This window comes from Onychomys torridus, chromosome 1, assembly GCF_903995425.1.
Source record: "Onychomys torridus chromosome 1, mOncTor1.1, whole genome shotgun sequence".
Taxonomy (NCBI): domain Eukaryota; kingdom Metazoa; phylum Chordata; class Mammalia; order Rodentia; family Cricetidae; genus Onychomys; species Onychomys torridus.
The window spans coordinates 172400186-172544364 of NC_050443.1; the positions used below are offsets into that span (position 1 = coordinate 172400186).

The window sequence follows — 144179 nt, forward strand, 5'->3', positions numbered from 1 at the left end:
TTGCACTGTTATGAATTTTTATATGTTGATATAAATATAAACTATTTTTATATTCATGTTTAAGATAATTTGTATATTGATACAAATACAGAACTATATTTGTTATAATGTACACATATTTTTACTCTTATTTGAAATATTTATATATTGATACAAATGTAAATTTATATCTGTCATACTGTATGTATGTTCTACTTCTGTTTAAGATATTCTGTATACTGATATATATTTAGGGTTATTGTCATATTACATATTGCACTATACATTCCTGCCTCTATTAAAGATATTTTGCATATTGTCTCAATTTTAAAGTCATTGTCCTTTTACTGTACATTTGCTTACAGACTGTTTGCCTTGTTTACATGAAATCTTAGTCCTTAGGTTGTTTAGCTAGATAAGACTTATAGATTTATAGTCACCTATGCTTGTCATCTCTATAGTTATGTTAGTTAGGTTATCCAGACATACATAGGTCAGATGGACAGGTAATCTTCAAACACTTCATGGACCTAGAGAATATGGCATTTAAATAACTTAGAATTCTATTGATGTGAGACACAATTGCTCCTGGCAGCACCAATTTGATCCTGAGAGAATTTGGGCTTCTAAGACATTTCCATTTGGAAGTTTGACTTCTTGGTATAAAATGTCCTACTGGGCAAAGAGCTGCCCTTGCCTCAACTACTGACAGTACAAATGCTGTCCTTTCTGGACAAGCGGGACACAAGGAAAGCGACCACTGTACTCTGCCAAGACAGGGTAAGATGGTCTTTCAGAATTCCTGCTTCTGAAAATGGTCTGTCAGATACTCTAGGCCTGTAGCCAATTTGAATGCACCAACGATGCTGAGAAACATTAGGTGACTGTCTAGGGTGCCAGCTGTCTCTGTCTACTCTTGCAAGACTCCCATAAGTTGCTTGTGTCCTTCTCCCATTTCTCAGGTATTATTATATTCCTTCTCAGGTCTTTGATGAGGTTAAAGACTAGAAGTTATAGCTACAACTTAGTATATATATATAATATCTTAGATAGAATATATTAAGTATTAGACTCAGGTTCTTTAGGATAGGACACCTTTTGGAATGATCTTTGTAACATGCCACCTATCCACGCTCTAGACTTCCCTGGATTTTAGTATGTGTTTTTTGCTTGATATTGTTTGCATTGATTGTAGTTCCATCTTATCTAGGTCATTATCCCTCATTACTCCTGGAAAATATTTGATAACCATTTCTTTGTATATAGTCTTGTATTAGGTTAGAACTTTCTTATTTAGACAAAAGGGGGAGATGTAGTGGGTAGCCATTCCAGCCTTGGCCTGGAAGTTCCAACCCCCATTGAGGCTTCGGTAATGGTCACACCTACAAGGGGGGGCTGAGAGAGGACACTGAAGACCCAGGATCGAGATGCAAGGGATCTCTTGGTGCCTGGAGCTTGGATGCTGGAGGTAGACCGAGCAGAGTTCTCCAGAGAACACCACCGGACTGCGCCATACCTTTGCCAGACCCTACAGCCTACCTATCCCTTCATTTGTAAGTTACCCCACAAAATAAACCTCCCTTTTAACTACATGTAGTGATAATTTCACCAATATGTACCCTAATAAAATTTGCCTGAATCAGAGAGACAAAGGAACAAGCCACTGCCACGCCTTAGCTCTAGGACTCCTCAGCCTTAAAGGGCTCTAGTTCCTGTCTCCTCATGTCTTATATACCTTCCTAATGCTTACTTAGCTAATGTTATTTCCTTCTTGGGTCTCTGAAGGAGTTGAAGATTAGATAGTTATAGTTTTCCTTGTTAACAAATTCAGAAAAGAAACTCACTACAGAGGTATAAAGTGTATAAGTTTGAAAGACATTCAAAGATAGTTTTGGGTTGGTAATACAAGTTAGGCTAGGAAATTAATTAGGTACAATGTTTTGGACTCACTAAAATGGCTAGATAATGGAGTATTTTCTCTTAATTTGTCAAATGTTTATGAGCTGGACATTGTTAATGTAATTCTTGACTGTATATAGTTATTGTACTTATTGTATATAGTTTTTCCTATATTAGTTATAACCTACTTTTATTATTTTAGACAAAAAAGGGGAAATGTGTTGATATATTGTATATCCTAATAAAAATTGCCTGGAGATCAGAGAACAGAACAAGCCACTAGATTAAACATAGAGGCCAGGCAGTGGTAGCACATACCTTTAATCCTAGTACTTGGGAGTCACATGCCTTTGATCCCGGCACTTGAGATCTCACACCTTTGCTTGGGAAGTACACACGCCATTAATCCCAGCACTAACAAGGAAGTGATGGCTGGGTGGAGAGAGGTATATAAGGCGTGAGGAGACAGGAACTAGAGCTTTTTCAGGCTAAGGAGTCCTCAAGGTAAGACATGGCAGAGGCTTGTTTCTTTGTTCTCTGACTCAGGCAAATTTTATTAGGTTACACAATATATGACCACACATATCTCCTTACAGGGATAGAGTGGACATGGCCTACATTATGGAACTGGGCAGACTTTGGCTCTGCCACATGACTATGTCATTGTTTGATGAGGCTATTAAAAAAAAGAAAGAATGAAAAGAAGGAGGAAGAAGAGGAGGGTGGGATGGAAAGGAGGGGAAGGAGGAGAAGGAAGAAAGGGGAGAAAGAGGAGGAAGAGGAAAGAAGGAAAAAAGAAAACCCAAAGCACTATTGCTCCAGAGAGCTGTGAGTGGGAACCAGAATTGGTGGCTACTGGTCCCAGTACACAATGTGTACAGTTTCTAACAATAATTCAATTTAGAATTTCTAAACTCTGTCATGGTCAAAAGTGATACATATTCACAAGAAACTGTCCTTCAGATTTGAAACTCTAATCTTTTCCAGGCTAGCAACGTGCGGCAAGACACCACAGTGGGCTGTGTCAAGAGCTGCAGCTCACAGCCACATTCTCCAGGCCACACACCAGTCCTGTGTACTGCATTGTGAGATGTTGATGCTAGGTGTATGAGGAACATAAATACATTTTAATGTATAATAATTTCAATTTACAAGGGAGATTATTAGAGTATAACCCCACTGTAACTCAAGGAAGCTCTGTCTATAACACACACACACACACACACACACACACACACACATACACACACACAGACACACACACACACACCAGGGCCTCACATGATGGAAGGAGAGAACTGACTCCTGCAAATTGTCTTCAGACCTCCACATGGGTGCTATGTAAAAATCACACACACAAATAAATAAATAAATAAAAATGAAACAAAAATATAGCTACATTTTCAGTGGCTGACCTTGGAGAAGAGGGAACCTCGAATTGCCTCCAACTGACTGGCCTCTGGGCATGTCTGTGGGGGCGTTTTCTTGATTGCTAATTGGTATATGTGCCATCCTTGAGCAGGTGGTCGTGGGTTGTATAAGAAAGCAGACTGAGTAGGGTCCCAAGCAAGAGAGTAAGACAGTAAGCAGCACTCCTCCATGGTTTCTGCTTCAGGTTCCTGCCTTTGTGGAGGGCCCCCACTCCCGTCACCGCCCCCCACTCCCTACTATCATGATCTGTAAACTGAAACAAACCCTTTCCTCCCTAGGTTTCAACTAAAGTTGGTGTTTCCTTTAGAAGCGAGCACACTTTTCCATAATCAATTTTAGAAAAAATAAACATTGATATATTTAAAAATCTTGCTAGGGCTATTGCCAGAAAATGCATTAAATGCCTATCAGGGTGGAAGAGCCGGGTGCATGCTGTGTTCGGTCTTCCAGTCTGTGGGCGTGGATTTATCACAACTTGTTTCCTACGGTCCCCCTGGTTCCTTCTGTCAGTGTCTTACTAACACTGTGTATGCTGGCTGCAGCTCAACCTTAGTAGGTCTTTCACTGGAAACGTCTTTTGCATAGTTGTAAGTTGTATTACATTTTCCTTTTAGCGTTTGTGTATCCATTGCTGGTGTATACGGCTGTGATACGGGTCTTGTACCTTCATTTCATTTCCTGCATTACAACTCCACTCTCTTATTCTTTCTGGGTTTCATTGTTTTCTTTTTTGGTAGGTTCCTTGGGACCATCTATATAAACAACCATGTTAATGTAGGGTTGGCTTAATTTTAGTTTGTCCTTACAGTTATGTCCATATTGCATCCTCTTCTTGCCTTACTGCATTAGTGAGAACCCCTAAACATCCAGCTAGGGAAAAAGCAGTAGTGTGATTGTAATGCTGGGGATTCTGGGGGATGCAGCTTATCATCAGGTTGAGGCAATTCCTGCTTTTCTGAGAGCTTTGTCTTGTTCTCATCACACATGGGCACTGCATTTTATCAAATGTTTTCCTGAACGAACTGATAGGGTCATGTGGTCTTTTCCTTAGCTAATTAACATTGTGTATTACGAGTTTTCAAACACTGCGTTACCATTGCATCTCTGGATAAACCGCTTGGTTAAGGTGTATGACTCACTTGACAGTGCTGAATTTTACTCACTAACACTTCATAAAGGGCTTTTGCATGTATGTACATGATGGATATTGGTGTGTAGATTTCTTTTTATGTGCTGCCTTTAATTTGGGTACCAGTACCACCTACATAAATGACTTAAGAAGTACCCCTCTTCTGTTTCCTGAGATTGTTTTAAAATGGTGTTAATTCTTCTTCATCTTTAAATATATATATTTATTTTTACTTTATGCATATGGGTATTTTGTTTATGTGTTTGTCTGTATATCACATGCATGGCTGGTGTCACCAGAGCCAGAAGTGGGTATTGGATCCCCTGAAACTGAAGTTACAGATGATTGTGAGATTGTGTACAGATGTTGAGGGGTAAGGTAGGGGGACTCAAATGCTGGTCTGTAGTTAGAGTTTTCCTGCCTGGCCCACAGTCAGAACAAATCTCTCTCACCCACCAGGCCCATAGACGCTCAGACCCAACCAAGTAAACACATAGAAACTTATATTGTTTACAAACTGTATGGCCGTGGCAGGCTTCTTGTTATCTACTTCTGTCTTAAATTAACCCATTTCTGTTAGTCTATAAGTTGCCATGTGGCTTGTGGCTTACCAGTACATTACATCTTTCTTGTCATGGCGGTGGCTGGCAGTGTCTCTCTACCCAGCATTCCACTTCCCACCAATCTCCTCCTCCTTGTCCTGCCTACCCTATCCTTTCTGCCTGGCTACTGGCCAATTAGCACTTTATTTCTTTTAACCAATCAGAGCAACACATTTGACATACAGAACATCCCAGAGCACTGGTCCTGTGGAAGAATAGCCAGTACTCTTACCTGCTGAGCCACCTCTCCAACCCTGGTCTGCTTTATAAGTTTTGTAGACTTCTATAGTGAAACTTCATTTCTTAGGCATACTTTAATTAATTCAGTTCACAATTCAATTTGCTTAATAGTTGATGGGATGCTTTAAATTATTCCATACTAAGTGGCTGTGGTTCTTGTGTAAATGTCACGCAGTCCCTTTATCTTGTTGCTGTCTTCAGGGCCTCGGTAATATTCTGTGTTTCATTCCTGATATTGATAATATGTGGGTCTCTTGCTTTTTCACTTGTCAACCTTGCTGGAGATTTGTCAACTTTATTGACCACGTCAAAGAAACAGTTCTCTGTTTCATTAAGTTTTTCTCTCTATTTTTTTTTTCTCGAGACAGGGTTTCTCTGTGTAGCTTTGTGCCTTTCTTGAAACTCGCTTTGTAGACCAGGCTGGCCTCGAACTCACAGAGACCCAACTGCCTTTGCCTCCCGAGTGCTGGGATTAAAGGCGTGTGCCACCACCTGGTATTCTCTCTATTTTTTTGTTTTTGTTTTGTCAGTTTCTAGCTTCATCTCTCCCTTCTTGCTCTGACTTTGTTTTGTGCCCTGCCTTTCCTGGGTTTTTGAAGAGTATGCGTAGATTATTGACTTAAGATTTTTCTAATTTATTCATGAGAGCTGTGCATTCCATTCACCATTGTTTAGCTCTTCTATATGAATTTTGACATATTTTAATTTAATTCAGCTCAACACAGTCTTAATTTTCCTTGTAGCTTCCTTTAATCTTGGATTATATAGAGTATGTTATTTAGTTTGTAAATGTTTGAAGATTTTTCAAATTGTATTTCTATTAATGACTTCTAGCTAGATTCCATGATAACTGAAGAATAGACTCTAAGATTTCAGCATTTTACATTTGTTGAGGCCTAGGACACAGTGTATGTTGATATATTCTGTGACCACTTGAAAACAAAGAGTATTCTACTGTAGCTGGGCAGGACGTTGGATTAATGTCAGTTAGATCACACTGGTTGGTGGTGATATTCAGTTCTTCTTCATTCTTGGTGATTTACTGTCTAGTTGCTCAGTCAGTTATTGAGGCAGTTATCAAAAACTTTATAGTCAGACTGGGCGGTGGTGGCGGACGCCTTTAATCCCAGCACTCGGGAGGCAGAGCCAGACCACTCTTTGTGAGTTCGAAGCCAGCCTGGTCTACAGAGTAAGATCCAGGACAGGCACCAAAGCTACACAAAGAAACCTTGTCTTGAAAAAAACAAAAACAAAAACCAAAAAACAAAACAAAACAAACAAATAAAAAAACCAAAAAACAAAAACAAACTTCATAGTCTCCCAACTGCAGTTAAGGGCTTATGTATTTCTCTTCCCTGTTGGCTTCACACATTTTTCAGGTCTGCTGTTCAGAAAAAATTTCATGTCTCAAATTAGCTTTGCAAGGCCCTGGGTTCGGTCCTCAGCTCCAGAAAAAAAAAAAAGAATTGCCTTGGCCATGGTGTTTATTCACAACAAATGCTGAGACAAATCTTAACAAAGTAATAAATTGTTAAAAGTTATATTTTTAGGGGTTGGGGATTTAGCTCAGTGGTAGAACGCTTGCCTAGCAATCACAAGGCCCTGGGTTCGATCCTCAGCTCAAAAAAAAAAAAAAAAAATTCATTTAGAACCACTACATCTTCACTGTATTGGGCTTTTTATCACTGTATTTCTTTCCTCTTTTTCTCTAGTGACTTCTCTTTTATTGTTTGGATTTGGGATTTTTTTTTATGCTCTAAAGTCTACTTTATCTGATATTTATAAATCCATATCTACTTTCTTTTTAGTAATGTTCACATGTCTTTTTAACATATTATTATCAACCCTATATGCTGTTATAATCAAAGTGCATTTCTTATAGACAGAGTATGATTTTTTTGATAGTTATTGAATGCATTGGAAGGTGGCAGCTGCCTGGTTAATAGCTCTAAAACAGTGTAAAGGGCAGATACGTTTTTAATCTACTTAGGCAATCTCTGTTAAAAGGTTGATGAATTAGTCCAAATATTGATACATTATGCTTAAGTCTGGTATTTTAAGCCTTTGTCCTAGTCAGGGTCTCTGTTGCTGTGAAGAGACACCATGACCACGGCAACTCTCACAAAGGAAAACATCTCATTGGGTTGGCATATAGTTTCCGAGGTTTAGTCCATTATCAACATGGCAGGGAGCACGGCGACATGCAGGCAGACATGGTGCTGGCTACATCTTGACCAGAAGGCAACAGAAAAATGGACTGTCATACTGGACAGTAGCTTGAGTATCTGAGACCTCACAGCCTGCCCCTACAGGGCCGCACTTCCTCCAACAAGGTCTCCTAGGAGTGCTGCGCTCTGAGATTATGGGGCCCAAGTACATCCAAACTTCCACGGCTTTGTTTTCTGTTTTTTTCCTTTCTCCTTCCCTAGGGGTTACTTTTAGGCTATTCTTTTTAGAAATCTATTTCAATTTCTCTATATTATTTATAAGTATTTATTTATCTATTTATTGGGAGCATGGTGCCACGGCATCAGAAGATGACTTGCAGGACTCGGTTTTCCTCCCGCCAGGGTTCCAGGTGCTCTAACTCAGGTTGTCAGGCCTGGCAGCCAGGACTCCACTATAGAACTAACCCCTCTCTGGTATTTTATCAGTGCAGATTCTTAAGAAGTTTTAGAATTATTATATACACATAGCAGTCTATGTATAAATTTATCAGTTTGTACATCAATGGCCTCACTTCTCTTTACTCTCTCTCATTCATAATTATCTCAGGCATTTCCTCCTCCATTTAGAGCATGCCAGGTAGCCCACTGATATTTGCTTTCAATGGAAAACACAATTTAGAAAGTTCTGGAGAAGGAGAGACTTGTGTACTGATCTACATCATTTTTGCTCACTGTGTCCTTTCTTCCTTCCAAAAGCTTCAAAGTTGTTTTTTTTTTCTCCTTCTCATATTTAGCAAACTTTGAAAGCCATTCTTTGGGTGTGGCTGCTGGTGACAGAGCCTTTGAGTTTTCTTTATCTGGGAATGTTTTGATATTTTCCCTTTATTCCTGAGCGATGTTTTCACTGGGGATTCGAGTCTTGGGAAAACTTTCAGCACTTGAAGAAGATTGTATTCTTTCTTTCCAGCCTCCAGTGGGTTCAGATGACAAGTGGGTTGTCATTCAATTTATTTTCCCTTATAGATGAAGCACCATTGTTATCTGGCTGCTTTCTAGATATTTTTCTTTGTATTTAATTTTTAGAATTTTAATTATGGTGAATGTTGGAGCAGCTCTCTTTGGATGAAGGCTGTGGGGCTTTGCTCTGGCTAGAATTCTCATCACTGTGGCCATAGCCAGCAAAAGGCAGCTTTACAAGAGGAAAGCTCTATTTGGGCGGATGGTTTGAGTGACAGACCTCAGTGATGGCCGGAAGGCACGGTTGTGGGCACCACTGTAGTGGTGGGAGCAACTGGAGGCTGCTTGCTCACACCTCAGCTCACCAGGAAGGCCTTCCCCAAAGAGACTACTTCTTCCCACCAGGCCTCACCTCCCCAAAGTAGCATCATTTCCTACATCAGCATGCCAGCTGGAGACCAAGCATTTAGACACATGAACTAGAGTTGGGCATTTTACATCCAAAGTAAAGCGGAGTTCATTCAGCGCCACTGCCCACTCCTTTCCTCTTCTTCTTCATATTTATTTTATCTTTTTAACTATGTGTGTCTGTGTGTGAGTATGTGCACATCGGCGCAGATACCCACAGAATCCAGAAGAAGGTGTCTGGTCCCCTGGAGCTGGAGTTACAGGCAGTTGTGAGCCACCTGATGTTCACTGAAGGCTGGGAACTGAACTCAGGTTCTCTGGAAGATCATTAATCATTCTTAACCACTGAGCCATCTTTCCAGCCCCTTCCATCTTACTTTTTGAGACAGGAGTCTCTCACCAACCCTAAAGCTCACTGATTGTCGAGGCTAAGTGGCTGGCCGGCCAGCCCCAGGGGTCCTTCCATGTCTGTCTCCCGAGTGCCACAGCCGGCTTTTTGTGTGTCCGTATGTCTGCTCAGCGAACACTTGATCGTGGGGACTACCTCCTCACTCCTTGCCACTGTCTCCTCGTGTAGTTTTAAACCTTTCTCCTCCCTCTCTTCTCTATGACTGTGTCTGTAAAGCTCTGGTGATGTTTTTTCAGCCATTTTCTCCCAATTGCTCAGTTTAGGTAATTTCTCTTATTTCTATTTTCTGCTCACTGGTTCTTTCTCTGCACCCCACCCCACCCCATTCTGCCTGTAGACCCATCCATAGAACTTCTTCTTTTAATTATTGTGCTTTCATTTCAAAAATTTCCATTTGGCTCTTTGTATTTTCTATTTCTTCACTGAAACTATTTTTTCATGTATTCCAACGATGAAACACATTTTTTGTGGGTATTTCCTTTGATCTAGGTATTGACACCTGTTTTTAAAACTGACAAATAAAAGATGTATGTACAAGGATAGGTTGAAACATGTATATTCTGCTAAATGACTAAATTAAGTGAACTAGTACATGTGTCACCCATATTTTTCTCTTGTGGCAAGGACACAGACTCTCCTTCCAGCAATTTTCAAATACACACTACAGTGTTATTGACTATAATTACTGTATTGGACAGCTCTTGAATTCCTCCATTCTAACTGAAATTTTGATTATCTGACCAACTCTTCCCTAATTTTCACTTTCTCCATATGTATTGTCCCCTTCCCCCTTAGATCAAGACCTTCCTGGTTCTTGGGATAAAGAATGATTTTTATACTGGTACTTGAGCATTTCCCTGTCATATTCTGAAGTCTTGATTCTTATTTAGCACTCCTGTTTCAATGGCTTTTTCTGATATCATTATGGCAGAGAATTGTTTCCCGAAATGTGTTGTTACTGTAAAGCAAAGATCAGAGTTCAAGTTCCCTTACTGGCCTCCGTTGACATCTGGGGAAGATACCTAGTTAAAATGCAAAAGGGTGGGAGAGGACCCTTGTTTGTGAGAGAGGACCCCCTGTGTGGGAGATGATGCCCCTGTATGGGAGAGGATCCCTGTGTGTAAAAGGACTGCCTTAGAAAAATAAATGGGGGGGGGGGGGTGTTCTGTTGTCTCACTAGTCTTTTTAGTGTGTGTGTGTGTGTGTGTGTGTGCGTGTGTGCGTGTGTGCGTGTGTGCGTGTGCGTGTGTGCGTGTGTGCGTGTGCGTGTGTGTGTTCACACGTGCTGATGTAGGAATGCATGCGGAGTTCACATCCCAACCTCAGATATCTGCTCTTGATAGATTCACTTGTCTTGCTTTGTATTGTGTATGCAGCCCAGCCGGTTCTAAAGGTTCCTGGGTCCTCCTGTCTCCATCTCTCCGTCCAGCTTTAGGTGGGCTCTGGGGATTTGAATTTAGGTCCCTAAACTTAAACAGCAAGTGTTTTGCCTACTGAGCCATCTCCCCAGCCCTAGCTGGGTCCTGGCCCCTAGTCTGTCTTCTCTGACATCATTCCGGTGTAGGTGTTGTTAGAGGCTAGCATTCTAAGTGGAGAATGGGTGGGATCACAGGCTTTCTGCGGTGTTTGGCTGGAGGAGAGGGATTATTATAGCAAAGCTTTCTGTTTTGGTAGGCTGTCCCTGGTCATTTGGCCTTTTTGGGGGGTTCATAATTCCTGGTGTGTCTGGGATGCTGGCTTCTTTAGATCCATGACTAGAATATAGAAGGCAAAAAATAAAATCCAGACAACTAGTTCAGCGTTTCCCTTCTGTGCTGAGCTCCCTGGCCAGTCTGCGTCTTCCTCTCCGTTCTACGACGTCTCACGTGCATTTGTATGTGATGTCCAAGGCTGGAAGAACAGATAAAAGGACATTTATCTTATATTCCTGGAAGCAGTTTTCCTTCTCCACTTTTTGTTTTCCTTTCAGCAAAGCGCAGTAACTTTGGAATGTCATTAATTCCAGTTTTTAGTCCAACTCACCAGCATCGCTAATCTCATCTCAGAAGTCTTTTGCTAAGAGAATGTCTCCAGGAGATACTTCGAGTCAGTTTTCCAGAGACCTAATGAGGCCTGAGTAGTTTGAGGACCTTTCTGGATGAATCTGTTATCACAGTAAAATGAACCTCATGAAATGGTGTTGCATCTTCAGAGCTCAGAGGGAGAAGATAGTGTTCCATTCACAATGGTTGCCTTGAAAACAGCACGGACGAGCAGCTGCTGGGTCTGGCCACACCTCTAACCATCAGTGCCTGATGATGTGCCCTGAATTAATTACCTGTAACCCCCACTTCATCTGCTAGGTTTGATCTCTTGGAGATACTGCCTAAATTCTTATAGAGGGTCTTCTACCATAGTTGAAACATTAAAAAAAAAATCCTCTGAATATTACCAATGAAGGAGGAGTTTCTTGGTTTCCCTGGAACCAGTTTCTCAGAGATTTCCTGTACAGCTGCATAGAGAACATATAACCACTCTGGCTGGTTTCGTTTCAAGTCTTGATGGAAACAGGCTTTCTCTCAGAATATCCATTAGGAAGAGTGTTAGTACATATCTCCTTGTTAAGATAACACTCACAAAACCCCTCAATGGAAATGGAACGCATCCTAATAACATGGTTTTCTTCATAAGTGGAGGGCAGCTGTTCTCTTGCTCTGAACTCTGTTGTGTATGTGTGAATGTGTGTGTTGGGTGGGGGGGGACTGGAAACCCAGTGAAGACTTCTCCATTGGTTCCTAGTTTGTCCTTAGGTTCATCCTCATGTGGAACAAACATGGGCACAATGCTGCCTGTTGCCACCAGACAAAGTATGGTCTTTTATTGCACTATTCAGTCATTTGGGGATTTGGAAGAGGGTTGGGAGGGTGGTTAATGGAGACAGATGGCCAATGCAATTATCACTAGAAAAACAGGTTTGTCCTTCAAAAATGACAGCAGCAGTGGACTCTCAATGGCAGGTGAAATTTGAAAAAGGATTAGGAAAGGATTACTAACAGAAAATGGACAGGTGCGTCCAGGGTGCTATAGTGATGGGGGAGGGGCTTCAACTTTTGAATGACACCTTCAAAATAGCCCTTTCACATCTCAGTTCCATTTGTATCCAGGGAATTTGACAATGGTCAGTATTGGTGGGCTTTGGGTCATAGTAAACAATGAGGGGAAAAGTCAGGATGAGTATGGAAGTTTCTCCTCCATCCTTTGAAGAGAAAAATGTAGCCTGAAGTTGGTGTTATCATTTTCAGCAAAACAGATGTCCATATATGTCGGAAGAAAAGGCAGGACACCCACAACTCTCAAAGTGCTCCACCCTGTGTGAGCCTGCTGTTCCACTTCAGAACCCTGGGAATAGGTAGCAAAAGCCCCTTCCTTCTCTAGGGATGGCCATGAAGGCAAGGCCAGAATTTCCACAGCTGAGTCGATCACAGAATTGTGAATGGATCGATCATCTGGCCCAAGCCTGAGAGGTGCAGTGACCTGCCTTAAGTCATAACCGGTGACTGCTGAGCTCACAGCTCAAGCGGTCGGTCCCTTTCGTTTGTGTCAGCCCTTTCCTCGGTTCTGTGAGTAATCCTTTTTTTTTTTTTGTCAGAGCTGAGGATCGAACCCAGGGCTTTGCGCTTGCTAGGCAAGCACTCTACTACTGAGCTACCCCCCCCCCCCCCCCCGAGTAATCCTATTTTAACAGATGTGGCCAATGATTTAGTTTTCTCCTCAAAGTCCTAAAGGGAGGACCTAAGTCCTGTGTTCAGCAAAGGGACTTCCTATGAGGGTCTAGGCTGTAGCTACCCCCATAGGGAACAAGAGCCCCTGCTCTCCTTTTTAAGGGGCTTCTGGGAGTTAGGAATGAAGTAATAACCATTTACTAAATGCCTCATCTACAGCAAGCACTGTGCTAAGCATTTGATAGACGTAATCACATTTGATGTAGATGGGTCAAGAAATGCTTGGGAGCTGCAGGGATGGTTCAGTGAATAAAGCACTCACCATGCAAGTGCAGGGACCTGAGTTCAGATCCCCAGCACTCGTGGACAACCAGGCCAGGGTGGGGGGGCACTCAGCTGCAATCCTAACACTTCTAATGAGAAGGAAAATGGAGACAGGAGGACCCCAAAAATCTTTGGGGTCTACCAACTTGGTATACATGGCAGCAAACAAGAGACCCTCTCTCAGTCAACATGGAAGGTAAAGACGGACACCTGAGGTTGTCTTCTGATCCCCAAGTGCACACCATGGTATCTACACACCACACACACACAACACATACACAGTATACACAATACACACACACACACACACAGACACACACATACACACATGCACACACATACAGATACACACGGGCGCGCACACACACGCACACATACATACACACACATACATACACATACATATACACACACATACACACACATACATACACATACACATACACACACATACACACACACCATATGTACACACGCATACACACACATACACACACATACACACACACATACACACACACATACACACACATACATACACATACATACACATACACACACATACACACATACATACACACACCACACACACATACACACACATGCATACACACATACACACACATGCATACACACACACACATACACACACATGCATACACACATACACACATACATACACACATACACACACATGCACACATATACACACATACATACACACATGCACACATATACACACATACATACACACACATACACACACACCACATATACACACACAGACACACACACATACACACACCACACACACATACATACACACACACACACATACACACACACAAACCACACACACACACACATACATACACACACACACACACACCACATATACACAGACACAAAGTTTTTTTAAAGAAAAGGAAATTTATATTTATTCAGTGTCCATTTCTTCATCAATAGGGGGTGATGTTTATAACTCATAGAACAATTTAAAGAGCAAAACAAAATGTGCATGGAGAATAGGGCCTGGAATATTTTAAGCATTACATGAATATCAGCTTTTACAAGTGTAGATCTCCCCTTCTCAAGGCCCAGGCTTCATGTATGCTAGACAGTTCCACCAGCACTAGCCTGAATTACAGCATCTTTAAAACAATATGGGTCCAGAGTAGTACTATAATCCTGTAATCTCAGTCCTAGGAAGGCAGGAGGATTGAGAATTTGATACCAGTCTGTGATTCATAGTGAGAACCTATTTCAAAAACAAAACAAAACAGTGTAAGACCACATGGCACACATTTATTCTGCACTCAAAGGTGTTCCTGTGCAAAAGATGTAAGGTTAAAATTCACAATACAAGAAGACAATTGTTGCGGAATATTATTTTAAGATGTGTTACATATGTTTATGCTGTGCAATATTTGTTGTTTAATGCTGAAAAGATGCATTGCATTCTTTTATGTGGCATTTGTTTAACTCTGTGAAACTGTGTTACTTTGACTGTCTTAAATGCTTGATTTGTCTAATAAAGAGATGAACAGCCAATAGTGAGGCAGGAGAAAGGATAGGCATGGCTGGCAGCCATAGAGAATAAATAAGAGAAATCTGGGAAGAAAGATGGAGGAATGAGAAAAGGAGGAGGAGGAGGACTCCAGGGGCCAGTCACTCAGCCACCCAGCCACCCAGCCAACCACTGAGTAAGAAGTAAAGAAAGGTATATAGGATAAAGAAAGATAAAAGCCCAGAGGCAAAAGGTAGGCGGGGTAATTTAAGTTAGAAAAGCTGTCTAGAAGCTAGCCAAGCTAAGGCCAGGCATTTATAAAAAAGAATAAGCCTCCGTGTGTTTATTTGGGACCTGGGTGGCGGCACCCAAGAGCCAGAGAGTAAAAAAATGACCAACTACAGATATTTGTCTTACATCGGTTCAATATAATGTTTAATACAGCCTAGTTCTTGCGGGACATTGAAGAGGGACCCAGAAAATGAAGCAGACTGTCAATCTTGGCCTCTACCTTTGGAACTTTCTACTTAATCTGTCTGTAATAAAGATGCAGCTAAATGTCCCAGGTCTGGAGCAGGCTCCTGCATCTGTATGCCAACATGTTATTGTCATGTGCCTGCCTGTCTGGGATGGGTGTTTTTAGAGTGTAGTTATATGGAAATAGCCTCTGATTATGCTTCTGACTTTTGCAGGTACATTATAATTTCTGACAGTTGTTTTGACGTGATTCTTGGGCAAGGCACACATATCTGTGAGGCACTTGGGCCTTTGTGCTTTAGGATGATGCTTGACTGTCCTCAATTTAACTATTCTGAGGCTGAGGGTACGGCTCAGTACTAGAGGATTTGCTCAGAGTGTATGAGGCCCTGACTTTAATCACCAGCACAGGAAAACTTTTAGCTTTTCTGACATATCATGCAGTATGTCTTTGTAATGCTGAGGCAAATGCGATACATAATGTAATATGCCTTGCTACTGTGGAGGAATGCAAACGGTCGGTTAAAAACAGGAGGAGTAAAAGGGAAAATGTGGAGAACCTTTCCTCATTCTCTTTTGCAACTTTCCTGTGATAGATGGGAGAACACAGTAGCCAGTCTGTGTAAATCCTATTCTAGACCCAACTTGGAGTTTTCATTTCAGTTGCCTGAGGGACATATGAAACAAGAGACCTGCCTTTATGTGCCTTTGTGTGTCATGCACACCCTCTGAGTCGTGTGAGGGTGGGAGGTCTTGCCTGCTCAAGTTGTGTTGCTTTTCCCAAAACGAGCCTAGCACACAGCAGACTGGCAGTGTCTTCTGATGGCGTGAATTAATGTGTATGCAGAATGCATGGGGATGAGCCTGTTATCCTAAATAAACACACTGACTTCAGAGCTCATTAGTTTTGTTACCCAAGAGCACTGTGCTTTGGGTCAGGAAGGAGAGGCTGAGACCAATTTGCACAACTTCAGGGCTTCAGGAAAAAAGAACCAGAGGGGGAGGGGGGAGAGACAAGGGGGAAAGAAGTGAGAGGAGGGGAGGAAAGAGGGTGAGGAGAAAGAGGCAACTATGACTTCTTACAGAGGAAGATGGTGGCTTATGTCTGTAATTCCAGCACTTGGGAAGCTGAGGCAGGAGGATTATGACAGATTCAAGGCCAGACTGGGTTATATAGTGAGTTCCAGGCCAGTCTGGATTACAAAGTATGACCCTGTCTCAATAATGTAAACTAGGTGGTGGTGGCACACACTTTTATTCCAGCACTGGGAAGGCAGAGGCAGGTGGATCCCTGTGAGTTCAAAACCAGTCTGGTCTACAGAGAGAGTTCCAAGACAGCCAAAGCTACATAATAGTGAGACTCTGTCTCAAACACACACACACACACACACACACACACACACACACACACACACTGTAAAATGTCTGTCAGGGGCAACAAATTCCAGTGTGAGAGGCCAGTTTTCCATGGTCGCTAGGCCTGCGGCTCATGCCTTGGGTCTTCAGCTCCCACATCTCGAAGACTTCTCCTCCCGTGGTTCTGCCTTTCAACAAGGACCAGTGAGCCAGGCCTGTAATTCAGCCATTCGGGAGGATATAACAGGAGGCTCACAAGTCCAATACTAGGCTGTAGAGTGAGTTTGAGGCTAGCCTGTGCAGCTTACAAAGAGTCTCTCAAATTAAAAAAGTAAAACAGGGCTTGAGAGTACAGCTCCACGGGAGAGAACGTTTACTTAGCATGCATGACTCTCTAGGTTCAGTTCCCTGAACAGAACAAAGCAAAAACAAATGAGAAACAGGCTTTTCCAGAGATAAGGCAGACTGAGACTAAGACGCCAGACTCTGCTTTTGTCTAGAACTTTACCAGCTTTGTGTGGTCATGCTGTTCTTCTCATGCTGGCCCAAGGCCTGTCGGGCAGGGACATTCCAGGCTGTAACTAATGGACATAGGGAATGTGGGGAGTAGAGGAAGAAGCTGTCTAATGAAGCCCTGCTACCTCAAGTGAGGGTCGTGAGACCCCAGGGGGACAGCACTGTCCAAAGCCACATGTGGTGCCCTGGAAGAAATGACTCCTTACCCCGACTCTAACTCCTGCTCCCATCTTTTCGTCACTTTTGTTTACATTTTCCCTAAAAACCTTCTAGGACTCTCAGCCTGACATGTGTGCTAACGTGTCAATTTCCAAGCTCCCCTCAGCTCCTTTTTGCAGGCCTATTTGGTTCTTCCCATTTTGTAGATGAAAACACAAAGGCTCTGAGACGTTAAGTGACTTATGCAAGGTCACAGAGCTGATGACTAGGAAGAAGACCCCATCGTACTTGCCAGTTTCCATTTCCTGCTACCTAACATATCATTCGATTCTTATTATCTTAGTTTGAAGCATAGGCCATCTTTTATCTCTACAAAGAATCATGTTCAAGTTCATGTTAGTTGCTGACACTCCACTGCAAAAAACTTAGAACCTTGGCACAATTCATTTTTATGTGCATGTCTGAGCATGTCCATGCATGTGCAGATGTATGTATGCTGTGTGTGTGTGTGTGTGTGTGTGTGTGTGTGTGTGTGTGTGTAAGCCAGTGGACAGTCCTGACTGTCATCTTCAGGAATGCCATCTATCTTTGTGGAAACAGATCTTTATTTGGCTTGCTGCCCAACAGTGAGGTTGGACAAGCTGGCAAGTGAGGACTCACTCACATCTCTACCTCCCCACACTGGGATGACAAGTGCACATCACCACAGCTGCCGTCTTTATGTGCATGCTGGGGCTCAAACTCAGGTTCCTATGCTTTCAAAGCAAGTACTTTACCAACTAATCTTTGCCCCTCCGCCCCCCCCCCACTCTTTAGTTCATTCCTCTCCCCCCATTTTCATGTGAGTATGGTGTGGATGTGTGTGAGCACGTGTGTATAGGCACTTGTGTGAGTACGTGTAGAAGCCTTAGGTGATGTCTGGAATCAGCCTCACTCGCTCTTTTATGGTATTCGTTAAAACAGGGACTCGCAAACAAGACCAGAGCTCGCTGCTATGGTTAGTCTCACTAGCCAGTTTGCTCTGGGAATCCTTCGTCTTTGCCTTTCAAGGCTAGAATTGCAGGTGCGCCATCATACCCACCCAGTGAGTTATGTGGGTTCTGGGGATCTGACTTCTGGTCACTGAGTAACCTCTTCAGGCCCTGAACATGAAAATTTTAATAGCCAGGCATGGTAGCACAGGAGGTGGAGGCAGGAGGATATCTGAGAGTTCGAGGCCAACATGGTTTACATAGCAAGATCAAGGACAGCCAGGGCTATGTAGAGAGACCCTGTCTCAAATGGCTCCCCAATACATAAGTATTAAAGAATTTGGGAGACACCCTAGAATGTGTTGATTTGTGGGAAAGGCTCCATGAGATTCCCAGTTTTGCCCTAGGCCACATCTTGATTGCCTGGTAATTAGAAGAAAAAACAAAACAAAAAATAACCCTCTATACTGGGGCATCTTATTACAGCGGAATCCCATCTTGTCCCCGATCTGTTATACAACAGTAAAGACAGAGGATAGCAGAGCCTCCATGCTTTCTGGTAAGGGAACCTCACCCATCTGGCTTCAATGGGTTTCTGGCTTTCCCACAAAGACAATATTTAAGTATTTAAACTTTAATGTGAGCGGTACAGACTGTCAAATGCCTTTTCTCGACACACTGGCACTGCAAAGCCATTCTGGCCAGGCAGGAAAGCACATCCATTCCTTTGAGTCCTGTGACCAAGCAAGGCCCTACTTTGTGTCATTTATGTTCTGTAGTTAAGGGCAGGGCCAGAGAACGGAAGTGCCCTTCTTGCCCTTTGGTGAGCTCATAGTCCAATGAAATCCTGGAAATGCTGGACATTGGGTAGAAGAAGCTTGGAGCTTGGCTAAGCCAGGTCAGAAGAAAAAGAACAGATGTAACTCTAGGAGAAGGGACACGCAGTGAGCTTTCATGTGTGGCAGAAACTATTTATCCTCTGCCCAGGTCTCTACCCATAGCTGAGTGTGTCTGTGTGCTGGGGGATGGGGAGCATGCCACAGGAATGGCTGATGGCCAATTAGCCCATCTAAACCAGTAGAGGGTGCAGAGAATCTTGGTTGTCCTTGTTTCCATCATTTCGTCCGAGCATCCCAGTCCCTAGCCCTCTATTCTACAGACTCTTCTTGACAGTCCAAGGCAAGGTTAAGACTGCCAAAGAGGAGGAGCTGGCTCAGTTCACTGCCAGGTGATTCATTTTCAAAGGCAAACATACTCTGAGTATGAAAAGCATGGCTAGGAAGGTTCTGTGGATTATGACTCAGGTAACAGAGCAGGGGACAGGAGATCTCTTGACCATGTTTATGAAGACTGAGTACAAAGACCACAGGGCAAAGAGCAGGGAGGGGCCTGACAGAGACATTCTGTCCAGGGACAAAGAAGAGCCAGAGATTGCAGAGACAACCAAAGGCAGAAAAGGCCAGGGAAGGGAGAAAGGATGAGGGAGGAAGAACAGGGCTAATGAGTCCAGGAGAGCCCAAGTGGCCCACGGGGTAGAGCATCCCTCCCAATGCAAGATGGGGAGTCTGGCGGCAGCTCTTCTGCTGCCTGCTCGGTAATTTACCAGCCTCTGTGTACATAAAGGCATAATTACAGGCAAAAGAAGTCCTTTGAAGTAAGAGTATAGAATGTCTAGAGGAAGAGGGATAAATAGAGAACAATCTCGCTTTAATATGTAAACAAGGTTGATAGAAAAATACTGCTAGACAAATAAATAAGCCCAACGAACAGGAGGTTGGGAAAACAAGACCCAGGCTGAGCATGCAGCAGCCCACTATCCTGGGCCAACCAGAGTGACCTAGCTGACCTCATTAGGCATTTCTGCTTTTCTTCCCCACTTCATACATCTTCCCATCAGGGCGGCTGCATCCACATCTCCTACCTGTTCTCTGCAGATATTCTCAGCAAGTTTCCAAAGAGGCCTGTTTACTTCTGGAATCAAAGCCCCAGAGAGAGGAGGGGTTCCAAAGGGCTTGAATGGTTCCTCCTGGGAAGCAAAGCTAATCGGGAATGGAGCTGAGCTTGTAACCCCGAATCCTGGATGCCTGTCCTGTGATATAGCCCCTGAAATACCACTCTTTCTGCAGGGGCTAAATTTTATTAGAGAATCTGTTAATTGGGGGGTACGAGGGGGATGAGAGAGAGAGAGAGAGAGAGAGCGAGCAAGGCGATGCTAATATGATTTAACACTTGATGGGCTCTGAAAAAAAATAAGGAAGGGGCTTCAGGCTTTAACTTGGCACATTCATTGTTCCACATACATGCTACCGAAATGAATATATGCAACTAAACTTTATGCAGGACTCTGTGAGCACAACTGCAGAAAGACTTTGTGAAACAAAGAGGCATTTCTCCTGCTCTCTCTCTCTCTCTCTCTCTCTCTCTCTCTCTCTCTCTCTCTCTCTCGTCATTGCCTGGTGCTAAGAACTCACATAATAACAAAAAACAATGCCCTCTGATGGGGGGAAACCTGATTTGGCACCAACCGTGGTGTTTTCCGTGGGAATGACGTTGGGGGCTGTGGCTGACTGTGGGAATAGTGCAAATCAGCACTTTTTTGTAGATTTTCTTCAAGCCATTGTTTGTTTTGGCTTTGGTCAGATCTGTAGCCCAGCTTGAAGATTCCCACCGGGTTTTCTAAAGCCCACAGACCTATAAGAGATGGAACAGGGATAAATAAATAATAACGAAACGCCCTTCCCCTGCCCTAGCCTCCTGTGTGGGGTGTGTCTTTCTCAGTGGGTGTATACATACACACATGTGGTGGGCAGTACCATATATATGCAACCCATGCCACCACTAAGGAATTAAAGAGAAACTCTGGATTAGCTGGCTCATTGTCTCACTATCATCTTACATTTGGGGCAAAGGAGACCAGAGCTGTCTTCTAAAAGTATCAGTTCTTGGAAAATGGCATTGAATAAAACTTGTTGGAAATTGTGCCTACATAAGACTTTCCTAAAGTCCTTAGATGTTTGTGGACATTTAAACACGAACAGTTCAGAATCAGAGGGTTCTGAGAGAAACAAAGAGAAAAGTCAGTAATTGTGCTGGTCATGCTGGTAACGGAATGTGAACATCTAGCTCACAGCTCTTTACTCTACCCAAAGGGTGCAGAGTTCAACCATGCAAAATCTGTCACAAGATGAAAAAACAAAGAATATGTGGACAATTGCTATATTCTGATCCAAACCATGCATGTATTTATTTCTAAATGCCGGGCACTACCTGTCCTTGTCTTAGAAGCAGGTTAGTACATATTTAAGGTTTTTTAAGTGTGTGCATGTGTGGTGCATATGCATTTGTGGTATACACACATGTATACTTGTTACATGGCACACTTGTGGAGATGAGACAGCTTGTGTGGGAGTTTTATCTCCTTCCATTATGTGAATTCCAGGGATTGAAGTCAGGCCACCGTGCTTGCCTGCAAGTGCCTTTACTGGCTGAGCCATCTCACCTGACTGTATATATTTTTTAAAGATTTATTTCATTTTATGTATATGCAAATGCGTACCTGAATGTCTGCATGTGCACCACATGTTGCAGGTACCTGAGGAGGCCATGTTGGATCCCTTGGAACTGGAGTTACAGGGAAATGTGAGCTGTCCAAGTACCCTTAGCTGCTGAGCTATCTCTCCAGTTCCTGGCCTCATTTATTAAAAATTTCTGTATGTGTTTGGTGTTTTGCCTGCATGCATGTCGGTGCACCACAAGCGTGCCTGGTGTCTGCAGAGGTCAGAAGAGGTTGTCTGTCCCATGGAACTTCAGTTACAGGTGGTTTGGAGCCACCATATTGGTGCGGGGAATCGTACCTGGGTCCTCAGGAAGAGCAACCAGTGCTCTTAACTGCTGAACTACTTCTTCCCAATTCATTTTTTAAAAAATGTGTGTATATGTTTTTGGGGTTGAAACCCAGGCTTTGTGCAATCTAGGTAGGTAAGTTGCTTTAATGCTGAGTTATATCCACAGCCCAGTATATAACATTTTTCAGAGTACACAAAAGTCTTTTTGCAGGCTCTATGTGAGGGATGTGTCTACAGGCTCTGTAAATGGTAAAGAGCATTTTGCAAGGAAAATATTCTTTATTTAAAAAGTGACCATTTTCAATCTTTGTGACAAATGTATATGAAAGTGTTTGGGGCTGGCCATGACAAGACACAACTCCAGAGGGCAGCATTCTCCTCTAGAGAACAAGACCAGGTCTCATTACAAGATGGAAGTCTTTGGATGGATTTGTTTGGAGATACTTTCCAGTGAAGTGCAGAGAAGTCTCGTTTACCTCATTCATTGTGACTTAGATTCAAGTTACACGGGCAAAGGGGACCTCGGTTCCTGCTCTAAAAGGTCTCACGAAGGGGCTACCCTTGTAGGCCAGTGTGAGAACACTTGCCCAGCATGCACAGAGCTTTGATCTTCAGCAACAAAACAGAACAAAACTTCTGCATATGGCTCAGGGTGTGCCAGGTGTAGTTTAACTTAATCCACCCACCCAAGCATCTTATCGGGAGTTTCAGGGATGTGGAAATGTTGCCCAAGATGGGTTAGAGGATTTATCCAGTCTGCATGTAACAAACCTAGAACTCTACCCCTTCTTCACCTGGCTCCAGAACACTTCTCAGCTCTCCTGGTGTCTCCCACACACCTGTCAGGCCCCGGCTCAAGCAACAGCTGTGAAACTGTTTGCTGGGGTAGGGATAAGGATATGGGGGTGTGGGAGTGTGGGAGTGGGGGTGTCCGGGAATCGGGAGTGCCGGGCTGCTCTGAGGGAAGAGGTGGTTCCCAGCCTGCCACTTCTGTCTTTGGGCCTCTCTGTCACAGAAAGGAGAGCCAGTTGTGGAGATACCCTACTGTGAGCTTTGCACAGCTGGACTGAGGAGTATGGAGAGATGCTCTCATCTCCTCCCTCTTCCTGGAGAATAACTTTGCATTTGAAGGGTTGCAAAGGAGTGGGTAATCTGTAACCCAGAGAGGGCAGCCTTGAGATTTCATCCGGCTGTGTGAATGTAAACACAGGTGGGTACGTGTGCGTGCGTGTGTGTGTGTGTGTGTGTGTGTGTGTGTGTGTGTGTATTTGCGCGCGTACGCGTTCATGTGTAAAACGTTTGTGTTGGGAGGAGTTTCTAGTTACATGTGCTGTTTCGATTCTCCCAGTCAGAATTGGACTTCTATTATTTGATTTTGAAAAAAAGTCCTAATATTTAGCTCAGGCTAGCTTTGAACTAGCGATCTTCCTGTCTCAACCTACCGACAACTGAGTTTTTATCTAATAATAATAATTTTTTAAAAGCCCTAGCAGCTGTCACTTACTGGGGACCTACTATGTGCCAGACATTGTGCTGAATTATTTTACTGTGAAGAAAACCATTTTTGTGCAGATGCACCCAGAGACACCCGAGTGTTTTTTCCCATTCATGTTAAAAGTGCAGTGCTCTTTACGCAGCTAGGATTTGGGGAGAGACCGGGAAGGGTGCTGGGATCGGCAGGGGGCAGGCCCTGCCTCCCTAGTCTCCACCATTTATTTTGATCGGTCCGGTGGCGACAGACTCGCACTAGGACCCAGGCGCCACAGCGCCTCCGTCTGTCCTGTAGGTTCATTCAATCTCCCATACACACAGACCCACACAGCGAGAGCGACACACACTCACACTCACAACTGCACGCAGCGAGGCTCGTTAAGTCAGGCCCGCTCCTCGCCCGGGCTTCCTCGGCTCCAGCAGGCCGGGTCTCCCAGGGGGCCCGCAGCTCGGCCGGCCGAGCAGCCCCGGACCAGGACCAGCTCGCCGGACCCCCGTGCCTCCATGGGCAAACGCGGGCGGCCGCGCAAGGAGGCGCGCTGCGAGGGCTCGGGGCTGGTCCCCGTCGCGCCCCCGGCCATGCCCCCAGCCGCGGCCGCGCCCCAAGCCCCGGCGCAGCCCGAGGAGCCGGCCGGGGCCAAGCCCCGGTGCCCCTTCTCGGACATTTTCAACACCAGCGAGAACTCGATGGAGAAGCACATCAACACTTTTCTGCAGAACGTGCAGATTCTGCTCGAGGCAGCCAGCTACCTGGAGCAGATCGAGAAAGAAAACAAAAGTAAGTTTAGGGGCCCGGCTGCTCGCCGGCGCCCAGCTCTTTCTTTCGCCCCCTTGGGCGACCCCTGTCGCCTGCTCAGCTCGCCCCCCCCCAACACACACACACACACACACACACACACACACACACACACGCCGCGCACACACGCGCGCACACACACACACACACACACGCACGCACACACACGCACGCACACACATGAACCCTCGGCAATAAAGCCGATGACACCGGAGAAAGGACACGCACGCACGCACAAAGCTGCTAAAGATGTAACAAAGACAGCGAGGGGAGATGGAGCCTGTCGGTGCCTTGGTCTGTCCGTCTCAAGCAGGCCCGGAGGACGGCCTGGCCGAGGAGCGGGGGGAGTGTTGTTTGCTGACAACTGAGCTGCGAGGCTGCGAGCTCGTCTCTCCGAGGTCGCCTTTCTTCCCTTTTTTTTTCTCCCTTTTTCTTTCCGGAGCCTTCTCGGGCAGACAAGTGTTGTTTTCTTGTCGCTCGTTTCCAGGGTTGGGTGGGGATTAGAAGCTGAAAGTTGGAAACGGTAAGCAGAGCTCAGGGCTTCCAGAAAGAAAACAGACACACATTACAACAATAACAACCACCACCGCCACCACCGCGAAACAGCTCTCCGCGCGGTGGGCCCCGGCTCTTCCTCCTGCCTACTTCGTTTCTTCTCCCTTCCCGCAGCAGGATTGGGCTCAGGCCATCGTGTCTACGACATAGTTCCCTTTTCCTCCTTGGCCCTGGGATGCCACGGCCTCTGGTCCCCTCAAAGAAACAGGCCGGTGGAACCAGACAGCGCCAGCAGCTCTCCCTGGACCTGTGGTCCAGAGCGCGCTGGGTGTGGGGCACTTGGCGAGGGGGATGTGGCTAAAAGCAAACTTTAGGATTCCACAGAAACAATAGTTGGGGAAGAAGGTGTGGGCTGTTGTGTGCGTTTTCTTTATTTTCTGAGAGACGCACAGGGCGAGCAAGGCAAACGCCTTACTGGGTACCGTGTCCCCCCCCCCCCCCCCCCCGTGGCGACCGATGCTAGGAACCCCACCCGGGCCTGGGCTTCCTTTCTGTATTTTTTTCATTTTTTTGTCCCTGCCAATCGGGGCCCCCAGCTCTCGCCAGGCATTCGACTTAGCACCCTAAGGGGGGCACGCGTGTGCTGCGTCTTCAGCACGGTCCTCAGAATAATAGCTGTGAGAAGGAAGACCGGGCCGAGGGGGTAAAGACTCACAGAGAGGAGAAAACCGAGATGTGTAATCTGCCAGAAGAAGTAGGAAGATCAATGAAAAAGAGAGAGCTGATTGCAACGTGTCAGATCTTGCAAGACCCCACCACCACCACCACAACCATCAAAACACAAAAACACCTTCACCAAATACACCCGGGCCTTTAGGGTTAAAGTAACCGAGTGTTGGCAGCGCAACTGTGGGGACTTGGTAAGATCAAAACAAGGATCTGTGTCGAGAGGTCGGTGGTGCGATCTTTTCTTTCTCTTGTCGCCTCTTTGCTCCGAGTGCCTGCCTGGCTTGCGAGAGGCACGTCGCAGTCAGGCTGTGTGGCCGAGTAGCTGAGCGATTATTCATTGGGGTGTGTATAGGGGGGTGCTTTCGTCTGGAGAATAGTTTCTGAAAAGCCCAGGCTAGTGGGGAGCTGAGTGAAGAGGTGGTTTTGTTTGGTGCGTTTGCTTTTGTTGCAGGGGGAGGGGCGCGATTTCTTTAGTCGTCCCCTCCCGGATCCCCTGTCTCTGGAGTCTGTCCCGTGGCGCCGACTCTGACTGGGGGGTGCACCCAAAGAAGGCACCTTGGCAATGCTCAGCGAACCTCGTCGTCCCCCCTCCCCCAGTGCAATGAGATATATTAAGAGGTGGTCGGAGATCCCAGCGTCTTGTGCCGTCCCCTACTTCATACCCACAGACAATTGGAGACCTACACCCCCCCGCGCGCCCTGGCCGCCTCCACCTCCTTGTTTACCCCGTGTCGGGGCTCCGGCGTGGCCACCAGTCACGTAAGCAGAGAGCCGGGCGCGCCCGACTGGGCTGCCCCGCTTGGGGCGGGCCCGTGGTGGCCGAGCCAAGGGCTCCAGAGGCCGGCACATTTGAGGGGCTTCCTCCCGGCCCCTCTCCCGGGGTGTCCACTCAACAGGCCCACCGGCCCTGGAGAGGGGCTCCAGAGCCTCTGCACCCCAGTCAAAGTCAACTTCATATGCGTAATCAGCCCCTCGGCCCGCAGCCCCCCTCCTCCGACCGGCTCCCCGCGGGAGTATTTTTAGCACTCTCGCGTCTTTTCGCCGCTGCTGTTTGGCTCGAAATGACGTGATGCCAACAGCCCCCAGATTTCCCCGAGAGCGTGGGGCGCTGCGCCGTGCCTGGCTCGGCTGCAGGGACTCAGCTCCAGGCCCTTGCTCCCTCCGCGACAGCTCACGTAGGCGGCAGTGACCCTCCTGCAAACTCGAGGAGACCACCCGTCGGACCCCCAGATTATTCTAACAGAAGCAGCCCACTCTGCCCACTTTATCCGCTCCACTCTCCTCCTCCCCCTCGCAGTCAGGGCACCTCTGCCCCCCCCCCCCCCCCCCCCGTACGGCAAACACCGAGCCCTACATCTGTCTCGCTTTATTGGGGGCGCTTCTTCGCGCAGCCGGCGCTCGCCGTTGTTTTCTGCTCGCTGCACACAATGCCCGCGCGTCACGGCGGTCCGCGTGTGCACAGCAATAACGCGAGTCGGGGGGCGGGTCGTGCGTGCGCCGGGCTCGGGCACTGCGGGTCGCTCCGCGCGCGCGGGGCTTGTTTTGCTCCAGAGCTCTGCTTTCCGAAACGCTTACATCATTCAGTTGTTGAGGGGGGGGGGGTGGGAGGGGAATCTGGGCGTTCTGATAGGGTTCCAGCATTTCCCTGGTCCCTGGCTTTTTGGAAGAAGTAAAGACCCTCCCCACCTATGCTTTGTAGTTATTATGATAGGGGTGGGTGCCCAGGTTTTGTTTGTTGTGTGAGTCTTTTTTTTAGGTCACTACTGCAAAGGGCATGGCTGGCGGGTTCAGGTGCACAACCTCCCCGCCTTCATTTCAGCGAGTTCCCCTGTAATCACTTGATCTCAGTTTCTCCGCCTCCTCCTCCTCCCCCCTCCCAGCACTAGACACATGGTTTCCACATGGAGACAAACTTCTTTCCTCCGACTGGACTTGACCTAGCTGCATCGTCCAGCCAATCGGCAGCATTCGCCTCTTATGACGTCACGCGTTGCTGAGGCCAGAGGCTGGGGGGCGGGGTCAGGACGTGAGCCAGGAAATCACTAGGCGCTGTAGTGCAGGCAGCTGGTCCAGTCTTTTCTTAAAGGTACTCTTTTCTTGGAGACAAGCCGGCCCTTTCTACTCCATTTCGGATTCCCTGAGCTCTTCCTGAGATGCGCCGATAGTGTCTGATCGCGCGTTCACACATTTGGTTTTCAGTGTTTGCAAAGTACTCACTTGGCTTATTTTCCACTGTAGCCAGAACTACTTTTTATTGCCTCTTTGAGGTTTCCGTACTGGGAGTGTTCACCAAGTTTTGGCCGCAATGATGAATTATTTCCATTAGATGGGGTGATTTTCTTGGGGGAGGAATTCAAATAGTTACTCAGTGTTGACCATGCACTATGTGCAAGGGAAGGCTTCCCTAGGTAATGCAGGTACAGTCTTCTGAAATGTCACCTGGTATGAATCTATGAATTTCAAAAGCTTCTAGAAATATTTATCACATAGGCAGTGACCTGTTATGACAGACTCAGAAACAGCCTGTGGCATCATCACCTATACACCTGTGGAATCCAGTGGAAGGGTAACAATTACAGACTACTACTTAGAAAAAGGTTTATCTCTCTACTTTGGCAAAGCCTAAAACTTACAAAATAATTTTTACCTGAATAAAAACTGGAAGTTGGGGGTTGGAGAGAGGGGTCAGTTGAGTGTGTACTGCTCTTGCAGAGGACCTGAGTTGTGTTCCCGGTACCTATGTGAGCATCTCACAGCTAGGTGTAACTCCAGTTCCAAGGAGAACCAACACTTCTGGCCCCAAGGGCATTTCCACAGATATACACATACATACACATATAAATCCTAAAAACAAACAAAACACCTGTAAGCTAGAAAAAGTTACGGTGTTAGCTAAGGCCCAGAGGAGAAAGACGGCTCTAGGGTTGGGGCAGGTGCTTTGGAGGATGCCTCAGCCAGGCCAGTGTGACTAGATAACAACAGCAGTGTAGTTTACTCTCTCAGGGAGCAGACTGCCTGGGTTTGAGGTAGGGTGTGTTCCTAGGGGCATGGACAGGCCCTGAAGCAGCTTCCCCTGTTGGTATAGGAAGCTTCGGCTAGACGTTGCTGCTGTGTGATGTTCTTTGGTTCCACCCTGTCTTCCTGACTTAATCTCCTCTGCTTGGCCATGAAACCTCAACTCCTGTCCAGCAGGTCCACCAGCAAACAGGCTTCACAGTCCTGCCTTTGTGCTTGACTCAGTCAGGACACCCTCACTCTCCTATTCCCTAGGGTTTCTGTGTCCTGCCCTTCCTTCATGACTTAGGCCAACGCCTGCCTCCTCCGTGAAGCCTATGGGCTGTCTCAGCTCCATGGGTGTTAATTCTTGAGTCAGCTTAGTTGAGAGTCTGAAGTGCTTTGCAATCAGAAGGAGCAGAGGTCCAAATTCCTACTCTGTTGTTTGGACACAAGTTACTTAGACTCTCTGAGGCTGCATTTCGTAAGTAGGGCATGTGAACATAATGATACCAACTCCCTTACATCATCACAGAAGGACTGAATCACCAGTTTTAAGCATTTCAAGCACCTGAAATACAGTACATGCTCAATAAATAGTAACTTATGGGACTGGAGAGATGGCTCAGCAGTTAAGGGCTTGTTGCTCTTGCAGAGGGTCTGAGTTCTGTTTCTAGCACACACATCAGGAGGCTCACAACTACCTTGACTCCAGTTCCTGGGGATATACAACAATACCCTCTTTTGGCCTCCTTGGGAACCTATATGCACTTGATACAAACGTGAACTTGACAGTCTTCTATTTGTTTCCTATGTGTTAGCTCCATCTTTGCAGGGAAAATAACAACATCCTGTATGTATATAAGTGTAATACATACATTCAGTTGGGTATTGGATGTGTGTGCGCTTCTCTTGTGTGTGCGCTTCTCTTGTGTGTGCTCTGGAGAGGCCAGTGGTATGTTTTTTTGAGACAGTCCCTTAGTGAACTTGGAGCTCACTGAGTTGTTCACTGGTTCACTAGAATGGCTGTCCAGTGAACTCCTGGGATTGCCTGTCTGCCTTGCCCCCAGCACTAGGGTCACTGATGAGTGTCACCACACCTGGTTTGTACATGGGTGCTGGGGATCCAAACTCAGGTCCACATGCTTGAGTGGCAAATGCTTTACTCCCCAGCCCATTTGTTAGGGTCTTACAGGATCGGGGCAACTATAATGTTTCCATATGTGTCATCTGCATAGTAGACACTTGCTAGAGATTTCTGGATGGGTTGCATCTGCCATTTCTTGGCTATGGCATGTGATCAGATTTGGAGGTCAGAGATATGACCAAACCTGGAAATTCTGAGTTCTGGTTGTTCGGGGGCAGTAAGTCCAGGGCCTGCCAAGAGATGATGGGTCAGGCCTGGACGACTGAATCTACATTCTGTCAACAGCTGTGATCCGAAGAGTGATTAAGTTCTTGCTTAGAAAGTAGGGACTAGAGTGACTTGTGCTAAAATGGAGGGCATTAATGTTCAAACAGGTCACATCTCTGCTGAGGAGGCATCTTTGGATGAATCTACTGATTCCATAATAAGCATTCAGTGTCTACTCCATGATTGCTTTATTCCCCCTGCAAACACTGTTGGTTGATTCACAATGGGATGGAGAGGTAGGGGGTTCATTTTCAGAAGAGTTGTGTAAAGATATTTGCTAAACTGGGCCCCCATTTCCTCCATGTTTTAGACTGTCTTCTTGGATTTGATGGGAGTTTAAAATGTGGTAGATGCCAGAAGCTCAGAACCCCAGAGCTTCCCGGTACTGGGCCCCCTGTGAAGGGGACCCAGGCAATGAAGACGGGCTGTCACTGTTATGGAGGGTTGGGGAGGAGGGTCCATCAGCTACCAAGGCGAAACAGCAATTGTTCAAACATCTTCTGTCTTTAACTCAAATAATCTTTCACTGGCACACGCAGATATGGGGTCTTCCTTTGGGGATGGCTGAGCCCAAGTCTAGATGTGAAACAGGGAAATAGAGGTGCCAGCATACAGCAGTGTGTGGCCGATCACATTGCACGATGTTAATCCCGACGACCATTATTGTGAGCATGAGGCTAGCCAGGTCTTCTTTTTCCCAGTCCACAGGCACCCTACAGCATGTGCAGTTTTATTACCTCATTTTGCAGTGGGGGTTGAGGGACTGAGGAGTGTGTGGGGGTGCTGGGTAACTTCCCCAAAGGTCATGAGCTGCATTTGACACCTGGGCCTCCAGCTCCAGAGCCCATAGATCTTCACCACATACACGTGTACTCGTTGTACAGCCAAGAAATGAAGTCCAGACAGGTGGAAGGACTTCACTGAGGTCGCCCAGCAACGTGAAGTGGGGCTGGTATCTGGAACACCCTGTTGGCTTTCCAAAGTCTTCCTGTACACACCTTGTTTAGAAAAGTGAGACTCAAGACGGAGTAGCCAATCAGAGAGGGTTTTTTCAATTCCTAGTTATTCAGCTCTCCTGGCCTTAAGTTCAGGGATCCTAGGAAACAACTCCTGCTCCTGCTGCCTTTCCCAAGTCTGTCCTCTGAGGTGTTAGAGAACTTAGGGCTGTTGCTATGGCACTGAGGCCAACAGCAGGTTCACCAAATGCTAAGTAGTTTGCCAAAAAAAAAAAAAAAAAAAAAAGAAAGAAAGAAAGAAAGAAAGAAAGAAAGAAAGGAGGAAAAAAATAGCCAGGCCCTAAAGAAGCAAATTGGCCGCAAAGATTAAGATTTGCATCCCTCGCTGTGGTTTTTTTGTTGTTGTTTTAGAGTCGTCTCCCCCCACTCCCCCCCACTCCCCCACTCCCCCACTCCCCCCCACTCCCCCCACTCCCCCCACCCCCCCACCCTCCCACCCCTCCCCACCCCCCCACTCCCCCCACTCCTCCACTCCCCTCCACTCCCCCCACTCCTCCCCACTCCCCCCCACTCCCTATTCCTGCTACCATGACTTTCTCTAAATACAGTTGCATAAATATTGATTTAAGCTGCGTTTCTGGAGGAGAAACGCATGCTTGCCCTGGCTCGGCCTTCACTCTAGATCCCACAGCACGTCAGGCCCGACACACCTGACCCCACACACCCTGGCTCCCAAGTGACCCGTTTTTTTGGGGGGGGAGGTGAGTTGTGGTTTTGTGGCTTTTCGGTTTCTTTTTCTTTAAGGGAGAGAAAGAAAAAAGAAGCAAAAAAGGCAACAGCTGAGTAAGAAAGAGACATTCTGCAGAACGGGAACCAGCAAGTGGTTTCCAGTGGGCAGGAATCCCGTTCTTTCTTCCCTCTATTTTCTGTTTTCAGTTTAAAGGAGGCAGGTGGAAAAGCAGCATCTTGGCCCCAGGGGGCCCCAGCAGCCACAGAGCACTCACAAGGAGGCAGAGGTCCAGTGGCTTGCCCACAGTGACACAGCAGAGGCAGAACAAGGCCTTTCTGTGCCGCGATCTTGTCTGTGTGATAGGAGAATGGGTCATAGATATAGCCCCAAACAGCTTTTGTTTTACAGGTCATGCGCTTGTAAAACCAGCCCTTCTCAGGCCTGACTTCCTGAGCCCAGGGTGTGTCTGGTTATTGCAAAGGTCATTACAACATTCTCAGCAGTCTTTCAAAATGAAGCTAATTTGACTCTGCTATACTAAGAAAACTATTTTCTCATAGATGAGGGGTGTTGGGGAAGGAGAGAAGAGGGTGGGGGACAATGATGGCCACTCTAAGCCTTAACTGAAGGAGGAAAATTCGAGTCTTCCCGAGGGGATCGGGTGGGGTATGGTTCCAGATGCAGAGTTGGGGAAGAGAAAGAAGCAGGAGAGAGAGAGAGAGAAGCGGTTCAGACCAATGGGTACCTGCCTCTGTGGTCCTGAGCTAGAGGCTCCTTCTTTACTTCCCCAACTTGGAGGATATTGTGCTGGGCCCCTCATTTGTGAAACATTTTGAAAGTTCAGGAGACTCTTTAAGTAACAAGTCAGCAAGAAACATATAAACATATTTTAGGTCAGAGAAATTTCTCTTCAAGGCTTTTATTTTATTTGTGATTTCTTTGTAGACCAGGTTAGCCTCAAACTCACAGAAATCTGCCTGTCTCTGCCTTCAGAGTGCTGGGATTAAAGGCGTGTGTCACCACCTTTTAAAGGCTTTTGGGATAAGACACTGAGTTACACTGTGGACTTAATGTGGCAATTCCACGGAGTCCCTCTGATAGTCAAAAGGGATTTTTTCTGGGTTAACTCACAATAAGCATAAGGGAGTTGGTCGAAGGCTCCATGAGGGGTGGGGTGCGGTCCAACGAAGTTCTCCAGAGAACTCTGCGTTGGTCCGCAGCAACAGCATCCAAGACCACGAGGTAACCAAGAGAGGGAGCATGTATGCATCCCAGCTCTTAAGGAGTCCCCCCTTGGCCATGCTGGGGGAGGGCGGGGGCAGCAGATATACCTAGCAGTTACCTGCTGCCTACTGGGGCGGTGCTTCAGGGGTAAAGCACAGACAACCACCCCTACATACCGCAGTCTCCCTAAATCATTTTTGTGCATTAGTTCGTTTATTTGTTAAAGTGTTACTTATGGAGCTCATATTTGTCTTAAGTTTGGAATTGTTAGCAGTGCAGTTGTTACCTTCACATAGTGTGTACTCTATTTCAATGTCAGAGTTATAAAATTTAGTTACAAAAAAGTCTCATAGCCCAGGCTAGCCATGAAACTCACTATGACCTTGAACTTCTGATTAACCTGCCTTTACCTTCCAGTGCTGGGGATTATAGGCTTGCACCACCAAGTCTGTTTTATGGGTGCTGGGGATTAAACACAGGCTTCATGGTAGGCAGTCCACAAACTGAGCTACATCTCTATTCAGAAATTCAGTTGTCTCAAAGTGAATCCCAACTGTGGGTACAGTATCTGAATTGATATTTGTGTATTTGGCTCTATACCCCAATATGGACAGAATAAAAACTCATCCTGAGATTCCAAAAGGCATCCCAGCCAGATGTGGTGGCACACACCTTCAACCCCAGCATTCAGGAGGCAGAAGCAATGGAATCTCTGAGTTTGAGGCTAGCCTGCTCTACAGAGTGAGTTCCAGGACAGCCAGGGCTACACAGAGAAATCCTGTCATGGGGCGGGATGGGGATGAGGAGTTCCTTCCTACCTGCTGCCCCACCCCTGCATACAGCTGCACCCCAAACATTTAAAAAGCTTTATGTTTTTGTGTTTGTATTTCTGACTTCAGCAGATCTAATGGACCCTCCTGCACTCGGAGGACAATTTCCACCAGGTCACAATACCCAGTCCACAGACCAGATAGCATGCCCTTGGCCATGAAGCACCTATGTCTCCTAAGGAGTTGAAGCACAGCAAAATTAGAAAGATAAACACACTGTCCTGAGGGAGGATGAGACTAGGCTCAAATTTGAACCAAGAAAGAGAGATTTGGACTATCTTGTATCTGAAATGTTTTACTTTGTGTATTTCCTGTCCTTACAAGGACACAGGACTGAAGATGGTTTGTGGGTTCCAATAGACAGGCTGTTGTATTAAAGCAGAGGGAAGGCCCAGGCAATGTAACTTCTAGCCACACGTGGCAAGCAGGAGCTAGGTTGTCCTTGTTTTTATCTCTGCAGGGGCCAGAGCTACAGAATGGCTCCCACGGCAGCCGGACCACCCCTGCCATGGTAGGTCCCTAAATTCTGAGTGCCATGTGTACAACTTTCCTTCATCCTTTTTGACCAGCCATGAAATTTAGCTTAATGCAAAAAGAAATATCTAAAACGGCCAAGAGCCAAACTCTGTGCTTGGTGCTCTGAGAGTGAAGTGTGTCAGCTCTCCAGGTCAGGTGCATATTCCAGTTCAAATATTAGCCAAACAGAAACCAATACCCAATTCTCGTCTGTCTCCTGGGAGTCTGATAACCAGTCTCCAAGACAGCTCTGACAAGTAAGTGCTCTCTTGGAATGGTGCGAATGCCCCCTTTTACTGGGCATTTACTATGTGCCAGCACAATGCTAAACGCTCTGTATTAAATCCTCACAAACATCCAATAAGCAGGTCTGTAATTACCTTCCTTTTTATAGCTGCCCAGAGCTTCGGCCTTAGCAAGGCTGGCTCACTTTCCCAAGCCCACATGCTATCAGTAGTGGGTCTGGGACTTAAACCCACTGTTCTTCCTTAGGGGTTGGGGAAGAGCCTTAGGGAGCTGGAAGTTAACAAGGAGCAAGAAATGGAATCTGGAATGTTTGTGGTATGGGTTGAAGACTCCAGGAAGATAGCTCCCTCGAGTGACTTCCTTTTTCCCCCATCCTAGAGTGGAGAGAAGCAGCTAGAGGCTTCCAGAGGTTTCCAGCTTCGACACAGAAGCCATTCCCTCGAGACTGATGCTCTGGGGTAGTTTTGCTTGCTTGCTTATGCCAGCTTGCTGGCACCCTCTGAGAAACTCGCCCAACCAGTAGGGCACCTGCGGTGCTACAGGTTGACTGTCAGGGCTGTGGATCCACACCCTGTCAGTCTCCAAGACTTCCTGGGACGCCCCAGCTTGTAGGGCAACTGGGCTGGGTGGTGCTTGGCGCCAAGGGCTTCTGCAGAAAGGCAGTGTGAATTTCTTTCTTTCTTTTTTTTTAATAAGGAATTTTTTATTCATTTTACATACCAATCACAGATCCCCCTCTTCCCTCCTCCTGCCACCTAGCCTCCCCCCAACCCCCACCACCAACACACCCCCTCATTCTCTTCAACAAGGTAAGGGCTCCCATGGGGGAGTCAGCAGAACCTGGTCCATTCAGTAGGGGCAGGTCCAGGCCCTCCCCCTGCATCAAGGCTGTGAATGGTGTCCCACTATAAGTAGTGGGCTCCAAAAAGCCAGCTCATGCACCAGGGATGGATCCTGATCCTACTGCCAGGGGGCCCCTTAAGCAGATCAAGCTACACAACTGTCTCACTTATGCAGAGGGCCTAGTCCAGTCCCATGGAGGCTCCACAGCTATTGGTCCATAGTTCATGAGTTCCCACTCGTTTGGTTTGGTTGTCTCTGTAGGTTTCCCCATCATGATCTTGGTGCCCCTGCTCATAGAATTCTTCTTCTTCTCTCTCTCTTTGACTGGACTCCTAGAGCTTGGCCTGGTGCTTGGCTGTGGATCTCTGCATCTGCTTCCATCAGTTACTGGATGAAGGCTCTATGATGACAGTTAGGGTACTCACTGATATGATTACTGGGGTAAGCCAGTTCAGGCCCCCTCTCCACTATTGCTAGCAGTCTAAGCTGGGGCCATCCTTGTGGATTCCTGGGAACTTCCTTAGCGCCCGGCTGTGTGAATTTCTGAGATGAGCTTGATGTCCAGTTGCTACTGGACAGTGTGGGCCAGATGGTTTCTATCAGACAGCATAGGCCCAACCTCCTCCTGTCCTGAGTAGAGCTCTAGAAACAGGAGTGGTGTTAACTATAACTGGGTTCATGTCACTCGCTTGTTGGGAGTCCTTCCACAGTTTACTTCCCACCTCACTTAGGATGAAAGCCAAACTCCTTGCTGTAACTTTCATCCCTGCTGTTCAGAGTATAGTGATCTCTAGGACAGGCAGTCTTACCTCCCACATGTCAGCTTCCCAGGCTCCATCCCATCTGCCAAGTTAGAATCTGCATTTACCATGGGTCTTTATCATTTAACCCTTAGCCCACTTACCATGATTTACGGTTTTACTTGCTTATCATCAGTCTGTATGGCTAGACTATAAGCACCCTGAGGAGAGGGAGCAAGCTCGGTTTTGTTCATCACTGCATAGCACATAGTGGATATCTAGGGACTATTTGCTGAATGAATGACGAATTTTCTGAGCTAGCTATTAACAAGAACACTATTGCACCAGTTATGGGTGATTCATAGCCATCATCCCAGCACTGGGGAGGCTGAGGCAGGAGGATTTTAGAGTTAAGGATAGCCTGGGACAGTTGGCAACTATTAGGATAGACTTGGCTATATAGTGAGGCCTTGTCTTGAGAAAAAGCCACAAAACAAAACAAAAGCTGAGAGCTATTGTTTACACAGAAATGCAGAATAGTCTAGAAGACTGCAGGATTTAGTATCGTTTGTTGTCACCACTAAATACCTTGGAAATCCCATTCTGGCTCATTCCCAAGGCCACCTGGAAGAATAAGTTGAGACCTAGTTCAACCTCCTCAGGTTGAGATTCTAGACCTAACAAATTTTGCCTAGCCAAATATGCTGTGTGTGTGTGTGTGTGTGTGTGTGTGTGTGTGTGTGTGTGTGTGTGTGTGTGTTGTGGGGGCAGTTCAGAAGACCGGGCTTTGAATCTAGTCACTGCCTGTGTGACTTTCTGGGCCTCATCTGTAAAACAGGAATCTCAGAGACATGCTGAGAGTTAAAAGAGCTATCTGGAGAAGCAGCGCTGTGCCTACAGTCTGTGGTGGTTTGAAGTGCCCCATAGGCTCTTAGGAGTGTCACTGAGGGTGGGCTTTGAGGTTTCAGATGCTCAAGCCAGGCCCAGTGTGTCACTGTCTCTTCCTGCTGCCGGCAGAACCAGAACTCTCAGCTACCTTTCCAGCACCCATGTCGGCCTGCACACGGCCATGCATCTGTGGAAACTGTGCCAACCCCAATCAAATGTTTTCCTGTATAAGAGTTGCTGTGATCCTGGTGTCTCTTCACGTCAATAGAACACTGACTCAGAAACAGTTACATGGTAGCAAGTTGGTAAATGGATTCATTTTGTTCTAGGCTCTGTTGAGACATTCTAGAATCAAGGTTGGAGCTCGAAGTGTGGGTGAGGTGACATCATCCATATCTTCAGATGAGCAAGAGCCTACGTTTTTATTGTAAATGCACCTGAGGCTAAGCCTGAAGGCCCGAAGCAGACGGGTCTAGGTGTGTGACTTAGTGCCCAGGGCCTGCTGGGGCCTACTCCGGCCTTCACCGGTCTGTGCCATCGGGAAAGGGGTGGTGATATCAACAGAGGGCGGGGGAAGGGCCACCCCAGGCTAGGGAAAAGGAGAGTGGCCAGAGCTGGGGCCATGACAAGAACGTGAGGCCCAGTCTATGCAATGGGGCTGCCTCTGGCAGAGTTTTAGTTTTTAGTTTACTTTGTTCTTGTTTGAGTCAGGGCCTGATTACATATCCCTCCCGGCCTAGAACTGCTGTGTCGATCAGGCTGGCTTCAAATTCATAGAGATATGCCTGCTTCTGCCTTCTGGAATTAATTCTAGTATTAAAAGTGTGTACCAAGACACTCAGCTCTTTTTATTATTTTATTTCATTTATTTATTATTTTTGAAGGCTTTAAAATCAAGTTGCTTCTAGCTGGCGTGGGGGCTAGTAAGTAGGTAAAGGCCTGCTGCACAGGCTTAGAACCAGGGTTCCTTATGATCCCAACACTCGTGTAAAAGTCTGCGTGACTGTAGGAAGAGACAGAAGGGTTGCTGGCTTGTTGGCCATTCAGCTTGGCTGAAAAACAGCAAGCTCCAGGTTCCACAGGAGACCTTGTCTCAAGAAGACACAGCAGAGAGCGCCAAGGCAGGACATTCAAAGTCCTCTGACCTCTGAATGGGCATGCGTTCATACGCGAGCACACACACACACACACACACACACAAATTCATAGGAAGTTAATTTTAAAAAACGGGGAAAAGAAATTTTTTTTTTTTTTTTTTTTTTGGTTTTTTGAGACAGGGTTTTTCTGTGTTGTGCCTTTCCTGGAACTCGATTTGGAGACCAGGCTGGCCTCGAACTCACAGAGATCTGCCTGGCTCTGCCTCCCGAGTGCTGGGATTAAAGGTGTGCGCCACCACTGCCTGGCTTGGAAAAAGAATCTTTATACTAGCAAAACCTGAAAAATGAGCTATCCTGGTATGGTGGCACATGCCAGTAATTACAGAACTTGGGGAGGTAGAGGCAGGAAGATCAAGGAGTTCAAGGTCATCCTTGGCTACTTAAAGAGTTTGAAGCTAGCCTGGGCTACATTAGACCCTATCTTAAAACAAGAATTACAATTTATTTATATGTTTATTTTTGTGATGTTAGGCATTGAGTCCAGGGCCTTGAGAAGGCTAGGCAAGCTCTTGTCACTGAGCCACACCCCAGCCTTTTCTAGTTTATTCCTGTTCTTGAATATAGGCAAAAAATTCTAAATAAAACATAAATTATAGGTTTGAGCAAGGCTGCAAAAAAAATAGCATCCCATGGTTGACCAGGTCATGTGCTCAGGCATCGTTGACAACGTGAGATCTACCAGCATAAATGACTACAAAAACAAATTACAGGAGATCACATGACACTAGCAGCAAAGATGAGGTCTTGAGCAAAGGACTCACAGCTTTCCTAAGGAAGGCAGCTGCGTCATAAGCATGGCCCCGGGGTAGCAACTGTATCAGTAGATTGGGACCCTGAGTGGGTCTGAGGAAAAATGATTTGGGAGTTTTTCAGACCCTTTAAGAATGTTACTTAATTGTGACATTTAAAGGACTGAGGTTGGGGCCCCTAGGACCTAAAAGATCTGAAAACTCACTCCACTTTTCCTTTGAAACTTGAGTCAATCAGGAAAGAAAATTCTAGAGATGAGAAGGGAGCATGCAGCTGAAGGCCCAGGTTTCAGCTCTTTCTCTTGGGTATGTCAGCTGTGTGGAGTGTGGCTTGCTGGCATTCTTCTCTGAGCTGGATGTTCTGAACTGAAAAAATGGACTCGGGCTGAGAAGTCAGTTTAGTGATAGACTTGCAGGACACAAACTATGAAACATTTTGGAGGAACGTTCACTTGGCATCAATTTACCAAATCCCTTTTGAATTCCTTAACTCCCCCCCCCCCATGATGCCCCCCACCAGGGTTTGGTTGGAGGTGTGTTCTCAAGGGTAAGCAAACTACTTAGAAGTGCACATTAACAGAATCCTGCAATGCAGACTTCTTTTTGGATCCAAGTTCATGCAAAGAAAAAAGAAAGAAAAGAGGGGGGGGAGCAGTTGAGAGATTAGTAGTACACCGTTAAAATTACCGAAATAGGCAGCCGTAATAAGGCTATTTAATAAAATGTAAAAAACCCTTTTCTAAAGCGAGAGATGGGTCAGGATGGGAGTCAAGTGCAACTGTCTGAGCCTTTGCCAGTGGTCTGATCTCACCAGAAAAACTGGAGTTAAAAACAACAAACTTCCAGATTCAGCGCTCTGGGATTAACCACCGCCTCCTCTGCCACTACCCCCTCCCCGCCCTCTCCCTTTCTCCCCAGCCTGGGCACCTGGGTCTCTTGGTGCGTTTCCATGTGGTTGGGAAGTCAGCCGGCAGCCCTGGCGACTGGAGCCCTGGGAGACGGCAGCCACCTCGCGGGTTTAGCATTACGTCATCCCTTTAGACCCAAATTTATCTCGGCTGCACACAGCCCGGCTGCTCCGAGCTGCCGCTGACTTGAGCGCTTATGCTCCAAGTTAGACAAGGCTGACTCACTGGGCAGAGCCAAGCTCTTCACGTTTGTGGACCCTGGAGGAAGAGGAGGCTGCTGCCTTCATATGGGAGTGGGTGTGTTTGTGTGTGGAAAAAATGGGTAACTGTTAGTGCAGTTGATTTCTAGGACCTCGGAATTCTTGCTCCCCTGTCCAAGCTCTGGTTCTCTGAAATCATTACAGATAATCCTGAAAACTGTGTCTACACCGTAAGCACTTTGCAGATTCGGAACCTGAACAATCCTAGTGTCCTCAACAACAGTGTCTGTGGACTTGTTACTGAACTCCACAGACTTTTCCTCCTTTCTCCTTCTCACCTGTCTGCGGAGACTAATCAGCCTCCATGTATGAGTTTGCAATATATCACTTGGGAATTGGCATCTACTAAACTGTACTCGGGGAGTGGAGGGGCAGGAAGGACCCTAAAATTGAGAGGTTGGACTGCTTCTTCAGAGGCAGATTGTCCCCATCCACCTTCAATTGTGGTAGAGCTGGGGGATTTTTGCTATTTTCAAATGGAGAGGGAGAGGAAGACACACACACACACACACACACACACACACACACACAGAGAGAGAGAGAGAGAGAGAGAGAGAGAGAGAGAGAGAGAGAGATGGAGAGACAGACAGACTGACTCTCTTTAGTAATAGGTAGACCCAGAGACTGGGAAGATCCCAGTTCTTGTGTCTGTGGACATGGAACCCTTGCTTTCCTGTTTTCCCAACCATGTCTGTAGTGCAAGTTGGCTTCATCTGAACAAAAGCAAAGCCACAGCTGCTTCTGGGATCCCCCTGACTAACACAGAGAGGAGGGTGCGTGCGTGCGTGCGTGTGACCGTGCCCTTCCACATGTGCAGGTGGCCTTCGGTGACTCTTGGGTGACTTTTCACCTCTTCATCAGCCATTACACAGGTATACCTGCCACTGGGTACAGTAAACTGTCACTTCCTATAAAGGTGATTTAAATTCCCAGAGTCCTTGGAATTTGGAGTTGATTTTTTTTTTTTTTTTTTTTTTTTTTGAGACAGGTTCTCCCAGCTGTCCAGGAACTCACTCTGGAGACCAGGCCTGCCTCCACCTCCTAAGTGCTAGGATTAGAAGTGTGAGCCATCCCACCTGGCAGAGTGGAAAACACACACACACACACACACACACACACACACACACACAATTTCTTCCTACCTCTATCCAGTAATGTCCTTGGCTGGGAATGAAAGGCTATTGTTACCCGTATGCAATGGGAAAACCCATATGACCTATCCAACAGCCGAAAAAGCACAGTCCCTTCTTTAAAGTCTAGAAAGTTCCCCTGCCCCACTGTGGCTTGTGAACACTTTTCCTTTTGGGTCTCCCTGAATTTGACGAACATCTATTTCTTAAATGCTGTGCCAAGTGTAATATTTAAAAGGGCCTGTGGCCTCACTGGAGACACTGCTCATAAAGAAGGAGGAGGAAAGAGAGGGAGAGGGAGAGAGAGAGAGAGAGAGAGAGAGAGAGAGAGAGAGAGAAACCAAAGAGACAAGAGAGAGCTTTAAAATACAGCACAAAACCCATAACATTTTTGAGAGGGTAAGTGATCCATCCCAAGATATATTTTTTGCAGTAGCCATAACATGACCACAAGGAAGGGGACATTGTCTCCCCACCGGGAGGAGCAGGTGAACATACGCAGAGACAGGTCATGGCTGGTTCCCACAGCTCCCACTTGCTCCTGGAGCATGCAGCACTCCAGTCATCTTGCTTGCTTTCCCCAGAGTTCTCAGCTGGCGTGGTTTTGTGTCTCATGGGACATGTGGCAATATCTGGAGGCATTTGGGGTTGTCATGCCCAAAGGGTGGTGGTGTGCTACTGGCATCTAGTGGGTAGAGGCTAGGGATGCTGCTGAGCATCCAACAATGCACAGAACAGACCCCGGCTCCCAGGAGGAACCATCAGTGTCAATAGTGCCAAGGTTGAGACATCCCTTAGACGAGGGACCTGGAGAAGAGGTTGGTGGTTGAGACAGAGAATGGCTAGTTTTCAGTGTGCTCCCTGCTTTTTGTTCTTTCCTTTTGGTGTTTTGAGACAGGGTTTCTCTGTGTAGCCCTGGCTGTCCTGGAACTAGCTCTGTAGACCAGGATGGCCTCCTGAGTGCTGGGATCAAAGTCATCCATCACTACCTCCTGGCTCTCCCTGTTTTTTAAAGTCCCTGTTGTCAGTTACCTTTCAAGAGAAGAGCATGGAAGGAGCAATCATCATAGCTTCCGTTTAATGAGTGCTTAGAATGTACCTACTGATAGAATTATTTCATTTAGATTTCACAACGAACCTTACTAAATATATGTTTCCTGGGAACAAGCTCCATGTCTGTTTCTTTCAGTACCATAAACATAAAGTCTGGTTCAGTGCCTGGCATGCTTTTGACCTCAGCACCATGCATAAATGGAAGAATTAAACCCATTTTATATAAGAGGAAAAGGAGCTTCAAGAGTCCACATAGCCAGAGCTCCTATTTGAACTGAGATCAGTATGATTCCAATGTCATATCTTTATGTCCTTTCCTTCTAGCATCAGAACAGGTTTTCTGTCTAAAAACGCTAATGAGATACCAAGAAGACTACGGTCCCAAAAGAAGAGACTAGAAAACCTTTGTCAGCGTCGCCGCTGCGGGGGAGGACCGCATGGACGTCCTCTCTGGCTCTCATTAAATGATCTCAAGTTTCTGAACAGCGATTTTTGCTTCTCAAGTGTATCTGTGACGCAGCCTTTGCAGATAGGCAACTTTCCTGTTAATGGGTGAGGAAACCAAGGCATTAGAGTTCCACAAGAAAGCAGCAGAGGACAGATTCAGTTCAAGAATGAATGCTCTAGGCCCTGAGCATCAGCTAAGAAGTGAGTCTCCTTAGGAGCAGACCCAAAGCTCAACCAACTCTTTTTCCTCAGAAGCAACGTATGTAAGTTCTTAGTCTTTCCATCCTTGAACGAGAAAAACGAAAGCCAAAGAGAGACTACAGCTCCCAGAGGCCATCGCGGAGTCCCCTAGGCGCAGGCGCACTGAGGCGGCCGGTGTCCCTAGACACCCGAAGTGCCGTGGCAGCGGCGGGGGCGGGGTGGTTGGACTACATTTCCCAGGAGGCATCGGAAGGGGCGGTCCTCGCCGCTGCTCGGGTACCTCCCCCGTGCTCGCGCGGAGAAGTAAACAAACCGCGCGCGGGCTGCAAGCTGCGCGGCGGGCGCGGCGGGCACGGCTAGGGCGGCGGAGAGCGCGCCGAGCCGGGGCCGAGCTGGCCCGCCCGCCCGCCGCACATGTCCCGGGGCGTCGTGGGACTGTAGCTGTTTGTGGCGCCTCCTATCGGCCGGGGGCGGGAGCGCGGAGCCCATGGAGCGGGTGCGGATGATCAACGTGCAGCGCCTGCTGGAGGCCGCCGAGTTTTTGGAGCGCAGGGAGCGAGGTAACGGCTGGGCGACAGCCGCCTCGGGCCCCGCGCGGGAGTGCTGCGCGGCTAGTGAGGGGAGGTGCGCGCGTGTGTGGAAGTGCGTGCACCGGTGAGGGGAGGTACGCGCCCGCGCGCGGCAAGAGGGGCACGCGCGTGTGGGAAGAAGTGTGCGTGTTTGTGGTGCGCGCGCGCGCGAGAAGAGGTGCGCGCGCGGGTGGAGAGGTGGGCGCGCCGAGAAGGAGGTTTGCTCCGGAGTGCAGGTGAGCTCCCGAGTGGAGGCGTGTAAGAAACCCGCGAGCGAGGGCCGGCAGGTGTGCTTGCGTGCATACGGAGTGAGCGGGAGCTTGGGCAGAGGAGAGGGCTCTACGGGAGGACCCGAGGAGAGGTCTGAGGGCGCTGGAAGAGAGCTCTAGCAACTTGAGATGAGTGGGTGGGGAGCTGGGGAGGTGTGGGTGCAGGAGGCGGGGCCTGCGAGAGCCCTGGGCGGAAAATGTCCCCCAGGAGAGCTGCGGGAGGGACGCAGCGTTCGACGTGCTTGTGAGATGGCATTGCATTAGAGGTGGAGGCCGAGGGAGAAATGGAGATCCTGGGGTATTGGGGTGTGAAGAGCAGGAATGCTGTTGTCAGGAGAGAGAGAGAGGTCCTTCCTAAGACTTTGTGATCGAAAAGAGGCGAGGCACATAAAAATGCGGAGCCTCGCCAAACGAAGGGTTTTGTTTGGTTTTTGTTTTCGTTTTTTAAAAGGCAGGTGAAATCTTTTGGGGTGCATGGGTAACCGGTGTTAGAAATTTTTAAAAATTCTTTTAAAAAATGTTTGGTGCTGGAGAGATAGCTCAGCCGCTTAGAGTCCTTGCTGCTGTAATGGGGACCCACATTCGGTTCCCAGCACCCAGGTTGGGCAGTTCTCAGTTCCTGTAGCTTCAGTTCCAGGAGATCCATCATGTCTCCGGGCTTCCCAGAAAACATGCACACATATGGTGCCGGTACATAGACTCCTGCACACTTATATACACATAAAAAATATTTCTTTTTAAAGGAATTCTTGGATAAAAAGGTTTTGAGAGGAGGGCGGAATTTGGTTTAGAAGAGGTATCAATATACTCTTTTGGCAGTGGGTTGGGTCTGTGTATGCCACCAGATTGATGTCCAGGCAACGAGTGGGATTTGTTCCTTAGGGTAGGGTCTTGTTGTATAACTCAGGCTGGCCTTGGAATCAGGATCTTCTCTTCTCAGCCTCCTGGGATTAAAGGGATGTACCAACATTGGCTGGACACTGGAATTTTATTTTCTAATCAGAAAGAGTAGAAACAGTTTACTTTTTCTACTTAAAAAAAAATGTGATAGTACAGGACCTTGGATTTGTAGATCCATGGATTTGGCTGTCTGTATTCTTCTTATACCTTTCCCCCCTCTTGCTGTCTTTAGAGTGTGAACATGGCTACGCCTCATCGCTCCCCTCCATGCCGAGCCCCCGGCTGCAGCATTCGAAGCCCCCACGGAGGTTGAGCCGGGCACAGAAACACAGCAGTGGGAGCAGCGCGGCCAGCACAGCCAGCAGGTAGCCGCTCGGGGAGTGGAGGGACAGGGAGGGAGGGGCGCAGACCCCAGGGCTGGCACCCACTCCGGAGCACCACCACCCTGCAATTTCCTCTCTAAAAATGAAATGCAGAACAGGGCCCCATCTTAAACCTAGAGGACAGGAAGCTGAAACTTGGTAGGCCTGTGCCATGCTTGTAGCCACATGCTGAGAGTAATCTTGGACCAGCTTTCATTTTTCTTTCCAAGTTTATGATAGTCCAAGAAGAATTTTTAAAAAGCCAGAAATAGCCCTGGTGAGATATAAAAGAGAATCAAGGCTTTGTTAAAGAAATAAAAATGTTTAGATATGTTAATGGCCTTGTCCATTTGTTAAGGAGGAGGAGGGGAAGGGCCATTCGGTGTAACATTTGCATCTTATTTAATGGAAACTGGTTGGTAAGGAGGTTTTAAAGCAAATATAAGGAAGATTCTTGCCCTCTAGGACGAATTTTTTTTTTTTTTCCCAAAACATGTTTGTCTAGAGGTGCCGAGGCGTAATTGACTTCCCCTTTTGGTTAGCGTCTGGCTGACACTTCAGTATTTTGGTTCCAGAAAGCCAGCATATCCCAAGGATTTCTGTCGATAAGCAGTTTTCAAGAAACCTTTCTTAAGAGAAGGGTGTTTTTCCATTGATAAGAGGAAGTTAAATGAAACCTTTCTTTCTCATCCTGTAAACATTGTCTAGAGAATAAAAAGATGAATTCATTTGGCCAGGATTGGGTAGCTACAGATCCCTACAGGCTGTGGGGAGCTCTAGCAAGCCGGCTTGGGTTGAGGAGGTTGGTATAGTAGCATCCAAGCTCTCAATGCAGAAAACCTGGGTTCCTGTAGATAACAGTTGCAAGCCGTGAGGTTGAATCCTTCTATTCTGCATTTCAACATCCTTGACAAAACTGGATTTACCCCCCCCCCCCCAGTCACACCTGTAGAGCTACATGTTTTCTGAAGACTGATATTTTTAAAATTAACTTTTAAATGATAAAAATAGCCTTATGTTTAATATGCTGTATTTGTGAGTCTAGATGATCTCTTGTGGTATGATGTGTGTGTGTGTGTACATGTACATTTAAATATATTAATGGTATACATTTACAACACATACTTGCTTGTCTTTGTAATTTTTCTGTTTATACTGTTAAAAATTAAGATGTACTCAGGAATTTATCTTTTAATCCACATGTAGATTTGCCGTAGTTAATTTTCTATTCCTGTGACAAGCGCCACAGCCAAGGCAACTTACAGAAGAATTTATTGGGGGATTCTATACTGTTTCAGAGAGTGAGTCTGTGACCATCATGGTAGGGAGCATGGCAGCAGGCAAGCAGGCATGATGCTGGAACAGTAGCTGAGAACTTACATCCAATCCATAAGTGTAAGGCAGAGAGAGAGACAGAGACAGAGGGACAGACAGACAGACAGAGTGCCTAACTGGGATGGTGTGGGCTTTTGAAACCTTCAAGACTGCCCTCAGTGACACACTCCTCCAATAAAGCCACACTTCTTAATCCTTCCCAAACAGTTCCACTGGGACCAAGCATTCAGATCACCACAAGATTTAAACAAAATGTAAAAGGTTTTTTTTTTTTACATTTATGGAACGAGTGCCATATAGGAAACTGGGCCTCAGTTCTGTCATATTATAAGTGTTTGGGTCCCTGTGTTCTAGAAATGAGATCTATGACATCATTGCACTTTTCTTCCATCCCTTACTGTTTTCATGTGTAAAATAAGGTGTATTAGATACTCACCAGGTTCCTCCCCCTGAGTGCTGATTGACAGTTTCAGGACCTGGTTACTGTAGGTAATTATGTGTATCACCTCATCATTGCACATATGGCATTTTTACTAAAACCACTCAATAGAGAAATTCATAAGATATACATTTCTAGATTTTACTGATTATAATTCATCATTTGGAAAGTTTTTGTCCATTATTATCATTATTTATTTATTTATTTATTTTGGGGTTTTGAGACAGGGTTTCTCTGTGTTTTGGTGCTTTTCCTGGAACTTTGTAGCCCAGGCTGGCCTTGAACTCAGAGATCCGCCTGCCTGTACCTCTTGAGTGCTGGGATTAAAGGCATGTGCCACCACCACCCGGCCCCTTATTCTTTTTTCACACTTAACACTGGCTAACTTAGGGTTTTGACTGAGATTTTCATTCATGCTACTGTTAATTAGGATTCTTGTATATTATATGAAGCTACAATGTTAATTATTGTGTCTTATTACAACATGTCAGATACATTGTAAAACTGTAAGCATTTTAGGGTTCTGATAATATCCAAGAAAAATATATGTACCCTGGACCATTTAAGGCTGAGAAGGTTTTTGTTTCTGTTTTTGTTTTTTGTTTTTTAAGATAGGGTTTCTCTGTATAACCCTGGCTGTCATGGAACTAGCTCTGTAGACCAGGCTGTCCTCAAACTCAGAGATCTGCCTTCTGTGCTTGGATTAAAGGTGTGCACCACCACTGCCCTACAAGAAAGGTTTTTTTCATGGGAACTTAAATAACAAGGAAACAAGAAAGGAAATTGATTTTATAAAATATAATCTTAAGGTAGGTCCAGGCCTGTGTATGTTAGGAGGCCTATGATGGAGAGCTAGTTTATTAAAGCAACACTAGAAATTATTTCTTCGTAGCCATTTATATAAAATTTCTGCTCCATGGAAGTAAGGGAGCTAAATATAAATTTCTAATACCAGATGTTTTCAACACGGTCTGTTTGTCAGGGGCACTATAAGCTTCCTGTCATCTTCAAGCCTACCATTAGATCAAATATATTTTTATTTATAGTGGTTATATGAAACAGAAAGATGATATGTAGAAATTTCAGTTTATCACCTCAAATGAGAGAACAGAGCATGTATGATACTATTTCCTGCTCAGTTACCTGTGTAGAAGTTGTTCCTTTTTATACAACTTCTTAAACATTGATTACCTTTTCTTTTTTCTCTGTGTTTGGCACTGTGGATTGACCCCATCACTTTGCAAAGCTAGCTGAGTGCCCTGCCACTGAGCTGCACCCCCAGCCCAGCACTGATGTCCTGTGTTACCAGTGTTACCATATGTCATGAGGCAATATTGCTTTGATATTGTAGCATCTTAGAGATACAGTGGCTGCCTTTCCCCCTAATGTTCTCAGGTATACTGTGATATTCCTGATATAAAATATTGTCCTATGAATTTGTGTTTGGAGTTATTTGACTCATAGCATAAATTCCTCTTCCCCCTAAGTCTTGAAATCATACTTTTACAGAAGTACAAAGGAAAGAAAATGAATGATACAGGTGGTATTAGAAATCTGTACCTTGCAAATGCTAGTAATTTTACCTGGCAGTTGGGAGGTAGTACCTGTAACATGTAATTATTTTTTAAGTACATGCTTGATTTTACTGTAATCTTGGCCATACCTTTTGGCACATGTTCTAAAATTGAACTTGCTGAGATGTTACTTACTGCCCCCGTTGGTGAGGCTTGTTGCAGTAGAAGTCTGCCTCCTTGGGAGCAGCAAAGCTCAGAGTCTCAGCATTGCTGTTCTGACTCACAACTGAACAAAATCTCAAGGTTTATCATCTTTGAAACTCTGCTAAGTCACAGCTTTAGTGTCACACTGGTTCATTTTTAAGTATTTCTCAAATACATCTTCTCTCCTCTTGACTTTACTAGAACTCTCCTAGCCTCGGCCATCGTCTCAGCCGAAGAAGTGTGGTAACTGCCTCCCTGGTGTACTTGCAACTACAATCCTCAGGAGTTACGTTGTCTGGCTTTCTTTCAGTGCCTTTAACATACCGCGCGTGTTTCCTCCTACTCCTCGGCTTTATATGTGCTCGGTTCCCTGTGGGCAGTCATTTTCTTCCCCACTTGCCAGATTATCTCTGTCTATTATCCGTCTTCCTTCAGTGTACTCATGACCTCCTCCAGGAAGCCATTCTTCATCTGCTGTAGTAGATCAAGTCTCTTTGAGACAGTTTCATGTTGTGTAGGTGGGCATCAAACTTGTTTTGAGGCCAAGGCTGTCCTTGAACTCCTGATTCCCCTGCCTCTGTCTTTCAAGTGCTGAGGTTACAGGTGTGGGCCAGCATGCTCGGCAGTAGATCAGATCTTTATATATCCCATGATACCCCTGCTTTTCTTTTATAATACCCATTATACTTGTAGAAATACTATCATCTAATTGTTTCTAATATTTTGGCCCATTTGTTGAGCTAAAACATTCCATAAGGACAAGTCTGAGTGTCTTCTACTGTTTTCTTTTTCCTTCTATGTGAGATAGTGTCATGTAACCCAAGATGGCCTCAGATTTCTGATGTTCTTGCCTGCACCTCCACATACTGCTGAGATTATAGGTATGCTTATTTGCCTGACTTGCTGTAGCATTTATCTCTATTGTCTGTCAACACATAGTAGGTATTACTCAAAGTATGGAAGATAGTTAAACTACAGGTAGACAGCTTGTAAGAAAACTGAGTGTTTTTTGTGCCATATTAGACTGGAAGAAAAAACAATGTAAGAAAATGCAACTCCTGCTTTGGCAAATTCTTTTATGATTGTATTGTCAGAAATGTTAAAGATAATACATTTAGAAAGGTAAACAGTGGAGAGAGATGGCTCAGTGATTAAGAGCACTGACTGATGTTCCAGAGAAGCTGGGTTCAATTCCCAAGTTGTCTGGAGTCTGATCACCACCAGGATAAATAAATAGAAAGGTAAACAGTATGTAGTATGTGAAGATTAAAAGTCTTCACATTTGAAACAAGTGTATTGTTCTTCTGAACAAGTGTGTTATTGTAGACTACAGAGTGTCACATTTGATTGGAGAGATGGCTCAGAGATTAAAAGCACCAACTGCTATTCTGGAGGTACTGAGTTCAATTCCCAGCAACCACATGGTGGCTCACAACTATCTGTAATGAGATCTGGTGCCCTCTTCTGTATACATAATAAATAAATCTTAAAAAAAAAAAAAAAAAGAGCACTCATTGTCATCCTAAGTCATGGAAACGCTATGAGAAGAACTGCCAGTGTTGGTGTGAACCTGTGACACACACATGCATGGTGGTTACATTGTCACTGTTTTAGGGTGAGCTGGAAAGAAGTCATTAGCCAGTTCCTGCTTGAACTTGGAGTTGATGTATGATCTCTTTATTATTATGTGGATATCCGAGAATGCCAAAACACCAGGAGTATTGCAGCTGCAACTGCTAAAATAAAGGAAATTTTTTAAAGACCTGTCAGATTTTCCTGTGCTTATAAGGTTTGGTTTAACATGCTTTAAACACAAAGACTTTTTTTTTTTTGTTCATCTTAATTTAGAAAGAATGATTGTCTTTTCAATTTTCAGCTTTATCTCCCTTCTTATTGTCTTCAGGAGTCTGTAGTCTTTGAGGGGAGAGTAGGATGATTTTTTTGTTTTGTTTTGTTTTTTGGAGATAGGGTCTCATTAAGTAGCCCTAGCTAACCTGAAACTCTGTAGACCACACACATGTGGCCTCCACATCACAGAGATCCACCTGCCTCTCTGCCTCTTGAGTGCTGGGTCTAACGGTGTATGGCATTATGCCCAGATCTTTTTTAAAAAGAGATTTTTTTAATGTGTATTTTTTTAATGCAGGTGTTTTGTCTGCATGTCTATCTGTGTGTATAAACATGTGTGCGGTGTCTATGAAGGCCAGATGAGGATGTTGGAGGCCAGATGAGGATGTTGGATCCCCAAGAATTGGAGTTAAAAACAGTTGTGAGCCACCATGTGGGGCAGCACTTACTTTTAGAGAATAGTTATATAGGATTTTTCTCAGTGGTAGTAACTTGAGTGTTTTATCTTTAAGAATGTTCCTGATGTTTGGAGAATTGCATGGAGGCTTATTTTTATGAAATTTCTTTTCTAGCTTTTAGATTTTTCATATTAGAATAGCTTCCAGGTCTTTGTGCTGTAGAAAACTCACAAAGTTTTATGACAAAAATGCAGATTATTAATAGTTAAATTCTTAGTGATGTTAACAGTCTTCTTCAGTACTTTCCGCATGCTGAGTAACAAACAGATCCTTTGACATATGTTTTGTGATACTGTTTTCTACCAAAACAGTTAAATGAAAAATGCTCAAGAATTATGTGTAGTTAGAGTTTTCTTGCCTGGCCCACAGTCAGGACAAATCTCTCTTACCCGCCAGTCCCACAGTCGCTCAGACCCAACCAAGAATGCACACAGAAACTTATATTGCTTACAAACTGTATGGCCGTGGCAGGCTGCTTGTTATCTACCTTTTCTATCTTAAATTAACCCATTTCTGTTAGTCTACACTTTGCCACATGGCTTGTGGCTTACCAGTGTCTTTACATGTTGCTTCTCATGGCGGCGGCTGGCGGTGTCTCCCTCCAACCTTCTACTTCCCAGAATTCTCTTCTCTCTTGTCCCGCCTATACTTCCTGCCTGGCCACTGGCCAATCAGAACTTTATTTACACAGAGCGATATCCACAGCAATTATGTGTCAGGATTCCCATTCAGTGCTTCACTGAGGCCCAGGTTTGCTCTTAGCTTTCGAAGACTTGAAAGTTTTCCTATAGGTCAGTAGACCACTGCTTCTCCCTATTGAAAGATATTTCTTTTTGTCCAAATCTTAAACATATGACATGGAAGATCACCCCTAAAAAGGTAACTCTAGGTTTTATCTGATACAGTTCTCTGCCTTAAATGCATGTGGCCAAGAGATGCTGTAAATGATTTCCTTAAGACTTAGCTGTGGCACAGGGAGTGGTTAGTGTTAATAATGGGGACAGTGCCTCCCCTAGACATTGTACAATGTCAAATAAAAAGCCCAGTTCAGGGTTTAGGTGGCTGTGGTCAGAAGTTTTCCTGTGTCCCGCCTGGTCTTACAGCTGCTCAGACCCAAGTAAACACAGAGGCTTGTATTAATTATGAACTGGATATCCTATGGCTCAAGCTTCTTACTAGCTAGCTCTTATAACTTGGATTCTCCCACCTGGCGCCATCCTGCCCTGCCATAGGCCAATGCAGCTTTATTTATCAACCAATCAGAGCAATATGTATTCACAGCATATGGAAAGATAACCCATAGCAGGTGATTTCTTGAGTTGTTGGTCAGTGAGGTAACAGCATTACAAGCTGTTACCATTGTTCTTGGTTACCCTTCAAAACTTGATGGTTAGATCTTATTTCTGAAGACACCACAAACTTGAGACATAGGGCATGGAGAAATCAAGCAGGTAATTGACCTAAAAGCTTCTTTTCTACTGGCTAGCTTTCTTAAAGCTACAAGTTTCAACAAATGCTACTAGAGGAAAAATGTTACTAGCAGTCTTACCTGATGTGAATCTTGTGAGCTACAGTAATGGCTGGCCTGATATGATATGCCCACCTGTCTAGTAGTGGCACAAATGTTTTGGAAGTGACCAGCTACTTTTTCATTGAGATTAAAGCCCATTCTACGAAATGGAGCACATGCCCGGTACTGGTAACTGTGGCTGGGTAGTTCATAAACCCTAGGAGAGAACCTAGTCCTATTATTTTGTACATGGACATCATATTAAACTGTTCTCTAAGATTAGTTCATCTTTCAACTCTCCTCAAAGATGCTTCTTTTTATAGTAGATGGTGATTAATACAGAGACTCACAACTGGCTAATATACAGAGAATAAGGAGATTAGAGTACTCAGCTGTGATTGGGACAGCTGTTCACATCTCTTCCTCCTAGGGCTCAGGAACTGTCACAGAAGGGTGGGAATAAAGATTTAAGAGCCATAGGTAGTAGACATCTGCAGCAAAATAACATGTGAACTTAACATTGGCTGGGACTGCATGCACAAGACCTCCACAAGATCAAGCCAGCCAAAATCCCAGCATGGATGGAGGAGGGGATCAGGAAGTCCCACCCCTCTCTGAGGAGGTATTGGCATCTGATGCCTGCTGTGGGAGGAAGTCAGTTTTCTTCAGGGATTCTGACACCAATAGGCTAGTAGATGGACCCATACCTGTGCATACACATAACTAAATGGATTTAGTGGACATGATTAAAAAAAAAAAAAAAAAAGCACATGGAGAGTTGTGAGGGAAAAGTGAGGGGGACAGCAGTGAAATTGGAGAGGAAGGTAGGGAGGTGGATTTGATCAGGACGTACTATATGCTTGTATGAATATTAAAATTTTAATAGCAAGCAGAGTTTCAAGCCATGCCCATCATTGTAACCTGGTAGAGTGGACTGTGATCTGAAGAAGGCTTTCTCACCTTGAATTCTTCTTAGAAATGAGGCATCATTGTCCTGTCATTTTTGATATACTTTGTCATTTTTTTCTGGTGAGGGTAAATTTTCTCAATATTAATCTAATCAAAGAGATTTGATAGTATGGCTGACAAACTATATTTCCAGATACTATTTTTAGTTTGTTGTAGAGCTAATGTAATTTAAGGATGCATAATAGAACATCTCTCTCCTCTGGCTCTTATTTCTTGGTATGTACATTTTTTATTTTGATTTCCTATTGTCCTAGCCCACTTTCTGTGGCTGTGATGAAACACTGTCCAAAAGCAGCATGGAGAGGGCGGGGTTTGTTTGACTTAAAGTTACAGTCTACGGTCAGGGAAGTCAAGACAGGCACTGGGCGGGAGCTGAAGCAGAGACCACGGAGGAGTGCTGCTTACTGGCTTGCTCACTCTCTTTTCTATACACCTCTGCATGAACTGCCCAGAGTTGGCACTACTTAGAGCGGGCTGGGCCCTTCACATCAATCATGGATCAAGTCTGATGGAGGCATTATCTCATTTGAGGTTCTCAGATGACCCCAGTCTGTGTCAAGTTGGGGGGTGGGCAGGAATACTAACCAGCACATCTACATTTAAAAATGTTGGTACAGTGCAGGGCAGTGATGGCATACACCTTTATTCCCCATAATTGGGAGGCAGAGGCAGGTGACTCTCTTGATTTCCAGGCCAGTCTGGTCTGCAGAGCAAGTTCCAGGGCTACACAGAGAAACCTTGTCCAAAAAAAAAAAAAAAAAAAAAAAGGCACATCCCCCACTTGGCATATGTAGGTGTATTTGTGTATCTACACAGACATACTGTATTTCTGTTCTCGTGAAAATTACCATCGAATGCAAGAAAAACTCGTGAATGTATTACTTCAAATATGATGAAGTTCATCTAGGAAGTACAGAATCCAGTGAGGTCTGTAACACAGGACCTGGCTGTCTGATCCCCGAGGGAGAGCTTCGTGGCACCGAACCTATTGTAACTGTGCCCTTACTTATCCCGAACATATAAAAACCATACTCTTTAAAGTTTTCATACAAGGATGTGTTGTTGTGTGTTAAGTTCCCTCTTCTTGCCCCCATTAGTCCTTTGTTTTCCTACAAGTTTCTCTTCTGCTCATGTCAGACATGAAGATAGTGAGTGTTTGTGTGTGTGTGTACATGTGTACAGTGTCTAGCAACTACTCAAAGGAAAACATACTTGTCTTTCTGAAACTGGCTTAGTTCAATTACTATGGTATCTACAGTTGCATCCATTTTCCTGTAAGAATTTTATTTTCTTTATGGCTGAAAAAGTACTGTTGTTTAAACATTTTTTCATGTTTATATATCTGTGACATCTTAAGTTACTGTAGGATGTTCTGCTTCATGTGTAGTGACTTATGAAGCCGGTTGTCTTTCGATGGCGTGCACATAGTCTGAGGTGTTTCTTGTCATTGCAAGCAGGGCTGAATTGGGCTGTACTTTTGTATTTGTAAACATGGAGACATGGAATTGTGTGTCAATGGGTGCATTCCCGTGGGCACAGAGGTGCACGCTTGTATTCCCAGAAGGCTGAGAGAGGAGGATTGTGAATTTTAGGTCAGCTTTGGCTATATAGTAAGACCCCATCTCAGAAAGAAAAAGGGAAAAAAAAAAGGTAGGCTCCATCTTATGAAAATAGTAACAATCATCACTTGCATGGAATATGCTAGTTGTACATTTATAAAGCCCATATCATATATTATCATCTCATTTTGATTTCAGAAAATTGTATGAAGTGAAATTATTTTATTCTGCTTTTTTTTTAAAAATAAGAATTGTATTTGGATTGTCTTTCAGGCAGTATCCTAGATAGAACTAACTACAGGATGAATTAAAGTCCCTAGACTTGTTTCTCCAGGATTAGCAAAGAGTTTTTAGTAGCAATTTGTTTGAAAATTAAGACTCAAATGTAGATTTTATGTGTCAGTGTTCTGCCTTTCCATCAGATGCCTGAATCATGAGGCCCACGGCTGATGTTTGTGATGCCTCCTCCTCCCACCAGTGCTGTTTGAACCCTTTATAGTTTATTTCCTTTTTCATTAACGATTGAAGCTGCTGAATTTGGTAAAGCCGTGGACTGTCTTGCATTCTGAATTTAATTAATGAACCAATCTTGTAAGTCTTTGAATACTCTAAAGAAATTATAAGGTTGTGTGCAGTAAGTTTGCCTTGCTATGAAGAAGAAATGTGACTTTCCAGGTTTGGGTTTGCCCCTCCATAGTTCTGCCATCACATAGGACAAAGTGCCCTTTGCCCTTTATAGAACCTCTGCCCAGTGTGTTTTCATCACACTGAACGTGCTAAGATTAGTGTCTGTGTTTGGCCTTGCCCTGTGGCCCAGGCTGTTCTAGGACCTGAAGAGAGTCTACTACTTGGGCGTCCCGCGTGCTTGGGTGACAAGCATATGTCCTTACACTGGGCAGCAAGCAGTGTTATTTCTTTAACATCTGCATGTTACCCAGCTAGCTGTCCTCTGAAGGCAGTGTGTTTTGTTGGTTGCTATGGTGAAATACCCTGCCGGTATCAGTTTGGGAGAAAAGGGTTAGCCTGGCTCACAGTTCCAAGTTACGGTCTGTCAGTGCATGAAAGGCACCATGGAGGCTTCAGACAGCTCAACCCATCGCATCTGTCAAGAGGTAGTGCAGAGTGATCGAATGTCTGTGCACTAGTGTACTGGTCTCCATTCACACAGTTCAGAGTCACCCTCCTAGGGATGATGCCTTCCACAGCAGGGTGGGGTTCTCTGCCTCAGTTAACACAATTCATAACCCCCCACACACAGGGTTGTCCACAGGCCAACCTCATTAGACAATTCCTCATTGAGACTCCTCCCTTCCCAGGTGACTCTGCATTAATTCATTAACAATCATAACCAACCCTCACAGGCAGATTATATTCCTGAAAATAGTATCATAAGACAAAGAAAAAATATTCAGTCTAATTTTCCCGTGGAATCATTGTTGCTTGAGGATATTAGCATTATCAAAAGTTCTAATCCAATTTTATAAAACGATCCTGAGATTCTTTACAGAGACTAAGATTTACTTACATAAAATATAAATATTTAATAATACATGGTACTTATCTAACACTATCAGTGTGTAGGGTATGTGGAAGAGGGTCTCACTGTATAGCTCTGGCTGGCTTGGAACTCACAGAGATCCGCCTGCCTCTGCTGGGATTAAAGGTGTGCGCCACCACAGTTGGCTATTTTTATATGTGTGAGCATTTTACCTGTGGTGTATATATTTGTATGTGTACTACATGTGTGCCTGATGTGCTTGGATGCCAGAGAGGTATCTGCTCCCCTGGAGTTGGAGTTACAGAGGGTTGTGAGCCATCATGACACAGGTCCTCTGCAGGAACTGCAAGTGCTCCTAACCATGGAGCCATGTCTCCAGACCTCACAGCTAGTCTCTTTTCCTTTCCTCCTTCCTTCCTTTCCTTTTTTCTTTTTTCCTGAGACGGGCTGCAATGAGTTTGTTTGTTTGTTTGTTTGTTTCTTTCTTTTTTTTCTTTTTTTTTTTTTTTTCCGAGACAGGGTTTCTCTGTGTAGCTTTGAGCCTTTCCTGGAACTCGCTTTGTAGACCAGGCTAGCCTCGAACTCACAGAGATCCACCTGCCTCTGCCTCCTGAGTGCTGGGATTACAGGCGTGCACCGCCACCGCCCGGCTGCAGTGAGTTTCTTAATGAGTCCTGCCTTATTTACTGTGCTGCAGAGGTCAGAGTGAAATCTGAGTGCAGTGGTAGGGAGTGCTTTGTCATTTTAGAGTGCTCACATCCCAAGGGTAGGTACTCGGTAAACGTGAATGTGTCTGTGTGCCTGAGCAAGCTCACAGAAAACTGTATTTTTTTGTGAGATGCTGACACATCTTTGAGAAGACTTCCAGAGAAACTTAGGCTTAGTTAATTGCTCTACATGAAGGAAATCCAGAAATGTTTAAAAGTCTTCATTCTGATTTGTCTTACTTAGCATGTGTGCTCTTTGGGGGTGGTTTTTTGTTTGTCTTCCTTTTTAAACATTTGAAATCCGAGGCAGAGACAGGGGATTCTTGGGGGCTTGCTGGCAAGTCAGTATGGCCAAATTGCTAAGGTCCATGTTCAGTGAGAGACCTTGTCTCAGATGACCTCCATATGCACATGTACACACGTGTGCTTGTACACACACACACATACATACACACAGAAGACCCCAGCCCATAGATTGGTACCACATTTAGGATGTGTTGGCCCATCTGAATAACCTAGTCATAGGTGTGCCTGAGTTTAAGTGTAAGAGCTAGTCAGCAGTTAGCCTGAGCTAATGGCCAAGCAGTTGTAAATAATATTAAGCCTCTGTGTGTTCATTTGGGTCTGAACGGCTGCAAGAATGAGGGACTGCAGGAGCCAGGTGGGACCAGGAAAACTTCAGCTACACCTGGGGATTTATCTTCAAGGTGATTCTAGGTCTATCAAGTCGACAGTTGATATAAATCATCACATTAACTTGTTTCCTTTAATGTTTCAACAAAACATTTACCTACTAAATACTAGTATGTGTCTCATATTGTTGTCCATTTTCACAATGGTAAAACTTAATGATAAAGTGTAAGAAGAAGGAAGCATAGACCTTGAAGGTGAAGATCTCTTCACTCAGAATGGTCCTAGCATGTCATTCAGAGTCACCAAAGAGCTGTGAGCAGTTGGCATGTCCACCAGCCAATGGGTAGGCCAGGACAGGGGTAATCACACAGTTTAAGTTAATTACTGTGCTGGTTGTGGATTTTGTTATCAAGGAAAACATGAGACTTTTTCCCAAAAAAAATTTATAAAATTCAAAATTTGTCATCTTTAATGTCTTTTACTGCCTTTTCTAAGAAATTAGATATATCTTTAGTGGAAACATGAAGAAAAATACTCTAAAAAAAAAACCCTGGGTGTGGTACATAAAAAAAAACAATAAATAGTAATAATATAATAAGTATACTTTGAAGTTTTACTCCACTGATTCCCATAATTTTCCTTGTCAACCTTTTTTTGGATGTAACTTCAGAGACCCCTTCACCCTGCTACAGCTGCAGTTCTCCGGTTTTTTGAAAAAAAAAAAAAAAAAAATATATATATATATATATATATATATATATGGGTTATAGACCGTAAGTTATAAGTTTTAAGATACTCATTTGGCTTTATAGATAATATTTACTTCATTGCATGGGAGCAGCTTGAAGGAGTTCATTGTGTGGGAGTACTTGAAGGTTTGGAAAGCAAATGAAACAAAAAATGTGAACTAATTGAAGGTTGGTTCATTAATGAACCAGCATATGCCTCCTCTGCTCTGGTAATGGAGACTTTGTTTTCCTTTCTTGGCAGTGATACTCTGGAGTCAAACGGGACCCTTTTATGTAGGTTCATTTCTCTCATCTGACCTGTGAGTGCAGCACACTGCACCCTAAACACTGAAGAGTTTGTGTGCTAGTTATATTGTAGTCAGAGAAACACAGGGATCTACTTGAGATAATGGTGCCTGTTCAGATACGGGCTACACAGAGTGTTTCTCTTAAAGTGGTGTTATTGATAAAGATTACCCATAATTCAGTGTGAAATCGAAGATGTTTTTCCATCCATGGAAGTTGATTAAGCAGAGGAGAGGCGTCCGAAAGGAGGAGTCCACTGGTGTTTGCTCTCAGAGTTGAATTTTATTTGAAGGAGAACATCAGCTAACCAGGCAGCTTTTCAGAGCAGCTGAACCTTGTGGAGAGCGTGGAATTGAATGTTTCGTGACAGTGGAAGGGCTTGGCTGGACACATGAGTTGTGAGAGAAGCAAAAGGTCTGTTTGGGAGTATGTTCATGTGGAGTGGATTAATTTATTCAGTTATCATCACGATCATCGTCTGAGCCACTCTTTTCATGTGTATGTGAAACCAGGCATCTTTCTCTGTCTCATACTGCTGAACCTTGTATCATCCGCATAGTTAGCTAAATGACTGAGTGGCTTTAATAACACATGTCTTTCCGTTTCTCTTTTCTTTGTTAGGGTTATTTGTTTGTTTCCAGGCAGACTTCATGGGCCACTGAATACTTGTCAATTTGTCTTATGCAATATATTTAACAGTGTTTATAGTAATATATTTTCAGTCTTGTTAAAAAATAAAATTACTGGGGCTGGAGAGAAGGCTCAGAGGTTAAGAGCATTGACTGCTCTTCCAGAGGTCCTGAGTTCAATTCCCAGCAACCACATGGTGGCTCACAACCATCTGTAATGAGATCTGGTGCCCTCTTCTGGCCTGCAGACATACATGCAGGCAGAACACTATACATAATAAATAAATAAATAAATCTTTTTTAAAAGAAGCAATTAATTAATTAATTAATTGCTGGGGCTGGACAGATGGTTCAGTGGTTCAGAGTGTTGGTTGTTTTTCCAGAGCACCAGGGCTCAAGTTCCAGCACCCATGTGGTGGCTCACAACTGTCTGTAACCTTAGTTCTTGGGGAACCTAATGCCATTTTCTTGCCTCTGAGTGTACCAGGCATGTAGGTGGTACACAGACATACATGCAGGCAAAACACTCACACACATAAATTTCTTTTAAAAAATTACCAAGACAGAGTGGAACAGCCTGCAGCTGTAGCATCTGGGAGGTTGAGGCAGGCGGATCAGGAGTCTCAGGCCAGGCTGGGCTTCATAGTGAGACCATGCCTCAAAACAGTAAGGAGCTAATATTTCCTGAACTTACCAAGTTTCAAATGCTTTTGCATGTTTCCCCCCTCTAGTTCTCCCTATAACCTAGCTATAACCTAGCCAAGGCGGGATGATATTTGAATTTTACAGAACTGAACCAGGTTAACTAAGCCTCCCCAAGGTCACACAGCTAGTGTAAGAGACAGAGTTAGTACTAAGTGCAAGGCTTTTGTTGTCTGATACTGTGTGTCTGTGTGACTTCTGTACAGCATTGGTCCCTGGTGTCACTGTGGACTTCTCCACTTGGCTTGTTTCCTATCCCTTCTACTGTAAACAGTCCCTTTAAGTGGGCTCCATGCTTTACTGATACCAGATGTACTCATCATTTAAGCCCCAAATCAAATGCTAGATTTTCTCACTGGCCCCATACGGAAGTAACCCGCTGTCTTTAACCTCCTGTGTAGTGTGTATCCTTCCTTTTTGTGAACTTATTTTACCTTTAGTTGCAGTGACTCCTCCACATGTGTGAATTTACCAGCCAGAAGCCCTTTCGTTCACTGCAGTCTAAGGCAGTGTTGAACACTGACAGCATTTAGTATTTGCTGTCTTAATATTAGATGTAAAAGCTAAACAAAACAGGAGTAAACGAGGAAGAACAAGGCATTAGTGTGTTTGTGATCGTTTGTTTCTTCTTCTTTAGAATCATGCTAAATTCTGTAGTGGTGGAACGAGATATGTCATGGATTTCCTGCTTTAGTGAGAAGGTTGAGATTCTTAGCATTTTGGTTTTTTTTTTCTTTTAATAAGACAAATAATAAGTCTGTTCAGGAGAGGCAGAAGGGACCTGCTGGTTTAATTTTGTTCACAGCAGGGGGTCCGATCATGCTCCTTTGGTCCTAGCTTTTTATAATAGGCTCAGTGTAGTGTTGGAATTCCACCATTGGTTGTCATGAATGTATTATCCTTTACGTTTATGGCTACCACTGGGATTGCCAAATAGTTTAGAGTAAGTTTATGGTAAACTGGCATCTACTCTTCTACAAATATTACAATGCTGTTGGTGGTATACTATGGAATTTTATAGAGAGATTGTCTCTTACTCGGCTTGCTCTCGGTTTTATTTTTTAGAGGAAGGCAGCTAAACCTAAACTTTCCTTGCCAAGAGGGCACAGGAAGTCTCCCCAAAAGTTAAATTGCTAAATTATGCCTTGGGACTACTGAGATGGCTTTGCTGTACAGGCGTGGCCACCTGAGTTCAGTCCCTGGAACCCGTGTTAAGGTGGACAGAGAAAGCCTACTCCACAAGTTGTTCTCTGGCTTCCGTGTGCACCAGGGCTCGTGTGCCCACACCTACACACGTGTACAGTATTGATGATGGTACATAATTATATATGCCAATTTCCTTTTTAACTTTTCTGCTTGAGCATTTCACGCAAACAAGAAAACCGGAGCTTTGAATAAACACAGAGTGGTAGAGGTGCCGAGCTTTTGAGCTTTAAGCGCTGAGTTGTTAAGGTACAAGTTGTGTTTTTCTAGTTTCTTGTGCCTGAATTGTACATGTATTTGCTGCTCATTTGACTGAACTCTTGAACTCCTGAGATATCCTCAGATTCTTAATTTTTTTGAAAGAGAGAAGTGCTTTTATTAAGATAATCTCTTTGAAATGACCATCAGTCTTTTTAATCATGTGGAACTTCATGAAATTGCCTGTAAAGCAAAAGGTAGACAGACAGTAACTCAGTCCTCTGACAGTAGTAGGTAGATTCTCACAAATTGTGGGACTCACAAAAATACTAATTGTTAAGATTTATAAATCTAGCATTAAATATCCATAGGGGAGGGGGGATAAAATTAAAGCTGTCAGAAATGTAATATTTGAAAGCATTTAATATTAACATAGGTATATAAAATGATACATGGGGGGTTGTAGATCAGCTGGAGAGTGCTTGCCTAGCATGCATGAGATTGTGGATTGGTCTCAGCTCCACATAAAACCAGGTGGAATGGTACATGCTTGTAATCCAGCACTTGGGAGGTCCTCAGTTACACTGCATGAAACACACAGGCACTCACACAGTATAAAATGATCAAAGTTTTAGTTCTCATAATAAAAACTTAAATTCTCCTTTATCAAAGTCATATTTTAAATTCTGGATTATTACAATAGTAGCACACTTATTTAAGGGAACTAGTGTAACATCATTCTGATGCTTGCTATCTCATTGTATTTTGCTTTTTTTGTATAGATTTGTTAGCCCTTGTAACAGTCATTTGAGGCAAGTGTAATGACTCAGGTCGGATGGATTGAGGCTGTAGAAGTCTATACGCTAAATTCACTGGTTGTGATATGATGAAGTTATTCACAAGCCTGGCTAATGCTCTCTCTTTTTCTCCTTTTAGATCTACACACAATGAGTTGGAAAAGAACCGGTGAGTCAGTGATGAGGTGCAGCTTTCATCTGTTTGAAAGCAAACTTATTGTTTTACCTGAGAAATTAAAGTGATTGATAGTGTGTATATAGTTGTTATTTTATTTTTAAGATGTATAGATTAGATTATTGATCATGATACATTGTATTTTCTGGAAGAAATGATTTATGAGGTAAACATGTTACTAAGCTCACTTAAATTTGAGTTTATGAGATGGCTTCTTTTCTGTCTTAGAGAACAGATTGACTGGTAGGTTCATGGCTTAAAACATGGTCTTGCTAAAGGATCAGGTTTCTGGATTAAGTAGTTATTTAGTGCATTGAATCTTTGCAGTTTACTCATTTTTTTTTTTCTTATTTGTTCAGTAAATGTTCATTAATCATGAACTATAATACCTCATTGCCAGGCACACTGAATAGTTTGCATAGAAAATAGAAGAATGGTTCAGGTCATTTTTGTCCTTAAGGAACTCAAGTTTTGTGGGTCAGAGAAAGTATTAGGTATGGTAATGGAGAAACAGAAGGTATGTACTAGGAGATCATTTTGGAAGTTCCCTTAATTCCATTGGAAGAGAGTCTGGAAGGCTCTTCATAAGACAGTGAGTGAGCATTGAGTACTCAGAAAACTGCGAGGTGCAATGTGAGAATAAAAGACTGGCACGCATGAGGCTCTGGGTTCTGTCAGTAGCACTGCAATAAAATAAAACAAAAACTTAGAGCACAGAGTGCCAGGCGTGGTGGCACACATCTGAAAACCCCAGCGTTTAAGAATCTGAGTGTGCATAGGAGGATCTTGAGTTCAAGGTTAATGTGGGCTACGTAATAAATTCAAGACCAGCCTGACTATTTCAAAGCAAGATCCTGTCTCAAAAACAAAATGGGATTGGAGAGATGGCTCAGCATTTAAAAGAGGGCCCAGGTTCAGTTCCCAGCACCCACAACCACCCATTACTCCAGTTTCAGGGAATCTGATGCCCTTTTCTGACCTCCCTAGGTACCAGGCACACACATGTTGCACATACATATATGCAGGGAAAACACTCAAACACAAAATAATATAAAAACAACAAAGCAATAAGAAAATTAGAATATATCTTGGGCCACATGGGTTAAATACTGATAAAACAAGTGGATTTTGTAATGATTTTATCCATACGGATATGACTCTCAGTAGACCTCCATTAGAAACCTGGCAAAAAGCTTTTAACATGAGTAAAGAGAGTCTTTAGTAACTATGTGGGTAAGAACTTTCAAGGCCTTGAGTAAATTTTACTTATTAATGCATGTCATCTATGACTTAATCACAGCATAAGAATGTGAAGATGGTGTTTATCCGCCGTGGTATTGCTTTGCTCTATACCTGTGAGTTATTTCACCCGTGTCCTGCTGTGACTTGGGCATGGTTTTGCAGAAGTCTTGTGCTAGGACCTTACTCAGGGCATGCTGCATGGTCTTGCAAACACTAACAGACAGCCTTCTTTTCTTTTTTCTCTGATTATTTTTCCCCTTTCATGCTGTTGTTTGTCTGCTTGCTTTATTCTCTTCCCCCATTCCCTGGGGGCCACTGTGAGGTGATACAGTAACCTTTTCCAAGACACTTTTTTTTGGGGGGGGTTTTCGAGACAGGGTTTCTCTGTGTAGCTTTGCGCCTTTCCTGGAACTCACTTTGTAGACCAGGCTGGCCTTGAACTCACAGAGATCTACTTGCCTCTGCCTCCTGAGTGCTGGGATTAAAGGCATGCACCACCACTGCCTGGCCCAAGACACATTCTTAAAGGATTCTTATCATTAGAAATACAATTGTCAGCTGGGCAGGAAAGGATCCAAAGCTACACAGAGAAATCCTGTCTCAGAAAAAAACAAAAAAAAAAAAAAAAAAAAAGAAGAAAGAAAGAAAGAAAATTGTCATTGTATAAGAGGGCCAATAACACAGGAAGGCAGCAAAGAATGTGTAAAAGCTCAGTCCATAGTCTTATATTTTTAGCCCCTACCAGGTATTACTTAATATTTGTTATTTCCAAAGTATGGTTCTTATTTATACTGTTAATTTAAAAAAATGGTCAGCCTGGATTTTGAATCTTTTGAGCTAAGTGAATTCTGGCTTTACTTGTCATCGGCCTTAGAACATGCTCTTCAATGAGGAAAGTAACTCAGTATGCAAGCAGCAGTTTAGTGTGTGTTCATCCTGAAAAGGTATTCTTGGAGTAATTTGTATTCTTGAAATTTTGCCACTTTATATATATAGTATTTATGTCAGAAAAAAATGTTTTCTTCTTAGTTCACACTAAACTCTTGACATAAAGCTCTTGGAGTTGGTGGTTTTTTACTGCAGTGATAGTATGTGGTGTACAGTGTTAATGAACAGTAGAGAAACTTCAGATGGTTCTCTTAAAGCCCCGAGTGTGCTGAAGCTAGAGCCCAGTGGCGGAGACTTGAGGCCAGGGACACCCATAGTACTTTGTTCAAATTTACCATCACCCAAATGCCTGTAACTCACTCACGATGGAGCTTTTGGTAGTCTCAAACACTTTTTGGGAGGTCTCTGGAACTAGTTTCCTTTTAGCACCATATTGAGCAACCTGGCCTAGTGCAAACACGTGACTTGTGGAGAGTACCCCTGGTTGTGTCGTCCCCACACAGGCCCTGACAGGTCCAGCAAGTGGACATTCAGTGGCTCAGTGTTCCTCGGGAACCTGTGTGATTAGCTCATGGTAAACCTAATGAGTCTCTGAGATCCAGGTATTAGGATTTATTTTGTCCATTGGCTTATCTTATGAGTTTGGTCCTTTGGCAGAGAAGAAACTGTTCAGTGCAGATTTGGATGCCACTTCATTGGTTTTTCATTTCCTTAATTCAAATTACTGGTGATGTTTTCAACAGAGTCAACAACTTTAGCAGGACTTTAATGGTCAAGAACCTTAGTGCTGACTGTGGGGGAGGCCATTCAACCTTAGCAGCTGCCTTTCGACTGAAACACAAGGCTTACCCTTATTACAGCTTTGGCAAAGCTGGGAGGGCTAAATGAGGACACTGGACTAAGAAGATGCTTTGCTAGGCAGGGGGAATGTCTGTGACAAAAGAGAATTAAGTCCAATGGATGCTAATGGGTGTCTTCCATACATAAAGACACCACATCCTCCTGAGAGAAAGATGATGTAAAAATTTATGGTTTTTATGGTTTAGGTTGCACAAATCCTAGTTGATCTTTTAAGAAAAGCCCCGAAGCCAGATACTGGGGTAAATACTGAAAGATCAGAGAGACAAAGGAATAAGACACTAGAGAAACTTCTCACCACTACTGAATTTTCAGGCCGAATAGAAGGAGAGATTCTATCTCCACAAAGCCTCTGGCTGAATTCCCCTGAGTCTTCAGTTTAAAAGGCTTCAGCTGAAAAGAGCTCTAGTTCCTGTCTCCTCATGCCTTATATACCTTTCTCCGCCCACCATGTCACTTCCTTCCTTGTGCTGGGATTAATGGCGTGTGTGCTTCCCAAATACTGGTAGCAAAGTTGTGAGATCCCAAGTGCTGGGATTAAAGGCGTGTGACTGCCAAGTACTGGGATTAAAGGCATGTGCCACCACTGCCTGGCCTCTATGTTTAATCTAGTGGCTTGTTCATTCTCTGATCTTCAGGAAAGCTTTATTAGAGTACCACAAAATATCATCACAGAGTGCCTACTGTGCTCCCTATCACACAAGGCTGTTCTCTGATTCCAGAAGGTAGGAAAATAGAAACTGTGAGTCATAGTGTCTTTGAAAACTGGCTGTCACAATAATTTGAAACAAGATGGATGTGAACATAAAAGAATCCTGACCATGATCCTGTCTAATCATAAATATGATGGCTATGTTTATTATTAATCTTTTTCTTTAGTGATAATTAACAAATACTTGGCATTGTGATACATAAAATGAAGATATGATTCAAGCTTTATCCTGTATCCTTAAGGTTAAAATCATCATGGTTTGGTATTCATAGGATTATCTTCTAATGATGTGATCTAGTTTAGTGACCAGTTAATGTCTGGAAAGGTACACTAACGGTGTGTTCACAAGGAAGGTTATGTCCAGAACAGAATAGCCAACATTAAGTGGTGGAGGAGCAGAGTCTATCACATTGGGATAGCAGGTAAGACCAGAGAGGTAGTTTGCGATTGGACTGTGGAATGGTATTTGTACCTCATTTTGTTGGCAGTGATATTTGGGCCTTTGTTTCTGTAGTATTGGGAATTGAACCCCAGGGCCCCGGGTTAGGTAAGTGTGCCACTGAAATAATTACCCAACCACGACGATTTGAAGTTTTTGTAGGAAAGATGAAGGCATGATCAGAGCATTGGCGGAGGAGGGCCTACCAACTGGTGAGACGTGCTTAAAATCCCTGTGCTTGGAAGGTAGAGGCAGAAGGATCCGGACTTGGAGGCCAGCCCCTACTACGTAGCCAGTTTGAGGCGAGCCTTGGGTACATGAGACTAGTTAGGAATAAATGAGGAAATAAGATGTAACTATAGAAGATGGGAGACCAGTGTGGGTGCTTTTGAGGTGGTGCATGAAGTAGAAGACGTCAGAGCAGCACTCAGTGGTCTGGGGACAGAAGAGGACAGGATGAGAAGCACGTAAAGAAGAGTGAGTGCTGTCAAGTGCTGCTACTTAGTCTTTTCCTTCTTCCCGAGTACACTGCAGACCACGACGTTTCTCTGTGTGCAGTCCTTCACCTGCTTCCTAATGAAACGACATAAAACCCGGGGCCTGCCAGTCCCACCACTCTGTCCCAGAGGAGAGTCCTCACCTCCTGTGCTCCACCCCACCCCACAGAAGCACTGCCCTTGCTTCTGTCTTAGGACTTTCGTGCTTGCTGTTTCTTCTGTTGTGACGCTTTCCCTCGTTCTTAGTCATGACGGAGTTCTTGCGCCATCTCCTCAGTGGTGGAATTCTCATCTGTCATGTGTGAGGCTCTGGGTTCAAACATACAGGCGCACTCTGTCTACCTAGTCAATACATCAAAGTATAGTTATTAATGAAAACTGAGGAATATAGACAAGGCTCTTGAGATGTCAGCAGGAGCAGTAATTTCATAGAGGGAAATGGGGAACTTAATGAATTATTGAAATGTAAACAGATCATATGATCTAAGTTTATAGGTGGGAACATTTTAAGGGATTTTTACTGGCTAAAAATATGTCACTTTTTTAGATGCCTCTTTTTGTGCTCTGTGGTGTGTATTATATACTCCACAAATAAGGACCAGTGTCCGTGATAAAGTTTATACTCTGCAAGATCTTACTCACTTTTTATTCTGTTTGCAGATGGCTAAGTTTTGGTTTTTGGGTTTTCAAGACAGGATTTCTCTTCTGTAGCTTTGGAGCCTGTCCTGGATCTCACTCTGTAGTTCTCACAGAGATCTGCCTGCCTCTGCCTTGCAGGTGCTGGGATCAGAGGTGTGCGCCACTACCGTCCGGCTGCAAATGGCTAAGTATTTTTATGAAGAGAACCTGCATACGTATATTAAAAGGATAAAAATCCCAGAAATGATTTTAACTTTTCTCTTAAATTTTTATTTTTATTTTTTTGTCTTTTTGACGGTCTCACTCTGTACCCAGGCTGGCCTTGAACTCACAGAGATCCATTTGCCTCTGCCTCCCAAGTGCTGGGATAAAAGGCGTGTTAGACTTTTTGATGTGCTCTGCTTATCACAAATGTTTGATAATGAGTAAGTTTTCTTCTGGACACTATCATGTCCCAGGAACATTTAGATACATTGGATTTTTCTTTTGGCCCTCTTCGTGCATGCTGCTAAATTAGAGTTTTATTTCTAGAGCCCATGGATCTGGACATTTCAACCAAGTGATTGTTTTGGTTCAGGGTCCCTCAGTGGGAAAAGCATTTCTTAACTGGTTTTTGTTTAAAAAAAAAAAAAAAAGACTGTACACTTACTCAACGCATTCCGGAAAAGCTAACACTTGTTTTCTTAGAAGGAAAAACAAAACCTGGCCAGACGGAACTTTGAGTAGTGCTTCAACTAAGTATTTGAAGCAAAATGAAAGTGGGTTTCTGTAGTTCTTGTCATGTTTGCCTCACAGAGCAAAGTGACATATCTGTGTATTTAAATTGTGTGTTGTATATCGAAGGCGCATGACTAAAAGATACTTGTCCAGAGGCACTCCTATTAATGGGGGATACCATGTTGACTTTATTTTTTGGAGTCCTTGTAGCAAGGCTGCTTAGTTGTGTGTGTGTGTGTGTGTGTGTGTGTGTGTGTGTGTGTGTGTGTGTGTATGTGTGTTTAAAAGGCATCAATAGTAAACCTATCCATACATCTCCCTAGATCATCAGGCTGAAAGGGGTGTTAGGAAATCATCTGGCCTAGACTAGACCTCAGAGCCTAAGTCCCCTCCTGACTGTCTGCCCCACCAAGCTGGTGAAGGACAAGCTAGGGTAGAAACCTAGCTTCCTAATCGCCAAGCTAGAGCTTATTCATGCCACCTTCCAGGCATGTGTGAAATGCATGTTTTTCCTAACTGTACATAGCGGCCTCTGAACTCTTGAACATCGCCTTGTGTCTCTTCTTTGACGAGTAATCTGCGCTACTTTATCTTGTGGAGAGTGCATATATCCCTTCTGGACTGGACACACCCCACGGAGCACAGGCTTCTGTAACAACACAGGTACATTGCACTCTGTTTTCAAGTGCCTTGACCAACAGGTACCCAGTGAATTAATAACTTTCCGTAGCAGGTTACATCCTTTGTTAGATGAAGAGAAAAAGTTAAATGTAGAGTCAAATTTAGCTGTGCCTCCTCCTTTCTTCCTTTTCTTGCTGCTCTTCTTCATAAATCCTGCTCTTCAAGATAGAAAAATATTTTAGGAAGACACAAAGTGAGATATTTGCAACCCTGCAAACATCTTCCCTGTCTAAAAAAATAGTTTTGTTCTCTACCCCTGCTTCAGAGAGAACAGTGTGTCCCCATAGGGTATTCTAGGTAATGTGACCCACTTAGGAAATATGTGGTGACTGTGTTTCATAATGGGACCTCTGCTAAAGCGGTGTATTGTGGGACAATGCCTCTTGAGTAGGATGGCTTTCCAGATGCTGTGGTACATTACATGTTTCAGTTGTAGAGCTGGCCAAGTACTCAGTTCTAATTTGAATTTTACTAGTAGGCTGGGGAGGTGGCGCAGTGGTTAAGACCATGTACTGCTCTTCCAGAGGACCTGGGTCCTGTTTAAAGCACACAAATCAGGTGACTGAAAATTGCCTGTGACTCCAGCTTTAGAGTGATCACGTGCTTCTGGTCTCTCTGGGCACCAGCACTCATGTGTGCACACGCACACACACAATTAGAATACTTTTAAATGAATTGGCATTTACCTATCATTTTTTTGTTTTTCGAGACAGGGTTTCTCTGTGTAGCTTTGTGCCTTTCCTGGAACTCACTTGGTAGCCCAGGCTGGCCTTGAACTCACAGAGATTAAAGTAATCCCAGCACTCAGGAGGCAGAGCCAGGCGGATCTCTGTGAGTTCGAGGCCAGCCTGGGCTACCAAGTGAGTTCCAGGAAAGGCACAAAGCTACACAGAGAAACCCTGTCTCGAAAAACAAAACAAAACAAAATTTTTAATTGGACGCTGGGAAGATAGCTCAGTAGGAAAAGGCACCCGTCTCCAAGCCTGACAACCTGAATTCAGTTCCCGGGACCCACGTGGTGGAGAAAGAATCAGCTCCCCAAGTTGTCTCTGGACCTCCACATGCATGGCATGTGAGCACTCCACACACACAGAAAAAGATGTAACAAAATCATTTGTGATTGGTCTTAGAGTTTACCATAGTAAAATAATGAAATTCCTTTTGTTTAAAAGTTGTCAATGAAGTAGGTGACCAGATGGTTCAGCAGTGAAAAGCACATGCTGAGAACTAAGCTCAGATCTCCATGGTTGTACAGCAAGAGCTCTTAACCCGTGTGTGTGTGTGTGTGTGTGTGTGTGTGCGCGTGCGCGCACCAGTGAGCTTCAGGTATCCATTTGTCTCTGCCCACTTCTTCAAGCAAGGCTGGAGTTAAGGCATCTGCCACCATGTCCAACTCTTACATGGGTTCTGCAGACCTGAGTTCAGTACCTTGTACTTGAGCAGCGGGCATTTCAGCCAAGCCATCTCCCAGCCACCCTGATGTTTAAAACGTTTTGTTGAACTTTCAGGAGTGTTCTCTCCTTCTGCCATGGATTCTGGAGGTTAGACTCAGGTCATCAAAGAAATGAGGTAGAAAATGATAGAGGAGAATACCTGATACCCTCCCATGGCCTCCACACATGCACAGGCATGTGCAGCAGTACACGCGCGTGCGTGCATGTAAACACACATGTCAGTATTTCATTTCATAACATTCTAGTGAAGTAGAAATATTTTTAAACATTAGCTTGAGAAGAGAGCCGCTTAGCACTTCAGTCCTAAAATACTGTTTTTCAGAGGACGGCTTTTTATTGAAGAAACGTTTGGAAATGGTATAAAGGACTCTATTTTACTTCTGTCTAGGATTTTTTAATTTAAATTTGGGAAAGCTGGATTGCAAACATGTCTGAATTTCACTTTGCCAAATGCACCCATATTTCTTGGGAAGTGGAGCTACTATCCAGGCTTTCTCAGTACTCTTAATAGAGCTTGGAGTCATTGATTACAGAGAGGTTGGATGTAACCACAGGTCAGCAATGGGGAGCAGGAAAACAGCAACATTTCTATTCCCAGTAAATAGAAATACAGTTCGGTCTCTGCACCCAGTTCCTGCCTTCACATTTATAGGTGCAATAAGTAGGACATACTAAAAAATGCAGGTTTAAGATTTTTCTCAAACTTCTTGGGTTTGTTTTGAACTTCCTTTGAACACTTCATCTATGATGACTAATAATAGGTAGTTGTCAGATGTCTATGCTAGTGTCTCCTGTATGCCATTAACCTCAAGGTTGTGTTTTCTGATTTGAAATCTCTGGTGGAAATAGGATTTCATTTGAAGTGGCTTAGTTCCTGGCACCAACAGACTCCTCAAGGTAATTACAAATCAGCCGACAAGCACTTATTAGGCATTGGACTCTGGTAGTTACTAGAGAGAGAATAAAACAAGAAGTCCTGGGTCCTACTCTTGATTATAACCTAACTAGGTAGAAGACAAAGATATTATTACAGAGCCCCTTTAAAGAGTATAATTAAGTGCTGAGTTGTGTGTGTGGCAGATGGGAGTTAAGGTAAATTCATTGTGGGGGGCTATTGTGGACTAAAGCTGGTGTGAACAGCCTGGTCATGCATACTTATTTCTGTGATCTTCGTGGTATTCCAGTAGTTTGCCAGAACTAGCCTGTGTTTCTTGTAGGTTTCTTTGAATTCAAGTGTAGTTTGTCACTTGCTCTGAGGTGAAGTCAAACCATCCAGCATGAATAAAATAGATAGGCGCCTGAGTATTTGCAGAGGGGTGCAGCCTTTTATTCCTTTATAGTTTAAGGTTGCTTCCTGCTGGGTCTGGGTCAGCTAAATATAGTCTTTTGGTTTTCTGAGACAGAGTCTCACTGTGTAGCCAACAGTGGCCTTGAACTTGACATCCTCAGGCCTCAGCCTTCCAAGTGCTGCGATTATAGTTTACTTATTTTTATTTTATGAGCATCAATGTTTGGCCTGCATGTATGTCTGTGTGAGGATGTCGGATCCCCTGGAACTGGAGTTATAGACAGCTGTGAGCTGCTGTGTGTATGCTAGGAATTGAACCCAGGTCCTCTAGAAGAGCAGCCAGTGCTCTTAACCACTGAGCAATCTCTACTGCCCCCCTCAAAGTACTGAAATTAAAGATGTTATCATCACATTAAGTTTATACAGTGTCATTTTGTAATTGAAAATAAAATTATTCTGGTCATGGTTTCTCCTCTCTCATCTCCTCTCAGATCTTCCCCACCCTTCCAACTCCATGCCTTCTTTCTCTTTCTGTTAAGAAAACAGACAAGCAAATAAAAAAGACAAACAAGGATAAAACAAAAGAAACAGCACAGAACTGCAGCAGCACACACATGCACATACACACTCAAAGCACATACAGACACATACAAGCAAAACCTATCAAAACATAGAAGAAGCCCATCAAAAGACAAAAGTCAAGAGACTGATATATAGGCAAAAGACAAGTTTAAAAAGACCCAAAACCAACCAACCAAACAAACAAAAAACCCAGACAGAATATTATGAGGTAAAAAGAAAATCTCCAAAAATACCATTGAGTTTGCTTTGTGTTTGGCCGTCTAGTGCTGGGCATGGGTCTGTCCTTAAGTGTGGTTTGAATTTCTAGCAAGATTCCCTTGGAGAAACTAATTTTTCCTTTGCAGGTGGTCATAGTGTCATTTTTAATAGTTAGTTTTCCTGTGAAGAGTTCTCCCAGTTTTTGTGGTGGGAATGTTGGTGAAGGCCCAGATATCTTGTAAAAATAAACAAAAACTTGAGATTGCCACACTCAAAGATTTTAGTTGTTTGGGACTTACTGGAATAAAATTAACTTTTACAACACTACTCCGAAACAGAATGATATTTAAGAGATGCTGGAGAACCTAGGAAGAGGGTAAACACGTATAATGGGAACTTGCCTCAGCCCCTAGAGTTTCTTAAGGACTGTTCTGTGTCAGACTAGTGGTAAAGATGTTCATTTGAATCTGCATCCCTACATGATATAGCTTTGTAACTTAAAAACATGTCCAAACCTCTCTCTTAAGGGGTTTGCCTAAGAACTGATGTTGGCATGAGATGTAACATCAGAAACACACACACTCTTACATAGACTGAAACACAGACACACACAGACACACACACATACATTCACACAGAGAGATTCACACATGCGCACACCAGAATGCTCTGCTTTTCAATACTTTGATCCAGAAGTGGTTAGAGCAAGTATGGCTCATTTAAAAGATCCTAAAACTACACAAGAAAGATTTCCTAATCTAGAAATGCAAAGACTAAATTAGAATATGTGAGTAATCTGTAAATTGTAAAAGTACACATAGATTTCTTCACCAAAACCATGACTAAATTCAGGAAACTTTGAAACCTAAAGGAGAAATTTCAGATTTTTTTTTTTTTTAAAGACAGTCCTACTTAATACAATGTATGTTAACTATAAAGGGTCTTGTTACCACAAATAAAAACATTTAAATCCATTTTTAAATAATGTTTTTGGGTTTTTTAAGAAGATGGACAGGTATGTGTGATGCTTGGGTCATGGCCAGGTAGGAGCCTATCTGAGCCATCCTATCCATTGGTGACACTGACAAGCGCCAGGCTCTTGAGCATTTGGATCATTGCTGTGAGTAGGATGATAATGTCTATATGTCTTTAAACTCTTTGGCTCATTTTAGTCTAGCACAGTTCACAATTATTCCTTTATAGATGGTTGTGAGCCACTATGTGGTTGCTGGGAATTGAACTCAAGACTTCTGAAAGAGCAGCCAGTGCCCTTAACTGCTGAGCCATCTCTCCAGCCCCCACAACTATTTCTTTATAGAACAGCTTGTATTTTGCAAAACTAAAAAAAAAAAAAATCAGTCACTTTCAAGTAAGTTTCTTTTTCAATTAGAAATTCTACCTTTACTGTCAAACATGATGCAGGGCAGGTAGTCGAGTGACTTGTGAAGGAGAAGGTTCTTCCTAGAGCAGTTGGACGCTGCGTTCCTATACATCTCTTGAAAGCATTTTTTTTTATTGCTATATGTTGAGTCATATGAGGAGGGAGTGTAGTTTTCTTAGCTTGCAATGTAAATTCTGGTGTTTTGTTTTTTTTTTTAAGAAAAATTAAATAAATATTGAGTATTGTCTTTTACCATTTCAAAGGATCCTGCACATATCTTTTGAAAATTAGAGCTGTTGGTGACCCCGAATGCTGTTTCAGGACTTTGATCCTGCATTATTTGAAAGGAAATACAGGCAGGCTTGACAAACATAATCTCCAAACCCTGTTGGCTTCTTTCGTTGGAACAATAGTTTTTCTGTCTTGTTGTAGTGGTGTGTGTACTGTAGTGTAGACCAGGGTACGATCTCATCGCTCTGCGGCTCACTGGTAATGGGAAAAGTGGGGCAACTTCCCTTCTACTTGGCTTTTCCTTTTTTCTCAAACCCGTGGAATTACATGGATTTTTCTAAGTTGTTCTCCAGAACTATTGATGGAGAACAATGGAGTAACACAAGATTAGTACTAGAGTTCTCCTCCCTCTCTCATTCTTACATTCCCTGAGCTTTTCCAGAAGAGTCAAACTAAGATTGAGACATATAAAAAAAATAGAAGCAAGTCAGAATTCAGGGTTATGACAGAATGCTTTAAACCAGCTTCTTTGGCTTGAATCGTCTAGGGAATCATTCAGTGAACACCTTCCTCCTTTCAGAAAAAGCTTTTAAAAATACAGTTCTTAAAAATACACTTTTTAGGGCTGGAGAGATGGCTCAGCGGTTAAGAGCACTGGCTGCTCTTCCAGAGGTCCTGAGTTCAATTCCCAGCAACCACATGGTGGCTCACAACCATCTGTAATGAGATCTGGTGCCCTCTTCTGGCCTGTAGGCAAACATGCAGACAGAACACTGTATATATAATAAATAAATAAATAAACCTTTTTTAAAAATAGCAGTTTTAAAAAATACTGTTCTTAAGGCATATTCCATTCTACTTGCTTTAGAGGGATTTTTTGGTCTGTCCTTAGTGCAACACTGGAAGGGGGGCTCCAGATTGGCATCAGGTGAGGTTCTGCTATGCTAGGCTAACTCCAAAAGAAATTCAGAAACTGCTTTTCATTTGGGCTCTTTGTGGTCAGGACACACACACACACACACACACACACACACACACGACATAGGGTCATGAAAGACAAAACTCAGACAGTTAAGTAATTTAGAAATAAGACAGTATATCCAAATATCAGTTCTATGCCATTACCAAGACTGTGGCATATCTTACATTCTGTGAATTTTATTTTCCCAGAGGTTCTAAATGGCCAGTTAAGTTTGTGAAGCAAAACACATTGGCCAGCATTTGTTCTCTGTTGTCCTTTTCCTGCCCCAAATTTCACCACCCCTCATCTTCCCCAAACAAAACCACAACATTTTGATTTGGGGGAAATTACGATAAAATGGGACTTTAAAAGTAATCCCTAGCTAGCTTGACTGAACTGGCAGGTGTCCAGCAATGTCAAACCATTTGCCATCTGCTGGGAGTGAGCACGGTTCCCACTCTTAACCAGCTCTCCATCTCAGGCTTCTCTTTCTTGGGTAAGCTAACTATCCACATTTTCGGGGTGCATTGATTCTTAGACTTGCTCTTGTTCACTTAATAAATCTTATCTTTCCTCCTACATTTATACACCCCTTCAAAATGAGCTGTTATACTAACATGTCGGAGAGGGGCATTTGAAAGGACACAGGCTTGTGTTGCCATTTCTAGCTTCTGAACAGTTCGGTTGTAAAGCAGTCTTCCAGGTTGTCTGTGCATGTAAGGTCACTATTTTACTGAGGTCTCTAACAACTTCATTTCTCTGTCATCCTGAACCGTCGTTTGCTTACAATAAAATAGTTGTGCCTGGCTCTGGACTGGAGTGGTAGTGTGAGAGTTATATGTAAACCTGTGTAGATGAGATTTAATTCTTGCATGCGTCTTGTGTAAGAAAATAAGCCGGTGTCTCACAGCAGCTTATCTCTGTGTCTGCCATCTGATTTGCCAGCACGTAGGAAGTTTGTTTTGGTTTCAAAATGTACTTTACCCCATGGTTTCTGGCAGGGTACAATCCTATTGACATCACTGTGTTTCAAATAGAAAATTAACAAGTAGCTACTGTTGTGATTGCAGACTGCTTTCCCAGCCCCTGTGAGAGAATGCTTTTTCCTCTGGACAGTAATACTTCTCAGCCCCTTGGTACCATTAAGTCAGCCAATGGGGGCTGCCAGAAAAGGGATGAACACCCACAAAAGACTGAAGAATAGAAAACTGTTAATAAGGCAGAAGTCTTTAATCTGTTTCCAAACTGATGTGAAAGATAATTTAAAAAAAAAAAAATCCCCCCTCCCATCCCCAGCTAAGTTTTGACAGTAGTCCAGGTCCAGAGCCTGATCCCTCCAGAGAGCACTATCCTTTCCCTCCACCAAAACCCTGGAGGGTTGCCAAAAGAAAATAAGCTATTTTGTATTTAGAACAAATTGCCACTGTTTTCTCCAGCCATGTAGCCCTATTTCCCAGACCTTGAAACCTGGAATACAGAAAGTTCTTGTGTGACTGAAGAAATATGCTGAATGAATGATGAAGCTAGTTTTTGTTTTTGTTTAAAGAAAAAAAGAAAAGGGGAAAAAAAAAAAGACCCAACAACCCCAAATCCTTATAAACAGGTAGAGAGCAGCTGCTTGCCTAGAGACTAGTTTTAGCACAGAATGCACATGAGTGAGCAGTTCCTTAAGTCTTCAGCTCTGGAGGCTCCTGTTGGAGTTCCAGTGAAGAGCATTTGCTTCTAGAACAAGATCTTAATGTCTTAATGATTTTTTTTTTTAATGAGGGAGGCTGTCTAAAGTGAAATCTTGAGCCAGGCATGATGGCTCAAGTCTGTAAACTGAGCTGCTGTGAGATGGTGGTGGTGGTGGTGAGTTCCAGGACAGCCTACGTAATGAGAATTTAAATTCCCAGTTTAAAAAAAAAAGTTAATTTTTCTTTAGAGATGAATACAGAACATTAAAAAAAATAATCATTGATGTGTTCTCCCTGCTAGCCTTGTAAACTCCAATAAAGATAAGGTCATCTGGGAGTGGTGGTGCATGCCGTTACTGTCAGCACTCGGGAGGCAGAGGCAGGTGGATCTCTTGAGTTTGAGGCCAGCCTGGTCTACAGAGAGAGTTCCAGGACAGCCAGGGCTATGTAGAGAGAGACCCTGTCTCAAACAAAGTAAAACATAAGAAATAAGGTAAGATTAAAGCCATCAGGGTCTTATTATTGTTTTCTTCCTTTGCATCATGTAATAGGAACTTTTAGACTTTGTTCTTATACCTGGGTTTCTGAGCTATTTGTGTTCTATTTGTTTTTATGGTTACCTTTCTGCCATTATACTTGTAATTATTACTAGTACTTGAACTTAAATTTTTTAAAAAGTATGTTTCTTTTCATCATTGGTGTATGAGTCTTTTGTTTGCATATATGTCTATGCATCACATGCATGCCTGATGCCCACGGGACTAAATAAACCAACCCTAGGTCCTCTGCAAGAGCAGCAAGTGCTCTTAACAGCTGAGCCATCTCTCCAGCCCTTGAACTTAAGATTTTAAAGTTAGAACCAATTTTCTGCTTTCTAGAAAATATGAAGTCAGAAATGTGAAATTGACCCCAAAATGGACTTTAGCAGACTTGAATTTCTAAATTTTATTTGGCTTTGTTGTACTAGCTTCATATCACTGTCAGTACTTTGATAGTCATTCTTTTCATGGGCGCTGTTTTTAAAGTGTGTGTGTGTGTGTGTGTGTGTGTGTGTGTGTGTGTGTGTGTGTCAGAGATACAGAGAGACAGAGAATGAATGAATGAATGAATGAATGAATGAATGAATGAGAACGTGGGTACTCACAGTAATCAGAAGGGAACATTGGATTCCTTGGAGCTGGAGTTAAGGGCATTCATGAACTACCCAGTGTAGATGCTGGGATCTGAGCTCCTGGTCCTCTCATAGAGCAGTAAGCTCTCTTAGCTGCTAAACATCTCTGTAGCCCTTGTCATGAGTCCTATTCTTAAACCCTCTACTGTTTATTAAAAGAAATCTCAACTGTAGTCAGGAGTTAGGTTGAAGATTGTCAGTTTCACATGTCTTGGGTAAATCACATCTTAACATATATGGTGATTATAATTGCATCAGAAATAACACAGGTGTCTACAGAGTTCTGGCATTTAGAAGCAGATCTCACAAATGCTGGCCTAACAACTAATTATACTGTTTATGGACTCTAGTATTGATTATTAGGTCAACTTTAGTGAGATAGAGCGTTCTGGGTACATGTACTAGAAATTATATTTCTTCTCAGTTCTGTGTGTTCATTCTGTTTAATATTAGAAAAATTGAAATAATAAAAAGTAAATTTAATCTCAACTAGAATATAATATGACTGGAAAGATGGCGTAGTGGTTAAGAGCACTTGATGCTCTTAGAGAGGACCAGAGTTTGGTTCCCAGCATCCACATGGTCTAGATCATAATGGTCTGTAACTTGAGACCCAGGAAATCTAATGCTGTCTTCCAGCCTCTGTGGGCATTGCACAGGCATGGTGGTACACTTACATACTTGCAAGCAACGTACACACACAATACTTCTCTTAAAAAAAACAGTGTAATTAATATAAAAACCTAATGTTAATTATTGAAGTCATATGTAAAGGAAAGTCTCGCAAGGAAAACATTAGTTTGACTTTGAGTTGAAAATTGTAACAGATGGCTGGGTGTGGTGGCACACCTATAATCCCAACACTCAGGAGACTAGGGACTGAGAAAGGTCACTGTGGTTTACATAGCAAGATTTAAAAAACAAAATCATATTTGATGTTTACCAAGTGGACAGTAGTGATGAGGGCAGTCCAAGTGATGGACAGGGATAAAATCATGTTTGGATGTGGATTAGATATATATGGGTTTGGATATGGGAAATGTGGGAAGGAGAGAACAATTACATCTTCAGAGGGGCAAAGATTAATATTGGCAACTTAAAAAAATCTGTATAGTATCTAGCTCACGGCATGGCAGGTGGGGCTTACTGCTTCCTGATGGTCATTGTTTTTGACTCATTGGCACTTGAGGTTCTTCTTACCTCTGAATTATATAATGGCTAAGTAACATTGCAGCCTCCATGAACTTTCTTGAAAAAGAATATGTTTGTCAGTACTCAGATATCACTTTCTTTCCACACATACACCACACTCTTACCTTGTCTCTTATATCTTCTTAACTGTGCTCCACTGTCCATTCTTTTCTACTTTCCAGATATTTGGAATACGTAGTCTCCAAAATACATTGGTCCAAAATGACGTTTTCAAGTCCAAAACTTGACTTTAGCAGTTGGAATTTTTTTTATTAAGAGATTTTCTATTTGTTTTACATCTCAACCCACTCCCCATTCCCACCTCCTCCAAGGCAAGGCCTCCCATGGGGAGTCAGCAGAGCCTGGTACATTCAGTTGAGGTAGATCCAAGCCCCTCCTCCCTGTACCAAGGCTGCACCAAGTGTCTCACCATAGGCACTAGGCTCCAAAAAGCCAGCTCATGCACTAGGGACAGGTCCTGACAAGTGGACAGGGCCCCACAAACAGTTCAAGCTAAACAACCGTCTTGCTTATCCAGAGGGCCTATTCCAGTACCATGGGACTCCTCAATTATTGAGTTCATGTGTTTCCACTAGTTTGTCTAGTTGTCTTGTACTTTTTCCAATCATGGTCTCAATATCTCTTGCTCATATGATCCCTCCTCTCTCTCATCAATTGGACTCCCGGAGTTCCGCCTGGGACCCGGCCATAGATCTCTGCATCTGCTTCCATCAGTTACTGGATGAGGGTTCTATGGTGACAGTTAGGGTATTCAGCCATCCAATCATCAGAGTAGGTCAGCTCAGGCACCCTCTTGACCACTGCCAGTAGTCTATGGTGGAGTCATCTTTGTGGATTCCTGGGAACCTCCCTAGCACTCTGCTTCTCCCTATTCCCATGGTGCCTTCACTTATCATGGTATCTCTTTCCTTGTTCTTCCATTCTGTTCCTGTTCCAGCTTGAACCTCCCACTCCCCTAAGCTCTCATCCCCCATCTCTGCCCTCCATTACCCCCTCTCACCCCCAGTTTGCTCATGTAGATCTCATCCATTTCTCCATCACTGGGTGATCCATGCGTCCTTCTTAGGGTCCTCCTTACTAGCTAGCCTCCCTGGAGCTGTGGGTTGCAGACTGGTTATCCTTTGCTTTACATCTAGTTTCCACTTATGATTAAGTACGTACCATGTTTGACCTTCTGAGTCTGGGTTACCTCACTCAGGATATTTTCTAGTTCCATCCATTTGCCTGCAAACCTCATGATGTCATTGTTTTTCTCTGCTGAGTACTTCATTGTGTATATGTACCACATTTTCTTTATCCATTCTTCAGTTGAGGGCATCTAAGTTGTTTCCAGGTTCTTGCTATTACAAATAGTGCTGGTATGAACATAGTTGAGCATGTGTCCTTGTGGTATGATTGAGCATTCCTTGGGTATATGCCCAAGAGTAGTGTAGCTGGGTCTTGAAGATTGATTCCCAATTTTCTGAGAAACCGCCATACTGATTTCCAAAGTGGTTGTACAAGTTTGCATTCCCACCAACAGTGTAGGAGTGTTCCCCTTGCTCCGCATCCTCTCCAGCATAAGCTGTCTTCAGTGTTTTTGATCTTAGCCATTCTGATGGCTGTAAGATGGTATCTCAGAGTCATTTTGATTTGCATTTCCCTGATGACTAAGGATGTTGAGCAATTCCTTAAATGTCTTTTGGCCATTTGAGATTCTGTTGAGAATTGTCTGTTTAGCTCTGTAGCCCATTTTTTAATTGGACCGTTAGGTATTTTGATGTCTAGTTTCTTGAGTTCTTTATATATTCTGGAGATCAGCCCTCTGTCAGATGTGGAGTTGGTGAAGATCTTTTTCCATTCTGTAGGCTGTCACTTTGTCTTGTTGACTGTGTCCTTTGCCCTATAAAAGCTTCTCAGTTTCAAGAGGTCCCATTGATTGTTTGTTTCTCTTAGTGTCTGTGCTACTGGTGTTATATTTAGAAAGTGATCTCCGGTGCCAATGCGTTCAAGACTACTTCCTATTTTCTCTTCTATCAGGTTCAGAGTAACTGGATTTATGTTGAGGTCTTTGATCCACTTGGACTTGAGTTTTGTGCACGGTGACAGATGGATCTATTTACAATCTTCTACATATTGACATCCAGTTATGCCAGCACCATTTGTTGAAGACGCTTTCTTTTTTCCATTGTACAGTTTTGGCTTCTTTGTCAAAAACTAGGTGTTCATACATGTGCGGATTAATGTCAGGGTCTTCAGTTTGATTCCATTGGTCTACATGTTGGTTTTTATGCAAGTACCAAGCTGGCTTTATTATTATTATTATTATTATTATTATTATTATTATTATTATTATTATCATCATTGTAGCTCTATAGTAGAGCTTGAAGTCAGGGATCGTGATGCCTCCAGAGGTTGCTTTATTGTACAGGATTCTTTTAGCTATCCTGGGTTTTTTGTTTTTCCATATGAAGTTGAGTATTATTCTTTCTAGGTCTGTGAAGAAGTGTGTTGGGATTTTGGTGGGGATTGCATTGAATCTGTAGATTGCTTTTGGTAAGATTTCCATTTTTACTATGTTATCTTGAGATATTTAAAATAATGTGATGTTAGATGGCTTATTTTTAATTAACTTTGAAAAATTTTTTGAGACAGGGTTCATTGTGTTGTGTAGCCCTGGCTGAGCTGGATCTCACTCTGTAGACCAATCTGGCCTCCAACTCACAGAGATCCACCTGCCTCTACCTCCTGAGTGCCGAGATTAAAGGTATGCGCCACCACCACCAGCTCCAAAATTTTAATTGTGTGTGTATGTGTGATCTCTGTGTGTGGGTATGTGCACATGAATGCAGGTGCTCTTGGAGAACAGAAGACAGCATTAGGTCCCCTGGAGTTGAACTTAAAGGTGCTGGAGCAACATGACATGGATACTGGGAATTGAGCTCAAGAGCAGTTTGCACTATTAACACTCTTAACCCCTGAGCCATCTCTCCAGTCCCACTTCTTTAAGTGCATTTTGTATTATGTCTACTTATTTGCATATAAAATAATGTTTTCCTAGATTTTTTTAAAGAAAAATATGACTTCTGGAAGACACCATGTTTAACCTTAGGTCATCAAATACCTTCTGACTCAATGAGGAGTACCTCCAGGGGTGTACGTAGCCTACCTTTTGAACTGCTTGCACTTATTGGGAGCAAGTGGTTTAAAGACTTTCCAGTAGGTATAGTGGTACCCTTAGTGGGATAGGGATAGGGGGACAGAAAGGTCATGAATTTGAGGCTAGCCCAGCTGCATTGCAAATTCCAGTTCATATAGATGAGCCCTTTCATGCCAAAATTGACAATATGATATGTGTGTGTGCGCTCATGTTTGTACACGCGTATTACAACTTCGTTGTGACACTTGTTGATATTTCTATGTGGTTATTTTATGATACCAACTGAGAAAAATATGGAGTAAAAGCAGTTTGTTTCTGAGGAGTATGAAGAGGGTCCCAGCTCCTCTGTTTTCATTTCTGGTGTCATTGAGCCCCACTACCACCATAGTCGAGTGTCAAACCAGGGAAAGGTCACTTGCCAGGTTACTACCTGTGTGTGAAGTAGAGCTGTGAGCTGTAAGTGAACCATAGTCACCAGATACTGGTTTATAGGAGCAGCTTGTTGAGCATCGCTGTTTCATAAACAGAATAAGGTGAACAGAATATGATCATATATGTTTTCACAAATAAAATTCATGAGCAGAAAGCAGTGTGCTTGATTTATCTGGATCCATTTTTAATGTTTTTTTTTTTTAGGGGAAGCAGACAGATTTTTGTCTATCTTTAGAGATTCTCAATACATTAAGTTGTAGAGAAACTTGGGTATATAGAATGTGTAGGATCGCAGCTAACTGCTGTCATATGCAGGAGTGTGTAGGGAGTGAGTGCCTGGCCACTCGCCAGTGTAGCTTGAAGAACGTGGCTCATGGGAGGGCTCCCAGCCCATTGCATAACGTTCGGCCGAGAGGAAAATGCGAGCACTGTCCCTATCACTCCACTGGTTTCCGTTTTGATTTAGTTACTTGGCACGGTCTTGGCATCCCATAATGGAAGCATGAAGGGCTGTGCCTCCAAGGGCAGTGCTGGCTGTGGGGCCAGGTGGGTTAGGTTTCCAGAGAGGACTCAAACACCAGAATTGAAAAGCACGGCCGTGTGATGTTTGGTGGTGGTGGTGGTTTTCTGAAAGGGGATTCCTTCTTCTCCCAGCTGTGTATGCTGCTAGTCGGCACCCTGCCCTTTAAAGTGCCCTGTTTGGTAGAAAGTCCTCCATGCTTTGTGGTACCCTGTTCATCACTGAAGTTTATATATGGCTTGAAATAAAAAACGACATTGATTCCTTCAGGAAAAAATGATCCCACCTGACCAACATAAAGGCAGACAGATGCCAGCTGCCTTTGTTTGTGTTTTCCTGTAAGGGGGGCTTGCCCATTTGGAAGATGTGGGCAGTTTTGAATAGGACCTTTCTAATAGAGTTGTTGGCTAGGAATTGCTACTTGAAAAATCTCATTTTAAAACAGAGTTCAAAGTGCCTTTGAAAACAAGAGTACATTTGTGTATCTCTGTCCTAGCAAGCAGCCTGAATTTTCCTCAGAGCCAGCCCCTTGTTGCAGTATCTGTCTCCCACCTTGCTGTATCCTATCCTTCATGCTGACTTACCAGAGATTTTAAACATTATAGTTTGGGGCTAACTATGTGTTAACAGAGTATAAGTGCTAACCAGGAAGTTAACATTAAAAACAGCAACAATGAAAAAACATGACATTTTCTATCAAGTCTAATTCCACCAATTTTATAATGTGACATACAGGACCATACCTTTTACAAAACCTTATTCTGGATATCATTTCTTAGACTTTGGAAAACATCATTATATATTTGGTTTTTCTCAGTGAGTATGGATTTTCAAATCAAACCAGACCTTCTGTGTCTCTGGTGGCCCACAATTTGGCAACCCCTAACAGGACGTTTCTGAGCCACCAGTCACAGGGGAGTGGAGGCAAGAAAAGACCAGATGGCATCAAAAGATAGGCCTGTCTAGGTCGTTGGTGGCTAAGCTTGCAGTCTGGTTACCAACAGAGACAGAGGGGAAAGGGTACAGAGGGGCAGCATGGTAAGGGGATGGAACAGCCATGAGGTCTTCTCGGAATGTGCTGTAAAGAGAAAACTTACACAAGGAAGAGGTGACTCACATTTATAGTTGGAGAATATCCACTGCTCTTAGAAGGAAGTGGCATGTAAACATATGTGCAGTTCTGAAAAGCACATGTCCTGCTTGGTCAGCTGGTGGCCCTCAGCTGCCACTGAATCTTTGTTACTTACTTTCCAAATGTCTGCTTCACTGTGAAGTACAGAAGCTAGAAGAAATGATTCTTAGCTTCCACAGATATGTCTCTTCCTATGGGAATGAGATCCTTCATGCAGATACTTCCTTTGCAGAGCTGTATTCACCAGGTGTGGAGAATGCTGCCCCTGGCCCATGGACATGGCATTTCTGAGTATGCTTTCTTGGCATATGCTCATCTTGGAGTGTATTTATAATTACTTGACTGAAGAAATGATGGCTATAAAAAAAGAACATTTTCAGAATGAAATCTTGTCTTCCTGCTCATTTGGGCATCAAACTTTGACTCTTGGCTTATTACTTAATAAATTAAATTTATTAAGACTCTGAGATTATTGAACATAGTTGGTACTTCCTTGTAGAATGCCACCTCAGCTGTTTTCTGTTGTATGAAAGAAACGAAGGCATTTCTAATTGTACAGGTTTTGTTTTGAATGGGTTTGTATGTTTAGCTGTTTTCAGCCCTGGGGATTGTACCAGGGTCTAGTGTGTGGTTGGTGATCACTTTATCACTGACCCTTGTCTCCAGCCCATAGTCTCTGCTTATATATGGAGGTCCTTTTAACTACCTGGAAAAATCCTTGCTTCTTCATAGACAGATTGAATATCCTTAAATTTCCAAAACCAAGTTTCAACTTCTTTTAAGGTCTACCATGCCCTCCAGTAAATCTCCCCATATTCAGATTGTTTACTTGGTATTTCTGTTACTCTTTCAGTACGAGCTGCACTCTGGAGTAAAAACCCCTCAACATTTTTATTTTACTTTAAGTTATTATTGTAATTATTTTGCTTTCCTCAACCCAAGAAATGTCTGAAATAGTGCTTAATACATAAAAGTAACACGATAAATAAACAATTGAATACATTTTAAAGAGGGGAAGATGAAAGTGCCTTTGAACTCTTCATTTGAACGTGTTAATATTAGCCCTTTTCCTGTTTCTCCCCTTTACATTTTGATGTTCTGGCACTGACACAGACCCTTGCCTGTTGAGCACGTCACTACTGAGTTATAGCCTCAGTTTTGTTATTTTCAATGTAGGTCTTAGCATGAAAAAACGGGGATTTTGCTTGTCCTTTGTTATTCAGTATAAAACTAGCTTTAAAAACTAAAGCTTTAAAAACTAAAACGTTAAAATTTGCTGCATGCACCAGATTTCTGGAGTTGAGTAATTTAAACAAATCCAGCAGAGCTGTTCCTCTGACATGCTTCCTGAATTTTACTAGTTGCTGTGTTTACTTTTGTAGAGGGCTGACTTGAGAGCAGAGCCTCTCATTATTAGAAGCCCACCAGCCTCCACCGCACCCTTGAGCCAGGTCACATGAAGATACTGCTAGGTGGACCCCACAGCCATCCCGCTGAAGCCTTCAAAGGCATCCTCACCTCGTTCGTGCTTTTGATCTGGATTTGGTCTCCTTAGTGCAAGACAAGTCAGCTCATGTGCAAATCCTTCCCTGAGAGATTTAGATAGTTAGCACAGTAAAGCAACTTTGAAATAGTTGAATATAGAGAAATCCAGACATTCCTTTATCTGTATTAGGTTTATCCAGTTGCAGTCTGGAGTCAAGTATTACACTTAACATGATGAGCTCAGGCAGAGGATTTGGAATTCTGTTCAGATTGTTTGAGAATTGTAGCCAGGTCTGTGGGTACTGAGACAGCCTGGCAGTTCATCAGCCTGACCTCTGCTCTCACTACCCTTGATGGCCTCCACTCTCAGGAACATAACGGCCACACATCACCTTTTCTGACCCTTCTTTTGAGTTGCTACATTGGAATTCTCACTTGACGTTATCTCTTGTGTGTTGAGACCCAGTGAACTAATGACACCATTTAGTCTCTTTGAGAGGAAGGTGGAGGGCTCATTTTATTTCTGGTACTGAGGCTGTTGCAAAGAGTTCAGTTCCAGCCCCCAAAGAGTCCACACCCTACACACTGCTGAGCTGTTATGCTTGGTAGAGCACAGGCTCAGACATGGAGAGCAGTGGCGCTTTAACCTTCATTATGTGCATGCTCCTAGTTCGAGAAGGTAAATCCGTGAGACTCTCTGGTAGCATTTCAGGAAAAGTTCCCTCTGATTTCCCCAGAGAATGGTCTGTCAGAGAGTTAGGACTTTTAAGTAAATAATTCTGCCTCCTCTTCTCCTTGTGTAGAAGAAAACTTAGGGTCAATCATGAGAATAGAAGAGAAAAAAAGTTAAACTAACGAGTAGTGGTCCACTTAAGATAGGAAGTGGAGGCCTTCAGTATTGAAGTGTGAAACCCACGCACTCCATCTGCTTAGTCACAGTTTTGGTGTTTCTGTTTGCTGGATCCTATGAAATTGCCGTTTTTAGAAGGACTGAAATGTTTGAAGATCAGGAAGTGTTCATTTGGCTCCACCTACTACATAAACAACATCTAACCCCATAAGATGGCTACAGTTACTGAGTTGTGTGTGTGTGTGTGTGTGTGTGTGTGTGTGTGTGTGTGTGTGTAATTAAAAGGTTAAAGGAAATGGAAACTGGGTGCATTTCATATCTCCTTCAGGTACCATAGCTGGAACCCCTACTCCAGCCTGTGTTTTTAGGCATTCAGAAATCAAGTTCAGTTGCTTTAATATCCTTATTCACTTTAACAATACAGTAGGGAGTTTATGGAGTGAACTAGGGAACATACTATTCCATGGGGGTGGCGGCACATAATATAAAGCAAGCATGTCTACAAAGGACAGAAGTGTTAGAGAGACTGGAAATCAGGCACCCTGTGCTTAATAGTGAGGGGTGAACTGTAGTTGTTGGTCGGATAACTGAGAATAAGTGTCTTTAGACTGTGTCTGGTGGATACCTAGACTGTGCTAATTTGACCATGTCTTCTTAGACGAGCTCACCTTCGCCTATGTTTGGAACGCTTGAAAGTTCTGATCCCACTGGGCCCAGACTGCACCAGGCATACAACACTCGGTTTGCTCAACAAAGCCAAAGCACACATCAAGGTGAGACTCCCCACTTCCAGCTTTGAGCCTGGGGTAATTATTAGCAGTGATTCCTATTGGTGTTTGTGTACAGCTCAGTAGACCGTCTTTCTTCCTAACTGACCTCCAGAGAAACTTTGTAAAAATCTCACCAGCTGATCCGGTGGAGCAGCGTAACATGATTCAATGAAATTATCTTTTTTACAGTATGGCCATTTAGACCTGGGAACACTAGGGCATGATACCCAGAAGGAAGGCCGTTGTGCCCTCTTGTGGAGATGACGTTATTTGGCTGTATCTCTCAGTATTTTTCCATCAAATACCACACTGTGGGAGGTTTCTCTTTTGTGGAGGTTACCTCATAGACTTTTATAGTTCCATCTTGTTCAAGTAATATATGCAGCATTCATACACAAAAAGACACAATTTTTATGTTAAAAAAATAAGTGCTTATCCATATTTACAATCAAGGGTACATAAATACCCATATATGTATTGTGTGTGTTCGTTCATATTTTCTCTGCCAAAGAAAAATGTTAAGCAGAAATCAGTTTTATTGCTTTAGACTGACTGGACTGTATACAAATAAATAACATTTCATCGTCTTAGAAACTTGAAGAAGCTGAAAGGAAGAGCCAGCACCAGCTTGAGAACTTGGAGCGAGAACAGAGATTTTTAAAGCGGCGACTGGAACAGCTGCAGGGCCCTCAGGAGATGGAGCGAATACGAATGGACAGCATTGGATCAGCCATCTCTTCAGATCGCTCTGATTCAGAGCGAGGTGGGCAGGTCTCTTTTCTGAGGACTCTAGAATCAGGGAGGAGGGCCTGCAGGCACCATGCGTGTGCTGTTATTCATCAGCAGTGTTTGGGTGCTGGAGGTGCTGTAGCACATGTGAGGTGTGGCATGTGTGAGTATGGTCAGTAGGACTGGACTCTACCCTGGTGACACCTCTGACTTCCAGCTGAGCTCTGTGCACCAGACGCTGCCTTCTGTAGACTTGTCCTGTGTGTACATGTGCACTTTCTACTTAGAAAGAATTTTACTATCTGTTTATATCTTCAGCCACCCCAGCCTTACAACACAAACTCCTAGAATTGAATACTGATTTTTGTATTTGTTTGTTTTTGCTTTTTGTTTTTCGAGACAGGGTTTCTCTGTGTAGCTTTGGAGCCTGTCCTAGAACTCACTTTGTAAACCAGGCTGGCCTTGAACTCACAGAGATCTGCCTGCCTCTGCCCCTCCCAAGTACTGGGATTAAAGGCATGCACCGCTGCCACCACCACCCGGCTTTTTTTGTTTTGTTTTGTTTTGTTTTATACTGATGATTTTTAACTTGACATTTGGAAAAGTAGAGCTCATGAAATCTTGAGAATTTTTAAATATTAGACAAGTAACCTTTTTTTGAAGATGGATTTCTTTTTCTTTTTTTAATGGAAACTTCCACACATACTCAGAAATACAGAACAGACAATAATCAAACTCCCGAGTGTATACCCATCAGCTGATGATAACAGATGTCAGCATTCTGCCATTATTGTTTTATGATTGAATGTAAAACAGCAGGCTTTGAGAAATAAGAATATTGAAAAGTAAGTCCTGAGCTTTTAATTCTTCTTTATGGGAAAAACAATATTTGACTTCCTTTTGTTTTTAAAGTGTATATTGCTGTATATTATCACAAGTGTGACCAGGGCTATGCACCATTTATTTCAGGATGTATTTGAGGGCTGTGCACTGATTGTCTTGAAACATTCAGTCCAGTTTCGAGCATCAACACACACACACACACACACACACACACACACACACACACACAAAGACACACACACAGGGAAGGGGATGGCTTGAAATTATATTTGATGCAAGAAAATCAAAAGCAAATCTCTCAAACTTAATGGTTGACTTATTTTAGTTACTAAGTCCATAGAATTCCTTATGATCAATTATAGAAATCTATAGATTCTTCTGTAGAGTGATATAACCAAAAATTTGGATGCATAAACATTAATTTTCTATCTTTAATTTCTCTCCACCTCACCCCCTTTTCTAAAGCAACTCTGATCAATAAACAACACTGTGAATTAGTTCTTGGTTTAATGCAAAACAGATGTTGTTAAACCACTTGGGTTGGGATCTTTTAATATTAAGTACTAATTCTCAAATAAGCCAAGTGCTTTCAGTGGGAGGTCCAGACGGACTGGCGTCAAAGGGTTTTAGTAAACTTGCTGCCTAAATTAAGACCACCTCTGTATGCTAGAATTCCCCTTTACAGAAGAGCCCTGATTCCCAGAGATCTCTGATAACCTCATTGTGTAGCCCTTTTAACTTTTGAAAATGCACGTACAGATTATTGATGTTCTTCCCCCTCCCCCTTTCTTTCTTCCTTTTCGCAGAGGAGATTGAAGTGGATGTTGAAAGCACAGAGTTCTCCCATGGAGAAGTGGACAATATAAGTACCACCAGCATCAGTGACATTGATGACCACAGCAGCCTGCAGAGTATTGGGAGTGACGAAGGTTACTCCAGTGCCAGTGTCAAACTTTCCTTCACTTCCTAGAGCCCAGCATGACAAGAGTGCAGGGCGAGATACCCACTGGGCCAATTCAGTACTGTCTCTTCAATTGGGTTCCTGATGCAGTCTCCTTCAAAACTAACCAAAACTATACTTGAACAAAAGGGTCAGAAGACCCATATTTAAGCAAATACTTAACAAAAAGTGGGGTAGAGCCTCCCCAGTAGAACAAATATTCACATATTGGAAAGTTTGTAACAGCAGCTGAAAACTTGGGTGTAATTATCTTGAGTTGACTTAGTTGACTTAAAAGAGGACAATGGAGACTCCATTCTCCTTTTCCAGTTTGCTCACGCTTGTTGAGTAGACATTTAAGGACGGGGTTATGAACCCTTCCTGAGCTTCTTGGCCCTAGAAACAAAATCAGACTTAGAGTAAGGAAAAGACAGGATAATCAGGCATTAATCTTGGATAGCTAAGGAGCTACTAAAACTCAGCCTCAGTTTATCATGAAGCCTGTGGATGATCAATTCTTTTTAAAAATGAATTTTTAAAAAGCTCATTTCGTGCTCTACAAAAGGAGAGACTCCCCCATGAAGCCTTTGGAAAGAGATCATCACGCAGCTCAGCTTTCTGTTGGATTCCATGCTAAGCCAGCTAACCTTACCTGCATTGATAGCACTAGGGCACCCGCCCGCCCGCCCGCTCGCAGCCCTCCGGCAACATAGGGGCAGCCCATGCATGACAGCCTGTATCACAGAAGGAAAAGCTCCATGCGCCTCTGTGTCTGCGCCCATCTGAAGAGTTGTGCACGCAGTATGGCAGGCCAAGGTCTGAGCCACGGCAGCATTTTTATTTGAGATTTTGATAACTGTTTATATGTGTTGAAAACCAAAATGACATCTTTTTAAAGCTTGTCCATAAGTAAACATAGATGTCTTTTATAGTGGAAAAAAATGTGGGGAAAAATCATCTATTTTGATGCAGCATTTGATAATGATAAAACACCTCACGCCTCACTCTCTATAGTGCACAGAATGAATGAGGTCTGGGCTGGGTAGACAAAGGTCAATGCTGTTTTTGTTTTCTTTTAGGGTCATTTCCTTTTACCAGCTTTAACATCTGCTGTCCATAGTAGGCATCCTGTTCTAGTTCACACTTGTCTCATGTAACGTGAAGACTTGCGTTTTCTACAGCCAGTCTCCTTCCTCACACACCCTCTGTGCAGGTGCTATCGTCGCTCTTTAATATTTTCAGAAATGTTATCTTCTAAGTGAACTTTCTAGCCTGCACTTTGATGTCCTGTGTTCCCTGTGTCTTTCAAACTCCCAGGTTTCCCTGTGGGCCTCTGCTGTGCCCGGGAGACCTAACCCCCGTTGTTTTGACTTTGTATTCTTTAAATAATTTAACTACCCTTAATTACTTTTAAAAAAAGCTTTATGATTTTCATAACTTATTGCTGATTTTAATGGGTTGTTAATTTCAGTCCTGTAGTTTTATTTTATGTTTAGATAGGGCTGGGCAAGGAAAAAGAAAATAAAAACAACCATATTTAGCAGTGCAGTCGAGTTGTGTGTTAATGTCAGGGCTATCTTCTTGTGAATAGCATGTTTCCTTATGAAGTGTACCATCTTGGTCTCACAAGGCCTCAGTACACACACAACCCATGTTCTTCCTGTCCTCCAAGAGTACGTCTTCCTTGGATGTGCTGTTTGGGCAAAGTTCTCTGAAGCAGACGCGTGTGAAATACTGCATGCCCCAGATACTCAGTGTGAAACATGCTAGACCTCAGTTGTGGGGGTTTCCTTCAGTCACTCCCAGCCTGGGTATTTGCTGCATTTGGATTTCTCTTTAGTTGAAGTGTGTCCTTACCATGGGAAGTAAGTGGAAGCCATTGAGTGGCTTCATTGTGTGTGTGTGTGTGTGTGTGTGGTTCTGGCTGTCCTGGAACGTGCCTCTAACTCGAGACCGTCGGCCTCTGCCTCCCAAGTGCTGGGATTAAAGGTATGTGCCCTCACACCTAACTATAGCTTTATTCTTCTATTCCATGGTGATGACTGGCATCATCGTGGCCCAGGATTGGAATCTGGAACTTTATGTGCCGCCATTGTTTATGTACAGGGCAATGGGCTGTGCAGCCTTCTTACAGACCTAGAGCACATACGTCAACTGGATGTTCCAACACTACTCCTTCCCCAGGTTTGCTCTTGGGGAGAGAGGATGTGGGTAGATTGTGTGATTAGGTATTAACTCTACAAGACAAATTAGCTTAAAGACAAGTTATGCAAGAAATAAAAACCAAATAATGAATACCCAAGTTATTTTTGTTAATACCCTTTTCTGTGAAGGCAAAATAACTTGAGTGCCCACATCTTTGGGTAATTATCTCCTAAATGCATATCAGAAATTTAGAAGTAACAGCAGTGTGTATTAAAGCTCCCGTTCCTGTTGTACAGTTTTAACAGTTGTCTACCCCAGCTCTACGGCCTGACTGTAGTTCTTTCCTGGCGTGGTAATGGCTTTCAAGCGTCACTAATGTCCTCTTGTGGCTCTCTGCAGCCACCGTATGCAAACTGAAGCCTGCCAGATCTCACTGTGTCTGTCATTAACCTTTAGGGTATTCTGATGCCTGTACATTTTTTTATTTTTTGAGACTGGCTGGCCTCAGAGAATGCCTGCCTTTGCCTTTACCTGTATTTTTATATGAAGAGATGCAGGTCACTCCCATACCTGTTTTCATACCGAAGGAGCCTGACAAATTTTGCCTCCCTCCGTTTCTGGTCAGCGGAGGGAAGGAAAGTTTGTTTTTTTCTCAGATCTTCATGACAGTTGCACATCTACACCCAGTCTGGGATTACAAAGTTGGGTTTTTGTTGTTGTTGTTGTTTTGGGGTTTTTTGTTTTGTTTTGTTTTGTTTTTTTGTTTGTTTTTTGTTTTTTGAGACAGGGTTTCTCTGTGTAGCTTTGGTGCCTGTCCTGGAACTCACTCTAGCCCAGGCTGGCCTCAAACTCACAGAGATCCACCTGCCTCTGCCTCCTGAGTGCTGGGATTAAGGGCATGTGCCACAGCTGCCTGGCGAGTTACAAATTTTTTTTTCACTTTAAATTGTTTATTTCATAACATCACCTTTTAAGGTGAACAAAATTATTTCAAATTTTATTAAACTTATTTACCTGAAATATGTTTACATGGAGGACAGATACAGGATTTCAAGTAACTTAGGGGCCAGTCATTATTTAAAATAGCTTTCTCCCGCACACATGCCTTTCTTTTTCACATATAAAGGTTGGATGCAGACTTTGGGTGTTAACTGCTGATGCAGATGGAGATGCACTGTTGACAGTTCAGTTAAATGACAGACACGAAAAGATGGCATGTGTTTGCGTGCTTCACGTTCACGCCACATTTCTTCTTCCCTTCCCTTTTACTCCTCTCCTTGCTGAAGACCTGGGTCAGCACCACCTGCTTTCTGTGTCCTCGCTTTTAGCTTGAGTATCATTTCTGCTACATCACTGACTTCCGTGATGGGAACTGCACAAGACAGGCTGCCATCTTCCTGTCTGAGCTGTACCTGGACTCTGCCTCTGTACTGAACATCACGGTGCCATTCTCTGGAGTACATTTTGTTTTTCTCCAGAAATGCATTCAGCCCAACTTTTGAGCATACATCCTGAATCTCAGTAGCAGTAGGGTTTTCTCCAGCCTTATGTATGGGAATCCACCTCCCCTCCGCTATGGTCTTATTATTTAAGTAAGTGGGGTAGATACAGATAAACCTATCCTGGTCGGCTGGGGATCCCACACCTGCGCAAGCCATCTCCACAGGAGACCCACAGCCCCGCCAGCGCTCCAGGCCGAACATCTACAAAGATTTTTAAAAGCTAAGACTTGAGGCAGAGCCCTTAACTCAAGGCCATGTTTCCTGGTTCAATTATCCTGAGGGATGATTTAGCCTGAAACACTCTTAAGTTTTGTTTCTTTCACTTGAAGCCAGTCTTTCCTTTACCCATCCCACCTAAAAATGTGCCAGGACAGCGGGGTGGTGGTGGTGCACGCCTTTAATCCCAACACTCAGGAGGCAGAGGCAGGTGGATCTCTGTGAGTTCAAGGCCAGCCTGGTCTACAAAGTGAGATCCAGGAAAGGCGCAAAGCTACACAGAGAAACTCTCTGTCTAGAAGAAAAAAAAAAGTCCCAGGACAAAACCAAAGTAGTATTCCCAACATATCTACCAAAACCAGCCTAACACAAGACATATAAGTGCTTTACATTTTGCTGTTCCAACATGTGATAGACCCTGAGGCAAATGACTTGTTTCTCCATGAGCCCATTTCCTACTACAGTTATAATTTACTGTCTTGGTCTTGAAATGTCAGGGTTTAACCTGATCCACATAAATTACTCCCATGCCTGTAGAAGCTGTAGTGTTAAAAGGAAACCAAGAGGTGGTAATGTGCACGTGTGCGGGTGTGTGCAGTTGTTTTTAAGTGTTAAAAGGAAACCAAGAGGTGGTAATGTGCATGTGTGTGGGTGTGTGCAGTTGTTTGTAAGCCATGCAACTTTGGGCACCATTCTTTAGGCACCATATATCTTTATTTTTGAGACTTTGCCCCTCACTGGCTTGGAACTTACCAAATAGACAAGGCTAGCTAGCTAGCAAGCCCCAGGATCCTCTAATCTCCAACTCCTTGGTGCTAGGATTACTAACAATCCTTCACGCATGTACTTTTTTTAAAAATGTGTTTCCTTACATGTATACCTGGTACTCATAAAGGCCAGAAAAGGGCATCAGATTTTGTGGAACCAGAGTTTCAGACAGTTGTCAACAACTATGTGGATGCTGAGAATTGAACTTCAGTCCTCTGGAAGAACATCCAAGTGTTCCTAATGGCTGAGCCATCTTCTCCAACCTTCTCCAGCCTACAGGCTTTTTAAAATTTTTAATAAAATTGTCTTTGAGATGGGATCTCACTATTATTGGCTGTCCTGAACTTGCTATGTAGACCAGGCTGGCCCAGAACTCAGAAATCTCCCTGCCTGCCTCCCAAAGTACTGGGATTAAAGGTGTGTGCCACCATGTTGGGCTCCCTAGATTTTTTTAAATACATGAAGTTTGGGGCTTGAACTTGAGTCCCTGTGCTTGCAACAGCAAGTTTACCAACTGAGCTGTCTTCCCAGCCCTACCCACCTTTTTTGATAAATGCAACCTGTATTTCTCCATCCCTAATGTCAACTTTTGTTACTTTGACTGTTTTACAGAAAAATCCAATTCCTTAAATATTGGTTCACACATAAAACTTGAACTTGTATTTAGTTCAAATGATCCACCTCAACCTCCCAAGTAGATGTGACTATAGACTGCACCTCACCTGGCAGTTTTTTTTTATATCTTAAATACTTTTTAAAAGGCTATGTATATAAAATAAATTTATTACATTTTAGTGATCATTTTTTAAAAAAAAATCCAACCTGAGGCTGAGTATACTTTACAGTGATAATGACCACTGCATAACTGAATGTGCCTAGTTAATATTTAATGACGTTTGGCTATAAAAGAAAACTGTCTTCTTGGCTATAAAAGAAAACTGTCTTCTTGGCCTATGCACCAGATCTAACAGTAAACTGCTTTTCTGTTTTTTTTGTTGTTGTTGTTTTTTTTTTTTTTTTTTTTTGTCTTGTGATGCTAGAGAGTTGAACCTGGGTCTTTAACACATATTATGTAAATGCTCTTCCACCAAATACACTGTACAGTTCCAAGGATATTTACTACCAATTTTACTTGGTTATTTTACCCTTTTCCAGCTGTAATTTATGATTAACAATGGCACAAGTAAAACACTACACTTTTATAGACACTGCCAACTGGACTGTGTAAAATGCTTGCCTAGTATGTACAAACCACTGTGCTCGATTCCCCAGCATCCCATAAACTGGGTGGGATGAGGTAGACCTGTGATCCTAGCACTTGTGAGGCGACAGCAGGATAATCAAAAGCTTAGTCATTTTCAGGATAGTGAGTTTGAGACCAGCCTGGGCTACATAGTACCATCTCAATAAAGGAATTGACCAACAGACTTAACTGGAGTTTCTTCTGTTTCTTTACTGTGGAAAATTAGAAATTCCACAAAGGCAATAATTGGGATACTTCCAGTGTTCACAACAGGCACAAAAAAGCAGCATTGTTTAAAAAAATGTAGCATAAGCCATAAAGGGTTTCTAAGACATACATTAAAAGAGCTTCCTGAGAGGTGGTCTGTTTAAAAGTGAATAGCTAAGTATCTCACACTTTGGAAGTTAGGTCAAACAAACCTACTGCTTTTGGAGGAACAAATTATAGGCGGAACCAAAGGATTACTCATTCCTCCTGCTACTTCTGAGCAATGACAAACTGGACAGTTACCACCTATTAAAACTAGCCTAGCTGCTGATCTGGGGTTTAACTCTAGATTTCCAGGATACAGGAGTCAGTTTCCTCCAAGCCTGAATTGTAGCTGTTTCTTTGGTCCCACCCAAGCCCAAAGTCCTGCAGCTGCTTATAATCATTCAAAGGCTTAATATTAATTACCAATTCTGTGGCCTATGGCTCAGACTTATCAACTAGCTCTTATAACTTACCCCATAACTATTCATCTATGTATCACCACGTGTTCCATGGCTTTACCTGCATTCCACTACATATTGCTCCTTGGATGGCGGTTTGGTATCTCCTTTCACTCTTGGATTTTCCCACCAAGCTCCATCCTGCCCTGCCATAGTGCAATGTAGCTTTATTTATTAGCTAATGGGAGTAACACATATTCACAGCATACAGAAAGACATCCCGCAGCACTGAATCCTTTTTTCTTGGGTCAGAAATTCCGCTGCATCTTTAGGCTGGGTGTGGTGGTGCAGGCCTCTAATTCCAGCACTCAGAGAAAGGCAGGCAGATCCTGAGGCTAGCCTGGTCTACATAGTGAGTTCCTATACAGCCAAAGAACGCAGACTACAGAGAAATCTTGTCTCAAGAAAACAAAAACCCTGCATAAAGTAAATACAGGGCTTTGAAGGAGGTGGGGTCAGAAGAGCACATTAGTTTCACTAAGAAAGGGGAATTGAACTAGGAAAATGACATGATTTTGGGCCCCAAGCTGGAAAAGTAGCTCTTAAAAAAGTCAACCTTTCTAATGATTTTTAACTACAGCTCATTTAGCTATGTTCTCAAAAGACTAATTTGGGCTGGGCAGTGGTGACACATGCCTTTAATTGCCAACACTCAAGAGGCAGAGGCAGGCAGATCTCTGAATTTGAGGCCAACCTGCTCTACAGAGCCAGCTCTCGGACAGGCTTCAAAGCTACACCAAGAAACCCTGTCTTGAAAAACAAGAAACAAACAAAAAGTCTAATTTGGGACACAAATTAAAAATCAAATATCCCAATGATTTATAGTGTGCTCATAAAATGAACTGTAAAGGTGCATAGTAGAAGCTAGCTACCAATGTTTACTATAGAACTAAATGACTAAGGTCTAAGATAAGGTATTGTTAACTAATTTTAGGTTGTCAGTCACTACAAACCTATTCTCAGAACTGCACTGGGCCACACAAGAACCACCTTCGGGTAAGCTCAGAAGGTAACAGGAAAACCTCACAGAAGCGAAACCTTGTCTTTATTGAACACTGGCTAGACCAGACAAGTGTTTACAATGTCCCATCAGTACTATCAGTTTCAGAACCACTTACATCTACACCTACACACGTGTATGTGTGTGCTTCTTTAAAATAACAGGAAAGGGAACAAGATTATTTGGTTTCTTGTTTGTTAAAACTACTGGATTACCTGTTGTGTTCTCCCTCCCACTGCAGTAAGAGTTGTTTAATTTGCACCTCAAAAATCCTAGATATAAAGAATGTTTATATTTACTCTTGGATTTACAAATTACTTACACTGACTGCTCCATAGTACAAATAATACAACTGAGCAGATATTGTAAGGATTTTAAACAAACACAAAACCTTGTTGGTTTACACATACTTCTTCCTTTTTAGTATTTCAGTTACTATACAAGCTAGGTAAAAATCCAAATCAAACGCTGAATAAATTTTTAGCTGATTTACATCATATTACTCACCTCTGAAATGTCTGGTTGTAAACTGTAAAATCCTAACCCAAGTCATAAGAAAGTCATCTGTCCTGTTATATAAGAGGTATCCCTTGGTATTTTCAAAGGAAATAAATTCAGCACTCAATATTAAAACTACACTACACTGGACGGCCACGTAATCTTCACAAAACAAGTATTTTAAAAATTTGAGTTAGAATAATTTGATGCCTTTTGGTTTGATACCTAGTCTTTGTAATTAGACTAATAAAAACACCATTAAATGTACTTTTTTCTTCAGAAATCAAAACTATTATTATTATATATTTAACCTACAGCAGTTTTCAGTGATAGAAAATTACAACATGTCCACATGGTTGGGCTTGCCCAGTGGACCACCTAATTATTTCCGGTTCAAAATAGCCATTTCCAGGTCAGAACATATTGCGTGGCTAGGACTCTGTGGCTTTACATGGTTGCGTAAAGCGTGCACGGCCATGTAATCTATGCGCACGCGTGGAGTAGTAGCCACATGTGGTCCTGTACGCATGCGCGGCCCACTCTTTAAAAAGCCGGCGCCATTTCGCACAGGTCTTTCTCTTCTTCTCCTCACCCACGTGTGCTTCACACAGGCCTATCACATTTCTGTCCTCTTTAATAAAAACTCTTCTGTGGTCTTGTCGTGTTCGGGACGTGTTCCTCGTGGGTAAGAGCACCGCTAAATAACTAACACTCAGGCTAAGGATGCACTGCAGAATCCTCTACAATGTTTGTTACAGACTTACTTTGGCCTGGTAAATCTGGCAGGAATTCTTTAGTTTGTTTTAGAAACTTCACTCCCTTCCCATTAAGTATGTTCTAGTGTGAAAAGTAAGTCGGGATTTACTTGATGATGTTTCAGTAGTAGTATCACGTATGACTGCTGTTTAAGGAGGTCAGACACCGTCATTCGACACAATGGCAGACATCCCTATAGTTGTCACCCCTATGTCAGATACTGTTCCTCTTAATACACATTAGCTCAATTCTTGAAGAAAATGAGAAGTTACACATAGGTAGTAAGTGGTGAGTCAGGATGCAAACATCAGGTTTTAGTCTTTGCTCTTGTTTTATGTTCTATAGGTCCTGCTACATGTTAATTAAAACAGCATTTGCTAATTGTGATTTTTGCTAAATTTCTGGTTACTAATTTTTAAGACTATTAGGTCAACTTCAAAAGTCAAGCTTTGAGAAGATATTTGCAATCAGTATTTGAATTCCAGTTTGTCAGTTTCAGTTTTAAATCTTTTTAAGAACTCCACATTAAATTCTGTAACAAAACACAGTACACCTAGGGTTCCTATTTAATTTTAGAACATAGAGAGCTTAAGCACTTTCATTTGGAACGTGGTCTTTTTAACAGCCAAGTCCTCACCTCCCTGGGTCCTAACTTTCAGTTTAGTCCAAAGAAACCAACATCATCAGTGCAACATTAGGATGTCCCCAAGGGCCACATTTCATGGGACACCGAGCTGCTGCTCTTATGTCCACCCATTTTCAGAACACTTCTACTCCTTTCCTAAGACAAAGCCCTTAAGGAAAGAAACACACAGAAAGAAGGAACACTGTTTAAGGCAGAGAGCCCAATTACAACAAAACTGTCAATATAAGCACCAAGTACAATACTGTCTAAGCGCGGCAAGGCACCAGCAAACCACACAATTACACCAAGTGACTTAGTTTTCATCAAAGGATTTCCTTGCCACTGGTACTGCACTACTAAAGACGTCTGTTACAACAGCAAGATTAATTTAAAATTTCTCATGTAGGAGTTTTCATGCTTTAGGTACTCTCCAGCCTGCAAGCCTTGGACAGTGGGGATCTAACTGAAGGTCTTAAACACGCTAGGCAAACATTACCACTGTCCTCGGCCCAAATAGCCCTTTTTTTGTTTTCTTTTTGTCATAGGTATTTATGAAGAATATCCTGACCTCTTGGGTTAGGGAGGAAAAGAAGAATTCTACCTCACTACTGTCAGAAAAATTTCAGTTTACCAAGACAAAATTCATGAAATCATTTAATTTACAAATACTTTCATACACACCCCTTAATCCTTTAGGATTGAATTTCTTATATTCAATGAAGAAATTCTTAAGGATTTATGAAGCATTTCTCAGACTCAACATCCTTCTCCCTGGTAGTTCTGTGTACAAGCCTAAGGCTCACTACACCAGAGCTGGCAGCTACAGACTTCACCCCTTTGTTAACACACTGGAGATTTTAAAAACACTTTATTTATTAAAGTTAAACATACAAAACTGAAATTAACACACACCCTAAAAATTGTCTTGACCCTTTTTCTATCTGTGTTTTTGGCTTAAACTCAACTTGGATAACTGTGGTGCTCACTTATACCAACAAATGCTGGCAACTTGATCTAGTTAATAAAAAGTACAAACTACATGAACATAATATACAGGGGAATTATGGTCAGATTAATGCACAAGAAATACAGGAAAAATTTAATCATGAAACATTCAGTACTCTTGTTCATTAATTTAGCCTTGGTTTTTTTTTTTTACAAAAATAGTATCTACATTGTATACAGGGCTATACATCAGCTTTTTGTTTTCCCATATAAACATTACACATCCCAAAAAAGGTACCACTATACCACAAGTGAAAATTCAACAAAGGAAAAAAAAAAAAAAATACAAAACACCAAATAAACACCAGAGAAGGGGAGCGTATCCTAAACATGGTTTGTTTGTTTTTTAATATAAAATTCAAACTCAATGACAAAAAAATACAAGGTGAGTCAATTGTAGAAGTGACCTAACAGGCCCGGGAAACAAGTAATTCAAGGAATAACCTCAAAATAAACTTTGCCATTTATAAATTAACCTATACTCGGGTTTGTCTGGACAATGGCCAGGTTATCAAACTGAAGATGTCTTTAGCAGGCTGGCATTTTGCCATGATGTTCCAATGAATTGCTGGGATATGTCAAGTGCAAAGCACCTGAAAACTCCAAATTAGGACTTATAAAATGTCTACTTAACATTAGTTAAGTGGGGACCTGAAGTTCAGTAAGTCATCTAAGTGCTGATTTAAGCAGCATCTAACTAGAAAAGTTGCCTTGTTCAACAAACTGAGGAACTGTGGTAAGTAGTAATGAAAAGTTAAATGATAGCAGTTATCAAATGTCTTCAAGTTTCATTCTACCAAAGCCAAACAATGACAACAATGTATCTTCCTTACTCATCTAGCAAATAATTTACCTTTAGAAAAATATAAGGATAAAAAGGTAAATGTAAAGCCCTGCAGAGATGAAATCCAACAGTTCTTCTGATTACTGAGGCATCAAATGCCTGACATTGTATTTAGATGTATCTTGATACTGTGTCATAGGCTTGTCAGCAATTCCACAAGTTCCTACTCCAACTTTGCCCGTTACACTTTCTGGCGAAGCAAAAATACTCCTCTTTACCTGGGAACAAAAGGAAAACCAGTTTTGATCAGTGTATGAAAACAAATCTCAACCTTTTTAATGTTAAATACATTCAAGTTCCAATATTTATAAAACACGTGGCTTTTATAGAAAATATCACTACATACTAATATAAAGCTACCTGTCTCAAAATGTGAGGTTTTTCACTCTCAAATTCCTATTTAAAGCATGGGCTCTCTATTTTGGTCTAACAGAACTCTGGCTGTAAATGAATTCTATGGTGAGGCATGCTCTGGTCCCCTGCCCTCTGCCACACATGTGATCTACTGTGTACCCTAACAAACTCTGCCTAAGGATCAGAGGAGAGTCAGCCACTAGATTAAACATAGAGGCCGGCCAGGCAGTGGTGGCACACACCTTTAATCCCAGCACTTGGAAAGCAGAGATCCATCTGGATCTCTATGAGTTCAAAGCCACCCTGATCTACATGAGATTGATTCAGTCTAAGAGAGAAACAAGAGCCAGGCAGTGGTGGTACACATCTTTAAACCCAGTTCTTGAGATCTCCTGCCTCTGCTACCATTATTTGAGAAGCACACATGCCTTTAATCCCAGCGCTAGGAAAGAATAATGGCTGGGCGGAGAAAGGTAGATAAGGTGTGAGGAGACAGGAACTGAGGCCGCCTTTCAGCTGAGAAAGCCCTTTAGGCTGAAAGATTTGTGGAGTTGATGAGGGGAGAACTGGCAGTGACTTGCTCCTTTGTCTCTCTGATCTTTCAGTATTACCCTAATATCTGGCTCCGGGTTTTTTATTAAAAGACCAATTTAGCAATTTGTGTTACAGAGCAGCTATCTTGACAACAGTGAAAAGCCAAGCTATAGGTGAGCATCAGGTCATCCTTATGTTGAGTATATGAATTCTATAGTTATTTTCTACCCAACAAAGCACACCAAGAGAATTTATAAGCTTGTTTTTTATTGAAGAAAGTGACTATTGATTTTTATAAATCAAGAATTGGCCCTTTGGAAAATCCACCCCTCCATTCTTAGTCTGCAGTTACTCGAACGACAGCTGCATTTTCAGAGAAACACCGTGATGAAGGACGCACTCACCTGGCCCTTCTTGTTTTTGGAGTAAGCCCTATTGTTGAACTGTTGCCACTTCACCTTCTGGTCCTCTCTTTCCTGCTCAAGTTCTTTTATTCTCTGTGCTTTTTTCAAAGCTTTTTTCTTTTTATATTCACGTTGCTGGGCAATCATTTCTTTTCTGTGTGGAAAACCCAGACATCAATGTCAATAATTAAGATGTAAAATATGACTTCCTTATAACTTACATATTAATTTATTAACAAAAGCACAACTTTTCATTAAAAATCAAGGCCAAAATCTGAGTGTGGTAGCATGCCTGTAATCCTAGGTGGAGACCGGAAGATCAGAAGTTCAAAGTCCTCCTTGGCAAGCTGGAGGTCAATCTGGGATACACCAGATCCTGTCCTTTTTTCGTTTTTGTTTTCCGGAGCTAAGGACCGAACTCAGGGCTAAATCCCCAACCCCAAGATCCTGTCTTAAAGAAAGAAAAGCATAAAGAAAGAAAAGCAGAGCTGAAAGAGAGATGGCTCAGCATGTAAAGGCATCTGTCACCAAGCCATGCCTCATGAGCTAACCTGAGTTTAACCCTGAGAACCGGAAGGCAGAAGGAAAATCAACTCCTTCAAGTCCTCCTCTGACCTCCACTCACGCTGTAGTGCACATAAATCCACACAATAAATGTAAAACAGACAACACCACTCACTGAGTACTAAGACACTTTCTTTATAAAGAAGACAGATATAGCTTAATGGAACATGTGCAGAAGTGGGAGATGGAGGCAGATGGAGCTGAAATTTAAGTTGTGCCTCTGCTACACAGAGTTCAAGGTCAGCACAGGCTACATGAAACCCAGTCTTACAAACAAACAACAACAACAACAACAAAAAACAGTAAAATCAACATTAATGGCTGGCTAACCCTTTACCAATTTCTAAAAATACAGCTAGTGTACTGTATGCAACACTTGGGAAGAACTATTTCATCAATACTGGAGGAAGACAGAGACCACGACTGGAAGAACAGCACAAGCAACACTCTGTGATGAGCAACAGCAAAAACCCGGGTTTCCCAAACTAGGACTCTAAGTAGAACCAGGGCCTAAGCCACCAATAAATAGCCTCCACTGGCTAACACCGACTGACAAGATGAAGGGTTCAAAAGAACAACTCCTGACTCGCTGCACCAAATAACCAACCACAGAAAGCTAAGTGGTCTTTGACAGAGAAGGCAAGAGTAAAACAAGAATCTGATTTTCTTATTCAGTGGGTTTAAATGCTGTTAACAAGTGGTATTTTTCTAAATTCAAGAACATTTATGTAGCAACTTAAATTTTAATTCTTCCAAAATCATAAACATATTAGAAACACACACACACACACACACACACACACACACACACACACACACCAACCAAAAGAGAAGACCAGACAAGAGAGCGGTCTCAGCAGGTTGTGTTTACACACAAATAAGCACTTGGACTCAGAAGTGACTTTCAAGTGTTGACCTTGTCTTCTGCTATCTAATATCTACTTTCTGGTCCCAAGTTTTTAACCCCAAGATGTTGTTACTTCTGTACCTCCCACATTTATCCCCCCAAATCAGAACCGCCTCCAAGAGACTTACTGAACAGTCTAAGAACCGTTACACACTATTTCACAGATCAGGCAGATGTTAGTTTGTTCAACATCAATTAGGGAGACAAGTCAAGCCAAAGTACCTACATAACCAATGTCACAGTGCTTTCATTGTGTACTTTGTTAACCCTTGTTTCAACTGTTAGTTTAGATGTTATTTTCCTAAGGAACCTGTCCTGGTAACCATAGTACCTTTTTATTGTCCCCTTAAAACTACTCCCACATCCCTTCACAATTTCTACACTGGACTGTTTATGTTTCCCCCATCCCAAACCTTTTGTGGTACTAGGTTCAAGTATACTAGTTAGGCAAAGGCTCCATACCTAAGCTACATTCCCGGCCCTAGGACACTTCCTGGATTATGTAGTTTTTTTCTGAATACAGATTCAGCAGGGACAAGGCTCAAGGTGGTCTCCACTGTGGTCTAGCCTTAGGACCTGACTTACAAAAATACAGTGGATGCTCTTAGTGTAGTGCCCTCCTTACTGATTACATTAGTATGAACAGTATCCACATGAGCAGCATGCATGGATTCTCTTTGCAGATTACTTCAACTACCCAATCGGGAAACCCTAACACGCTACCTTAAAGTCAGTTACTTAAGCCAGATGTAGTGACTCAAAGATCGAGGTAAGACTGAGGAGTCCAAGCTAGCCTGTGCACAGTGTGTCGCCTGTCCAGGGAAAAACACGTCACTTACTTTGACATGGGTTTGTTGCCACTGTCCTCTTTAGCCTTCCTTCCTTCTTCTACGGGTTTAAGGTTCAACAATGGCGTCACTTCGGCATTGCCATAACCAGCAAAGGTGATTGCAGCGGTGCCATTTTCTTCATCTATCTCCTCAATCTCCGCTTCATAACACCTGTAAAGATATCATGGCTGTAAGCAGGTGAGTAGAGATCTAGTACTCAGCCTACAAGACTTATACTGTAGTGACTCAATTATCAAGTCTCTAAAATAAACTTCTGCAATCAAATGGCCCTTTTTGCAAAATAATGAGAGGTTTAAAGCAAGGCACCTGGTATCAAACGTCCTAATTAAAATTTCCACCAGGAAAAATCTCTTACATATCTACCCACTGTACTTAATCTCTTTGAGAAAAGCTAATTCTTAAATGATTAATTTCAATGTATGCATCTGAGTGCAATAAGATTACCAGCCATTCACTTTTTAACTTGAGGAGACATCAATTTGGAACATTTTAGAAAACAGTCATTCATCTTTTTTTCCTTTAGGATCCAAACCGCTCTTCTCCCCCAAATTTTAAACTAAACCTAAAATTAAGCTGCATTAATGGCAACCACCCAAGAATTACACTAGTTTCATAAATCACATTACCGACACAGATGGTTGAAATAGGGCAGTCCAAACTGAATAAAAACATCTTACCATTGTATCTTATTAATTCATGTTATAGTTAGAGGGTTGTTTTTCTACACTTACTGTCCATCTTCACTCCAGATTGCCATACATTTGTCCCCTACTTTCCATGAATGAGTGGGCTGAGTAGAAGCAAAACTGTCTGAACTTGCAAGAGTTTCTGAAGGTTGAGTTGACAGAAGATCTTTGGTCAATTCTATAACTTCCTAAAAAAGAAAGCAAAAGCCGTAACACTTGTAGTTTAATACTGTCAACTACTTTCTGGCTTTACAATATTAGTTCTCATACCACAAAGCAGTTATGCATGCTACATGTACAGTTCATAGCTACTGAGAAGACTGAGGAACAGCACTATAGACTAACAGTAAAGCTGTGATCTAAGCCTACACAGGCACCTTCAATTTAACTGTAAAAACTATTAGAAATCACAGTAGACAAGTTTCTGCTGTGGCTGACTTCTAAATGCCTTTTGTGACTGAACAGATTTCTCTACAGATGAGAAACAGAGACTGATTTTGATTCAAGGTTACTTTTACAACCACCATGTGTCTTTTATGCAACTACAGTTTTATAGGGCATTACTTGGCAGAAATATCAACTGTGTAACCAACATACTTCTCTATGAATTCCCAAAACACTGGAAACAGTCTCATTAGCACACAATGTTTCCACTTATACCCATTTCTACTAAAATACTGTAAAGCACAAATAAAAGAAACCAGGCATTTTTCACCTCATTTAAGTACTAATCATCAAGTTAGATTCAAAACTGTCTACACCTTCTTATCAAGCACAGTAGCACAGCTTCATTTTAAAGGAAAAAAAATATAGGTAACCCACAGGAGCAGATAGTGCTTCTCTGTATGGCAGATACCTTTCTAATGTAAGCTTCTGTATATTAGTTTGACTAAGTGTGTTAGGGATGGTTAAAAACTTGCCAAAAATATAAACTGCTTATCTGCTACATTCTTAATCTAATGCGGAGATACATTATCCATTACCTGATTTTCAAAGAATTTGCCTACTGGTTTCCCACACTGTTGCATTTAAAACATATTCTATGTTTGGGGACAAATATAGCAAAATTAAACTCCTAGTTTCTTCAGGCATCCATTGAGTTTTTGTAATAGTTGTTTTGGTTCAATAGCCAAGGAAAGTTAAATATTAGTCTCCTAAAGATTCTAAATCTTCCTGGCTACTTCTTAAAAAACTAGTATTTGTACCCAAAAGAAAAAAAAAAAGAAAGAAAGAAAGAAAGAAGAAAAAAGAGTATTAAGTACCTGGAGAAAGGTCAGTTTTGTGAATTTAAGGAAAAAAAAAAGCTAGTAAGCCTCAGATTTGAGTTAAAACTCAACAGAAAGATACCTCTAAGTTTAGCCAAGTAGACATCTTTTTCTTTTCTAAGTCATGGGAGGTGATACACGGTTTTATATTCATTAGTTCTGCAACACTAGAGACTGAACCTAGGATCTTGTGCAAACCAGAGAGTGCCTTCAAATACTTTTTTTTTAATTAGACAATTCTATATAAATAAAGCAGGAGCATTTCCAATAATAGTAATAGAAAAAGAAGAGTAAATTACCCAATTTTGTTCTCAGTTAACCACCTCCAGAGCCAGGACTATAAACAGGCCTGACTCGCAAAGTCTTTATCATTAAATGTTTGCATCTCCTTCCAGGGATCATGTTTTTAAAGCACAAACATGCATTCTACCTCCATAAGAAGTCTCAGATTTGAGAGAACATTTCCCTTCCACTTTTGAAAGGAAATATATTCAAAGAAAAGAATCCTGAAAAGCTGTGCATAATTTTCAAAATCCTGTGCCATGATGGCCCGTCTTATAAACAACAAAGTCCAGAGCATTTACTCAAGTCCTGTAACTTGTCATTTTACATGTCCCTCCCAGTAATTTCTAAAAAACCTTCTCATTTTTTTGTCTTCACATGTGTGTATGGACCAAAGTATCAGAAAAACTATTTTATGTATGAGGGGGTTCTTGAAGGTACATACCATTAATTACTTTTCCTCCCCCAAGTCTGAGTTCTGAAACTGCTCCTTCATTGACAGATGGGCAGCAGTTACAGTAATCGGCAATTCCAGGAAGCATCAGGAGTTGTGATCTACATATCAGCAGGTCAAAGGGGGTGCACTCAAGCACTGCTTACTGAAGGAAGGCGTTTCGGGGATGCAGAGAGCCACTGTAATATATGAGACAAGTGACTTGACCCCTGCCTCCTTTAGAACCAGTTTATTCAGCAATACAGCCTAATAAATCGACTATTTTTGTGATTACTATAAACTGCCTGGGGAACTAAAGAGCTAGTCTGATTTTACTATACCTACTTTCTCTTCTAAGAAAAAAAAAAAAGAATTTTTTTATTCTATACAAAAGTCAGAAACATGGAAACCTCACTGAAAAAATAAACATAAGGAATTAGAAGCCATTATGATCCCCTCTCAAAAAGAAAATGTAAAAGCCACAAGATTAATAACCACCCTAGAGATTGAAATAACTACAATTATATATATGTCCCTAAGAGTAGGAAGTGGGTGAAGGGGAGACCCATACCAAAACAGAAGCGATTTCCTAGTCTCAATGCAAACAACAAAGAACACAGTCACATCGCAGAGGCAAGTTCTACCAGACAGTGCTGTTCTAACTTCCTAAAGAAAATCTGTAGATAAAGGACTTCAAAGTCATCATTGCTTTGCTTTTTCGTTTTGTTTTTTGAGACAGGGTTTCTCTGTGTAGCTTTGCGCCTTTCCTGGAACTCACATGGTAGCCCAGGCTGGCCTCGAACTCAGAGATCCGCCTGCCTCTGCCTCCTGAGTGCTGGGATTAAAGGCGTGCGCCACCTCGGTGGCACTTTGCTTTTTTTATTGAGACAGTCTCCCTAAATCACCATGACTGGCCTGGAACTCTACAGCCCAGGTTGGCCTCAAACACATAGAAATCTGCCTGCCTCTGCCTGATTTGCTTTTTGTTTTTGTTGACTTTCCCCCCACCCAGTGCTGGGAATTGAACCACAGGGTGTTGTGTATTCTAAGCAGTTACAGCCTCAGGCTCCAGATCATTATTAACTGAGCCCTAGATAAGCCTTTTAGGTAAATACTGTATCTACCATAAGGTTCTCTCTATCATACTTCCCATTATAGATTTCATATCAAAATAGCTGACCCCATGCTCTAAAGATAATTTACCCTAGAAACATTAAAAAGACCTGGTAATAATGCTGTTTGAAACCTCCCCAACCCCCACTACACAGACTTCCCACTGCCAGGAAGCACACACAAGTGTTACTCTTCAAAGAAAAAACAGGGCTTTTTTTAAGTTAGCAGAGTAGTAGATGGGGCAGGTTAATTTGCTCTGACACTTCAGGCAGACTCATAATACAGGTGAGCAAATCCAATGAGCAGGGAGGAGACACTGGGTTATTGTTTACACAAGAGCTGGGGCGAGAGAAACTTTACTAAAAACTTCTTCTTACTGAATGGCACATAAACACCACAGGCCTGGCTTCTGAACACTGAAGGAGAGTCTTATTCAAAGTAAAATTATCCCACATACTTTCTGTTTTAAAAATAACATTTACACAATTTTAAGTCTGGAATCTGAGTTTGAAAATGTCCAACTCATTCTAAATTTCAAATAAGGTCTTTCAGACTTCCAAACCCATTAAGCCCTCTCAAGTAAGTTACATTTGAAATTTTGTGGAGGTTTTTGTTTTGAGATAGGGTCTCACTATGTAGCCCTGGATGGCCTGGGACTCAAAGCTTGGCCTACTTCTGCTTCCTGAGTACACTTCCTAAAGGTGTATATAGCGGGCAAAATCTAATGATATTAATGACCCTCAAGAAGATAAAGAGGAGTGTTTAGATGGGGCATAGAATAAGAGATCATCAAAACACCCTGAAAACTTCTATAGGATCAGGTTCAGAATTTTAAGAATGTTTTTAAGATCAAAATTTTCGTACACAATATTTACAAGTTACATATGGTATTTTTCTTAACCTGGTGTTCTGAGAAGCAACAGATACTAAGTTTGTCCCAATGCCCCAGTGCATGTCCTTCCAAGTTTCATACTTCCTATCCCCCATGAAAAGTTAGATCTCCTTTTCACACCAATTCAACTTAGACAAGGCTCAACAACTACAAAGCCTAGTCTGAAGTTCAAATACTTATATAACACCTACACAGACAGAGTGTTCTCTGTACACATTTTATGACACACATCATGTGTGCTGAAAAATAAGGTCCCATGTTATTTTCAAATAATCCTGTGTCACTAAAAAGAACCTTAATCCGGTTATACATTCCTCCTTTAATAGTGTTACCTTTTCAACTAAGTTTCCTTGTCAAATTTTTAAATATAAAAGCATATTCTGTTGAAAGGTTTCTTCTCATGAAATCCTAAAAGCACACAAAAGATTTGCCAAACCACGAGTGTTTCGTTCATTTTGATGTACACCAAATGAAGGAAGCAACTTTAGAAGCTTCAGTGCCTGTATACAAGCATACATGTATATACAAATAAGGAGCACCTTCTTCATGGATGCTTTGAGTGCCTATGGATTCTGAACAATGCATCATGTTAAAAAGACAAATATTCTTTTCAAACCACATCAACTACAACTGTCCATCTATACTTACTTGCAAATCCTTCTTCAATTTCAGCAGATCTTCATTTTCTCCGTTTCCAGACAAAGCAGCTTCTACTTGCTGGAGTTGAGCTTTGTAGCTAGCCAACTGTTTTGCCAGATCCTCTGACATCTGAGGAAAATGAAAGACCATACAAACTGAGTCAAACATCAAACTACAAAAATATTCCTTAATCTGCCTAAGTTAATCACTTTTGCTCCCAACTGGAAGTTTTATTCGTCATTATTTTTACTTTCTTCAGATTTAGTTAGCCACAAACGTCAAAGCAATAAATTACAATTATCAGATAAATTCTATACAAAAAGATCTCCCAGAACGTATAAGAAAAAAAGGAAAGTTCTTTTAACTAATATAGGAAGGCAGTGAGTGTGTAGCTCAACAATACTTTGACATACTCTTTTTTGTTTGTTTATTTTTTTAAGACAGGGTCTCTCTGTAGAGCTCTGGCTGTCCTGGAACTCGCTTGGTAGCCCAGGCTGGCCTCGAACTCACAGAGATGCTCCTGGCTCTGCCTCCTGAGTGCTGGGATTAAAGGCGTGCGCCACCACCGCCCGACTAACAGTTGGAAAGGTCAAAATCACAACAATTAGCACGGACGAGTACTTCCCAAGAGAGATAAAACTACACCAATTACTTCTTCTGCCATTCAACTGTCAGAGTACGCAGCTCCTCGGAACACACATACTGTTCACATACAGGAAATCTTAGCAGCCCGCCTTTCGACAGGCGCAGCTCAATGTCCTAAAAAGTGAGATCCGGCGAAGCCCTCCTTAAAGTGTACGCAAACATACGGGTCCTCCGGGGACCGGCTCCAGAACATTCCCGTCCCCCGGAAGCCTGGAACCCGGGCAGACGCTTCCAGGCTGAAGGGTTCTCCTCCCAGCCACCAGCACTCCAAAGCCCGCCGTCCTTCTGTCCACCATTTCGGACCAGGGGACTCAGAGCCCCAGCTTCCATGGAAACTGCGGAGCCCCGCACCCTCACAGTGGACCTCTCGGAACGGCGCGGGCGTCTCCCCCACCCGACGGCTTCCCCGGGACGGCCACGTTCGCCGCCTCGGCCCGCAAGCCTCCTCGCCGGCCAGGGCCGCCCACTAGGGGTGCCAGAGCAGCCGGCTCCACACAGTGCCCGCGCCAGGACCCCGCTGCCAGGCCTGGGCTTTGGGCCTCCGTCTCCACTCCAGGCCGAGGCCCGGCGAGGCCTGACCCTCCCTCAGAGGCGCGTTACCTTGGGCGGGGTTGGGGACGGGACGACGGGCAGGGGTCGGGGACGCGAGCCCAGCGGCGGCAGGGGCAGCTGCAGCAGGGAAAATATCCACCACGACGAGAAGATTCGGTCGGAAAAGGAAAAACTCGGCCGGCGGCGAGGGGGGAGGGGAGAAAAGCCGGGCTCCGGCAAGAGGGAAAGACAAGGCGAGTGAGCTCTCGCGAGATGTACAAACTCTCGCGAAATGGCGCTTGAGTCACGTGACGCCCGGCGTCCTCTAAGCTGCCAGCGTCCGCGGCCTCAGGAGGCGGAGTGGGAGTGGTCTAACCGGCAGGAAGTGTCGTAACTGAGCTGCGCCAGGCGCAGCGTGCAGGTTCGTCTTACGTCAGTTCCGCTTTGTGGTGGGAGCGGCGACGGGATTGTTGGGGTGGGTGCTGTCCTCAGGTTCCAAGGGGCGTAGGCTCGCGAGCCTTTCCGGCAAGCGGTGATGAGATGAGAGCGGGATTCAGTCCCGGGCGCGATGGCGCGCCTGCAGTCCAGCCCCGGGGAGGCCGAGGCGGGCGGATCTGAAGCTGAGGCCAGCCTGGTCTGCATAGCGAGTTTCAGGCCAGTCAACACTGCCTGAAGACCTTGTAAGTCAAGAGAAGGGGAGTTTTGTTGTTGTTGTACACGAAATAAATATAGCCAATAAGGGTAGATGGAGTGCTAGAATGGAAAAGTGGCTATTTGGGGTGCTTAGACAGCATCCATAGACGCTACAAAGCCATGTGGTGAAAGGGAGGTAGTTTGTTTATAGAGTCAAGGTATCACACACAAGTATGAAGCATCATATCCCACTCATGATTAATAATTACAATGAAGGGCCGGGCGGTGATGGCACATGCCTTTAATCCCAGCACTCGGGAGGCAGAGCCAGGCAGATCTCTAAGTTCGAGGCCAGCCTAGTCTACAGAGCCTGATCTAGGACAGCCTCCAAAGCTACACAGAGAAACCCTGTCTCAAAAAAACAAAAACAAAATTTAAAAAAAATTACAATGAAGAAATTTGGCATTCACCTACTTGCCCAGTGATCAACTTAAGCACCACTAATTGTGAGACAACCTGACTTTATGCACCTCTTGACTGATACACCATGAGTGACTGTCACCTGTGAAGGAATATAATCAAGCCGTCCAGTTTAAAGGAAATAGATGCATAAAGGAACATGTTGAGTGGCTGTGAGGAAAGAACCACAGATCCAGAATGTGGATGGTCTATTGACTCAAATTATTCAAGAGTAATGTGGTTTTCGCCCAGCATTGGTGGCACACGCCTTTAATCCCAGCACTTGGGAGGCAGGTCTTATGAGTTCGAGGCCAGCCTGGGCTAGAGAGTGAGTTCCAGGAAAGGCGCAAAGCTACACAGAGAAACCCTGTCTGGAAAAACCAAAAAAAAAAAAAAAAAAAAAAAAAAAAAAAAGGTAATGTGGTTTTCTTTCTTTCTTTCTTTTTTTTTTTTTTTTTAAAGATTTATTTATTATGTATAGTGTTCTGCCTGCATGTATGTTTGCACACCAGAAGAGGGCACCAGATCTCATTACAGATGGTTGTGAGCCACCATGTGGTTGCTGGGAATTGAATTCAGAACCTCTTGAAGAACAGCCAGTGCTCTTAACCTCTGAGCCATCTCTGCCCAAGTAATGTGGTTTTAATAAGAAATATTTTCCATAGTCTTGGGCATTTGAACACTTTGTCTCCAGTGCTGTCTGGAGTGGGTTAGAGGTACTTCCTGGCTGGAGAAGTATGCTACCGAAGCAGGCTTTGAGAGTTTAAAAACTTAGATGCCACTTCTAGTTTGAGCTCTCTGCTTTGAGCTTGCAGTTTATGATGCCAGCTCTCAACAAACTGCTCCAGACACCATGCCGGCCTGTCGCCTGTGCCCTGCCATGATAGACTCACACTCTAGAACATAAGCCTTAAAATAAAATCTTCTTTAAGTCGCCTTGGTGGCGCTGTTTTGTCACAACAACAGAGAAGGAAGCAAGCTTTTGAAGGAATGAGGACTGTTTTAGATTGGGAGATAAAAAGAGAGCATGGTGGTGCATGCCTGTAGTCTCGGTACACCAGAGGCAGACGTAGGAGAATCAGCAGAAGTTTGAAGACCACTGGGACTGGTAGGTGTGTTCCGGGTCTGCCAGGGCTACGTAGCAAGAGCCTTGTCTGAAGAACCAACCAACCAAAAAGAGAAATAATAGTGTGGTGTATAAATGTTGACTGGACAGGCCAGGCTAGTGATGTTAACACAGAGGTAGTGTGTTCACTGAGAAACACAAGGTCCTGGCACCCCACCCCATGCCCCCAAAAACCGTATGTGTGGAAATTTAAACATAGACAATATGAGCTACTGCTTGGATTCACTATTGTATGATGTTAAATTGCTAGTTTTATTAGGTGTGAAATTTATAGTTACTTAGGGGAAAGGCCCATGTTTAGATATTTAGGGATACCTGGCTAAAATACTATATTACTTAGCTGGGTGTGGCATCATATGCCTATAATCCCAACACCTGGTGGGTGGAGTTATGAGGAGAAGGAAGTCAAAGCTAACCTCAGCCGTGTAGTAATTTCAGGTAGCCTAGGCTACATGAGACTCTCAACAAAAATTATGTAAAATGTTTATACTGTTTATATATCCATATATATGAACATACATATACCTGTATATGCATGTATGTCTGAGTGTTCACATGAAATTTAAAAAGCAAAATGTTAGCAGTTACTGAACTTAATAGAGAATGTGTAACAGTTCATGGTACTAACATCTCAACTTTGCTGTATATTTGACAATTTTCAAAATACAAAAAAGGGGGAAAGTATTCGTAGCCTGGCTAGAATAGATGTTGAATGGTTGGTTTCGTGTGTGTGTGTGTGTGTGTGTGTGTGTGTGTGTGTGTGTGTGTGTGTGTGTGTGTTGGTAATGATAGAGAATGGAGGAAAAGAGGCAGGTGGATCTCTGTGAGTTCAAGGTCAGCCTGGTCTACAGGGCTAGTTCAGGACAGGCTCCAAAGCTACAGAGAAACCCTGTCTCAAGAAAAAAAAAAAGAGAGAGAGAGAGAGAGAATGGAGGAAAACTGGGTGATAGCCATTGCTTGTTAAGCACAGATATAATGTGAGATTACAGATGCACACGTGGCCCTTAGAAACAAAAGACAACAGAAAGTGCTAATCCCATTGGTCGAGAAGAATACCACTACCACAGTTTAGAGCCAAATTTGAAGCAAGCTTAAATACTGGCCAGGTGGGTGGGTTCTGGCCAAGTCCAGACCCAGGTTCTTGGGAAATGGTCCCGAATTAAGTTTTGCAAGGGCTTAAAAAGGAAAACCCATAATTCATTGCATTTCCCATCAGGTCCAATCACGGACAAGCATACATCCTGACATATTCCTTCCTACATACCTCCCACCCACATGTGATCAAACATAACCCGTGTAGATGGGTCAAACAAACTTGTTTAGGGAAATGAAAACATGTAGCTTGTTACCTCCCATAAATAGAACCCTCCAAGATCTATCTTTCCTTGGTCAAGGGGCTTGCAGATCAAAAACATTTTTGTTTCATGAATCTCTAAGGCATAGTAATTAAAACTTCAAATGTAACTTGGGCTCTCACAAAAGGATGGGTCAGTTGTAGCAGAAAAGATGCAAATACTGGGAAGAAAAGCATGAGTAAGTCGGTAAAGAGTCAGGTGGGCCTCACTTGCCCACTGCTGTATGATGGGGCTCTGCAGCTTCCTGCTATAGCTGTAGAAATAGTCTTAAAATGGTCTTTGATTTTTTTTTAATGTGTACAGGTGTTCTGCTTGCATGTGTCTGTACCATCTGCATACAGTGCCCACGGATGCCTGAGAGGGTGTTGGATCCCCTGGGACTTGAGCTACAGATACTTATAAGCTAGCTGTCTGTGTGGGTGCCAGGAATTGAACCCCAATCCTCTGGAAGAACAACTAGTGCTCTTAACCACGGAGCCAGCTCCAGCTCCTTAAGATGACCTTTGAAAGTGGAGTTACTGTATTCCTCTGCTATAGCTTATTTCTTTTAGAACAAAGACAAAAGGGAAAAATACTTCACATAATTTTTACTGCAAGGTGTATAACAGGACACCAATTTTTTAGGATTATTTGAACTAATCAGCCACAAGTGACAGTGGGTATGCTTTCTCACATAGAAAGGAAAAAAGGAGCCACTTGACTTTCGTTTTTTAATGTGTGTGTGTGTGTGTTAAAACACACATGCTTGGGGCTGGAGACATGGCTCAGAGGTTAAGAGCACTGACTGCCCTTCCAGATGTCCTGAGGTCAATTCCCAGCACCCACATGGTGGCTTACAACCATCTGTAATGAGATCTGGTGCCCTCTTCTGTGTACATAATAAATAAATAAATCTTAAAAAAAAAAACACACACATACATGCTTCAGTGTTTGAGTGTGTGTGTTTGGGTGGGAAGGGAGACACACATGGCATAGCGTACATGTGGATCAGAAAGGCCTCAGGTGTTAGTCCTGGTCTCCTGCTGTGTTTGAGACAAGTCTTTTGTTCACTGCAAAGCACCAGTCTTCCTGGCTGGCTTGATAACTTCCGAGATTCCTGTCCTGGTCTCCCATCTTGCTAGGGAAGCATTGGGATTGAAGATTTGTGGTGGTATTGTGTTCCCCAAAATATTGTGCACCCTAATAAACTTATCTGGGGTCAGAGACAAAACAGCCACAATATTAAACATAGAGATTAGGCAGTGGTAGCACACGCCTTTAATCCTAGCATTCCAAAGGCAGAAATCCATCTGTTCAAGGATACAGCCAAGCATGGTGACACATGCCTTTAATCCCAGAAATCGAGCCTTTAATCCTTTAATCCTTTAATCCCTTTAATTCTACTGATGGTAGAAAACAGAAAGGTATATAAGGTGTGAGGACCAGAAACTAGAAGCATTTGGCTGGTTAAGCATTTGGCTAGTTAAGCTTTTAGGCTTTGGAGCAGCACAGTTCAGCTGAGACCCATTCGGGAAACAAGACCAGCTGAGGAAGTGTCGAGGTGAGGTAGCTGTGGCTTGTTCTGCTTCTCTGATCTTCCAGCATTCACCCCAATACCTGGCCTCAGATTTGATTTTATTAATAAGAGCTTTTAAGATTCCTGCTACAAAGATTTGCTACCACGCCCAGCTTCCACATGGGTTCTAAGATTCTGAATTCTGGCCGTTGTATTTTCATGACAAACGATTTACCCACTAGGCCATCGGTTCTCAACCTTTGGATCATATGGCAGATGTTTACATTAACATTAATAACATTCATAACAGTTATAAAATAGCAATGAAAATAATTTTATGGTTGGGGGTCACAACAGCATGAGGGACAGTATTAAAGAGTCACAGCATAAGAAGGTTGAGAACCACCACACTAAGCAATCTCCCAAGACCATAGAAACTCTGATTCTTACAAAAATCAAAACGAGCTCTAGAGTTTCACCCTTTAGAGATCAGCAGCCCATAATTTGATGTGGCCATATTTAGCTATTTTGGTGAAAATAAAACAATTATGGGTACGTTTATACTCAAAGATTCCACTAGGTGGCAGTCAGGATCCAGGCATCTATATCTAATACTGGATTTTGTTTTGTTTTGTTTTAATTTTTATTTTTTAACAGTGATGGAGCCATGGTGCAGAAACATTGCCAAAGGGAAGTCTTGGGGAAGGTGAGGAAAGAAAAGTAAATATCTATACTAACTATGGCCTAATAATAATAGTAAACAAGTAACCAAATGATGAAGGACTACACACCATCTGCACTCAGCTCTGATTGTAGTTTAATACACAGGTTTTTATGTGTGCTTGTTGTGATCCTTCAGTGCATTTTATGAATTCTTTCATGAAACCTTTCAGATCACCATGTATGGTTCATACCTTTGTATTATTACAGGAACCAGGTGGTGGTGGCACTTGGGAGGCAGAGGCAAGCGGATCTCTTGTGAGTTCGAGGCCAGCCTGGTCTACAGAATGAGTTCCAGGACAGCCAGGGCTACACAGAGAAATGTGTGTATGTGAAATGTGGCTCACTTTGAGACTCTAGTACATCTAGTGCATTTAACACCTATGAGTCATATCACCTGTAGAGGACCTGAGTTCTGTTCCCCTGCACCCATGTGGGCAGCTCACAACCATGTATAACTCCCTGATGCCCTCTACCGGCCTCCTCTGGCACCTGCACTTATGCACACATACCCCATTCATATAATTAAAGGAATAAATCTTTTTTCAAAAGAGAAATTGTTAAAGATGTCTCTCTTTTGTCATGTTTTCCTTGAGTTAAAGCTGATGGGGAATGGCTGTCACCTCCTGCAGATGACACTGTTTGGTTCACAGCAGTCTCTGGTCTGACCTGTTTGAGACATGCTTGCATCTGTTAGAATCACAGTTTGTGAGCCTAGCACATAGGCCATCAGTGATGTGGCCACGGGTTTAGCACACACACGCTGTGTGCTCCATTTCAAGCCTGCCCACCCCTTTGAGTCTTACTTCCTTTGCCTCTGATGTATGTTCTACCTCACATGCCTGGAAGAATGTCTTGAAATTCAGATGGGCAAGGAAGCCAGTGCACTGAGATTCAAAGCTGGAGTTCCCACTCTGTTCCCTTGGGGATTGACATTTATTACAAGCACGCTCAGTTATCAGTAGTAGAAGCAGGCCCCTCTAGGCCTCATCTGTGGGGTAGTAATCACATTCCATTCTTTCAGCCCCTGTGGGTTCGAGGCCAGTCTGGTCTACAGAGCGAGATCCAGGACAGGCACCAAAACTACAAAGAGAAACTCTGTCTTTAAAAAAAAAAAAAAGTTGGGGCTGGAGAGATGGCTCAGAGGTTAAGAGCACTGACTGCTCTTCCAGAGGTCCTGAGTTCAATTCCCAGCAACCACATGGTGGCTCACAACCATCTGTAATGAGATCTGGTGCTCTCTTCTGGCCTGCAGACATACATGCAGACAGAACATTGTATACATACATAATAAATGAATTTTAAAAAAAAGTTGAAAAAATATGACTGGTATGGTTTGAATGCCCCCACTAAAACTTCTGTAGACATTTGATTCCCACTGTAAGTTGTTCAGAAGTGGGGCCAGATGAACTTTAGACGATGATTAGGTCGAGTGAGGATTCTATCCTCGTGAATTAATGAAGTACTGAGTTCTCTCTCCACTTGGTCTGTTGTAGAAGCCAGTTTGGCCCTCTCCGTTGGATGAGCCCTTCTTACCATGTGATGCCCTTCTTTGCATCAAGGTTCTGCAGAACCCCACTACGACCAGCACCTACTCAGGCCCTTGAAGTCGGACCTCCCATGCTCCAGAACCATGAGGTTAATACACCATCACCCTTTGTAAATCACCCAGTCTGTATTATTGAGTTAGGTAGCAGCAAAAACAGACTGAAGAAGGCTGGAGAGAGAGCTCAGTGGGTAAAAGTGCTCACTGTGAAGCATGAAGACCTGAGTTCAGATCCCCAGCGTCCACATGGCCACACACATCTGTAACCCCAGCAATGGAGGTGAGGGAGGAAAGCAAGAGGTCAGATCACTGGGACTTGCTGGCCACCAGCTTAGCTGAAAACCTGTGAGCTCCAGAGTCCCTGTGTCAAGCAAATAACCCAGTGCACATGCACACACATCATACTACATGACACCACACACACACACACACACACAAATAAAAAACAAATTGTTGAAGACAGGTCAGAGTTATGAGAATATATTTGTAATAAAATTTACTAACTGTGGGCCAGGCATGGTGGTGCATACCTTTAATCCCAGTACTCTGGAGGGAGAGGCACATGGATCTCTATGAATTTGAGGCCAGCCTGGTCTTCATAGTGAGTTCCAGACTAGTCAGGGTTACATAGCGAGATGCTGTCTCAAAAAATTTGATAACCATAATAGTGTTAATTTAAAATTTTAATATAACAATAACCTCAAATGGCCCCAAAACATGAAAAAAATATTCAAATTTATACACAGTCAATGCTATTCCAGCCAAAATATACTCCTCCAAATGGGAGAAGGTATGAATGGCTTCTACAACAGACCAAGTAGAGAGAGAATTCATATAGACCCTAATGAGAATACATGGGGCTCTAGAGAGCATGTTGATATTATCTAGTAAAGTTGAAGGGACCCAGAAATTGTACTCTACAACATTCTTGTCTGTGTAATAAGGAGGCTCATAGAACTTATTACTCTCTTGATTTTAAAACAAACAGCCTGAGTGATGTCTACAGAAAAATAGAAGAGAAGGTGTGGTGTATTTAATCACTGTCTCCTTGATATCAAAATGAATGAAAATAAATAAACCAGAGGCTCACTTATCAACATAGTTAAATCTCAACAGTGTTCAGCAAAAAGACCAATTGCAGGGGAATGCATGCAGTAAGAGACCTACAGGACATAGTCAGGGCAGCCATAGTAGCAGCCCTGACTGCAGCAAGCAGGCTGAGCCCTGTTCTCTCCTTTTTGCCTCAGAGTCAAAACCCGAGAGCTCTCCTCTGAGCTCATCACATCCAGTCTTGCCTCCACTCAGTCTGTTCTCAGGGATTCAGCCTTGACTCCCATCTCACCCTTTCTTCCAGCCTCTGACTCTAAGTTTCTGCCGGCTGCTTCATAGCCCGCTGTGGTCTGGTGTCTTCTGCTGCATCACCAAAATAAATGTCATACCCAAAGTCACCAATTCACTTAACTCCCCAAGGCAGAAAGCCACCTCAGCCAATATTCTGAATATTTTTACATCTTCCTTTTGGATTATAGTTTCTGTGACATTAATCTCTCCTCAACCTTTGGCTGTGGGGCTTCTGTCCATATTATAAGACCTAATTCCACTGGGTGTTGGTGGTGTATACCTTTAATCCCAGCACTCAGGAGGCAGAGGCAGGTATGGTTCTGTGAGTTCAAGGCTAGCCTGGTCTATTGAGTGAGTTCCAGAACAGCCATGGCTGTTACAATACAGAAACCCTGTCTCAGAAAGGAAAAAAAAAAACAAAACAAAAAAACAAACAACTCTCTCACCAAGGGTCTCTGTCTCTGTCTGTCTGTCTCTCTGTCTATCTCTCTCTCTCTTCCCATCCCCTCTTTCTTAGACAAGATATATATATATATAAATTTTAATAGACTCGTGGGTGTCTACAATCTCAATTCATCTGGTGGCTCCCTTTCTACTCCCATGAATGAGTCACTGATCAATCACCCTGTGCCTGCTTGGTGGCACGTGACAGATGGTACAATTTCTGGATCCACCTAGGAATTCAGTCACCTTCCTCACTCAAAGTGGAGTCAAAAGCTGCTTGTAAAATGGAGCCTCTTAGGGCAGGGCACAGCCTGGAAAACCACTGTGTGTATAATATGGAGTAACTTAGAGTTGGACATAACCTGATCCCAACATTAACTGTTCAGTAAAACAAATTTGAAGCTATTCAGAAGAATGTTAAAGAAAACCATAGTCTATATGTTAATCATGATATGGAGATCACAATCTTTTTTTCTGTTTTTGTTTGTTTGTTTTGGTTTTTTTGAGACAGGGTTTCCCTGTGTAGCCCTGGCTGTCCTGGAACTTACTCTGTAGACCTGGCTGGCCTAGAACTCACAGAGATCCATCTGGCTCTGCCTTCCAAGTGCTGGGATTAAAGGCATGTACCACCACTGCCTGCCTTAGAATTATTTTAAAAGTAACTACAGTAAACCAGATGGTGGAGGTGCACACCTTTAATCCCAGCCCTTGGAAAGCAGAGGCAGGAAGGTCTCTATGAATTTGAGGCCAGCCTGGTTTACAGATTGAGCTCCAGGACAGCCAGTGCTACACAGAGAAACCCTGTCTTGAAAAACCAAATAAATAAGTAAATAAATACAATAGCCACAGGAACAAGGGAACCTCTGCAGAAGATCGGAACTTAAAAAGAAACTAAAAATAAAAGAAATTCTAGAAGCAAAAACAAACTTAAAAAATAAAGAAGTTTTGGCAGTTTAGTGTGCCATGGAAGGTCCTTCCAGCTCAGAGCCCTGCCAATATTCCCAGCCTCAGCCACACCCCTGGACTTCTGAAGTGTCACCCTCTGTGGCTGTGCTAATGTTGATCAGATTTTCTTTTGCCCTTCTTTTTCTGACTAATTTGTACTCATCCCTCAGCTTGAGAACCATGTCATTTTGGAAAGTACCCCTGAGGTGTCACCCTGCGAGTCTGTGTCCTTGCTGCCCCTCCTGGGTGAGGCTGTGATATCCCGCACTTGCTCGCTCCTGCTGTGTCTGGTGTTCTGTTATCCTCTTCCCAGTGATTTTCCTTTAGGTCGTGTTCATCTGTGGTGCTTCCAAATATGGCAGATAGAAGGTGATGGAGTTTGCTGAATGTGTGAATACCTGAGTCAAACAGATATGGAACTGGCCACCCAGAAGGAACCTCTCCAGTTCTTAGCCACTAAGTTCTGCTACGATAATCCTTCCCAGATCAAAATACCCAGGTGAGAAAACCAGAAAAGAACCTGGACCTGCAGCCTAGAGAGGGAGCCTTGCACTGTGCTTAGGAATTTCTTCGATTCCTTCCCTTCTTCCCTTTTCCTCCCGATGACAGCCGACTCTCGGAGAGGTTGTGTTATATCCCTTACTTGGAAGATACACACATGGTTTCTTTTTGTTTCAGCAGCTAATTGTCACTCTAGCGCTCTCTGAAGCTTTCTTTTGACTAAGAGTTCTTACTTCATACATAATGCAAGCAAGGATCTTGAAATGTGGGAGAGACACTGTTCCTCTATGTCAGTGGCTCTCAACCTTCCTAATGCTGTGACTCTTGAATACAGCTCTTCATGTTGTGGTGACCCCCAACCACAAACTTACTCTAGCAGTAACTTTGCTGCTGTTATGAATCATAATGTAAATATCTGATATGCAGATGGTCTTAGGTGACCCCTGATCATTCAACAACCCACAGGGGTCATGACCCACAGGTTGAGAACCACTGCTCTTGAGTCTCAAGTCTAGCCCATGCCACACATGGAGTGCCTGTTGTCAACTCTTGTCTTTTTCAGCTGCAGGCAGACCCCTTTGTGGTTCACTAACCTGCAATCTATTATCTGCCGCAGTAGCACCAACACAGCGAAGCCAAGGACGCAAGTCAGTTCCAAGAACAGTGAGTAATGGGGAAGCTCAAAAAATCAATATCTGTCCCCATATTTCTATGAATGGGGTGCATCCATCAAAATGAGTGGGTGACTTTTGTCCCAGCCTAGCTGACATGAATCACTTTCTCTGTTATCAGCAAAGCTGGTCCCTGCCTGGTGGTTGGCATGCTCACTCACTGATGGGATCTCTGACCCAAGTCTGAACTAATTGAATCCTAAAGTGGAATCCAGTCGCTAACCGATGTACCAATGCCCCGCACTCTCTGGTTGTTCCCAGCATCCTTCTGAATCACTTCTGTAGCCTTCTGGTTTTGACTGTTTATCTTTGTTGGTCATGCCTCATCATCTGAGAAGTGACTGGGTAGCATGCAGAGGTAACCTCACGGGGTTTTTCCACTCAATGGATGGGATTTTAGAAACATGGGTGTGTGAAAGCCCCGTGTTGCCTTTTAAAACCCCCTTGTGCTCAAAGAGGAAGCTTAGTGAACAGTTTCACCAAAGCATCAGGAATCTCAGAGAATGCTGAGTCACTAGGCTGTGGAAATGAACCTCAGTTTCTCTAGTTGTTGGTTCAAGATGAGCAAACTTCCCTTTCCCATGAACTACTGTGCCAACGAGACAGAGATCAGCTCATCTTCTGACACAGATGGCAGATGAATGTGACGAATGTTCTATCTCTTCCCTCCCGGCTCATGCTGCGTCCTTCTGGCTACACACTCCCCCGTTTGTTTTCTGAAGTCTTACTCACCTCTTTGGTTCCACTGTCTCCCAAGCTCCTTCCTTTGGATTTGCCCAAAGGGGAGCTTTTTCTCTGAACTCCTTGAACATCTGTCAAAATCTCTTCATTGATTTGCTATAGATGTTTCAGGGACTGTGCTAGTTACCACGTACGCACCCATTGGATGGTGCTGCCTAGCTGGCAGCAGAACCCCCAATGTGGCTCTTCAAAACCACAAATGTCCAGCCTCCATCATTTCAGAGAGTGATGTGGACTACCCACCTGGAGGAGAACCACTGCTCTTCTGTCACCGGGAGGATCAACCAAGTTAACCACGTACAGACATGCCAGACAAACCAACCCTGGTCTGTAGATGTACTTCTAAATGGTCTTATTAAATAAGAAACACAGAGCCTGGGCTGGAGAGATGGCTCAGTGGTTAAGAGCACTGACTGCTCTTCCAGACTGCTCTTCCAGAGGTCCTGAGCTCGACTCCCAGCAACCACATGGTGGCTCACAACCACTTGCAATTAGATCTGGCTCCCTCTTCTGGCCTGCAAGGACACATGCAGGCAGAACACTGTATACATAATAAATAAATAAATCTTAAAAAAAAAAAAAGTAAGAAACACAGAGCCAAATAAAGAGTTAAAAGGCCAGAGATCAGAGCAGTAGCCAAGAGCTAAGACCACCTTATCTTACCACTCACTTCCATCCTTCCCCTCAGAGAGAGACCTTCTTCCTGTGCCCTGTCTTTTTATTGCCTTTCTGTTCTGCCTTCTCTTTGGCTCACAATCCAGCCACATGACTTCCTCATCACTGCCTGTCTATACAGACCTCCAGGTCTCTAAGGTTGGTACTGGGATTAAAAGGCTTGTGTCACCACGCTGGCTGTGTCCTTGAACACACAGAGACTCTGCCTGCCTTGTGATTGGATTAAGGGCATGTGCTACCACTGCCAGACTTCTGCTTAATGGCTATGGCCTCTGACCCCCAGGCAACTTTATTTATTAACATACAAATAAAATCACATTTCAGCACAAATAAAATATCACCATACAGGTCATAAATGGTGGCTTGAGCAAACACCTGGGCTGTCTAAATCTGGCTGTCTTTTTGTAGGGGCTAATGCCAAGTTGATTATATTAGTCCTGATACTTGTAGCCAAAATGTCTTCCTGGCTACCTTTTCTCTCATTTCTCTTATTTCAGGTCTTAACTGAAAGTGTTCTGCTTGAGAAAGACATCAATGAATGAATGAATGAACAAATGAATTCAGTCATTGAGAGTGACAGTATACTGAGGACTGAGGCTATTGTATTGACTGAATAAGGTCCCCGTCCCTGTAGATTCTATGTTCTTTTTGTTTGTTTTTTGTTTTGTTTTGTTTTTTTTGAGACAAGATTTCTCTGTATCTTTGGAGACCAGGCTGGCCTTGAACTCACAGAGATCCACCTGCCTCTGCCTCCCAAGTGCTGGGATTACAGGCGTGCACCAAAACCGCCCGGCAGATTCTATGTTCTTGTGGAAATAAAACTTCTCTTGAACGTCAGATTAAAAGCTTCTCTAGATAGACAAGCTTATGTGTCCAATCACAAGTAGGTTCCATCAATATGAGAGGATAGAATAGGAACCCTCAGGCCACAGGCTCGGCTGTTCAGGAATTCCCCTGACTATCAGGATAACTTTCTTTAGTCAAAGAAAAAGGAAATGGCAACTGAGAGCTTGAAGAAAACTTTGTCTCCTGAGTTTATGACTCAGAGGAAAAGCTACAGTGTGCCTAGGCTAACATCTCTGTTCCCAGAGCTAAGACAAGGAACTGTGGAACAGATTGGGGACCACAGCATGAAAGAGTTAAAAAAAACTTTGTTTCTTTTTACTTCATTTATTTTATTTTAATGTTTTGAGGCAGGGTCATGTAGATGAGATTGGCCTTTAATTTACTCTGTAGCTAAGGCTGGTCTTGAACTTCTAATTTTCCTGCCTTTGTTTTTTAAGTACTGGGATTACAGGCTTATGCTACTACTACACCTGGCTCTGGAAAACCTCAGATGTAATAAATGAGTGATATTGGGAGCAAAGAAAACTATCGGTCTACTCAGTGTTGATATTTGAGTCCACGTGAAGCTATCAGGAGTGTAGGCCCAACTCATGCCCAGGTCTTCCAGCTGGAGGAGAGCCACCAGCGTGAAGATGCCTTCTACTTAAAGACCATCCAACGCCCCCTTCAACTTAGTGATTTCCCTTGGGGAGAACTGTACTTGGGACTCTTTTTAAAAAAAAATTTAACTTTTTTATTTTTATGTGCATTGGTGTTTTGCCATGGATGTCTGGTCCCCTGGAACTAGAGTTACAGACAGTTGTGAGCTGCCATGTGAGTGCTGGGAATTGGGAATTGAACCCAGGTCCTTTGGGAGAGCAGTCAGTGCTCTTAACCACTGAGCCATCTCTCCAGTCCCTACTTGTGACTCTTATTTAATATCATTCTACCACATATTGTTTGCAGAAGAGATGGGAGGGCCCCTCCTGACACATTTCCAGGGAACAGCAGCTAGGATAAGTGTTTGCCACTGGGATGAAGGAAGACTCACCTGGAAAGTGAACCTATGAAGTAAAGGCGATCTGGTGGACCAGAGAGCAGATTCCAAGGAGCAGGGCTGGAAGGAGAGATCAACAATGGTGCAAGGCACTGGCTAAGGTCCAACTGGGAAGCCTAGACACTGGAGAAGCCAAGAGGAAGGCCTTTGACCTGGTCCTGATAGCTCGCTCTTGTCATAAAACTCAGCCGATGGAAAGGAGCCTGATAAAGGTGATCTCTGCAAGAGTAGGAGGTGTCTGGTAAGCCTTGTATGACACATCACACAGATGTCTTTCCATCTCCTCCGAGTTGTTGAAGTCCAGCTTGTCAGCTTTACAGTGCTTTTTGCTGTAAGATGCTGGCCTGAGCTTGGTAGAGACGAGGGTCCCTGCCCTCAAGGAACTTATATTTCAGTAGGAGGAGACTATCATTTGCAAGTCAGCAGTAAATACATAGGTAAGATTTAGATCTGAGAATGAGCTATCAAGGTTGATGAGGAGGAGCTGGAGAGATGGCTCGGTGTTAAGAGTGCTTGCTGCTCTTCTGGAGGTCCTGGATTCAATTTCCTGTGCGTGCATGTGTGGTGGTATTGTGTTCCCTGAAATATTGTGCACGCTAATAAACTTATCTGGGGTCAGAGAACAGGACGGCCACAATATTAAACATAAAGGTTAGGCAGTGGTAGCACACGCCTTTAATCCCAGCACTCGGGAGGCAGAGCCAGGCGGATCTCTGTGAGTTCAAGGCCACATTGGAAACAGCCAGGCCTGGTGACTCGAACCTTTAATCCCAGAAAGAGAGCCTTTAATCCCAGGGAGTGGCAGAAAGCAGAAAGATAGTTAAGGCGTGAAAAACAGGAACCAGAGCTAGTTAAGCATTTGGCTGGTTAAGCTTTTAGGCTTTGGAGCAGCACAGTTCAGCTGAGATTCATTTGGATGAGAACTCAGAAGCTTGAAGTCTGAGGAAACAAGACCAGCTGAGGAACTGGCGAAGTGAGGAAGCTGCGGCTTGTTCTGTTTCCCTGATCTTCCAGCGTTCACCCCAATAAATGGCTTCAGGTTTGATTTTATTAATAAGACTCTTTAAGATTCCTGCTACATGCATGTCGGCTCACAACCACCTGTATCTAGTTCCAGGATGCCCGGGAACTGATGCCCTCTTTTGGCCTCCAGGGATATACACATGGAGCACAAAAATATATCTAGATAAAAACAGTCATATACATAGAATAAAAATAAAAAGTTTTCAAACAAGCAAACAATTGACCAGAGACACCTGTCAAAGAGGGAGGTTTTCTCTATGGAAGTGAGTTTAAGTTGGGGCCATAGCCATGTGACGAGAAGAGACAGCTGTTCAAACTGGGGCTGAGCAGTCCAAGCAGAAGGAAGCCTCCAAAGCAGGAACAAGAGCAGATTGAGTAGGGCACAGAGAGAAGACCTGTGAATACAGCACCATGAATGAGGAGACAAGGAGAGAGAACCAGGCAAGGGGTCTGCAGAGGAGGCACCTAGATCCTGTGAGAGTTTAGACGACTCTGAATGCAGTGGGTCCTCTCTGCTAAGACCTCGTTTATCTCTGGAAGCACAAGCATGGCTAAAAGGTGAGGGTTGTACTGAAGACGGGACAGAGGAGTAGGAGAGAGCTTGGGAGAGAATGTAAGACATGGTGGACCAGAGCTGGGACAGTTGAGATGGATGTGGAGAAAGTGGAGTGTTCAAGACACACTGGAGCAGAGGAAATAGGAGCTACTAGGGTTAGAAGTGAGGTGTGAGGAAGGAGATGATTCAAACATGACTCAATTTTAGCCTGAGCAGTTAAATGAGTACCGGTGTCATTTACAAAAATGAGAAGGCCCTCGCTGGGGTAGGAAGGAATTCATACCTGTCTCAGCCATGTGAGACATCCAAGCTGAGATGACAAATGGCCATAAGACAGAGCATGCCTGGAGTACAGGGGTGGTGTTTAGTCTAGCACTATTTATTTGGAAGGCATAGACAGAGATAGAGATGGATGGAATGAGGTCACCGAGTTAAAGGGCAGAGGGGATACAATTACAGAGCCCTGAGTACTGCCCATTCTGAAAAGAAGAGAAGAAGAATGAGGAAGGGCTATAGGCCCCAGATTCAATCCCTGGCATCTTCACCAAGATAATAGAGTTTTTCTCTAAATTTGCCAAATGCAAATGGACTGGATATTGTAACTGTAATTCTTATTTAATAACTGTCTTGTTATATATAGTTTTACTATGTTATAGTTAAAACCTTCCTTTTTAATTAGACAAAAGGGGAATATAATATTCCTATACACTGTGAATATATGTCACTATGAGTGGTTTAATGAAAAAGCTGACTGTCCAATAGTTGCACAGGATAAAGTTAGGCAGGAGGGCCAGGCTAGAAGAACACTGGGAGGAAGAAGGGTGGAATCTGGAGTCACCAGCCATACTCAGAGGGAGCAGGAGATGAATGTGTCATGCTAATAAAGGTACTGACATGTGGCAGAGCATAAATAAGGAATATGGATTAACTTAAAATGTGAGAGCTATTTAGTAATAAGCCTGAGCTATTGGCTGAGCATTTGTAATTAATATTAAGCCTCTGAGTGATTACTAAAGAACAGCTTCGGGACAGGAAAACTCTGCCTACAAAGGGCCCATGAGGAAGGAAGAAAAACAGACCGCTATGGTGTCACAAAAGCCCAGACATGTATCCAGAACAAGGGAGTTATTGCCCAGAGGGAATGTTGCTCACCGGTTGCTTGACCTTTGTCAAGATAGGGTCCTGCTTGTTGGAGGGTTGAAGATAACAGCCATGCACAAGAAGAGAGCCCAGGAAGGCAGCTTGTGGGTCTCAGGAGACTTCTTGGCCAGGCCCTGTGGAATCGTTAAGTCTGGGGTGCACTGATGGCTCCTGGCAGAGATTAGCCATCATTTTCCAAGAGTGGGATATTTTTAGTTTTCTTAGTTTAAATTTACAAACAATGAAACACATGTCTTAAGTGATGAGATTTTCTTTGAATTGAAATAAAATTTGCATAACAGAATTACTCATTTAAAAGTAAACGTCTCGTGGGATCCAGTACATTAGCAACATGATGCACTCACCACTTCTATCTATTCCAAAGCATTTCTGTCTTCCTGGAGAGACACTCCCTCCTTACTAGGCATGGGGCTTTCTTTGAGGACATGCTTTTATGTGACTTGATTTTATTTTGTATTGAGGCACCAGAGAATGTTCCTAGCATTACACACTGTAAATAAGTGCTGAACCCCGAGCCCTGGCCCCACTCCAGTGTGCTGTCTACATGCTGATTTTAATGTGTTTTGTGACATATCTCCTCTGTAGAGGGAGAGGCCCAGTCCGGTCCACAGTAGTCTCTCCTGCGTGTGCTGATGAAACGCAGCTGAGACATTCCCTGACCTTGGCAGAATCAGAGTCCAGCCTCCTTCCTGTCCCTCTGTTCAGAAACTAACCTGCAACTGACTTCTCTGTGTTTCCACTGTCACTGACAAGGCAGCTGTGAATTTAATGACAGGGCAAACAGAAAGCTGGTGATAATCAGGCGTTCTGATGTTCAAGCATTATTGTATTCTGGAAAAAAAATCAATTAGCTGAATAAGAAAGTGCCATTGAGACACATTAATTTTTCTCCCAGCATGGCTCTAGCTAGGTAGGTCAGGTCCAGAAGGTGAAAAGGTGTTTCTAGTGTAATAGAACTTAAAGTGTGTATATATATATATGTGTGTGTGTGTATAATATATATATATATATATATATATACATATATATATATATATATATATATATATATATGTGTATATACATATAACTTTATTTTATGTGCATTGGTGTTTTGCCATGGGTGTCAGGTCTCCTGGAACTGGAGTTACAGACAGTTGTGAGCTGTCATGTGGGTGCTGGGAATTGAACCCAGGTCCTCTGGGAGAGCAGGCAGTGCTCTTAACCACTGAGCCATCTCTCCAGCCCCTTAAAGTATATTTTTAGATGTCTGAGAGATGATGGGGGCTTTGGGGAGTTTGTTTGTTTGTTGTTTCTGTGGAAGGGCTGGGGGTGTAGCTCAGTTGGTAGAGTGCTTGCCTGGCAGGGATGAAGCCCTGGATTCCATCTCCAGCGTTTATAAATCAAGCAAGGATGCACAATCCCTGTAAACCCAGCTTTTGAGACAGGGAAGTGGAAGGTCAGAAGTTTGAGGCCATGCTTGGCTATATAAGGAGTTTGAGGGCAACCTGGCCTACAGACCCTGTTATTGTTTTGTTGAGGGGAGGGTGTAAGACAGGGGGTTTCTCTGTGTAACCCTGACTGTTCTGGAACTTCCTCTGTAGACTAGGCTGGCCTCAAAATCATAGATCCACCTGCCTCCACCCCTCTCCTGAGTGCTGGAATTAAAGGCATGTGCTACCACCACCCAGTTCAGACTCTGTTTTCAAAACAAAACATCAAAATAAAAACAAGTCTATGTGTATGTGCATGGGGTGCATTTGCCCATTTGGGTTATGTGAAGGTCAGAGGTTTTGTATTGGAATGGCTTCTTCAATAACTTCTCCCTTTATTTTTTGATACAGGGTCTTCATTAAAACCAGAGCTTTGGCCGGGCGGTTGTGGCACACGCCTTTAATCCAGCACTCAGGAGGCAGAGCCAGACGAATCTCTATGAGTTTGAGGCCAGCCTGGTCTACAAAGCAAGATCCAGGTCAGACACCAAAATTACACAGAGAAACCTTGTCTCAAAAAACAATCCAAACCAACCAACCAAACAAACAAAAAACCCAGAGCTTTGCTGTTTGGGTTAGACTGGCTTGCTGGCCAGCCCCCAGGGATTCACCTGTCTCTGCCCTCCCCACTCCCCCAGCCCTGGAATTACAAAAGTGCTCAGATTTGGTGTGGAAGCTAGGGATCCGAACTCAGGTCCTCATGCCAAAAGCAAACACTTGAACTACTGAGCCATTTCCCCAGACCCAAACCCTAAAGTTCCCAGGGGTGGAGGGGTTCGTGATCCCAGGGCAATCACTTATTATCTGCACTCTGTCCCCTTGCTAACAGTGATGGCAACCCCTTTTCCTCCTTGTTGGTAGTCACGAAAGTGCTTGGAGAAAGCCTGGGCCTGTCCATCTGTCAGGAGTGCCATCTCTGGCATGAAACTTTGATGGTGTATAGAAAAACACAAATGAAGCAATTTTTCCTCACTTGCTCATTAGTCAAACACCGGAATTCAAGCAAGCGGATATTCTCATAGGGTTGTGTGTGAATAAGACAACACCACAGGACAGGCTCCTCCCAGTGCCTGGCATGTACCAGGAACTCAGTAAACAGTAGCTGTTTCTACTCCATGCAGACGCATGAAGTAGGTCTAACTGTGCACCCTCAGGGGGACTTTGGGGTCCCCAAGCTGAGGACTTGACCATTCTGGCTCCCCAAGACTCCTCCTAGCCTTCTCTGTGTTTATTGGCTTTCTGTCCTCAATTGGGCTCTTAGACTCACAAATAGCCTCAGTGGAGGGAGTCAGATGTTCTGAATCTCCCTGTGCTAATGGATGGTCACCACACCCCCTGCCACCACAGCCGGTGACAAGGCCTTCAGCATAATGGAAGGCATTTGAGGATCTATTTTTCTCCCGGCAGAGAGCATTACTCACCTACTCCTGTGTGTCACAAGGAAGGAGAGCAGAAAACACAATAAACCACCAAGGATGAGTCAAATTTCAAGAGGGGCTCAGCTCCAAGGCAGGAGGTAGGCTGTTTCTCCTGCATTCCTGAGATTCGAATGGCAAGGAGTCCTGAACCTTCTGCTCCCTTCTTCTCCCCAGGAAGAGTGGCAAATGGAACGCAGCTCCATTGTGCTGCTTCAAGGTCAGAGAAAGAGAAAGCGATGCTCAGAGAACTGGATCCTTAAGGCCAGAAGGCTGGATGGGACAGCAGGGAGGCCTGCTTCCCCATCCACCTCTCAGTGCTTTGTCTTTGTCCTTGGTGCTGGTGGGTTTTCAGCCACCTGCAAGTCTGAGTGTGGGAAATGTCCCTATCTCCAGAAGCACACTACCTAAGGCCCTTCCAGCAAGCAGCCAAAACAGGCTGTGTTCATAAGGGGAGACTGGTCTCCCTGGAAGGGGTTCCACCACTGGCCTCTGGACATCCTGAACAGCTCTTTTAAGGTGGCCTGAGGATTTTCCCCAGAAGGTGCCAAGAAACAATTTTATGGCCATTTGGTGTTACTTTTACATTTTCACATAATTTCTTTTTTCAATAGAAGGATCAGAAGAGGCAGAGGCAGCCATATCTCTGAGTTCTAGGCCAGCCTGATCTACATAGCAAGCTACAGTCCAGCCAGGGCTACATAGTGAGACCCTGTCTCAACAACAACAACCAAACCAAACCAGAAAGAAAGATCTAAAGGTTGGATGTAAGGTAGAGACAGACAACACACACCATGGAGGAGTTAGCCAGCTTCTGTCCTACAGGAGGCATATTTGAGTATTTGCACAGGCCACTGGGACAAACACCATAGAAAATATGCATGTTGATGTGATTGGCATACCGGAGGCCAGTAGTCCCCAAACTTGGCTGGGCATGACAGTCACAGTGAGCTTGCAGAACTACAAGCTTTTGCTGTGTTCTAAGGAATTCTGGGCTCCTGGGTGTTGTGTGGAAATCTCTATTTTAGAAATCTCCCCAACTGGTTCTGATGACTACTGACTTGGGGAACTATGGCAGAGGGCCATGTTTTGAAAGAAAGAGATCACATGTCAGCTACTATTTCCTGGGCCATTCATTTATTTTCATTTATTTTTTAAAAATTGGTTGTTTGAGAGGCTGTCTCATAAAAAAAAACAAAACAAAAGTTGCTAAATTTAGTGTCTAGAGATTCCTTGGTCAAATATGTACTACTCTTGTAGAAGACCTCTAGCTCACAGGGGCCTGTAGCTCCAGCTCTCAGGGGTCTGATGACCAATTCTGTCTTCTGTGGGCCCGTGAACACACATGGCATAGTGGGGGGGGGGAGAAAGACAGAGAGACAGAAGGGGAGAGAGAGAGAGAGAGAGAGAGAGAGAGAGAGAGAGAGAGAGAGAGAGAGAGAACGAGAGAGAACGAGTCTTTTAAAAATTAGAAACTCGCCAGACGGTGGTGGCACACACCTTTAACACAGCACTCAGGAGACAGAGGCAGGCGGATCTCTGTGAGTTCAAGGCCAGCCTGGTCTATAGAGACAGTTCCAGAACAGTCAGGGTTACCTGGAGAAACTGTGTCTTGAAAAAAAATTAGAAACTATTACATTTTCTTATTTATTTATTTATCTGTGTGTAGAGGGGTTGGTGGCATGCAAGCCATAACTCACATGTGGAGATCAGAGGGAAATTTATGAGAGTTTTCCACCATGTGAGTCTCAGGGACTGAACTGAGGCTTGCTGTCAAATGCCTTTATCCCGAGTCGTGTCAATGGCCCCAAAGCAGTTTTGTCTTTAACTTGAAAGCGGGGAGGTGGTCTTTGTGCAACAATGATGACAGTAGTTGTGAGCAGCCCTGATGGGCTTTGCTTTCACCAACCAGTATGAAGTCTTTCGATTAGCAATGCCCAGTCTTCTGTGGACCACACCATAAACCAAACAGAGAAGAGCTGTTCTAGCCCAGACTTTGGATTCCAGAAACGTGCAACCTACAGTGAGCAACTTAATCCTTTTGTATTTGCCACACACATTTCTACATTTGTAGGCACACTTTGCACAGATCCACACACATGCACACACTCTGCATTCAGTGACATACACTCACACCCAGACATTTCATACACATTTGAAACACCATTAATACAGAGTTAGATAGCTTAGTCCACCTACCTACCCACCCCACGCACTGTCACCCATACTCAGTAGTTACACGTGTGCAATAGACACATTCTAGACATACTCTGCCCAACATACAACATTCTTGCAGAAGGTCACATAGTCTCTGAATCTGTGATGCTGGGATTTCTTTGACTTTATTACCCAGCAATCTGAGAAGGTGACAACCTGTAAGGAGCAGGAAGGACTACTGTCCTCTGTAATGTTGATTTCATGTCTTATCTGCCCAGAGACTGATGGAAAGGATATAGGACAAGTAACAGTTCCTATATGTGAAGATATAACCTGCCTTGTGAGCTCTCTTTTTCTACCTACCCCTTTCTGCCTCCATCTTTGATTATGGGAAAATTGACCCACTTAGCTCAACAAAAAGTTAACATGTACTATGGCTTTTTAAGGAGAAATGGGTCGTTCTGAGTTATCTCCCTCAGAGCTTAACAGTTTAGACAATATTCCAGAAGCTGCCCAACCATTTGGACAAATTAATTGACGTCAGCTATTATAAACCCAGAATTTGTTTCAACAAAGAACCCTGTTAGCAAGTGGAATCAGTGGTCTTGTCATATCTAAAATTAATTTGCTTTTGTATCTGAGCTCTGATGTTAGCAACATTCTTCAAAACAGAAATTTTTTAAAGCCCCAGAGAATTCTGGGTAATGGCATGTAAATGAAGAAGATCATGGTGTTCAGTGTTCGCTCCTGGCTGGCACGAGGTTCTGGGACCATCTCATATGGCGAGAGCTGCGCTGGGTAGAATGCAGCCCCGCCTTAGCCGGCCGTTGTCAGAGTCTGCTGGTGAGGACTTGTTGTCCTCACCACGTTCCTCTTCACCGCGCCTGCCAGCTTGCTCTCTTTTCTTTCAGCTCCATTTTCAGCATTCCAGGCCTGCATGATATTTTGATCCTCTCCATTCTAGACTCTAAGCATCTGTTGAGTATGCAAATGTGTCTGGGGCACAGAGGTGCTTCATTTCAAGAAAACCCAAGGAAGGTCACATGATTTCCATGGCGATTTAGTACTTTATGTTGCTCTTAGTTTTCATATTTTATTTATTTTAACATCTTATTACATATTACAACATACCAGTCTGCCACTATGGAAATTAAAATAATAAACAAAGGGATCTGTCATGTGATATGGTTTGAAAGGCAATAAAATAGATGTTAAAAATGTAAAAATTCTTTCTATGAAAAGATGAGAAAGAGCATACAATGATGAGTGGAAATTTGTGATACAAGAATTGTCCGGGGAGGGAGGGGCAGAAGTGGAGGGAGAGGGAAGAAAGGGGCTCAAACAAAATGGATAAAAACCAGGAACAGACGCTCTGCAGGAAGAAAGAAGTCCTAATGCCTGGCGAACCTCACTATATCTGAGAAAAGGGCTGGGGGACACAGCTCAGTGGTGGAGTGCTTGTGTGGCGCGGGGTCAGGGCTGGGAGTCAGTTCGAGCCCCACCAAACCAAGCCAGTAGCATTTTGAGATAGACAGTGTGAAGCCAGAGCCTTGGGAGGAATGCTTGCATTGGCATGGTACACAGTGCAGTTGGTTCAGTAAATCCAGCCCCTTTCCTCACCTCAACTTCCCACAGTGTCAGTGACCTGCAGGTCTCTCAGCCTCACAGGGTCCTAAGTCTCACGGGGTCCACCACATTCAGGCAGAAGTGTCCCGTCACCAGGAGCCCTTTGACTGGAATCTCCTGCCGTTAGCCTCTGCTGAGCTTCCTGCCCTCTCTTCAAATGCCTTACTCTGTTCTCTTGTGGAGACCCTCCCCATAGTCCTCTCTTTGAAGCCCTGACCTCATATCACTGAATTGGATAGGGAAAATGGCTTTCCGTGGTAAGTTTTCCTTTTTTTGGTTTGTATTGTTTGAGGAGGTTTAAATGGATCCATTGATTTTTCTGACCTACTCAGGAACATTGCTATTTTTAAATAAAAGTGGGATGTACCAAGTAATAGCAATCAGAAACCACCTCCACAGATGAAAGTGACCTCCAGGACAGGCCACCTTCTAGGACTCTGACACAGTGATTAGAGGGACTCCATTCTGTGTATAGGTGATCTGGGGCTGGGGCTACTCTGATGCCAGCCCTGACTGTAGCATCGTTCATGTCCATCACTGCCTCTCTCTGTACCCTTCTCATATGATCTATGAGCTGTTCACCAGCTGACTCAGGTGGGTCCCCTGAGTGCAAGGTTGATGGGAGTTGCCTTTTTTCTCTGTAACAAAGTCCCGGAAGTGTCCAGAGCATGGGTTACCATGTGGTAGCCTATGGGTTTGCCCTTACCTGTATATGAGATGATCATCAGTCCTATCTGGGTAGGGGTGCACCAGGAGTCTGATGGAAATAGGAAATAGCCAGAGAGGCAGCTGTTTGTGTTCTGTACAGGCTCAATATGAGCACACGATTCAGTTCTACCTACCAGGCCTGATGCTCAGGGCAGGGCTAAGAGCTAGGAGGGAGGAATTTTCTGCATCCAGTGGCTGTTCCACACTCCAGCTCCTGTCACTGATGACTAGAACACTTCAGGATAGTCAAATGTGACCTTTCTGTTCCCTGAACCCTGCCAGGGCAATATGTTAGTTCTCACAGGGACATAGCTGGTCAATGCTTAGATATCCTCCAACCTCGGGGGTGCACACCACACTAAAATAGGAGAAATTCCTGAAAGAGTCTCAGGTCCAGGGACAGTCACAGCCTAGAAAGTTAATATTAAGATGCCAGATTAATGCATCCTGGGAACAGACCACTAGGATCCATTCACCATGACCCCTAGAAAACAATGGCAATCACCCAGAGAGGCTGGGAGCTTTCTGGGCTTGCTGGACAAACCTGGCCTGCTTTCTGTTTTTGTAAATAAAGTGTTATTAGAGCACAGCTTCTCTTATCATTTCCATCCTGTCTGTGGCCACTCCACACTCCAACAGGAGAGCTGGGTAGTTGGGGTGGAAATTGAGACCTGTAAGTCCTGAAAGGCTTGCTGTTTGACTTGCTGCCCTCTCCACTAGATGGCTCCACTGGGGGCCGAGGAGTGGATGTCCACAAGGTAAGGAAAACTGGGCTTGGGCAGATGGCTCAGTGGGTAAAAGCACATTCTGCTCTTGTAGACCTGAGTTCAGTACCCGGCAGTCACACTCCAGGAGAACGCAACATCTCTGGTCTCCACAGGCATACACACATGCATCTGTGCACACATGCCCCCCCCCCACATACATAATTAAAAAGGATAAAAATAGGTGCTGGAGAGGTGGCTCAGCCCCTATGAGCACTTGCTCATCCTCCAGAGGACCTGAGTTCAGTTCCCAGCATTCATATGGCACCTCATAACTGCCTGTAGTTCCAATTCCAGATCCGATTGCCTCTTCTGGCTTCCTTGGGCATGGCATTATACACATATATAGTGCATATACATATATGTAGACCAAACATTCATTCACATAAATAAATCTTGGGGTTTTTGTTTGTTTGTTTGTTTTTTCTTTTCTTTTCTTTTCTTTTCTTTTTTTAAAGTCAGGGTTTCTCTTGTAGCCTTAGTTGTCCTAGAACTCACTATGTAGACCAGGCTGGCCTTGAACTTACAGGGATCCACCTGTTGTGCCTCCCAAGTGCTGGGATTAAAGATATGCACCACCACACCCAGCCACATAAATACATCTTTTAAAAAGAAAAACTCTTTTGGAAAAGAAAAAAGAAGCACACTCCTAGTTACAAGCAATGAGGAACTCTTCAGAGTGACTGTTAAATGTTCCCAACAGTAAATCCTACACAGTGTTCACTGAGTGCTAGCCAACACTTTCAATGGTTTACACAGAAGAATTATTTATTATGATGATCACTCCGTGCTATTCATGAGGAAACTAGGGATTCCAAGAGATCAAGTACTGGAGTTCCCATAACTAGCGTGACACGTAGCAGACAGACAGGATTTCCCACTGGGCTGTCTAAGGCACCCTAGTGCCTCTAAGTCTCTTACGCTTAGGAATCCTAGGCATTCAATAGTTCCTTCCACAAGACGGTGGGGAGCCACGCTGGGTGCAGCCCAGTGTGGAATGCCGTAACATAAGAAACGACTGTTTCTTTCTAGGTAGGCATTTTCATCGCAGCAACTAACACACACGATGTGTGACGCCTGCCACTCACCTGGGAACACAACTATTTACAGGGTGCTGACTATCTTTTGATGCACTGGCCTCGGGAGGAGGAGAGCTATGACAGAGCAAAGCCTCTTCCGGAACAGAGACAAAGTGCTCAAGCCACGGCGCGGTGATCTAAGACATAGTCACCAGCTGAGTAAGGTGGGGAGGGACGTTGTGGGTCGCTATCACGATGCTCAGGGACTAGTCAGCCAGGCCTTGAGGATGGCTCACGTCTACCCAGGCTGTAGGACTCTGCTTAAAGCCTCTCGTGATTAACTAGAGAGGCTAAGACACGGGCAGTACACGCCCCGCTCCCATCAGCACCAATCAATCAGCTGTCTTCAACTACCTGAATAGCTAATCACAGCTAATTTCTCATCCTTCTGCAAAGGTGCTTGGGGCAAGAAAATCAAAGACTTGGTATCTGCCAAGAGGGGGAAAAAAAAATCCATGCCGATCATTCGGTGGGCGGGAGGAAGGAAGCGCTGTGCGGGAGCACACTGAAGAGGAGTCAGGTAGCGCCTAGGAGCAGACACCTACCTACTGAGCTAAACTCACTTGGCCCCTGCGCTTGCGTTCCCAGTTACCGGACTCAGACTCCACCTCCCGCTGCTGGGGACCTGGGAGAGGAGAGAAGCTGACAGCTAAGAGGAGACTGCCCCCCTGCCCCCGCAGTTGGTCTCATCCTCACTCTCCACCCACACGCCCTCTCCCCAGGCAGGAGCCTAGGAGGAGCATACAGGCTGTACCTCAGTGCTTTCTTTGCCGCATAAATCTCTCACCTCCCCACTCCCACAATCCAATACGGAGAAAAATGAAGGATAAAGAATATTTGGTCAGGGTTCCCTTGCTCATGAGAGAAAGTTATACATAGCAGCTGTCATGGAGTTGCGGGTGTGTCAGGTTATTTTATATATATATATTCTACCCCAAATTAAATGGGGGAAGGGACCATTTGTGAATAACAGGATGCTCTCTGCACAGCTCCATTATTTGGAGGTGAGCCCAGAAGGCAGAAGGACCTATTTTTGAGTTCCTTAATCACGCCTTAGCTCCTATAGCCCTAGGGGAAACTCATGCCTATAACCTTGACTGACAGCCCCTAGCCCAGTAGCTAGTGGGTGGGTGGGGTGGGGGTGGGGCAAAGTGCCTCACAGTTCCAATGGCTTTAAAAGGAGCAGAAGACCTATAGAACTCCAGAGAGTCCAGTTTGGAGGTCTGTCCTTGCTGGATGGAGCCTCTGCTCTGAGGGGCTAGGTACCAGTCACCGTTCTCTGTGCTCTGGGTATGGAAGCAAGCACCCAGCTGCATTCAGGCGTGTCTAGGATTTCAGAAATGAGGAGTGGAGGGCATTCATTCCAGGAGCCAAAGCCCAAACCATATGTCTTAGCTTTAACCGTCAACTTGACACAGTCTAGAGTCACCCAAGAAGGGAGTCTCGGTTGAGAGACTGCCCAGATCATATTGGCTGGTAGTCATGTCTGTGAGGGATTGTCTTGATTGTTAATTGGCAAAGAAGGACCCAGCCCGTTGCGGGCAGTATCAATCCCTGGCAGGTGGGACTTGGGCAGAATAAGAAAGCTCAGTTAAGAATGAGCCAGCAGGCTGGGCGGTGGTGGCACACGCCTTTAATCCCAGCACTCGGGAGGCAGAGGCAGGCAGATCTCTGTGAGTTTGAAGCCAGCCTGGGCTACCAAGTGAGTTCCAGGAAAAAGGTGCAAAGCTACAGAGAAACCCTGTCTCGGACCCCCTCCACCACCACCACCCCCTCAAAAAAAAGAATGAGCCAGCAAGCAGCCTTCCTCCATGGTTTCTGCTTCAGGTTTCTGCTTCAAGTTCCTGCTTGAGTTCCTGCCCTGACTTGACTCCCTGATGGACCTGAAAGTGTAAGCCAAGTAAATCCTTCCCTTCACTGAGCTGCTTTTGGTCAGAGTGTTTTATCACAGCAACAGGAGGAAACTAGAACACTATTCCAGGCCATCATTAGTAAGTGACTGTGGAGAGCACCATGTGCCAGGCCAAAGACACCAAGGACCCAGGCCTTGCTCACACAGAGCTTCACGTGGGCCTGGAACCAATAGATAGAAAACTGAAAGTCACTTTACTGTGCCGGAAGAGGACCAGGTGGCAAGGGTGAGGTCCCAGAAGACCTTAGCTGGTGGTTTAGAGGAAATAGGCAGATCTGGGGGAGGGGAAGGTGGGCCGAGCAAGGGGAAGGCCTTCTCAGCATGCCTGCAGAGCACACTGTGTGAGCACCAAGGGCTCCCCAACCACCCACACTGGGGAGGAGAGGAGAGAGCACAGAACTCAACTTCAACTCTCCCGGGACTTCCCCAGGGCTAAGATCTTCCTTTGCAGAGTTGTTTGTTGTTACTGGCTCCCCCAGGCACTCTCCTTTCTTACAGGTTCGTAGACACAGGGGCATTCCTGTTTCCTGTCTCTGGGTTTCCATGCCATCATTTCTGCCCTCGGCGTCACACCGGGCAAAGATACAAGTCTGAGAAGACAACAGAAGACACAAGAAAGACCTTCTGAGGGGAGAGGGTCTATTTGAGATAATCTTTCCTCAGAGACCTCACTCTGTTTGGTGCTAAAGGCAGGGCAGAGGGATGGAGCCAGGGTGCAATACCATCTTGATTATTGTATCCAAGCCTGCTGGGTCACCTTGAGCGCGCGCGCACACACACACACACACACACACACACACACACACACACACACACACACACACACACACACACACACACACACGCGCACACGGTATGTGTTGCCTCATGTTGCCTCATGTGTGGCGGGAAAGGAATGTGCTAGGTTAAGGTTACCTACCTTGGACCCCCAGATATGCCTTAGAGGAACCCTCAACTGTATGTGAAACATAGTGGCCTCCAGGAATGGGTCCGTAAGTGTCGTTCAGCTCCCATGAAAAGTTAGGAACACCTGTCAATGTGGTGATATTCATAAGCCCACAATGTTCAGGTCTCTGACTGTGGCATCATAAGTGCACTTACTGAGGAGGTATGAGTGATGGGGCCTCAGACAGCACGAAGAGACAGAGGAGTCCTGCGAAAGAAGGTCATTTCCAAACAGGAAGTATAACTCTTTCGTTTGCAGTAAACTATCTTCAGAGACACGCAAGTAAAAAGATATGAATCTAAGGTGGTGCTTTGCCTCCCTTCCCCTCCCCCGTCCACAATAAATATCCGTTTAACTTGCTTCTGTTTCCATAATATATATTTATATTATATAGATAAAATTTTAACTAAAGGATGGTTCAAACTGCAAGTCTTTGGACTTCATGAAACCTGTAACATCTACTCCTGGATCTGGGATGCAACTCAGGCCAAGTTAGCAGAGGATGCCTGCACAGGCTGCGGAGCCTGTCATGTCCTGTTTCTCTTCCTTTCCTTCCCTAACCCTTCCTTTCTTTTCTCTTTCCCTTTCATGTGTATTTCGGACTGGGGAGGAAATGACCTGAGTGAGGGGCCAGGGCCAGTGGGACAATGGGCCGGTACTGGGTGCTGACATGGGAGTGGCGCTGACTCAAGCCAGGTCAGCGGAGCCCGCACCTTCCCAGCAACCTCGGTCTCTTTTCCGCCGGCGGCCCAGCTGCCTTCTGCATGACCGAATCCGACACCTCTCACTTCCCCCACAAACGGAACTGGGCGTTTGGATGACGTGCGAGACAAGTCGTTTGTGTAAAAGACCAAACTCCACCTTCAGTCTTTCAACCCCAACCCCAAACCCTAAAAAAAAGGAAAGAAACGAAAGCAACATCGGAAGTCGCTGGGCTTCCAAGCACAGCCTTTCTGAGTGCGGCGAGACTCTGAGGCCCATTGAACCTTAAGCCACGCCCCTGCCTGTGTGACTTAGGCCTTTGGTTCTCCCTAGCATCTCAGCCTTGAAGAGGCAATGCCATGCATGTTTTTATATGGGAAACCTGGAGCAGCACCCAGGAGATACCGTGAATCGCCTTCTTCTCGGGAGACAAGATGGTGTAGACCACAGGCTCTGCTCTAGGCTAGAAATGCCACCTGCTGGCACCTTCTCCCACTACATGACAGATTGGCCAATCGTCTATGCTCTGCCACTCTGAGAGCGACTAAGTCTCCCATACTGAAGGAAAGCTCAGTTTCACACGAGCCCTGGGCTCCCAGTCCTCTAACTTCTCAAGACACACCGGAAACAGAAGATTTCATCTCTGAGTCTGCCCATTTCCTTCCTGCTCACAGGAAGCTGGATTATGTTTAATGAATAAACCACCCAGGAATGATGCTCCTTTGCTGTTCTTGGCTGAGTTAATCAAAACAGAAGGGACGTCATTTGCAAGTTCTGTGAGACTGTTTTTATCATCTGATTCAATGACCTGGAGCTCTGCCCCCCAGGTTTGATTTGTGAGGAGATGTTTGAAGATAAACAGGCCATGTGACAAAGAATTTGAAGTCAGAGTTCTAGAGTCTTCATACCCAGACTGTCTGAGCTTGGGTATGTCATGGATACTCTTTGGACTCTGTTCCTGGTTAGGGGAGACTTTAAAGCCCACTTTAGAGACAGTTGGACATCGAAGTGAAGTCTTCTTACTAGAATGCCTGGTACTAATACGTCGTCCACGAGGACTTGCACTACCTCCTAGGATAGCAAAGTTTACCCTCTGGTTCTCCACCAGAACTGAGTGGTGGACTGCACGCCCCCCCCCCACACACCCCGCCCCATATGCACATGGGACATCCTGGGGGACTGTGCATATTCATTCTGTGAGTTTCATTTCCTGTCCCCTTCATATACAAGAGACACTCTCAGTGCCCCTGCAGCACAGTGGAGACTACAAGCCGTGCTTGGCGGTGTTCAGGACTGTGTCTTCCCTGTATACATGACAGTTCACATTAGAAACAAGAGACCAACAATGCAACCTATAGTAAAATAAACAATTATAACAATATATTACAATAAATTATTTGAAACCTATAAGTTGTTTATTTTTGAAATTTTGCTTCTAATATTTCTGGATCAGAATGGACCTCAGATAACTGAAATGTGGAAAAACCACAGCTGAGGCACACTACTGACCATTATCTATGTTTTTATAGAAAGAAACTGAGGCACGGATAGCCCTGGTAACTCGCTTGTGTTCAAACAGTACAAATGAGGTGTCAGAACTTGAAGCTGGCTCTGTGCTACTGGCTGTTCTGCTTGGTTGTGGACTTGGCTGTTGGTTTACGTAGCTGCTTTCTCCCTATGCACTGTGAGCTCAGGGCTCTTCTCAGCTTGGGACCTGTAGACCTACCTTGAGGTCAGTTCCCCAATTGCTCTGAAAGCCCCTAGCTGAAGGCCCCAGCACCTGTGAACCTGCTGTCACCACAGAGAATCTCCAAGAGTCCTCAGTGTACCAGGAGAGCCCACCAGTCCACAAAGTCAGCTGAGCCCATGGACTTCCTCAAGAGGAAGAGGATGAGGACCAGAAGAAGAAGGAGCATAGGAGGGGCATCAATTTTGGAGACTTGCTCCTAGGATGATCTGGAGGAAGGATCAGAATTCTGTCTTCAGTAGCCTTACCCAAGACCTGAGGTTGATGAAGTCCCCCATCTCCTCCACTCTCTGTCTGCCCTCTCCCGTCATCCATCACCTCAAGGTGGTTGTGAGCATACTTACTGCTTCTTCTTGTACCCTGCAGTAACCTCAGGCAAGGCCACAAGGCTGACCTTGAGGAACGCTCTCTCTGCCTTCTGGAACTCTCTTCAGTTTGAAGTTTCTGCCAAGAAAGACTGTTTCAGCTCCCTGACACCTGAACTGCTCTTCTTCACAGTGAGGCTGGCCCAGGTGGCTGCCCCTTGGGTGATGGGTGCCTGGGCAGCCAGCTCCACTCTCCCAGTGGGCATGTCTCCAAGACAGAAAGTCAGGCTGAGGATACAGTGTGTAGCTAGGACTGACAGGACAATGGTGAGTAGCTGCTGGTAACCTTGACACAGCACATCCCACAAGTCAGGCTCTGAGCCGGCCCAGTCCATTCAGGATCTAACTTAATCCAGGGAACCAATAGGACATTGACGACCCATGGTAACAAATGAGAAACAGAAGTTGTGCAAACACGGAGCAACTGGCCAGAGGCCACACAGTGGCAGATCCTCTGTGCCAGGCAGACAGGAGCCTTCTAACACGTGTGTTCCATTTCCTCATGGAAATGGGATGAAGCTGATTCTGAGCCCACACAGCAGTTAG

The 144179-nt window shown here is 43.7% G+C and overlaps 2 protein-coding genes, 1 long non-coding RNA gene and 1 pseudogene across 6 annotated transcripts; 2 read left to right on the top strand and 2 right to left on the bottom strand.

Annotated features, from left to right (window-relative positions):
• The first annotated feature begins 23868 nt into the window (after window positions 1-23868).
• Mxi1 (MAX interactor 1, dimerization protein) lies at window positions 23869-91948 on the top strand. Of its 3 annotated transcripts, none has more exons than XM_036172427.1 (6): window positions 23869-24347; window positions 44846-44978; window positions 62352-62381; window positions 87431-87545; window positions 88134-88305; window positions 89921-91948. In XM_036172427.1, exons 1-6 carry the CDS (start codon window positions 24074-24076, stop codon window positions 90082-90084), a joined length of 888 nt encoding a protein of 295 aa, XP_036028320.1. In that variant the 5' UTR covers window positions 23869-24073; the 3' UTR covers window positions 90085-91948. The 3 variants fall into 3 exon arrangements, with proteins under 3 accessions (XP_036028320.1, XP_036028331.1, XP_036028340.1); XM_036172438.1 differs by lacking the exon at window positions 23869-24347 and adding an exon at window positions 43133-43435 and having other exon boundaries at window positions 89921-91944; XM_036172447.1 differs by lacking the exon at window positions 23869-24347 and adding an exon at window positions 43411-43680 and having other exon boundaries at window positions 89921-91943.
• Window positions 91949-93464: 1516 nt separating this feature from the next.
• Window positions 93465-93857, bottom strand: LOC118578390 (annotated as a pseudogene).
• Window positions 93858-100366: 6509 nt separating this feature from the next.
• On the bottom strand, window positions 100367-111752 carry Smndc1 (survival motor neuron domain containing 1). 2 transcript variants are annotated; one of them, XM_036172471.1, is made up of 6 exons: window positions 111536-111752; window positions 110300-110419; window positions 105712-105854; window positions 104969-105130; window positions 102659-102812; window positions 100367-101584 (listed from the first exon to the last, which is right to left on the bottom strand). In XM_036172471.1, the coding sequence occupies exons 2-6, from the start codon at window positions 110417-110419 to the stop codon at window positions 101447-101449; spliced, it is 717 nt and encodes a 238-aa protein (XP_036028364.1). In that variant the 5' UTR covers window positions 111536-111752; the 3' UTR covers window positions 100367-101446. The 2 variants fall into 2 exon arrangements, with proteins under 2 accessions (XP_036028364.1, XP_036028371.1); XM_036172478.1 differs by lacking the exon at window positions 111536-111752 and adding an exon at window positions 107659-107846 and having other exon boundaries at window positions 110300-110363.
• A 176-nt stretch (window positions 111753-111928) lies between these two features.
• Window positions 111929-117495, top strand: LOC118594973. The gene is made up of 3 exons (XR_004946432.1): window positions 111929-112146; window positions 117192-117240; window positions 117465-117495. It is a non-coding gene; the product is annotated as an uncharacterized LOC118594973 (long non-coding RNA).
• The last annotated feature ends 26684 nt before the right edge of the window (window positions 117496-144179 follow it).

Excerpts from the sequence above, each read along its gene's own strand:
- Mxi1 (XM_036172427.1), top strand. The coding sequence starts at position 24,074 with ATGGGCAAACGCGGGCGGCCGCGCAAGGAGGCGCGCTGCGAGGGCTCG. Across the intron at positions 44,979-62,351 it reads GCGGCCAGCACAGCCAGCAG|ATCTACACACAATGAGTTGG; the intron begins GTAGCCGCTCGG and ends TTCTCCTTTTAG. Across the intron at positions 87,546-88,133 it reads AAGCCAAAGCACACATCAAG|AAACTTGAAGAAGCTGAAAG; the intron begins GTGAGACTCCCC and ends TCATCGTCTTAG.
- Smndc1 (XM_036172471.1), bottom strand. The coding sequence starts at position 110,419 with ATGTCAGAGGATCTGGCAAAACAGTTGGCTAGCTACAAAGCTCAACTC. Across the intron at positions 105,131-105,711 it reads ATCTGGAGTGAAGATGGACA|GTGTTATGAAGCGGAGATTG; the intron begins GTAAGTGTAGAA and ends ATATCTTTACAG. Across the intron at positions 101,585-102,658 it reads CCAAAAACAAGAAGGGCCAG|GTAAAGAGGAGTATTTTTGC; the intron begins GTGAGTGCGTCC and ends TTTTGTTCCCAG.